Source organism: Schistocerca piceifrons, chromosome 4, assembly GCF_021461385.2.
Source record: "Schistocerca piceifrons isolate TAMUIC-IGC-003096 chromosome 4, iqSchPice1.1, whole genome shotgun sequence".
In the NCBI taxonomy this organism is placed as follows: domain Eukaryota; kingdom Metazoa; phylum Arthropoda; class Insecta; order Orthoptera; family Acrididae; genus Schistocerca; species Schistocerca piceifrons.
In genome coordinates, this window is record NC_060141.1 from 537,017,378 (window position 1) to 537,161,556 (window position 144,179).

Sequence of the window (144,179 nt, forward strand, 5' to 3'; positions counted from 1 at the left end):
CTAAAACTGGCACAAACTGTAAATTATTCACCCAAGGATGTTGAGATGTATGGTGAAATGCTACAACTGACTGGTATACATAGGACAGCAGGGAACCAATTCAGTGAGAAATACAATGCCGTTATAAAACCATTATAAGATGGTGATGGTACTGATATTCAGCGTAAAAGGCTCAGCGATCGACCCATGTTACAACATTACCTGTTACAACAAAAACAGGGAGGAATGTTGAACACAGATATTAGAGTGGCTGTTGCAGTCAGGACAACCTTCCAACCAATCACACGGTACTGAGTTTAACAACAGATTTTTTAAAAGTGTGGTGGAGCGTTACGGGATACAGCACTACTCAGCATTCACCCAGCTGAAGGCGGGGATTGTGGGACATCTGAAGAGAACAGTGAAAGCTAAAATGTGGATCTGGTTCATACAAATAGACACTTATCGTCCTGAAAGTAATCGCAGAATATAATCGAACCAAACATTGTACAATAAAAATGAGAGCTATCAATGTTTGTGATAATGAACTCATAGATATGGTGTACTATCGTATTAAAATGCAAGATCCATATGTACAGAACTTTAATATGAGTGATTTGGTAAATATCTCAAAACACAAGACGGAATTTGAAACATCATTCCTCCAAAACTGGTTCATTGAAAAGTCACAGTTCCCAAGGTGAAGAGAACGCACCTCTTGAAGGATAGTAGTGGCACTGAAAATTCACAATGCTTTTACACTGAGGAAAAGGAGAAGAGATCAGAACCACATGTGTTTCTCATAGATCATGTCGTAAGAGGTCGAGGGAACAGAGCACTAGTTAAATGGCTTGGTTTCCCTGCACCACAGAACGGTTGGATTGATACTGACGATTTGGTATATAACTGGGGTGATAGGAGACACATTATAGGAGTGATGGCATTATGGACACAATCCCAGTTGAATTGCATATTCTGGAGTATAACTACTATGCTCCTGATACAAAACTTCAAAAACGGTTAGCTTGATGCTATAAGGCATAGGCCAATAGAGGGCAGGAGCAGCCACTTAACTGAGTACAGCACAGTCAGATTCATGTAGTGCACAAAATACCGAGCCGAACCACACTTGCGAGCGACTCAGATGTACGGAAATATCACCATATGACTCTGATGACACGAAATAAGGATACAACAGCATTCAGGGATCGGTGTACCATGAAACCTAGGATACGCCAGAAGCTAGAGAAAGTCCATGATGCATATTTCCGCTTCAAACATTTCTCTCGCTTCAAACTTTTCAGGCTTACAAAGAGAACCACAATTCATTACACCCCAAGTCATGGAATGCTCAGTATGATACGGTACTACTCGAGTCATGGCCACTAGCATACAAACTGGAATTTGTCTGTGGATAGATGGAATATTCAATAGCAAAGGACATGTGTAGCATTGCAGCAAACTGCCGCAGATAGGGCGAATCCAGAGAAGGTTTCCTAAAGATCTACTGGTCACAGGACATCCAAGATGAAATTAAACAAGACATTATGTGAGGGAAGGAATACGAAGCATCGGGGTGCTGCAAATGGCTCAAATGGCTTTGAGCAATATGGGACTTAACATGTGAGGTCATCAGTCCCCCAGAACTTAAAACTACTTAAACCTAACTAACCTAAGGGCATCACACACATCCATGCCCGAGGCAGTATTCGAACCTGCGACCGTAGCAGTCTCACGGTTCCAGACTGAAGCGCCTGGAACCGCTCAGCCACACAGGCCGGGGTGCTGCAGTCAGGTGAAGTTCTTCGAGAGGCTTTTCAGCAAGAACCGTTACCTGGAACAACCATATAGTGATAAGGAGATAATGTAACACTGCTACATGAAACTACCATTGAGGTTCCAGGAACTTCTCATCGGCAAATTTAATGACACAACTAGTTCATTCAAAAGCGCTGTACGAGAGTTAAATTCTGTCAGCGAAACATAAAACGCTAGAGACTGACTGAGGCATAATGAACGAAATTCGCAAGGTGTATCTGGTGGAAAGAATGATGAGCAAAATACAAACATAGACAGAGCAACAATAAGACGATATCAAGGACAAAGATTTAATAATAAGCCTCAGTGGAATTGTAGAAGTAGACAGGGGCGTTAGTGATAACTTTCAAGAACACAGAAATAGCAACACTAGCGAAATGCAAAATTCTAACCAGTTCTTGCAGCTAGTCTGGAACTCAGGGACAACAAGGAATAATGGAGGAACTGGTAGTTGGAAGTCCGCAGCACGATCACCAGAATGACATTGTGGAAATCAGACCACCCAGAGCCTCAAACAGAAACTGCGGCAGAAGTCTGCGTAGAAACTGACAGCCGGCCACAGATTCCTCAGCCCAAAACAAAGCTGCAAATAATATCGATACAGGCAAACATGTACAGTTATATCATTAAGGTAGTGGTAAGAATCATTTGTTTGCCATTCATTTATGTACTCATTTAGCGTATTTTTTTCGTTTATTTGCACTTGCACTTTTTGGATGATTTATTATTATAATTAAAGAATAAGATCTTGTCCTGTGACATCTGATCAAAGAGTTAGGTGTTTCTAGTTTTCTGTACAGCATTTGCACTTCGATAATTTAACGCAAATTCGAGATTTATGGTATCCTCTCATGTTTCATAGAGAGAAAGTTAATTTTCGGATAGAAATGTGTCGACTTCTCGGCGGAAACTTCTTGATTAGAATAAAACTGGGTGCGGAAACCTCTTGATTTACAATAAAACTGGATGGATTCACATTTGAGGATTGCCATATTACTAGTTTGTCACGGTACAGCAAAGTTATGTGTTGGAAGAGCGTGAAAATTGCATTTTTGGTTCAGAAATAATTGCACAAGTCTTGGAGACACAATTATTCTCAGAATTCATCTTGTAATGTGGTAATTGTTTCGTTTCTCCGATTTATATTGTGTACATTGCCAGTGGGGCGAAGCAAGGTCTGTTCCACAATCATAGCAAGAGGCGATCGTGGTGCCATAGAAGGTGATTTGTGATCCGGTAGTGGATTTAGCGTTATTTTCATTACGCCACTAATAAGGATGGGTGTGTCTTGCGAGATGAGCATAGGTTGTCCATGCAAGAGGCGTGTTGTCGTTCATGTATGGGTTTGTTTTTTTTTGTTCACTGTGATTCGATTAGGGTTATCGCGACGTGTTCTCGTTCGTGGCTTCAGAGAGTGGTTATCGCTTGTGGATTATCGGCAGTAATGCGATGATATTGACCTTACAGTATTTCGATTGAGGATCGCGTATCATCGGCGAAGTTTTGTATTATGAGGTGTGAGCACGTGGAGTGCGAGTCACAATAGTACGTTTTTCGTTAAACAGAAAAGATACGGTGAATGGGACCAGATGAAAAAGTAAGATAATCATAAATCCTAATAGGCTACTAATTAGAAAAACTGATATTTTATCTCTTTACAGCAGTTGTTACTTGATGATATCTGCACGTCGATTTCTGAGAGTTGCAGGTCAGTTTCAGAGGGAAACGTGAATTCGTGCCCAAGTCTGATGTATCCTGACATCCCAATAAGGAGTGTACAGATCGCACTGAATGGTATTCGATTCAGATTCTACGCCAGGTGACCACATCAGCATCAGCATCCAATAAGTTGGCATCAGGAGTAGTACCAAAATCCAAATTAGCGTAAGGTAGAAAGAGGTAGAGGTAACTGAACTTGGTAATGGGTAGGATATAATTGGAAGTAAGTCTTGCACTGCGTGCGAGTGCTTGGAGTATTAAGGTGCAGGCTGTGCCGCCTTAGCCCATTGGGGTGCACGAGTGGTATTGGGAAACAATCAAAGCACTGACATGCACCACAGAAACATAAGTGCACCAGTACAAAATGATTAGTATATCTATTAGGTAAGCTATTAACTATCGATGGTTACTAAAATGAAAACGATCTATAACGTATAACATTCTTTTAAAGAACCTTTGTATATTTGTTATGATTTTATTTGTATGCGTTTTTGTAAACATTCACTGTGAATGCAAAGCACTAAAACATGAGCTAAGGATTGTGCAGAAGGCTACAGCGTTCCAAAGAGCGAGCTAGAAGCAGATCCATGGCTGGGCAGTGGGTTGGCGGCACTCATCGCAAAGCAGCTAGCCCGACTGGCGTGACGTTGCGTGACCTCGTCTGATGGGCAAGCTACGATCCATGGCTGCCAGTACGATCTCACCACATGGCCATCAGCGGGCACGAGCGATCAGCTGACGTGACGTCACTGCATGGTCATACCAGTGGTTGTCAGCTATAGGCGACATGTCCTCCGTATCCCACCCTTGAGGCGAAAGGGCAGGCAGTCAGCTGATGCGACTACATCGGGATGGTTCACCGGCAATAGAGGCATGCACACACTCGTCCCTTTGACTTGTGCCAACGGAGAGGAAAAGGAATTCCAGGTGCTATGGCGCACCAGTAGGGGAGCCTCACGTGTAGCCAGCAGTTAACAGATGCTCCTCGCCTCTGATGTGTGACTGCCTGGGACCACTGCTGTTTGACACAAGATTCTCGAGGGAGCCGACCCAAAGGCAGTGCTGCTGCCACAGAGAGATCACACGCAACAAATACTTTAATAGTCAAAGCACTTTTTGAAACTGACTCACGTTTTTATTTTGTCTTTACGTAGAGTCTCACTATGTTTCACATGTCATTTAAAAGTTCTTTATTCTGTGTTAACGCCATTTGCACCATTGTGTTAAAAGAACAGAAAAACGCTTTACTATGAAACAAGGTTAAGAGATGACTCATATCACACCCTTGACGCCGGCCGGAGTGTCCGAGCGGTTCTGGGCGCTACAGTCTGTTCCCACGCGACCGCTACGATCGCAGGTTCGAATCCTGCCTCGGGCATGGATGTGTGTGATGTCCTTAGGTTAGTTAGGTTTAAGTTCTAGGGGGACTGATGACCTCAGCAGTTACGTCCCTTAGTGCTCAGAGGCATTTGAACCATTTTGAACACCCTTGACTTGTTTAGACTTGCTGAATGATTGGATAGAATTTTTCATATTATTCGTGTCTATGGAAGACTGAATCACTGTGAATCCTTGGGCAGGGGTAACAAAATCTCTGAGGCAGAGAATGCTCAATTCTCAGTGATAATCTATTGTGGTTAGGAAAACCATTAATCTCATACCTCGACTTCGATGTGTATGGATTAGTTCAATCTCTGCATGACCTTTTAACTGTTCAACACTCCCCATGCTGAAATTAATGGGTAACAGGGAGGTAGTAAGAGGCGGCATGTCACTCTCTTAATTTAACGACATTGTCAGGCAGATTAACATTCATATCTTAGGTCATGATCTCAGCGTTCCCCCGTATTACATTTGCTGTGTATGTTTAAGGACTTTCTCTACATGAGGAAATTGTGGGCAGAGTGTTCTTGTAACGGAATGTGTAACCAGTAGAGTGCTTGTTTGTGGGGGCCGTAGTAGAGGTGACCGAGAACAGGGAATGAGATTAATTGGGGGCTGAGCGCAGTGACCTGGCCACGTGAGCGATTCTGGGAAAGTGTTCAGAGGTTCTTACCTGCAGAGGGACTTCTGGCCGAAGCACTCTCCTCCCTCCACTTATATCAGATAAGATGCCAGTTCACAAAACATTTTACCTGGACTAAGCGGCAGTCTGTCACGGAAGACAGCCAGATGGCTGAAATTGGGGGGAGCAAGCGTTTTTAGAAAGTTAAAAACCATTCAAGAGCCAAGATCGCACAATTATTTTTTTAATTCAAGATGACCAGTTTCAACAGTCTTGGCTATGATCTTCAGGTCTTAAGCATTTTTTTGTAGTAAAACATGTTTATTTTACGCTGACCTAATGCACAAGATGTCAAATGGATAATCAGGGCATCATAAATGTCTGCCAGTACTGAAATATTTTTAAAAACAAAGGGGAAAAACAAACATTTATAATGTGCTTAGTTTTATCCACCTGACATCTTGTGCAAGAAGTCAGTGTATTGTTCTACAAAAAAATGTTTAACGCCTGAAGGTTACAGCTAAGACTGTTAAAACCGACTGTCTTGAATAAAAAATATTTTGTGCGATCTTCACCTTTGAATGGTTTTCAACAATTAAAACAGATAACCCTTCATACTCTCCTAATGAGAAAATTCAACCCATTTAAGAGAGTTTGCTGTGAACTGAGCTTCTGTGAAAATGGTGGGAAGGTCATAAAACTCCATGCATTGTCATGTCAGAAGCTGGAACGATATGGACACAGTGGTTGGCGTAAATGTCTAGTGGCGGTAGGACTGTAGCCCTCCCAACCCCAAGACACCAGGAAGTTGCCAGGTGTTCTTATAGTGAGTGGCAGAAACATATATTTCATGGGCACAACTGTCTGTGAAACTTAACAGTCTTCTTTCAGAAACTGGAAATGGTCGGTCCAGAAAAATTAGATCACTCCTTAAACGAAGAACTGTGTTCCCATCTAGGTAGATGATTTTTGCCAAAACATGGCTATGCTTACCACGAGAACGATGTCTCCCCAGTCCAAAATCCTCTTTTCTCAGAGAAGAGAGATTTGGAGTCGCTGATTGGCTCCTCTCATGAGATGGAAAGTAGAGGATTCCTCCCACAGTGTGGGAACCCCGGTGCTGTGTGTGGATTGGCTACCAGGCCAACAGAGCAGTCGAGAGGGGAGATTCAAGGAGTAGATATTTAGATTCATTTGTGCAATGTGAAGGCGGTTTTGTTTCGCTAATTCGGCTTCCATACTAAGGCTTGGTGGAAAGTGATTGTGATTCTTTTGCAGCTTCGTCATCTGGTTCTCCCCTGGCGGAGAACTTCAGGTCTTTCTCTGGTGAGTGAGACTTGTGGTCAGTATCTTGTAGTGGACTAAGAGCATGTGTCAGTTTCAAACTGTACCGACAGTGGAACTGCATATCATCCTCGGCATATCGTGTGTCACGAGGGAGAACTTATTTATCCTGATTCGGCCATCTGACGTTCGACAATTCCAACACCGTTTTGCCTATGAGTCAAATTGGTTTGGCCAGACTGGTAAACGGCTGCACATCATACTGGAATCTGCCGGGATTTCAGGGTTCTGATAGGGAAGTTTCATGCGATCTGACAATCAGGACGCCAGACCATGTCATTTGCATATTTTGATGGACACTTCAGAACACTGCAGCTGTCACAGTGACCAATCCTCGCTCACAGTGCTCACAGTGCCTGAATGAAGGTGAAAGGGCAAAGCACTGCTGCACCAGCGTAGGGCTGTTAAATGATATTCACAGCTCCCTAACATCAGGTGAACCATAGTTTGTGGTGTACTTGGTCATAGTTGATTCCATTTGAATAGGGTTGTGCTTCACAGTAGATCGACGTAAACAATGTCAGATTTCGTTGTAAAAGGGAGTAATTCAAAGAAGAATTTGTACCAAACTTCCTGGCAGATTAAAACTGTGTGCCAGACCGAGATTCAAACTCGGGACATTTGCCTTTTGCGAGCAGGTGGTCTACCGACAGAGCTAGCCAAGCAGAACTCACGACACATCTTCGCAGCTTCAGTTCCGCCAGTACCTCGTCTCCTACCTTCCAAACTTCACAGAAGCTCTCGTACGGTGCTGCAGAACTAGCACTCCTGGAAGAAAGGATACTGCAGAGACATGGCTTAGCCACAGCATGGCGTATGTTTCCAGAACGAAACTTTCACTCTGCAGCGGAGTGTGCGCTGATATGAATCTTCCTGGCAGATTAAAGCTGTGTGCCAGACTGAGACCTTTGCCTGCAATTTATGAATACAGGGAAAGTTAACTTTAACCTTTTCTGAAATGAATCAGGAGCTGATCATTTAACATTCTCTCTCCTACTCATAACAGTTTTATAGCCTAGACGTCTCATGAGAAAAGTGAGGATTGTTTAGTAATAGCTCTATGGCCATCTTGTCTCGGAAACATCTGAGGACACGTGCAGACTTTGGTGGGAAACTATATGTTCCTGTCTCCAAGACGAACGTTCTGGTAACAGGTGGCTTATATTTCGGTCCACACCTTAATTAATTCGGTAAACAAATTCCCGTTGGGTCAACCAGATTTATGTTTATTGTTGTTTCCCAGAAATACTTAATCTGTATACAGTGTGTAATATTCCATAAAGACAATCGTCAGTTGGTGACTGCCTGTCATATTAATGGGTTTTGTTAACACAGAGGGATAGCAGTATAGACTCAGATGATGTTATGCTTTACAAGCCATACTGATAAGTAATAGTAAGAATATTAATAATAAGATTCGTTGACAACACTGATATCCTCAGTGAAAGTCAATGACAGTATCTGTTGAATGGAATGAGCGGTTTAATGAGTACAGAAAATGGATTGAGAGTAAACAGAAGAAAGACGAAAGCAGTGGGAAGTAGCAGAAATGGGAACAGAGAGAAGCTCAACGTCAAAACTGGTATTCTCGAAATAGATGGTTCAAATGGTTCAAATGGCTCTGAGCACTATGCGACTAGAACTTAGAACTAATTAAACCTAACTAATCTACGGACATCACACACATCCATGCCCGAGGCAGGATTCGAACCTGCGACCGTAGCAGTCGCTCGGCTCCAGACTCGAAATAGATGAAGTTAGAGAATTGGATTACCTTAGAGGCAATATGCACGAAGCAAGGGTGATATAAAGACGGACTAGCGCAGTCGAAGAGGGCATTTCTGGCCAAAAGAAGTCTACCAGTATCAAACAGAGGCCTTAATCGGAGCAAGAAATTTCTGAGGACCTACGTTTAGAGCACAGCACTGTTTGGTAGTGAAACACGGATTGTGGGAATACTATAATTGAAATGAATAGACGTATCAGAGATGCGGCTCTACAGAAGAATGATGAAAATTAGGTTGACGCAAGGTAAGGAATGGAGAAACGGCGAAGAACGGAACACGAGGAAACACCGAAAAGAAAAGTGGCAAGATGATAGGACATGTCTTAAGACATCAAGGAATAATGTCCAAGGTACTAGAGGGACCCGTAGAAGGTAAAAATTGCGTAGGAAGACGTGCAGAAGTAGACAGAGAGTGGAATACGTCCAACAAATAATTGAGGACGTTGGGTGCAAGAGCGCTACTGTGAGGTGAAGAGGCTGGCACAGTAGAGGAATTAGTGACGAGCCGCAAAACCAGTCAGAAGACTGTTGATTAAAAGAGTAGACGTGAGGACGGATCGTGAGTCATATTTGCATAGCTCAGACAGGAAGGCCACTGCCCGCGAAAGGCAAGGTTCTGAGTCCGAGTCTCGATCTAACATATAGTTTTAATCTGTCCAGATGCTTCAGTTTAGATCAGTCTAGGGTAACCTTTGCTGATCCATGGGCCTGATTCAGATACTTACATAAGCTCGCGGGCCATATCGTCACGTGACGCGAGAGAAGTGCCCCTTATGCATAATGACAAAATTATAGAGTCCGTGACGCTTATGTGTATGGGGTAACGCAACACTAGGAGTGGCACCCATCTCCCGGCAAGAGACACCAACAAATTATGCGTCAAAACACGCGTGTTTGAGAGAACATTTCTTTTATGTTCACTACACCTTCAAATATTTACATTTATTCACGCATCGTGAACATTGTTTCTTAGGTTTCTCCTTCTATAATAGCTGTCTTAAAAACTTCTGTTGCGATATTCTGTAACGCCGTTAATAAAACGACAAGCAAATAAATTTAAGCATCTGATGCTGGGATGCCAGACGTCTTTAAATGTCATCACGGAAATATAATAGCCTGTAGAAACAACTGTTTGCAGATAATGCATTCTAAATTACATTAACCAGTTGAGAGTTCTAATAGTTCCACAAGAGACAAGAATTATTTACTAATGCCCGTTGTACATTGGGAATACTGAGAATATTCTGGTCGGCATCAATAATGTTGGCCACTATTTCTAGTACCGACAATACGACAATACTCGTCCTCAGGTGGTCATTACATTGACGTATTGACAATAATATTGAACATTAAGGACCTCTTGACTTCCGAGTGACATTTCTAGTACTGTAAATGAGTGCCACGAATCGTACGTTGTTAACAGTACACGAAATGGCCGAAACTGCTCAGACGAATGACAGCAGAGCTCACTAAAACTTTTACAGACTGTGTAAGCAATAACAAAGCATTTATCATGTGATGCGATAACTGAACCCCTGATGTTAATGTTAACGGCTGTAGTAGGCTGTTTAGGTTTTCTTATTGGTAACGCCACGTAGCGCTCCGTATGAGAATCACTGGCTGTGCTGTGTGCAGTCTGTGGCTAGTGTTCATTGTTGTCTGCCATTGTAGTATTTGGCAGCTGGATGTGAACAGCGCGTAGCGTTGCGCAGTTGGAGGTGAGCCGCCAGCAGTGGTGGATGTGGGGAAAGAAATGGCGGAGTTTTGAAATTTGTAAGACTGGATGTCATGAACTGCTATATATATTATGACTTTTGATGATATTAAGGTAAATACATTGTTTGTTCTCTATTAAAATCTTTCATTTGCTAACTATTCCTATCAGTAGTTAGTGCCTTCCGTAGTTTGAATCTTTTATTTAGCTGGCAGTAGTGGCGCTCGCTGTATTGTAGTAGTTCGAGTAACGAAGATTTTTGGTGAGGTAAGTGATTTGTGAAAGGTATAGGTTAATGTTAGTCAGGGCCATTTTTTGTAGGGATTTTTGGAAGTCAGATTGCGTTGCGCTAAAAATATTGTGTGTCAGTTTAAGCACAGTCATGTATAATTTTTCTAAGGGGACGTTTCAAGGCGCTGAGCTTTCCGACATTCCATGGCAAATTACACCTCAAAGTACACTTTTTCAAGAGAATATCAGTATTAGCATACATAGAAATTCTGAAAATGAAACATAAGAATATAGAACAGCAAGCGGGATGCACTCTGCCCTTGCGAGGCAAACTGAGGAGCTAGTTGATTGAGAAGTAGCGGCTCTGATCTCATAAACTGGCGTACTGCAGGGAGAGTGGAGTGCTGACCACAGAACCCTCCATACCCGCATCCAGTGACGCCTGTGGGCTGAGGATGGCACGGCGGCCGGTCGGTACCGCTAGACCTTCCGAGGCCTCTTCGGAGGGAGTTTAGTTTTTAAATTCTACGACATTATTTCGTGCGCCGGACTGATACCAGTCGCGGGCTGGATTCGGCCTGTGGGCTGCTGGTTGCCCAACCGTGGTCTGGATCTTATATAATGTAAAAAACCGCTGTCAAGAACTCTCAAGAGCAATGTAGTTAGAAATAACTTCTGTGTCGGAGAGAGAGAAAGAGAGAGAGAGAGAGAGAGAGAGAGAGAGAGAGAGAGAGGACTCTTGTACGTACGGCGAATGGACCAGTGATAGCTCTTGCAAGTCTGGCGAATCGAACAGTGATTTAGTTAATTGTAAGGTCTTGTACCGACCATCATCATAAGATACCGAATGGACATGGAGACACTGGGCTTATCGCAAGAAACCAGATCAAAATTATTCTATCATCATTCAGGAACAATCACTGCGGTCATAGTCCACTCTCGTCCTAGGTTAAAATACACGCAGTTCCTTTTGAAGCACTGCCTTCCATTAATAGAAGCAACTCAGTATGTATCTGTCCGCATCGATCATTTGAAAATGGCCACAGAGGCATTGATTAAGAAATTTAGATTTTAGTCTACTAGTTACAGATAAATAAATAAAAAACGACGTAACGTACACTACTGGCCATTAAAATTGCTACACCATGAAGATGACATGCTATAGATACGGAATTTAACCGACAGGGAGAAGATGCTGGGATGTGCCAATGATCAGCTTTTCAGATCATTCACACAAGGTTGGCGCCGGTGGCGACACCTACAACGTGCTCACATGAGGAAAGTTTCCAACCGATTTCTCATACACAAACAGCAGTTGACCGGCAGTGCCTGGTGAAACGTTGTTGTGATGCCTCGTGTAAGGAGGAGAAATGCGTACCATCACGTTTCCGACTTTGATAAAGGTCGGTTTGTAGCCTATCGCGATTGCGGGTTTATCGTATCGCGACATTTCTGCTCGCGTTGGTTGAGATCCAATGACTGTTATCAGAATATGGAATCGGTGGGTTCATGAGGGTAATATGGAACGCCGTGCTGGATCCCAACGGCCTCGTAACACCAGCAGTCAAAATGACAGGCATCTTATCCGCATGGCTGTAACGGATCGTGCAGCCACGACTCGATCCTTGAGTCAAAAGATGGGGAAGTTTGCAAGACAGCAACCATCTGCACGAACAGTTCGACGACGTTTGCAGTAGCATGGACTATCAGCTCGGAGACCATGGGTGCGGTTACCGTTGACACTGCATCACAGACCAGAGCGCCTGCGATGCTGTACTCAGCAACGAACCTGGGTGCACAAATGGCAAAACGTCATTTTTTCGGATGAATCCAGGTTCTGTTTACAGCATCATGATGGTCGCATCCGTGTTTGGCGACATCGCGGTGAACTCACATTGGAAGCGTGTATTCGTGATCGCCATACTGGCGTATCACCCGGCGTGATGGTATGGGGTGCCATTGGTTACACGTCTCGGTCACCCCTTGTTCGCATTGACGGCACTTTGAACAGTGGACGTTACATTTCAGATGTATTACGACCCGTGGCTGTACCCTTTATTCGACCCCTGCGAAACCCTACATTTCAGCAGAATAATGCACGGGCGCATGTTGCGGGTCCTGTATAGGCCTTTCTGGATACAGAAAATGTTCCACTGCTGCCCTGGCCATCACATTCTCCAGATCTCTCACCAACTGAAAACGTCTGGTCAATGGTGGCCGAACAACTGGCTCGTCACAATACGCCAGTCACTACTCTTGATGAACTGTGGTATCGTGCTGAAGCTGCATGGGCAGCTGTACCTGTACACGCCATCCAAGCGCTGTTTGACTGAACACCTAGGCGTATCAAGGCCGTTATTACGGCCAGAGGTGGTTGTTCTGCGTACTGATTTCTCAGGATCTATGCACCCAAATTGCGTGAAAATGTAATCACATGTAAGTTCTAGTATAATATATCATCTGCATTTCTTCTTGGTGTAGCAAATGTAATGGCCAGTAGCGTAATTCCCCGTTTGGAAAGAGCGTGAGAACGCTGCGAACCGTAACAATCGGCACAAACGTAACTATAACGAGGTGACGGTGACTCGAATAAAAGGCGGGGAGCGCAGCCACACGAGAGGGATCAAAACTCGACGTGCGGGCCAATCAGCGGAGGAGCGGAAAGTTGGAACGCCGCGCAGAGACGAGCGTGGAGATAAACACAACGCGACCAGCTCTGACGACTGAACAACTCGGCGCGGAGAATCGAGAGCGCTGTGTGAGGCAGGATCCAAGTCCGAGTGTGTTGATGTCAGCGAACTAACTGCCGCGCTAGGCTTATCGCCGCAGGCAAGTGAACACCTGGGTCAGAGGCTCCGCCCACGGAACGCTTCGCGCGCGTTCCCTGGTGCAGCGTCTGCACTACACAACTACGATACCCACGCAAGTTCAACCGCAAATATCTTAATGTGCGCTGGCGGGGATACAAAACGCATTGAGTCTGTAAGGTTGTGCATCCTCGTTCTAAAACATAATTAAATAAAAATTTAATTACGTATGTTTTAGGTTGGAGCATAGCTTCATAACGTTTTTCCACAAGTTTCATAAACAGATTCACACAATAGGGGCATTAGTCATCAATAATACACACATCAAAAAAAGTTTTGCAACACCTCGGTTCCGAGAGTTCCAGAACAGTACAGAAAATTGGAATAGAGATCAAAGTAAAAATCATTTCCGATCTTGTTATTGCTCGTGAAAACCACCCATTGCATGTTGTACCACCGTACAGCGAAACCTTCGGAGTTGGTGGTCCAGGTTACTGTACACACCGGTACCTCTAATACCCAGTAGCACGTCCTCTTGCATTCAAGCATGCCTGTATTCCTCGTGGCATAAAATCTACAAGTTCATCAAGCCACTGCTGGTTCAGATTGTGTCACTCCTCAATGGCGATTCGGCGTGGATCTCTTAGAGTGGCTGGTGGGTCACGTCGTCCATAAACAGCCCTTTTCAATCTATCCCAGGCATATTCGATACGGTTCATGTCTGGAGAACATTCTGGCCACTCTAGTCGAGCGATGTCGTTATTCTGAAGGAAGTCACTCACAACACGTGCACCATGGGGGCGCGAATTGCCTCACCAATATGCTGCCGATAAGGTTGCACTATGGGTCGGAGGATGGTATTCACGAATCGTACGGCCGTTGCGGCGCCTTCCATGACCACCAACGGCGTACGTCGGCCCCATATAATGCCACTCCAAAACATCAGGGAACCTCCACCTTGCTGCACTCGCTGGACAGTCTGTCTCAGGCTTTCAGCCTGACCGGGTTGCCTCCAAACACGTCTCCGACGATTGTCTGGTTGAAATCATATGCAACACTCATCGGTGAAGAGAGCGTGATGCCAATCCTGAGGGGTCCATTCAGCATGTTGTTGGGCCCTTCTGTACCGCGCTGCATGGACGTCGAGAGTGAAGTTGCGCATCGTGCAGCCTGTTGCGCACAGTTTGAGTAGTAAGACGACGTCCTGTGGCTGCACGAAAAGCATTATTCAACATGGTGGCGTTACTGTCAGGGTTCCTCCGAGCGTTAACCCGTAGGTAACGGTCATCCACTGCAGTAGTGGCTCTTGAGCGGCCTCAGCGAGGCATGTCATCGACAGTTCCTGTCTCTCTCTATCTCGTCCACGTCCGAACAACTTCGCTTTGGCTCACTCCGAGACTCCTGGACACTTCCCTTGTTGAGAGTCCTTCCTGGCACAAAATAACAATGCGGACACGATCGAACCGCGGTATTGACCGTCTAGGCATGGTTGAACAACAGACAACATGAGCCATGTACCTCCTTCCTGGTTGAATGACTGGAACTGATCGGCTGTCTGACCCCTCTGTCTAATAGACGCTGCTCATGCATGGTTGTTTACAGCTTTGGTCGGGACTCTGAACAGTCAAAGGGACTGTGTTTGTGATGCGATACCCACAGTCAACGTCTATCTTCGGGAGTCCTGGGAACCGGGGTGATGCAAAAGTTTTTTGAAGTGCGTATCTTCTCCTCCAGTATTCACAACACTCTGACAATCACGTGATAATTATTCTATTCCACAACTGTAGAAATCACGTGGTTTTGAGGCGAAGAACTCGTGGAGCCATGTTCGCAGCGTATTTTCATCAGGAAAGAAAGTTCTTTGAAGAGTGTTCGATACACAGCTGCAAAATCAGATGAATAAGGAGAGTGCAGAATGACTTCCCAATCCAACTCTTGTGTTTTACGTCTGTATAGCAGAATGTGGGCGGATTTATCGTGGGGGGGCATCGCATCACGCCATCTTACTGCCGTTGTTCTAGGCTTGTGTCTCCGAGACGTCTCTGTTGTTGACAATAAACGTCAGCAGTGATGGTTTCACCTCGGGGAAGCAACGTCATATTTTGTGGATGCACGCATGTCTCTGTACGGGCAGTTGCTGCTTTGTTTGTGCTCAGCCATTCACATATTTTCCTATGTTAGCATAAAGATATCATATCGCGTCATCAATAACGACGCAGGAAGGAATGGTCGATGTTGTTCACGAGCCAACTGACGACGAACAAGAAAAAAATGCACATATGGCCACCCTCAAGTTTTGTAATTTTGACTTAGCACACGTGGTACCCGTGCATTTTTGAATCTTCCCCATTGCATTAAATGTCGCATAATAGAGGAATGGTGACAGTTCGTCTCATTTACCAATTCTCGACTACGCTGACGTGGAACATTGTGGATTAATGCGTTTAATCCACAACCTCGATGGACTTCCTGAACGTGGAGAGTCAAAAATGTCAAAACGATCCTCATTAACACGAGAGAACCATGTTCATGTCGTACTCTGTCCAGTGGCATTATCCCCATACATGGCGCAAATGTTTCTTGTTGCCTCCGCTGCTGTCAACCCTCTACTGAGGTTACACAGATAAAATGTTCCGATTTCCCCATTTGGCAATTCATTTTCTAGCAATCACATCCCCAAATGACAAAATGGCAATATGTAAAGTCAAATAGCGACAGTGGACTACAAAAAAAAGGCAGTCGATTAATAAACTCATAGTAACTGTAATAAAAATATGAAAAACAAAAATGCTGCTAACTTATGAATCATGTTTCCCTGGAATCGACAATCTTGACGATTTTTGCCTGATATCGATAGTGACAATATATCAATCCTGGGAATTCCAAGGCATTCAAGGAAGACAAATAAATAATACAATTACTGATCAACAATCTTCGGATTTTTTCTTTTACTTGCACTGTGAAACTGTGAAACCTTAGTTGTTGCCAATTGTCATGATCCCCCGTCAAGGGGAAGTAACTTATAGGTAGCCGGCCTTGGTGGCCGAGCGGTTCTAGGTGCTTCAGTCCGGAACCGTGCAACTGCTACGGTCGCAGGTTCGAATCCTGCCTCGGGCATGGATGTGTGTGATCTCCTTAGATTAGTTAGGTTTAAGTATTTCTACGTTCTAGGGGACTGATGACCTCAGATGTTAAGTCCCGTAGTGCTCAGAGCCATTTGGAGTTGTCAATAAAGAACGAAATCAAGAAAAATTCGCATTGGTCGTTGAGTTAACCAGTGAACCATTTCGATGAGTGAGTTTGCAAGTGTCAAAACATGTCACATAGATGGCTGTATCTTTTGACTGCATTGTGTTAGGAACCGAGCGAGGTGGCGCAGTGGCTAGCACACTGGACTCGCATTCGGTAGGACGACTGTTCAATCCCGCGTCCGGCCATCCTGATTTAGGTTTTCCGTGATTTCCCTGAATCGCTCTAGGCAAATGCCGGGATGGTTCCTCTGAAAGGGCACGGCCGACTTCCTTCCCCGTCCTTCCCTAATCCAATGAGACCGATGACCTCGCTGTTTGGTCTCTTCCCCCAAACAACCAACCAACCATTGAATTAGAAGCTTCAATTTCTTACACCGCCTAGGTACTGTAGAGATCAGTATGTGATATGAATTTCAACTTTACACGTCTACCCATTCCTGAGAAAAATTGTTTTTTAACAGTCGGACAGACAAGCAGACAGACCTACAACGAAGTGATCCTTTAAGGTTTCTGTTGTGTCGGCTACTGTGGGAGTTAGCACCGACACAAACAGAGAAGAACAGAAGTTGCGATGGCCGGTGGCTGGAACCCAAAATGATGTGTACATAACATTCAAATTAATAGAACTCTTTCTTTCTAAAAAGGAAAGAATCATAACGTAACTTCTCATTATGAAGTATCCTGATGTGCGACCTGTGCCTCCTACGTGCAAATACAGGGTGAGTCAAAAAGAATCATTCGATTTATCACTTCTATATTTCAAAAACTAATAAACATATAAACGAATTTTGTTTTTTGATGAACGGGGAAGATTTTTTTTTTTACACCTTTCCATAGATGTTCAGTATGCCCCCTTGAGATGCATGGCATATGACAGTACGATGTTCAAATTAATCCCACACTGTCGCAAGCATGTCGTGAGTTGCAGCTTCTACAGCTGCTGTTACGCGATGTCTCAGTTCATTCATTGTTGTTGGTAACGGAGCTACATTAACAAATTCTTTTATAAAGCCCCACAAGAAATAATCACGTACAGTCTGGTCGATGACCTTGAAGGCTAGTAATGTGAGGATGAATCATTTGGTCCAGTGTGACCGATCCGTCGTTCAGTAATCCTTTGGTTTAAAAATTCCCGCACTTCCAGATACCAGTGTGGCGGTGCCGCAACCAGTTGGTGAATGAAGTCGTTCGAATCAGTCTCCAACTGTGGGGAAAGAAAGTTCTCAAGCATATCGAGATATGTGCTTCCTGCAACAGTGTACTGGGCAAAGAAAAATGGACCATGCACCTTTTCCCGTGAGAGTGCACAAAACACATTAAATTTTGGAGAGCCTCTCTTGTGTTAGACAACTTCATGTGGTTGATCCGTACCCCATATTCTCAGATTATGACGATTCAACTTCCCATTTAAATGGATTGTCACCGAACACTAAGCGTGGAAGAAAACTGTAATCCTCCATCTTGCCAAGAACGAAATTACAGACCTCCACACGTTCTTGTTTGTCACCTTCACGAAGAGCTTGTAGTAGCTGAATTTTGTGTTGTTTCATGTCTAAACGTCGACGCAACGCACGCCAGACAGACATCGGGGGCATGCTGAGCTGTAGAGCTGCACGGCGAACGGATTTCTGCGGACTCGTTGTGGAACTATGGCGGATGCGTTCGACGTCTGTGCCAGACATTCGGGGGCGGCCCGGCTATTTGTCTTTCCACAAACAACCTGTTTCTCGGAAATGTTCATGCCATTGTCTAATGCTCCGTGCTGTAAGAGGATCCACACCGTTCGTAGTACGAAACTCACGGTGGACAGTTATTACTGACCCGGACTGCGCAAAACATAGAACACAAAACGCTTTCTGTTGTCCCGACACCATTTTTACTAAAACTGAATCGGACACACACTGCTGCTACCTAGCGGGAACCAAGTAAAACTCGAGAGTTTGCTCTTTCCAACAGTACATTGTTCACGCACAATCCAAAATTACATAACAGTTCTTCTTTCTTTTTTTTCTTTTTTTTTTAATCGGATGAGTCTTTTTGATACACCCTATACTTAATATACCATTACTGCTCACAGAACGCAGGTTAAGTATCGTATTTCGGCTACTCAGAACCAACGCTCTAGAAGTCTGCTACCGAATTGGGGCCTACCAGCCATGGTCGGCTGGTTAAGTCAGCGTTGACAGGGGGCGCTGAACTCTTTCTTCCTGGAAGTGAGGCGCTGTCCGCTCTTTCCATTTGCGCGCGGGTCAGCGCCTTATGGATGCCGTTTCGCGGCACTGCGCTAGTCGGTGTGCAGTCAATGCTTTAGGACTAGTTACGTTTTCGCTGGTTGAAAAACGAAAACCTAAAACGAAATATTTGTACGAAAACGGAAAAAATAGTTAACATGCAGTTTAAAGTGTTGAACGCATTCACTTTTATTGTTTAATTCATGACGAATATTTCTTAGTACTAGTTTTGGTATTAATTATAGCTGTTGCCATATACTCTTCTTCAACTCACTATATGATCTACACCTACGACTGGAGCACAGTGATGTGCGTGTTGAATGTTCTTTTAATATCTGGTTACAACGAGTGATGAATATCCTTCCTGTTCAGATGCTGAAGAATTCCTCGTAATTTTCCAACCAAGAGTGTTATTTGACTTGCTTTGTTTTCTGTTTTTCACTCATGTTGACGAGTCAATGTTCGAATATACATGGATTGCTCCGAGCAGTGATATGTTCTTGATATCACCCAGACATTTACATTCACATGCATTTACATTCACACAGAAGCATACCGACAATCCTTCTTTCCACGAACAATACGAGACTGGAATAGAAGGGAGAACCGATAGAGGTACTCAGGATACCCTCCGCCACACACCGTCAGGTGGCTTGCGGAGTATGGATGTAGATGTAGAAGGTGTTGCTTTATTGGCTATCGATTACAACACACCATCATCAGGCCCTTGTGTGATGAACTGGGTAATAATGCAGACAATCGTGTACAAACCTTAATATACCTCGATTGGGTCTAACTGGTTCCTAATTCGCAGTATATGGGAAGGGATTAAGAGTCATCACATCTGCCTTACAACTGATGGGAAAGTCCTAAAAGTCTCCGTGGAAATCAGCTCCAAAGCAGTCGGCATGGACATAGATTCAGACCTGCCAAGAAGGCAGCAGAAACTACCTAGCAGACGAAAACTGTGTGCTGGACCAAGACTCGACCCAGCGGCATTTGCCAGTCGCGAGCAAGGGATCTACCGACTCAGCTATCCAAGCATGAGCCACGCCCCACAACCATGGTAACTTCCTGCCAGGAAGTTTCAGATCAGCGTACATCCCGTAGGAAGGTGAAAATTCTGACAGGGTTCTCACAACTAAAAATCATTTTGTAATGTGGAATGTACGTTTTCACGGCGTTGTCCCGACCGACAGGATTTTCAGCGTTTCTCCTCGGAACTCCTTTTCTCAAATGTTATGAAATTTTCAGATTTGTGTCCATATAGATTGGGATTTGATCGAAATTTTTCCATTCCTAATACTTTCGTACGAAGTAGGGCAATGTTCCATACTCAAGTAATAGGCGGTTCTTGAGCATACCATACGCAGTTTTGTCGAAATGATTCGTTTGTACATCCATGTTAACTGGAAAGGTTTTTCTTCTGTTATCATATATATTTTCAGCGGTGTTAGCTTTCGCTGTTAATACTCATGCACTACGTGAACTGGAATTTTTTGACAATCTCACGGGGAAACTCGGGTCCTTCTGTTTGATCAGTGTTCCGTGTAAGCTACTCGCATCGTAGCCACTTCAGTGCCGCTGCTCAAAGAAATGACCAGAACTTTCCACTCAGCGTATTGCAGCGATTCGTATCTAGGGCACCGAACGATGCTGCGTAGCATAAAAACGGCACGGTCGTAATTTGGGAAACACTCGTTCCAGAGCCGGTGAAGCTTCATGGAGAATGACCGGGTGGTCTTTCTGGCAATGAAATCCGCTTGTCTATTCCATTTCCATACACATCATACTCAACGAGAATTTACCATCCGCCGGAATCGCATGCCGGTATATTTCCATATTCAACGTCCGCGGTGATTGTCCCTGAATCGTGAAAGAATAAATTTTACATTGTTTCTTGCGATAAGCCCAGTGTCTGTATGTCCATCCGGTATCTGATGCTGATGGTCGGTACAAGATCAGACAACTACCCAATCACTGTTCCATTCGCCATATCAACAAGAGTCCTCTTTCCGACAGAGAAGCTGTCTCTACTTACCTCTTAATTATAAGCTACATCTTGATCTGAAATATTTTATAATTATAAATGAACAAATGGTTCAAATAGCTCTGAGCACTATAGGACTCAACTGCTGCGGTCATAAGTCCCCTAGAACTTAGAACTACTTAAACCTAACTAACCTAAGGACATCACACACATCCATGCCCGAGGTAGGATTCGAACCTGCGACCGTAGCGGTCATGCGGTTCCAGACTGAAGCGCCTGTAACCGCGCGGCCACTCCGGCCGGCCTATAAATGAACAGAATTATATTTTCCATAATTATCGAATGACCCAGATGATTTTCGGAGTAGCTCATTGAGTGAGGACGTGACAATTTCATATCCTGCCCATCATTAGTATTCACTTCTTGGTCAATAGAATGTCAACGAAACAAAAGATAATCAGAGAAAGAGTTTCGCCACTGCACTTCGTGTCAATCCTCATTTCATTTCTTTTGTAATGGAAAACGTAACTTTTTAATCGTCTTACAGCAAGAAATGAATTTGAAGCTGCCTTACATTATACTGTCTCAGTGACAGTTGTGTCTATTGCGACACTGAACAAAATTCCTCTGTTCTAAATCTACTGGCCTAACCATTTGTTCAAAATCTAAGGTTGTGACCCAGTTTTATATGTTCAAAACTGTATTAACATCATGTATCAACTGTGTATCTGTCATGTGTAGATGACTGATTACTTGTGCAATTGTCATGGTGTTATTATGGATACTTTCGAAATGCACAGCCTTCCTAGAGGGGAAAAAAAACGAGTGCACACACAAACAGGGACAACGATTATAAAAAGGCTTACAGACAAATAAAACTAGAACGGTATATAGCGATCCCAGCACTTTCCCCACTGTCTAAATGACGGCAGTAACATTGTTCTTAGACCGATAAATAAATTGCATTATCAAAAAAGGGGGTTAGTTTCTCCTTTGAGAATAATCAATACCTGTACAACTAAAAAAGTGCCACACAATTAATGGATAAGAGAGAATTTTGTGCCATTTCCAATAGTTTACAACAAATAATAAATAGACAGCAAAGGTAAGAGGCGGATTGGATAGCTGAAGCGCACCCAGCGATCCGAGTTTGGTCTCCGAGACTGGGGGTAGGTCTACAGTTTTACACTACGGGAAATCTATTACCTGGCTAAGGGGGGGGGGGGGGGGTTGTACTGGCCTTTCTGAAATCGGCGGAGAACACATCATAGGTGAAACATTCTGTAAAATCTAAAGAGAACGTCACTAAGTTGAATGGAATTACCTCTACTACGAGGGGTACTTTTCCTTTTGTTGCCAACTAGTATACCTAATATTACTGTGAGATCGTCTCATCATATCCTCAACACCAGCACCAACATTGTACGTAGGAGTAAGGAATGTTTTAAAAATAAGGTATTCATTTTCCAGCTCACAGTGAGACGAAATAAAAACGAAAAATTTGTAATGAGAGCTTTAGTTTACTAACTACACAACGCTTACTTTCATGTGATACTAGATTTATCAGAATTTATTCTCTTTGATCTAGCAAACTGCAAATTTTTATCACCCCAGTTTTAAGAAACTATCTACTGAAGCACTGCAGGTAGTCATTACGCCATAAAATAGTCGATTTACTAAATATTAATGTTGTTTTGTCTAACTATGACAGAGACAGAAAAATGATTACTTGTTCGATTACAAGCTACTTTAATTGTAAGATACCTTAACGCTGTAATCATATTAACCCACATGCGTGGTTGGTAACTGATAATATGACCAGACATAAAAAAATCTGGTAAGAGTGATTTCAGGTGTGCCGCAGGGGAGTGTCATAGGACCGTTGCTATTCACAATATACATAAATGACCTGGTGGATGACATCGGAAGTTCACTGAGGCTTTTTGCAGATGATGCTGTGGTGTATCGAGAGGTTGTAGCAATGGAAAATTGTACTGAAATGCAGGAGGATCTGCAGCGAATTGACGCATGGTGCAGGGAATGGCAATTGAATCTCAATGTAGACAAGTGTAATGTGATGCGAATACATAGAAAGAAAGATCCCTTATCATTTAGCTACAAAATACCAGGTCAGCAACTGGAAGCAGTTAATTCCATAAATTATCTGGGAGCACGCATTAGGAGTGATTTAAAATGGAATGATCATATAAAGTTGATCGTCGGTAAAGCAGATGACAGACTGAGATTCATTGGAAGAATCCTGAGGAAATGCAATCCGAAAACAAAGGAAGTCGGTTACAGTACGCTTGTTCGCCCACTGCTTGAATACTGCTCAGTAGTGTGGGATCCGTACCAGATGGGGTTGATAGAAGAGATAGAGAAGATCCAACGGAGAGCAACGCGCTTCGTTGCGGGATCATTTAGTAATCGCGAAAGCGTTACGGAGATGATAGATAAACTCCAGTGGAAGACTCTACAGGAGAGACGCTCAGTAGCTCGGTACGGGCTTTTGTTAAAGTTTCGAGAACATACCTTCACCGAAGAGTCAAGCAGTATATTTCTCCCTCCTACGTATATCTCGCGAAGAGACCATGAGGATAAAATCAGAGAGATTAGAGCCCACACAGAAGCATACCGACAATCCTTCTTTCCACGAGCAATACGAGACTGGAATAGAAGGGAGAACCGATAGAGCTACTCAGGGTACCCTCCGCCACACACCGTCAGGTGGCCTGCGGAATGGATGTAGATGTAGATGTAGATCATGAAACACTACGGAAGTCTTCGTCAGTTGTTGAAAACGTTCTTGACCACTTCCTTCTAAGCATTATTTTCAGTGTGTTTGAACCTGAATTTATATCACTAACTATTTTTGTACGGTGGTTTTTTTTTGTATGCACCTCACTGCCAGCTATTTCATTAGATGTTATATCTCATGATAAAAAAAGAAAACGTCATGGTGCACGTACCACAAAGTACCCTACATCTACATATATACTCCGATAGCCACCAAACGGTGTGTGGCGGAGGGCAGTATTCTGGCCAAAGTCATATTCCTCTCCCCCCCCCCCCCCCTGTTCCACTCGCGGACCCCGCGAGGGAGAAACGACTGTCTGAACGCCTCAGTACGAGCTCTAATTTCCCTTATCATTGAATGGCCTCAGTACGAGCTCTAATTTCCCTTATCATTGAATGGTGATCATTGTGCTATTTGAAAGTTTGTGGTAATAATATATGCTCTACTTCCTCGGCGAAGATCGGATTTTTGAATTTAGTGAGCAGTCCCTTCCGTTTAGCGCGTCTGTCTGCAAGTGTGTCCCACTTCAAAACTTTCTATGGGATTTGTAACATTCTCGCGATTACTAAATGTACCAGTTCGGAATCTTTTAGCTCTTCTTTGGACCTTCTCAATTTCTTGAATCAGACCCAACTGGTAAGGGTCCCATGCATACGAACAATACTTTAAGACCGGATGAACTAAAGTATTGTAGGCAATTTCCTTTGTTGGAGGATTGCGTCGCTTCAGGATTCTACCAATAACCCTCAATTTAGAGTTCGCCTTACCCGTTACTTGTGTAATCTGATCGTTCCATTTGAGATCACTTCGGATAGTCACACCCAGATGCTTGATGAATGTTACCTCTTCCAAAGATTGGGCATTTGTTTTGTACTCGTACGTTAATGGGGATTTTGGGTTTGTTATACGCAGTAGGTAACATTTACTGATATACAGAGATAAGGGCCAGTCATTACACCACGCATTTATTTTCTGCAAATACTTATTGATTTGTTCACAACTTTCGTGTGATACTACTTCATCGGCAAACAGTCTAATGCTGCTGCCAATACCATCAACCAGATCGTTTATGTAAATCGTAAAAAGCAGCGTACCTATTACCTGCCCTGGGCACACTTGATGTTCCGCTTCTTTCTGTTGAAGTCTACCCATTCAGGGCGACATACCGCTCTCTGTCTGTTAGAAAACTTTCTATCCAACCGCACATGTCGTCGGATAGACCGTAAGCGCTCACTTTTTGGAGCAACCGTGCGGAACAGAGTCGAACGCCTTTCGGAAGTCGAGGAATATGGCATCAACCTGGGAGCCGGTATCTAGAGCCTTTTGTATATCATGCACAAAGAGGGCCAGCTGTGTCTCGCATGACCGATGTTTCCTAGAACTGTGCTGGTTTCTGCAGATGAGCTTCTCAGAGTTTAGAAAGGTCATTATGTCTGAACACAAAATATGTTCCATGATTCTACAACAAATCTATGTCAGTGAAATTGGCCGGTAATTATGTGATGGGAGAGCATAATAATGCATCACGGTAAATGGAACAGTTATAATTATTTTATGTAAATGAGTACAAATACACTAATTTATACTGAAGTGATAGTGCTGTATATGTGAATATTCGAGGGCTTCCGTAAAGCAAAGGTTAAACAACATGTAGAGACAGCACTGCCACATGACGATATGTGGGATAGTACATGAGCTCTCTGAGGGATTACACTCGATTGTACGAGAAGGTTACACTTTCTTAGAAAGACCACGATGATTCTGTAGGCCGGCCGGAGTGGCCGTGCGGTTATAGGCGCTACAGTCTGGAACCGCGAGACCGCTAAGGTCGCAGGTTCGAATCCTGCCTCGGGCATGGATGTGTGTGATGTCCTTAGGTTAGTTAGGTTTAAGTAGTTCTAAGTTCTAGACGAGTCTGGCGTGAGGTCGGTCGCTTGACGGTGCGTCCGGCACGGGCCCGCCCGTTGTCGGCGCGCCGTAAGGCACGGAACCTCGCACTGGGGCGTATCGCTTCCAGTCGGGTGTGCCGCGGCAGTCCTCACAGGGTAAGTGATGCGTCTCCCATAGCCTCTCCTTCCCAAGTGGCTCTTTCTGCCTTCCCGTGGTGCCAGATGTTAAGCTCGGCATTATGCCTTGCGACAAAAGGGAGAGCTGCGACCCAACCCGATGCGAAAGCGAAGGGTGCTTGGCACAGGGGGAGCTGTGTCGAGGGACCGAACACCAGTCCCTTTCTGTTCGCAGGGCACAGACCAGCAGGTGCTCTGCATGCCGGCGACCTCGTTTGTCGGCGTGTGATCGCGGCGCGAGTCGGCAATGGCGTTTCGCCGCGCCCCTAGGTAACCGGGGCGTGTTCTGCCAAACCCAGGAGGTGGTGACATCGCCTGGGCCAGGTTAGATGGGTCCAGACCGCCGAACGTCTGGGGGACCGGCCCGTCACCTGAGTAGGAGTGGGTCCTTGGCCGAGAGGTGGAAACTCGGGCAAGAGGTGCATCCGCCTCTCCGGAGTGCAGGGTACAGTTGCCGAGGAGCGTAGCGTGAAATCGTCGATGACGGGGACACCGAGGGGGACCAGTGCACTGGCGACGGTGCGTTGAACCCGGCAGCTCGGAAGTGCCCTTGACCTAGGGGCGAGGTCGGTGGGCGACCTGCAGAAGTCCCCCCCCCCCCCCCCCATGCCAGAGGAGCCGGTCCGGGGCAAGAGACGGGCTCCCACCTTTTTTATCACTCGTTGTAATCATGGCTACAAACGAAACGAGTGATTCGTGTGCGCCTCAACGGGCTTCCGCTGCGCCTGATCCCTCTCCCCAGGACGAGCAGGGACAGGCAGAGAATGAAACAGTTATGCAGAGATATTCTAGAATCACGTCGCTCATGGAGCAACAAATAAAAAATGGCAAGATAAGCCAAGCTGGACTTGCCATCATCAAGAATGAGCTGGCACCATGGGCTATTGCCCACGCTAAACTTGAAGGTAGAGTGGAAGAGCTTGAAAAGGAGAATGATAGATTGAGGAGGCAACCGGCAAAGACGTGGGCAGCCGTGGTCGCGCAAGCGCCCACTAAGCGCCCACAAAAATGGTTCAAATGGCTCTGAGCACTATGGACTCAACTGCTGAGGTCATTAGTCCCCTAGAACTTGTTAAACCTAACTAACCTAAGGACATCACAAACATCCATGCCCGAGGCAGGATTCGAATCTGCGACCGTAGCGGTCTTGCGGTTCCAGACTGCAGCGCCTTTAACCGCACGGCCGCTTCGGCCGGCTAAGCGCCCACAAAGCACGACTAGAGACACTATTGACAAACTGACGAAAAGAACAGATACAGCTGTCTTCCTCAGGACACTGCATGGGCAGGATACAAGCGTCAAGAAAATTCAAGAACTATTTACAAAAAATATAGACCCCGTTAAAGACAAAATTAGAATTAAAAAGGTAAAACCGAGTAGAAATTCTGTTATAGTCGAAGTTGCCTCCGAGGAAGACAAAAACAAACTGTTGAATAACCAGAAACTGAACTCGGTGGTAAAATGTGAACCACCGAGAAAAAGAAATCCTCTCGTCATACTATATGACGTTCCCACAATCATGACAAACGAAGAACTCCTAGAAACAATTAGAAAACAAAACTTCGATGATATAAATGAAGAAGAATTTAAGAGCTGCTTTAAGTTAAAATTTAAGACTGGGCCACGGGGTCGTGATGTTGTTCATCACGTCGCCGAGGTGTCAGCGCCAATGTGGAAGAACATAACAACAATGGGCAGACTATGTGTTGGCTTTCACGGCATAAATACAAGAGATTATGTCGTGGTACCTCGTTGCCACAACTGCGGTGACTTGGATCACATCTTAAGGCTGTGCACCAGGGAGCCGGCGTGCACTAAGTGTGGGGAAACGGTCACTGCCGAAAAGACTGCAAGGCGGCGGCGGTTTTCATACCATGCAAGAATCGAGGGAAGAAGTCTTGCGGAGCCACAGGCAGGAATTGCCCGACATACAGAATGTTGGATCAGAGATTAATCTCCAGAACTGACTATGGTTGAGCCCGGCTACCCTGACCACTGCCTTACGACATGTGGTCCGTGTAGGACATGAAGACGGCAGGAAGATAACCTTCTCGGTTATGGAGGCTGTTGACAGAATCCAGCTAAAATCAGTGAATCTCCCCACTGACTTCGAGGGCTTGCGAGATCTGCTTAAGAAAGTGTTCGAAAGATGAGGTGAGAAATTTGATCTTAACGACATTTACAAACAATCGGTAATAGCACATGGACGAATTGCTTTCGACTGGAGTAAGACCTGGACACATGACCAAATACATACTTACTTCCCCTAATGACAAAAATAACTATTGGACAGCTCAACACTCATAACAGCAGACTCGTGATGCAGGAGCTCCGAAGGGAGGTGGAGGACAGGAGACTAGGAAACACCTAGCGAGGGAGTGTGACATTCCGCCATCACCGGAAGGTGACACGCATCTGGACATGGACGTAGACCAGAGAGCAGAGGAACTGGTGAATGCAGTGACAAGAGCGGTGAAGGCAGCCGTACCTACTAGGAGGAGGGCCATGGTGGCCTCTCCGTCACCATGGTCTGCTGAACTAGGAGAACTGCGTCAATCTGTCAGAAGGCTGAGGAGGCACTACCAGCGCAGTGTCGTCTGGCAGGAATGACAAAGGTGGCAGATGCTATATAGAGAGGAAAAGCGGAAGTTCCAAAAGGAACTGCGCGAAGTTAGGATGAGAAGCTGGGAAAACTTTGTGCTCAACCAGCTAGTCACGGACCCATGGGGGCTTCCATATAAGTTGGTGAGGGAAAAAATCCGCTCTCCTCTGGAGCTATCAACAGTCAGGTACGGGGACAGGATGACGGAGTCCTGGCAGGAGACTGCGGGGGTCCTCCTCCGGTCTCTGTTGCCTGACGACAATGCGGATGGGGAGACAGAGGGGCAGAAGCAACTCAGAGATGAAGACCAAGAAGTATACGTTAATGAGACGGCTGTCTACCCCTTCTCAGAGGAGGAGGTGGCAACCCATATAAGATCATTGAAAAAAGGAAAAGCACCTGGGCTAGACGGCATTGTGGCAGAGGTGGTGCAGTTTCTGGCGCCTCAGCTGACTGCGCCACTAACACATCTATACAACGAATGCCTCAGACAGAGAAAATTCCCAAAGAGATGGAAATTGGCAAATGTGGTTATTATAAAGAAAGGACCAGACAAGGACCCAGCAGAAGTGAAATCTTACAGGCCGATTTGCTTGCTGGATGTATTTGGCAAAATACTGGAGAAATTGTTGGCTGACAGATTGACAGCACACCGAGTGTTGTGCGGGGTGAGCGACGGGCAGTTCGGGTTCAGGCCGGGGCGGTCGGCATCTGATGCAATCGCCCTGGCGGCCGAGGTCTGCGGCTCGACCCCGCACAAATACGTGGTTGTTATCATAGTTGACATTAGTGGCGCCTTCGACAACCTGTAGTGGCCTTCGCTCTTCTCGTGCTTGCGGGAGAAAGAGTGTCCAGGGCCGCTATACGGTTGCTGAGGAGTTATTGCAAGGATCGGGAGGTCTGGTTATCATCATCTGGCGAAAGAGTTGGAAAGATAATTACCAAAGGATGTCCCCAAGGTTCCGTCTTAGGACCCCTCTTCTGGGACATCCATATGGAGCCTTTATTAGATAGATTACAACAAAGTGATGAGGTGCTAGAGGTGATAGCCGACGCGGATGACCTCCTCCTGTTGGTTGGTGGCCGTAGCCGCGGAGACATTGAATCGAAAATAGAGACAGCATCAGACAAACTCCAACAGTGGTGCCACACGACTAAGATGACGATATCGCCCAGTAAATCCACCTACCTATTACTAAAAGGACATTAGAAATCCGACTGTCAGAATAGATGGTTCACCAGTTCTCCGACGACGTGAGACACGCTACCTGGGAGTTATCATTGATGAGAGGTGGAGTTTCGGAAAAATTGATACTGTCACCCAGAGAGCCCTTCAGATATTAAATAACCTCATTTCAATAGGCCATAAAAGATTCCATCTTCCTCCACACCTAATTAGACTCTATCATAATAGTATCCTAACCTCAGTTGTGCACTATGGCTCGGGAGTCTGGGCGCACAGGCTCACGAGGGTTGTGCCCGCCATGGCAGTGAGAAGGGTCCAGAGAAGCATGGTATTAAGAGCTGTGGTAGCCTATAGAACATCTCCAGGGGGGGCCCTATTAGTCATAATGGGGCTCTGCCCTCTGGACAGAAAGATAAGAGAACAGGTGGCTTGGTATTGGGCCAAGAAGGGAAATTATGAGAAGATTGCAGATATTATGGGTATTAGGGTGGGGGATAAAAGAGAGATAAGGAAAAGAGGGGAGGAGCTCTGGCAGGAGACTTGGGAGGTAGAAGAGGCTGGACGAGGAACCTTCCAGTTTCTACCTGATGTGAGGGAACGACTTGGACTGAAGTACTTTGATCCTACACGAGGTCTGATCCACTTTCTCACTGGCCATGGACCCTACCCGACTTATTTATATCGATTTGGGAAGAGGGCAACACCAGCGTGCGACTGTGGCGATCCGGAGGGTACACCCGAGCATGTAGTTTACGAATGTCCCCTCTTCAATGATATCGCAAATACACTACGAGACAGACTACCCAACCGAGACACATACCAACTACTCAGACGAGAGGAAACTTTTCAGACCTTAAACACCTTGGCAAACGAGGTATCTCGAAAAGTTCTAATTGACTATTTAGGAGAGATACACTAAATAATGACAATAACCACCGATTGCGTCCAAGAGCCCTATTCCCATGCCGCCTGTGCGTGGACTGGCCGACTACATCTAAGTTGGAATCCGCTACGTGCAGGACTAGGGGGAGTAGGGAACAACCACCGATTGTGACACACACCGCATATGACGTAGGATAAGTTAGTTTGTAGGACTTAGTTATAGGAAATCAAGATAGGGACTGCAGCGAATTTAACATCGAGGCCTGCCCAGTGCCAGGGGCATGCTCTTCGGGGTTAGCTCGAAGAGCAAGGCATATGAAAGTAGGTTTATATCCTCACTGGCACACATATGACGCTGCAGAATACATACACAAATTAAATTAGTTATAGGAATTAGGTATAAACAGTATATGTAGATAATCGATGCCCATTGTTATACTAATAACTGTAGCTCACTTACTAAAACTAAACTAGCTGCAAAATTTATATAAATGTATAACTGTTAGGACCCACTAATGAATTAAGGAAGTGGGTTAATTTGTATAATTATAATGGTTTAATAATAAAGAATTTTTTTTTAAAAAAAAAGGTTCTAGAGGACTGATGGCCTCAGAAGTTGAGTCCCATAGTGCTCAGAGCCATTTGATGACTCTCTATCATTTTGTATTTTCTCGGACAATGATAGCTGTGACATCAGATGAAAATTAGTATTTCAATTTGCTTAATGTTCCGACATTGTAGTTGAAAATGGAAGCAAGTCTTACGAAAACCGAAGATACATTCATAGGATTTGTCGACCTGAAAAAAAAGTCCGACGATCTAAAATGGAACAAGATGTCCGAATGCCTAAGAAAAAAAGGAATTCATTACAGGGAAGACGGATAATATACACATATACAAAAGTGAAGAGGGACATGTCTGAAGGAACAGACACGACATATACAGGGTAAGTCATGTTCGATACATCACCCCTCTTATTTCGTGAACGGTTACAGACATCGAAACGCCGTTTTCGACAAGTGTTAGAGCGTAGAGAGGCACGTAAGTTTTTGGTTGGTTAATGTTTTTAGCGCCAGTATCAACAGCGATATTGAAGCAAGCACTTTTTTTAAAGGCAATCGTTTATTTTTTATAAACGCATTCGACAGCTCTGGTGAGGAAAATTTCAGTGGTATAGTGTTTGTTAAGGTTAAAGTTGAAACCTGCCGTAAAAAAATTGATAAATGTCCTAGAATTTGAGAGCAGGGTTGCTGCAATCGGCATTAGTGGTGCAAACAGCGACAAGCAGAGCTCTCTTGTTACGCTGAGTCAGAAACTCAAAACATTTGCCTGTTTACCTGTCTGCATTGCAGGACGCTCATTTCTGCTTCAACATTCGTTGCGTTGGATATACTGCTGTTATATGCTGAACGTAAAAGAAATGCTGTAGAAACAGTACACTGGATCGCCAGTGTCCGACGCAGCAGGCAGTTGCACGAATTACTGAGACGCCAGTGCGTACAGGCGACTTGAACGTCAAAAAAGGACAAGAAAGAAGACTACAACTGACAGAGAACACGAAGAAACTGTTCTGACACTACACTGATGAATCTGCACAGTGGCACGTGACATACTGTCAAGGAATGTGGAATCAGCCAGACGTGTGTCATTCACATCCTGCAGCGACAGAATTTCCATTCCTATCATCTGTCACTACACCAGGCACTCGATCGACGACCATGATTTCGAATGTCGTACAGAATTTTGTCGGTTCGCTCTTCAGCAAATGAGAGATGACGCTACGTTTTTCCAACGCGTGCTCTTTACCGATGAAGCAACGTTTACTAACCTTCCTTATGTAAATTTGTGTAACATGCACTACTGGGCAGTCGAAAATCCACACTGGCTCCCTCAGGGGCAACATCAACAGCCGTGGAGCGTAAACGTATGATGCGGCAGCATAGGAAATTAAATTTTGGTACATTACTTCAACTCAGTCGTTCTAAATTCACATTCTTACTCCTTTCTGACGAACATTCTACTGGTTCTTCTAGAAAATTTACCACTGGATATTCCACAGTGCATGTGGCTGCAACTCAACGGCCGTCCAGGTCACTCTTTCCGCGTTGTAACATAAATACTGAATGAGAACTTTCCTGGACGTTGTATAGAACGAAATTCTACTTCTGCATCTACATGGATACCCTGCGAATCACAGTTAAGTGCTTGGCAGAGGGTTCATCGAACCACCTTCACAATAATTTCCTATTATGCCAGTATCGAAGAGCGCGCGGAAAAAACGAATGCCTATATCTTTCCGTGCGAGCTCTGATTTCCCTAATTTTATTATGATGATCGTTTCTCCCCATGTATGTCGGCATCAACAATATATTTTCGCATTCGGATGAGAAAGCTCGTGGTTGAAATTTCGTGAGAGGATTCCGCCACAACGAAAATTGCCTTTGTTTTAATGATGTCCATCCCAAATCCTGTATCATCTCAGTGACACACTCTCCTCTATTTCGCTATAACACATAACGTGCTGCTCTTCTTCGAACTTTCTCTATGCACTCCGTTAATCCTTTACGGTAAGGAGCCCACACCACGCAGCAGCACTCCTAAATAGAACGGAAAAACGTAGTGCAGCCAGTCTTTTTAGCAGATCTGTTAGATTCCGTAAGTGTCCTGCCAATAAAACGCAGTCTTCGGTTTGCCTCCACCACAACATTTTCTATGTGTTCTTTGCAATTCAAGTTGGTCGTAATTGTAATTCCTGAGTATTTAGTTGAATTTACGGCCTGTAGATTTGACTGATTTATCGTGTAACCGAAGTGTAACAGATTTATTTTAACACTCATGTGAATTACCTGACACTTTCCATTATTTACGGTCAATCGTCAATTTTCGCACCCTACAGATACCTTTTCTAAATCGTTTTGCAATTTGTTTTAATTTTCTGATGAGTTTACTAAACGATGAGCGGCAGCATCTTCTGCAAACAACCTAAGACGGATGCTCAGATTATTTCCTAAATGGTTTATATAGATACGGAGGAGCAAGGGTCCTACAACAATACCTCGGAAAATGCCAGAAATCACTTCTGTTTTACTCGATGACTTTCCATCAGATACTACGAAATGTTACCTCTCTGACAGGAGATCACGAATCCAGTTACATAACTAGGACGATTTTCCATATGCACGCAATTTCACTACAAGCCGCTTGTGTAGTATAGTGTCAAAAGCCTTCTGAAAATCTAGAAATACGGAATCAATTCAAATCCCTTGTCAATAGCACTCAAGACCTCGTGTGAGTAAAGAGCTACTTGTGTTCCAGAAAGATGATGTTTTCTAAATCCGTGCTGACTGTGTATCAATAGACTGTTCTCTTCGAGGTTATTCATAATGTTTGAACACAATTTACGTTCCAAAATCCTGCAGGATATAGTCGTTAATGATATGGGCCTGTAATTTAGTGGATTACTCCTATTACCTTTCTTGAGTATTTGTGTGACCGGTGCAACTTTCCAGTCTTTGGATTCGGATCTTTCGTCGAGCGAGCGTTTGTATATGATTGTTAAGTAGGGAGTAATTGCATCAGCATACACTGAAAGGAACCTAATTGGTATACAGTCTGTACTGGAAAACTTGCTTTTATAAAGTGAATAAGTTGCATCACTACTCCGAGAATATCTACTTCTAAGTACTTACGTTTGCAGCTGTTATTCACTAGAATTCTGGTTTATTTACATCTTCTCAGGTGAACCAATGTCAAATGGCCTGTGAGGTCCCCTGATTTGATTCCTCTTGATTTCCTTCTTCGGTGAGCAGTCTATGACGATGTCCCAACTACGCCAGATGATACGTGTCGTCGAATCGCCAGTGCATGCTTTACCATATCATCCACTGTAATTATATTTGTTCATCGTTTTTCCGAGCGGAGATTGCAAATGTGCCTTTCAGTCCATGGTCAACAGTTTGAACAGATGCTTAAATAAAGGATAAAGTTATTTTTTTGGAAGTCAAAATGTATGTTATGTGATTTGGGTGGTTACCAAATCATAGTTAGTAGACTATTTATTTCATTTTATGTGTATGAAATCGCACTGTGGTGTCAAATAAGTCGACAGCGAGTATTGCACGTAGCTGGTAACACTCTCATCATGAGCTTAAGTTCAGCATGAAACGACGTTTCATTTAGAAGAATATTTATTTTGCGCCGTACGGGTAGTCACCAAAGTATTTTTAATGAAATGTTTAATTCAACAGATGTATCCTACATGATATAATTTAGAGCAGTGCAGATGGAGGCAATTGTCCCACAGCATGTATTTTACCTCTAAGAAGCGCACAGCCACATACAGGAAAATGTAGGACAAATCTTCCTTCAAACATTTACATATCCTATACGGTAGTCACTTTTTGCAGCGTATAAGAACTCTTTATTTTTGAAGACTAAATAATTGATTTCTCTGTTTCAGCTCATGTAAATCTGGGAGGATACACAAATGTGAAAAATTTTTCCTAAGCTCTTTGTGATACACTAGATTCTAACCCATGTCGTATTTCCATGTGGAACACTCGCAAGTGGACCTACATCTGGGTCTTAAGTTAGTTGAAGGGGAAATAAAGCTTTATTCTCGTAGCGCAAACCTTCATTACGGTATACAACTATGCAGCTTAATCCGAGAAGTTTGCTTGACAGTGTTTGCACAGCAAATGCGGCTTCCAGCCACCGTGCTCCCACATTCTAGGATATTTCTCGATTTTTTTACGACATGTTTCAACGCCAGCACTAACAAACGCTGCATCTCGGTAACTGTCTTCTCAAGAATTATCGAATGCAGTTATAAAAAGTACACGGGTTCATTTTTTAAAAAGAAGTACTTGCTTCAGCACCTCCGTTGATACCACATTAACAAAATAAAAAACATACGTCTCTTCAACGGTCTAACATTTACCGAAAACCGCGTTTCGATATGTGTAACAGTTCACGAAATAAAAGGGCGGTTACTTCTCACGTGATTCGCCCTATACAATTCCGGCGAGGACGGCAATGGTCCCTTCAGTGCGGATACTCACCAGGCTCGACTCTTATGGGAATTGGCGAACGGCGCGAATAAGGAGGATAATGGACAAAGGACGCTACATTAGTTGTGTCTGAATAAGCTGCGTTATTATGTGATGAGAGGTTGCTAGAGTAGTCCGTGCAGCAGCAAAGACCACCGTACCTGGATGGCGCAGTGGTGCAGTACATCTGTATAGTAAACAGGAGACGCAGGCTCGACTCATGGTCCAGCACAAACTTTCAATTCTCCTTAATGATTTAAATCGATGCCTATGGGCAGCTGGCAACAGCATTGCCGCAGTGGATACACCGGTTCCCGTGAGATCACCGAAGTTAAGCGCTGTCGGGCGTGGCCGGCACTTGGATGAGTGACCATCCAGCCAACATGCGCTGTTGCCATTTTTCGGGGTGCACTCAGCCTCGTGATGTCAAATGAGGAGCTACTCGACCGAGTAGTAGCGGCTCCGGTCAAAGAAAACCATCGTAACGACCGGGAGAGCGGTGTGCTGACCACATGCCCCTCCTATCTGCATCCTCAACTGAGGATGACACGGCGGTCGGATGGTCGCGATGGGCCACTTGCGGCCTGACGACGGAGTGCTATGGGCAGCTAATGTCTTAAATTCCTTTGTGTCTTGACTGATAGTGGCTGCAGCAGCAAAATGGTCTCCATTCTTTCAGATACGTCCGCAAGAACAGGTACCACATATACCCACACACAAAGTGCAGGTTGATCCCACACCTAAGTTCCAAACCAAAATCATAAACAGTAGCTTCGCTTTCACTAACGCTGAAGTACAGGGGCTTATTGTAAGGAATCCTGCAGCTCCCTGGACTCAGAGCATAGACAAATATTCATACGATCAAAACGCCAGTTACGCCCGTTGGGAAGGCAGTTGATAGCCCAGCCAAGCTATGAATTTATTCACAGTATGAATGATCGGGTGGTACCTCCTCAAGCTAAGTTTTTATCAAGACACAAATGAATTAAAAATGTTGCCTGCGAGGGGGGATTTATCTAAATCAGTGAGGAAAATTCGAATCCACGTCTCCTGCTTACTAGGTGGATCCCTGACCACTATGCCATCTGGACACAGTAATCATCACCACAGCAAGGACTACCCTAGCATGCGTCTCGTCAGACCCGATTCTCCACTTACCGACACACTACTGATGTAGTGCCCTTCCCCTTATAATCATTTCTCGCAGCATTTCGTTGATTCCTGCAGGAGTTAGACGCTGATGTGCATCTCCACTGAAGGGATCACTGACCAACCTCGGCTTAGTTATATATGCCTTAGTCACATATGTGGAGCGTGTGTGGATAAGTTGAGAATTTGTATTTGATGGGAGGCGTGCTAGGGTATCGCGGATATCGCTGTAAAGAAGCGATAGTCTATACTCATCCACACGCTGCAAAGCCGCCATTTTGTGTTCAGTATCTTGTGTTTACATACGTATAGGAACTTCTGAGCAGGGAATTACGTCCAAATCAGTGCCACATTGAGCAGTGCAATAGTGTAACGTTACAACCACGCCAATATGCCAACGATAGAAATTAAGCTTGGTTTTTTAGGTTAGAGAATTCCCTCCCTAGGCCCGACAAGACCCCTCCTGAGACGCGGCAAGGTAGGAGTGGGCAAAATGCAACAGGGAATAACATTATTAATGTGCTAATAGTAAACTGCAGAAGCGTCTATAGAAAGGTCGCAGAACTGCTATCATTAATAAACGGTCACAATGCCCATATAGTACTAGGGACAGAAAGTTGGCTGAAACCAGACGTAAACAGTATTGAAATCCTAAACTCAGATTGGAATGTATACCGCAGAGACAGGCTGGACAGCGAAGGGGGAGGCGTGTTTATAGCGATAAGAAGTGCAATAGTATCGAAGGAAATTGACGGAAATCCGAAATGTGAAATAATTTGGGTGAAGGTCACGGTTAAAGCAGGCTCAGGCATGGTAATTGGATGTCTCTATAGGCCACCTGGCTCAGCAGCTGTTGTGGCTGACGGTTCTAGGCGCTCAGTCCGGAACCGCGCGACTGCTACGGTCGCAGGTTCGAATCCTGCCTCGGGCATGGTTGTGTGTGCTGTCCTTAGGTTAGTTAGGTTTAAGTAATTCTAAGTTCTAGGGGACTGATGACCACAGATGTTAAGCCCCATAGTGCTCAGAGCCATTTTTTTGTTGTGGCTGAACACCTGAAGGATACTTTGGAAAATATTTCGAGAAGATTTCCCCACCACGTTATAGTTCTGGGTGGAGATTTTCATTTGCCGAATATAGACTGGGAAACTCAAACGTTCATAACGGGTGGCAGGGACAAAGAATCCAGTGAAATTTTTTTAAGTGTTTTATCTGAAAACTACCTTGAGAAGTTAAACAGAGAACCGACTCGTGGCGATAACATATTAGACCTTCTGGTGACAAACAGACCCGAACTATTTGAAACAGTTAACCGAGAACAGGGAATCAGCGATCATAAAGCGGTTACTGCATCGATGATTTCAGTCGTAAATAGAAATATTAAAAAAGGTAGGAAGATTTTTCTGTTTAGAAAAAGCGATAAAAAGCAGATTACAGAGTACCTGACGGCTCAACACAAAAGTTTTTTCTCAAGTGCAGATAGTGTTGAGGATCAGTGGACAAAGATCAAAACCATCGTACGAGTACAATATGCGTTAGATGAGTATGTACCAAGCAAGATCGTAAGAGATGGAAAAGAGCCACCGTGGTACGACAACCGAGTTAGAAAACTGCTGCGGAAGCAAAGGGAACTTCACAGCAAACATAAACATAGCCAAAGCCTTGCAGACAAACAAAAATTACGCGAAGCGAAATGTAGCGTGAGGAGGGCTATGCGAGAGGCGTTCAATGAATTCGAAACTAAAGTTCTATGTACTGACTTGGCAGAAAATCCTAAGAAATTATGGTCTTATATCAAAGCGGTAGGTGGATCAAAACAAAATGTCCAGACACTCTGTGACCAAAATGGTACTGAAACAGAGGATGACAGACTAAAGGCCGAAATACGAAATGTCTTTTTCCAAAGCAGTTTCACAGACGAAGACTGAACTGTAGTTCCTTCTCTAGATTGTCGCATAGATGACAAAATGGTAGATATCGAAATAGACGACAGAGGGTAGAGAAACAATTAAAATCGCTCAAAAGAGGAAAGGCCGCTGGACCTGATGGGATACCAGTTCGATTTTACACCGAGTACGCGAAGGAACTTGCTCCCCTTCTTACAGCGGTGTGCCGTAGGTCTCTAGAAGAGCGTAGCGTTCCAAAGGATTGGAAAAGGGCACAGGTCATCCCCGTTTTCAAGAAAGGACGTCGAACAGATGTGCAGAACTATAGACCTATATCTCTAAAGTCGATCAGTTGTGGAATTTTGGAACACGTATTATGTTCGAGTATAATGACTTTTCTGGAGACTAGAAATCTACTCTGTAGGAATCAGCATGGGTTTCGAAAAAGACGGTCGTGTGAAACCCAGCTCGCGCTATTCGTCCACGAGATTCAGAGGGCCATAGACAAGGGTTCACAGGTAGATGCCGTGTTTCTTGACTTCCGCAAGGCATTCGATACAGTTACCCACAGTCGTTTAATGAACAAAGTAAGAGCATATGGCCTATCAGACCAATTGTGTGATTGGGTTGAAGAGTTCCTGGATAACAGAACGCAGCATGTCATTCTCAATGGAGAGAAGTCTTCCGAAGTAAGAGTGATTTCAGGTGTGCCGCAGGGGAGTGTCATAGGACCGTTGCTATTCACAATATACATAAATGACCTGGTGGATGAGATCGGAAGTTCACTGAGGCTTTTTGCAGATGATGCTGTGGTGTATCGAGAGGTTGTAGCAATGGAAAATTGTACTGAAATGCAGGAGGGTCTGCAGCGAATTGACGCATGGTGCAGGGAATGGCAATTCAATCTCAATGTAGACAAGTGTAATGTGCTGCGAATACATAGAAAGAAAGATCCCTTATCATTTAGCTACAAAATACCAGGTCAGCAACTGGAAGCAGTTAATTCCATAAATTATCTGGGAGCACGCATTAGGAGTGATTTAAAATGGAATGATCATATAAAGTTGATCGTCGGTAAAGCAGATGCCAGACTGAGATTCATTGGAAGAATCCTGAGGAAATGCAATCCGAAAACAAAGGAAGTAGGTTACAGTACGCTTGTTCGCCCACTGCTTGAATACTGCTCAGTAGTGTGGGATCCGTACCAGGTAGGGTTGATAGAAGAGATAGAGAAGATCCAACGGAGAGCAACGCGCTTCGTTGCGGGATCATTTAGTAATCGCGAAAGCGTTACGGAGATGATAGATAAACTCCAGTGGAAGAGTCTGCAGGAGAGACGCTCAGTAGCTCGGTACGGGCTTTGGTTAAAGGTTCGAGAACATACATACACCGAAGAGTCAAGTAGTATATTGCTCCCTCCTACGTATATCTCGCGAAGAGACCATGAGGATAAAATCAGAGAGATTAGAGCCCACACAGAAGCATACCGACAATTCTTCTCTCCACGAACAATACGAGACTGGAATAGAAGGTAGAACCAATAGAGGTACTCAAGGTACCCTCCGCCACACACCGTCAGGTGGCTTGCGGAGTATGGATGTAGATGTAGATGTAGATGTAGGACGTCAAAAGTGTAAATTAATAACTGGCAGAGCGTTTATCATATGATGATCGCACCATAATAACTGATGCAAAACTATCTGCATCCCACAGAGGCTGTGGTGTCAACTAACAAACAACGAGACACAACTCCACACCAACAGAGGACAGCACTAGCATCTTGACTGCCACGTGAGTTAAATATAACTCACAGGAAGTGTTCTCTTCAGGCCAGGTGAAGTAAATACAACTCATGGACATTTTTCCATTTAAAGCTCCGTGGTGCAGTTGTAAATCACAGGAGCGTGCCGTGACTCGGTGTTATAGTAGGTTATGTGCCCAAAAACAAATCATGTTAGTGACCTACGGTTTTCAAGAGCTCAAGAGTAGTTATTGACATTTGAATTCGTGAGTTATATATAACTCACATGGTTCAGTCGTATTGGACTTTTCTTCTTTTTATTATTTATTTTTTATTTAGTTTGACATATTACTTAGACAGTAGATTGCATATCACATAAAGTTTTATTTACATTCTTCAACTCTCATTGCAGCAACACTGAAGGTGAAAAATTTGGGTCATTCCACTTTGTTTCTCTAACACCTGTATGCAGTGTGCTTCATGAAAAAACACTCTACGCAAGTCACAATTTTTATATTTCCATACAGTTTGTTTACATTTCTTGACAGCTTGCTCTCGTCCAAATTCGTTCTTCATATTTTCGTAGCACACTGTACACCTACGTCTGGTTGCTCCCATGTTCACAAGTGCACAATCTGCAAGTAACGTGGTGGCTTTGGTGAGAGATGTCTCAGGCTCATCGGCATCTTCTTTGTGGAGTAGTCTCAAAGTCTATTTGAATTCTGTGATTGAGATGGTTGTTGATGTATCGGTAAATCACATGAGCACTTGCCAGTGCTGACCGTGTCAACAATTCAATCGCAAGCTTCCTGTACCACTTCACACCCCGCCTTCGACAATACGAGTACGACTTCATCTGGTCAGAAAGATCTATGCAAGACTTTGACTGATTATAGTCAATTATCACTACCGGTTTTTTCTTTGTGCCCTTCCTGGTTTGAACTTCTTCGTCTCCATGAACGGTACTCAGCATCAGAACATCCCTCTTATCTTTCCATTTCAGTACTACTACACCTGTGGTACTTTGTTTTGTTTTCCCCCCTTCTTCAGTTTGGCCTGTACAACATCTTGAGGATTCAGTTTTCTGTTTGATCTTAGGGTACCAACTAAATGTGTTGATTGTTCAAGAAGCTAGTTTGCTAGATGAACACTCGTGTAAAAATTGTCTGTATATAAGAATCTACTCTCATAACTACAGAAGTGTCAAGTGGAACACCAGGATTCGCATCCTTCACACAGTAAACTTTCATATTCTAGGTATAGCCACCCTGTAGACAAAGTTTAAACAATTTAATTCCGAATTTATGGCTCTTATTGTTTATATACTGAATGAAACTTAGTCTTCCTCGAAATGGCACAAGTGTTTCGTCAATACAAAATTCTTTCTCCAGCACAACTGCACTTTGAAATCTCTGCAGTAATTTATCAATAAAAGGTTGAATTTCGAATAAGCGGTTTGCCACATACGCAAAAGCAGTTTAAAACGATTGCGTGACATGACATTTTTTACATTGTTGTGATAGAGCATATTTCTTGACCAATAATTTGGAAACCTGGGTTTTACATTTAGTGGCATCCATAACAAAAACACTAAAAATTGTTCAATTTCAGTTTTGCTGACATCAGTCCAATTTTTCAGTCATGAATTAACAGTTACTGAATGACTTTGTAAGACTTGTTTTGCGTACAGATTAGTATGTTGAGTCACATATTCCAAAATTTCATCAGTTACAAAATATTTGAAGAAATCGTATGGTGTCTTGCCTTGAGAGTTACTGCAACAGAAACATTTACACCAGCACTGGAATGAATAAATGTAAAGTTTTTCATATTTTTACCCGTAACTGGCTCCGAGACAATGTCATTAGAATTTGTTCTATCTTCATCTTCAGAACTTTCTGATATTACACTTACACTTACTTCAATTGAACCTGAATCAACTGCAGTAGTTATGGCACTAACATGGTTAGAGGTGCTTTGTTGCCTGGTTTTAACAGCTGTGAAGTCTGGTTCTTTGACTGAATATGGACATAAAACTCTTCTTCCTTCCTTCACTGCTGTGATTCCATCATCATAGCTTCTGGTTTCGCTTCCGGTCTCCTCTGGTAAAAATTCGTCTGAGCTATCACCAAATAAAGGCACAAAATCTTCATCACTTATATCCATAACTTCATCTAAAAACCTGCCGGTGTCGCCGAGCGGTTCTAGGCGCTTCGGTCTAGACCCGCGCGACCGCTACGATCGCAGATTCGAATCATGCCTCGGGCATGGACGTGTGTGATGTCCTTAGGTTTAAGTAGTTCTAAGTTCTAGGCGACTGATGACATCATATGTTAAGTTCCATATTGCTCAGAGCCATTTCATCTAAAAGTTGCTGTACTTGCCTTTGTTCATCTTCCTAACTTCTACGAGACCTTTTCTTCTGCCACAATATCACTTCGTTACGGAGCAGACAACAGTGAACAAAGACTATAGCAACAATGCAGGAAGGCAATAATGGAACTGTACTCAGATAATGCTGTGGAATGAAAAACTGACAGGAGTACAAACGTAAAATTATTAGCGACATTGCAAATCACACACCTAGTACCTTTACTCTGAGTCCATGTGAATCATATGTAACTCACACAAAAAAAATAAAAAAAGGTACTAAAATGCCATATTTTCACTTTATTTGCACTTAACAAGTTTACTTGGAGCAAACTAAAGCAGGATATTGAAAAAAAGTAAATGGCCCCAAGGGGTCGGTTACCCAATTATACCACGGCAGTCAATGTGCTAGCACCCAGTTTCTGGTCAACCACTGTTCCCTTCTCCCAAATATCCCCATAGCCACTCAAGCAGTCAGCCGTAAATATAAAATTTGTATGTTAATTTAGTTCAAGACATTTTATCTTCAAGTAACAGTTTGGTGTGTGTACGAACACCAGATGACGTGTTAAAATTGCCTAAAACGCGTTGCAATATGTTAAATTAAACTTGTAACAAATAAAAGTGACTGGTAGCAGGAAATACAAGTAATTATTCCGCACACTCATGATTTCTAAGCGTAGCCAGCATGGCCATAATTAATTATTAGAAAAAGTTTTCCAGTAATTCCGAAAATCAAAACAACATAAAGTACGGTCAAAATCTTGGAAAGAAAATAGAACAGATTAGCACTTACGTTTTATAAGCATTTCATGAGATATTCTATTCAAGACTGCTGAAGAGAAGGACAAGATGAACAGAAAAATCAGTAAATGGATGGGTAAAATGGCCTGCAATGCATTTGGTAACCTGAAAACGGTTGTCAAAAGTAAACTTTGGACGTTTCTGAAATGTAAATCTCGCAGAATTTATTATTGGTTTCGACTTATGGCTGCGAAAGATGGTCTTTAAATGCGAAATTACTTCAAAAAATATATTTTACTCGGCTGTTAACATAGAGTCGTACGTTGGAAATTAGAAAAGGGACAGGAGTAGAGATAAACAGATAAGGGCACTGTCACGAGATGAAGGTATATATTAGAACAGAGATGAAAATGAAGCAGGATATGTAACCAGGTTAACGGAAGGAAGATCGATCAAGGTTTGGAAGATTGTAAGAGCTACGTAAGAGGATAACGTAATGGAAGGTGGGTATATGCAGCTGAAGGCCAAAATACATGAAAAAATGTAGCGGCAATGGATGTCCAATGGATGTAGATGACAGAACGTACTATAATCATACTTAACCTCAATGCACGAAATAAGAGAGTCTTATAGACCACTAGAGCGTCCTTGGTTCCTTGACAGGTTTCAGAAAGCATATTTGCTTTTAGGTGTTACTGGTAAGTAGATGTCGACCGTTAGGGGTCACTACAAAAAATATTTTTGTTTTTCAGCGCTTTGACAAAGAGAGCGCGAGATGTGTAGTACTGCAAAGCTTTATTGTGACGGCCTGTTTACTTTTCCAAAATGAAAAGTGCAGGCCCAATGGTCGCACTGCCAAAAATTTCCATGAAATAGCCGCGTAATCACCTGACACGCATTTGTTTATCAGCTTGTCTGCTAGCTCACTATTTTCTTTCTCATCTCGTTCCACACTCGGCGCTCCTTCGTGTCCGGCACATGCAGATAAAAGCGACTAACGCGTCCGATGTGAACTCTGCAAAGAGGCCCTTTTCTCCCGGTCCTGCCGTACCTCTCGCACAGTCCTCGCCATCAAAGGCTTGTCGCAGCGGAAATGGCAACTTTTAATTAGCGTGTACCTGGTGTACATAGTCTTTGATGCTTTGTCCGCTGTGCAGTCGCTCTGGGCAGCCACATTTCCATTCCTTTGGTCCGCACTTAAGCTGTAAAAACATGGCGGACGCGGCCAGCTGCTCACCGGGACGACAGTAGGGTGGTGCGAAGCGCAAACGCCTGTACAACGTGGCCTGGGCGTGGGTCACGACTCATGAATTGGGATTTTTCTCTGAGGAATGCCTTTAGGTCAATGACCCTTAAACCTCCAGGACGCCCTTCTCGACTATTCTTAAAAGAATGCATCCGCGTGCATAAAACAACTACAAGGTGTATGAGTATAATCTGGGTAATTTGCACTCTTTTTTTAGAAAAGGTTGTTTTCATCCATACCAATGGTTATGACGTAGCATTTCCTGAACAGAGTGTCATACAATGATAGAGAAAAGTGCCCTAAACTGGACTTCTCCTTCCGTTCACGGCTACCTCCCCTCCATTAAGCGGACTGCCCCCCCCCCCCCCCAACCTCTCGGTTCTGCATGCTCCAAAACTTTTTTTTTTATTAGTCATCAGTCATCCGACTGGTTTGATACGGCCCACCATGAATTCCTCTCCTGTGCCAACCCCTTCATCAACCCATTCATGTCAGAATAGCACTTGCAACCTACGTCCTCAGTTATGTTCTGTATGTATTCCAGTTTCTGACTTTCTCTACTGTTTTTGCCCTCTACAGCTCCCTCTAGTACCATAACACGTGTCCTCTCACCCTGCCCTTGTCACTGTTTTCCATATATTCCTTTCCTCTTCGATTCTGCGGAGAACCTTCTCAACCCTTACCTTATCCGTCCACCTAATTTTCAACATTCGCCTGCAGCAAAACATCTGAAATGCTTCTATACTCTTCTTTTCCCGTTTTCCCACAGTCCATGTCACTCTGTCATTCAATGATACGCTGCTAATGTACATTCTCAGAAATTTCTTCTTCAAATTAAGACCTATGTTTGATACTAGTAGACTGCTTTCGGCCGGGACTGCCATTTCTACACTACTGGCCATTAAAATTGCTACACCAGGACTATGACGTGCTACAGACGCCGAATTTAACCGACAGGAAGAAGATGCTGTGATATGCAAATGATTAGCTTTTCAGAGCATTCACACAAGATTGGCGCCGGTGGCGACACCTACAACGTGCTGACGTGAGGAAAGTTTCCAACCGATTTCTCATACACAAACAGCAGTTGACCGGCGTTGCCTGGTGAAACGCTGTTGTGATGCCTCGTGTAAAGGAGGAGAAATGCGTACCATCACGTTTCCGACTTTGATAAAGGTCGGTTTGTAGCCTATCGCGATTGCGGTTTATCGTGTCGCGACATTGCTGCTCGCGTTGGTCGAGATCCAATGACAGTTAGCAGAATATGGAATCAGTGGGTTCAGGAGGTTAATACGGAACGCCGTGCTGGACCCCAACGGCTTCGTAACCCTAGCAGTCGAGATGACAGGAATCTTATCCGCATGGCTGTAACGGATCGTGCTGCCATGCCTCGATTCCTGAGTCAACAGATGGGGACGTTTGCAAGACAACAACCATCTACACGAACAGTTCGACGACGTTTGCAGCAACATGGACTATAAGCTCGGAGACCATGGCTGCGGATACCCTTGACGCTGCATCACAGACAGGAGCGCCTACGATGGCGTACTCAACGACGAACCTGGGTACAAGAATGGAAAAACGTTATTTTTTGCGGATGAATCCAGGTTCTTTTTACAGCATCATGATGGTCGCATCCGCGTTTGGCGACATCGTGGTGAACACACATTGGACGCGTGTATTCTTCATCGCCATGCTGGCGTTATCACCCGGCGTGATGGTATTGGGTGCTATTGGTTACGCGTCTCAGTCACCTCTTGTTCGCATTGACGGCAGTTTGAACAGTGTACGTTACATTTCAGATGTGTTACGACCAGTGGCTCTACCCTTCATTCGATCCCTGCGAAACCCTACATTTCAGCAGGATAATGCACGACCGCATGTTGTAGGTCCTGTACGGGCCTTTCTGGATACAGAAAATGTTTGACTGCTGCCCTGGCCAGCACATTCTCCAGATCTCTCACCAATTGGAAACGTCTGGTCAATGGTGGCCGAGCAACTGGCTCGTCACAATACGCAAGTCATTACTCTTGATGAACTGTGGTATCGTGTTGAAGCTGCATGGGCAGCTGTACCTGTACATGCCATCCAAGCTCTGTTCAACTCAATGCCCAGGCGTATCAAGGCCGTTATTAAGGCCAGAGATGGCTGTTCTGGGTACTGATTTCTCAGTATCTATGCACCCAAATTGCGTGAAAAGGGAATCACATGTCAATTCTAGTATAATATATTTGTCCAATGAATACCCGTTTATCAACTGCATTACTTCTTGGTGTTAATGGCCAGTAGTGTACCAGTGCTGCTCTGCTTTTTATCTCCTCCTTACTCTGTCCGACATTGGTTATTTTGCTACCTAGGTAGCAGAATTCCATAGTTCATCTACTTCGTGATCAGCAGTTACGATGTTAAGTTTCTCGCTGTTCTGATTTCTGCTACTTCTCGTTACTCTTTCTTCGATGTACTCTCAATCGAAGTTAGGTACTTATTAAACTCTAGTGGGACCAAAAGTAAATAGGGGTATAGGCTTCCACCGCTCTGCAGCTGGGTGTAAAAGTCCCTCGCTGCAACTGTTACTTATCAGTTCACCATTACATTTCTTGACAATGGAAAAAGTTTCTACAGTCTCAGACATATTTTGTTATTTCTTCTAGATACTGGCAGGTAAGCTTCTGAACCTATGTGTGTTCTTGAACAGTAAGGTTTATGGTTAATATTCATGATTTAACCGTTTAATTTAGATGTTTGCGTAAAAAAACTACTCTTTTAACAAACTGTAGGCTCCAGTTGCGTAAACTGGACCCCTTTCAGTTGCTTCGACCAGACCGCTTCTTTTTCAAGTCTGCCGGTATTAATAAACACTCTTATTCCCTTGGAATCCTCTTGCAGATTCCAAGAGTTTCGTGGGCAAGGTTGATCAAAAGAACTGGAATGAATGGAGAATAACTAAAGCTATTGATGCAGTTCAGAGAAAGAAGATGGTTTGGAAGAGCAATTTAATGTTTCAAAAACAACACTTACAAGGTTGTCCAGTTTGAAGTACAGTGTACCTGGGAAGGCAACAAAAACAAAGAGGAGCAGACCTACAATTTCGGGTAAAGATCTTGAAGACATGGTTTAGGGTTGTCTTGCTGCTTAAGCTTCTTTCTATGGGCTTACTGGTAGTGACTAGTGAAGGACAGCCGTACAATTGTCAGAAATAACACTGAACAATCGCTCAAAGCAGAAATTGCTGGAAAAAATGCGCTAGTCTTTTTCTTAAACGCCACAAAACCAGTCAGAAAGAAAGCGTACAGTAACATCCTAAAATGGGGCTCTTCGCTTCAACAACGGAAACAGAGAGTTATTCTGTAACCTTTTCGAAGATATTATGTTATTCTTGATTAGAAAATAGATTGTGTTTTCCCTGATTTAACACCTTTTTATAATTTTATTTAATGTTATTTCTATAATTTTTAAAAGAAGTCCGATTTTGGCAACTATTTTTCAAATTCGAAAGTTTGTTTTCTGGAAGCAATTTTTTCGTATCAACTATTCATTATATATATTTTTTAGATAAATATAGGTGTCGCATAACATTATGAAGTAAATATTGCATGCTTTTAAAACAGATTCCTTTATTGTTTTCTATTTTTTGAAATCAAAAACAAAAAGAGGTTCTGGTTTTTGGTACTCTCCTATGTAATTCGGCAGCTGCGTGCAGCGACATATGGTGATATAGTTTGCAAAAAATGTTGGGAGTAAATTAAAATGTTGTGCCTGATGACGTTTTATTGCATTAACAGCGAAAATGTAGTAAGCAATGTATTTTTTGCAGGGAATCTTGTAAACTTAGCAACCACAGCTATAAATTGTCATCTTTGGGATTAAGCAGCCGCTTCGGCTGTATTTAACCTTTTTTTATTATCAGGCCACAACCGTTTCGTGGCGCTGAAAAGCACATTCACTGACGACTCGTAAGTAAGTCACGAGAGCTAAGTAGCCCGGAACATGGAACCCAACACTAATTGTCAGACCAAGTTGAAAAACCTAAGGATTTGTTCTCAGTGCCAAGAAACGGACTGTGGTTCCTTTTTTTTTTCTTTTTCGAGTCTCAAATACTGGATGAATATAGTCTGGCTAATTCGAACGCCATAAGCTAAGCTGCCTTAAAACACATACGGGGTGAACTATCAAAAACCTGCAACGCAACCATTGCAGAAATGGAAAGTGCTACTCACGTGCGGTTTTCACAGAATCGATTGGTAGACAGGGGATCGTGTGTACTCACATTAACAAGCTAAACGTTGCAGGATATTAATGCGAGTCGCTTACGAGATATCGTATTTTGAAAAATTTTCATACCGAGCCTTGTTTGTTCCATTCCACCTACGTAGTTGTAGGTACGATATTGTTATGTTTGCTTACAGTGTACGTACGTGTTCCTAGAGTGCACTGCGACTTGTTAGTCAATAGTGTGTGACAGTCCATGCAATAGGTCGTGAGTGGGCAATGGCACTTACAAATGCAGAAAAAGCAGACATGCTCGTTGTGCATGGAGAGCTTAGAAAGAATGCTGTTCTCTCTTGTGCGGTGTATGCGGCAAGATATCCCAATAGACGTCAACTATCTCGGCAACTATTTATCAGTCTCTTCACAAGTTACGTTTAAGTGGTAGTGCGACACCCAGACAACGTAACAGAAGGAAACAAGAGACGACAGAAGAGAGGGACATTAACGTTTTTGCAGTTGCTGCAGTTGATCCGCACTTTAACTCCCACACAATCGCATGAAGAAGTATCCTACGCACTCTCCATCGACATAGAGCTGCGTAGAAACGATTATGAGAATTGTGTTAACTTCCGTACATGGAAGTTAAGACAGGATGCTCCACATGTATCATGTACCTTATTTAGTGACGAAGCCACATTTACCAATGAAGACCAGGTAAACCGCCGAAATGTGCACTATTGGTCTGTTGACAATTCTCGGACGGAACACTGAATGCGCATAAGTATCGCAGCCTCCTAACAGACCATCTTCCACTGATGCTAGAAGATGTTCCTCTGCAAAGTAGGTGGAATCTGTGATGCTAACATGAAAGCTCTCCAGCCCATAGTGCACGAAGTACTACATCATGTCTTCACAAATTGTTTCGAAATCGTTGGACTATACCCAGAGGACCTGTACCTTGGCCAAGATTTTCCCCGGATTTGACGCCTGTATACTTTTTTCCTGTGGGAAAAGCTGAAAGAAGCTGTCTGCAACGACGTACCAACTGCACCCGATGATGCGCAACGACGTATTACTGCAGCCTGCTCGGACATCTCCGGTGAAATGTTAGCACGTGTGCAGCGGTCGCCCTTCCGCAGAATGGAACCTTGTATTGCCACTGACGGTGGTCATTTTGAACACAACCCGCGCAAAAATCGTGCAACAAACACCATTGACAATATAATTTACCATAATTTTAGCTTGTTATTATCAACAGGCATTGCTCCATTTAAAAAAGTGTATGTTCTGCGCAAAAAGCCACTTTTCATATATTATTACAGTACAATCTGTTGATTGGAGAGCCGCTGCCTACCGATCGATTCGCCGGTCGGAGTGGCCGAGCGGTTCTAGGCGCTACAGTCCGGAACCGCACGACCGCTACGGCCGTAGGTTCGAATCTTTCCTCGGGCATGGATGTGTGTGATGTCCTTACGTTAGTTAGGTTTAAGTAGTTGTAACTTCTAGGGGACTGATGACCTCAGACGTTAAGTCCCATAGTGCTCAAAGCCATTTGAACCAAATGAACCAATCGATTCGGTGAAAACCGCACATCAGTAGCGTTTTCCACTACCGCAATATTTGCGGTACAAGATTTAAGTGTTTCACACTAAATTCAGTTTCTAGCTGACATGATAACACACTAACAATGTAATTCAAAAATGTGAAGATGACATAAATATCCTTCGCGCTGTTACAGGCGTTTGTTGGGGAACAGATCCTAGAATTTGCATTTACTTATATCGTGCTCTAATAAGACCTGACCGGGTAAGAGACAGATTAAAGCTACTGGAGTCTGTGACTGATGATCTCAGATGTTAAGTTCCATAGTGCTCAGAGCCATTTGAATTGGAGTCTGTATTGGAGCATTCAAATCACTCTAACAAACGTCATGCTCTTGGAAGCAAATGAAATGCCATTAGAACTATGCAGGAAATATGAGTACATTCCTCACCAATAGTTTCTATTTCTTAAAAGACAGTTTATTCACACTTTTTTCAGTAGGGTCCGCCTTTAGCAAAACACCAATTTGGTTTTTTGTCCCATACATGTTTCACTGCAGTTGTAGCATCAACAGTGGTTTTTTTTATTATTATGGCTCTTAAACATAAGGAAGGTTCTCTGTTGTTTAAATACATGTGAATATTAGTTTCTAAATCGTAATTACAGTTTTGTGAAGAGCATATAAAAGTGTGTATTCGTACCTTCTTACCACATGGTGTGGTTTTCCTGCTGTATTATGTTTTTACAGTGACTGTTTTTCCTTACAGTGGTAAGAAGGCATGAATACACAATTTTCTATGCACTTCAAAAACCTGTAATTACGATTTAGAAACTAATATTCATTTGTATTTATACATTAGAGAACCTTCCTTACGTTTAACAGTCATAATAATAAAAAAACCACTGATGTTGGCGGAACTGCACTGAAACATGTATGGGACAAAAAACAAAATTGTGTTTTGCTAAAGGCGGACCCCACTGAAAATCGTGTGCTATTGTTAAAGCACACACAGGCAAAAGAGCTTCAACATGAAGATGATATGTATCAAGATGCACCTTCTGTTCATACAGGGTACGCTGAACGAGAAAATTTTTGCTGGGAACCTGGCAGCATGGCCATCCTCAAGACAGATCTATCCAGACCGGTCTAAACAAAAACACGTAGCAGCAAGTGCACTCGTAGATGGAATGACTAATGGAGGAGACAAATTCAGGTTCCCTGAAGTTGCGTCCTTACTTACTGCAAAGTTATAGCGATTTTAGAGAATTTTATACACGCGAAAGAAGAGCAAGAAGAAACATAATTTTATCAGATTCACGCTCACCATTTATTCTATCAGAATGCTACGAAACCAAAAATTATCTTGTATATCACTTTATAGAAGCTTTCTCGTCTAAATAAGACGACCATCATGTTACGGGTGAAGACGCAAAGGCAACAAAAAGGTATATAATCTGGCCAAGGAAGCCGTATAGAATGGTTCAGTGAAGTATGTTAAAGTGCTACCAAGGATCTTTTTCATGCCTTAAGGACTATAACCAGGGCTCAGTGGAATAAAAACCAACAATGGCCTTACCCAGAATAAAGGGGAGACACTATGCCGCAATGGTACCTAATCTCCCATCACGTCCTCGGTACCGAAACTGCAGATAAAGCAGATAATATGATGTCAATATGGAGTCTGAAGCGACGAATGAGCATTTGTACCAAGGCCAGGAGTCTAACTCGGGTCTGCTTCTCACTAGTCAGGTACGCTAACCGCTACACCACCCTGCCACAGACTGCCTAGGGAGCAGGAGACCTGGGTTCGAAACCCGGCCTTGGTATAAATTTTCATTCGTCATTTCAGTCTGCACATAGACATCGTTCGAGACTTAAAACGTCTCTGGAACAGTTTCGTTTGATAAAAATATGGCATTTCAGTCTTTTGATCGCTATTTTTTATTTTCAATGACCGGTTTCAGGCTAGCTGCCCATCTTAAGATCATATATTGCAGTTACAGAGTAACTTGTCGCTACAGAACTATCGGTTCTCTGTCATAACTCAGAGAACCGATAGTTCTGTAGTGGCAATTACTCTGTAACTGCAACATATGATCTGAAGATGGGCAGCTAGCCTGAAAGCGGTCATTGAAAATAAAAAATAGCGATCAAAAGACTGAAATGCCATATTTTTATTTAATGAACGATCGCGGAAATCCCATTAAGACAATCATGTCTAGTTTTGATAAAGTTTCGTTTGAGGTATAATGGTACGAATTAGATTCAGTCTCGGAAGACTGTGGCAACCTGTCCACCGCCACAACATGATCATATCTTCTTCATGTGAAAGTGAAAGCACCAGTGAGGAAGATGTTAGTCACATTTTCTTCGGCTGCCGCAGAAGGTATGAAGACACTATGAAACTAATACAGCATATGATGGCCTCTCGTAATGCTTTACCGATAAACATTAAAACTCTTTTAGCAACAGAAGACATTTAAGTGTATAAGATCCTAAACAATTTTACTCGTATAACAGAGGGTCAAATAAGAACAAAGGAAGAGAATTTTTTACATTATTATGTTGTAAATACGTTAATTTGTGTAGATCATTGACTTAAGTTCTGTTTGAATGTATGTAACAGATAACTGTTCTTTCATGTGTCTGAGGATGGTTGTAATGGTGACGCCAAAAACTATTAATAAATTAAAAAAGACTTCAATACTTGAATTATTGCGGTAAACCTCTTAATGAGCACATTAAGACAATATTTTAAAATTTAGTCGGTAACTATCTGTAATACTGAAAATCTAATTTTTGTTGCCACTAGCAGCCGTTATACAGCTGTAATTAGGTGACCGTTTTAGCCGAAGAGTGATTATAGATTCGTTTCACTAATTCGTTTCTTCTTTTCACCAAGTTGGCGTGGAATTTGGATGGTGATTCCCAGGAAGAACATGTCCCCACTAGGCGCTCAAGATGATTAGTTTTGGAAAAAACTGGGTATAGGCTAGAGCCCTGCAATCACGTGGCTCGCACGCGCCTGTGGTGTGCGATTGAGAGTGCTAGTACACTTCGAGAACGTTGGTGGAAGTTGCCGAAGATTACCGATGCTAATGATAGCCACGTGACCGCTTGTATATGCGGCTAGCACAGGCGCGTGAGCCACGTGGAATTCACGCGCCTATACTCATTTGCACACAGGCTGCTAATTTGCTGAGTGCTCACGCGCGATACGCTTCGCTTAGCATCACACTGGGGCGAAATTTATGCAAATGACGGATAACAAACACAGATATAAATCAGTATTCGTTATTCGTGAATAACAAACATTATTCGAAACATTATTCAGGTACACGAATAAAAACTCTTACTCTTCTTCTGTGAATAAAAAGTATTAAGAACGATGGATAAATTTGAAATGCAGTGGCATTTTTAGTTCCATTTGTCGTTTATTAAACGAACGTACTTTTCTTCTTTTTAACTAATTTTCAGAACAACATTTTTCCTGAAAAGAACAGTCAGAAACGCTATCTAATTTACGGAGATTTACCGTCGTGACACTACAGAAAATACATTGTACACATACAATGCACTCCTGAATTCGTCTTTAATTTTGACTTCAATGTATGACTATAAGCTCATAATATTATACTGCCAAAACTGAAAAATCATCAGTCCTGCAGTGGTTTTTGGCAATAATTCTTCGTGAAACCACTTCAACTCCACTTCTCAAATAACGTTCCAAATAAAAATCTTCTTCTTAAGCCATAATGTCATTCGAAGCTCTTGACTCGATTTCTTTGGCTATTATATGTTTAAATTTTTTTATAAGTCTCCCTTGGTCATGAACAGAAATAGAGGTGAACTACTTGATTTTAAATCGTGAGTAAGACTTCGCTGCAATAACAGCAGTTGTTGAGCTGGTGCGCTGCTGGCGCCAGTCTCCATCGATTGTCATCCCAATCGTTGTGACGTGACTTTCGATGCCTGCTTGTCTTCTTCGCATCTTTGGCGAATGGCTATTTAACTGCGGCGCGCGCGCTCTGCTGGGGCCTGAGTTCGGGTATCAGCTGCGTGAGCGACAGAGACGTGTGGCGCTGTGGATGCATGCAGCGTGGCGAGTGGCAGAGTCGGTAAGACGGAGAAGCGTGGGCAGCTGCTCAGGCGTGTTTAGCCGTTAGAATGCAGATTCGCTGCCGACGGTGATTGGGATTTCCTTGATATTTGAAGAACAGATTTCCTTCGAGTCTGTTACATGTTACTCAAAGTGAATGAACTGGTGGGTCCTGTTCATGTTAACTGAATACCCGAGTGCACTGAAAACTATCTTGATTGTTTCAGTTACTTGTCACTGTATTTGGTCTGGACGCCTGATATGTTGACGGCATTACTGGAGTGCTAGCTACGCACAACAAGTGAACATGAAGCCGTGCTTAATGCGTATCTAGAGGTCATACCAAGTAGTGCGTAAGTCTGTGCCTGGCGTTCGAGGGCGGGCCGAAATAACTTTCCCTATTTCCTTTTCCTATGTTATTATTTTATTTGTTTGTTCTAGAGTACTGGCTAATCAAATTTTAAGAGCCGTTACTGGGCATGTGGTCACGTAGGTTACTTATGCTTGGGTTCATTTTGTACTGTGCTTAATTAAAGGTGTAATTATAACCAGTTGGGCAGATCTGTTTTGTGTATCTGATGCACCAGAATGTTGTCTGCCGCTGATGTGTTTATGTTTCAGGTAATTGGCGGTGGTCGACGCGACTAAACTCCAATCGGGGTATCACGGTGGAAGAGGGGAATTTAAGGACCTGGATTAGTGTCTATGGTTACGTTGTTAGTGTCCTGCAATTCCATCCTTCCGGTGGAGCGTTGTGGTTTTCCGGAAACTTAATTGTAGCTCAAAGTTGAGTATAGTTCTGCTTCACCTTCTGGTCCGTGAATCTCCTGTATCTGTTAGAACCTTTCGGTCTGTTCGCGTCCATCACTAATTTTCAATGTAAAATTGAAACGGCCCTATTTTAAGACTATTTAATATGCTATTACTATATTCTGGGCGTGAAATGTATGTGAACCTCGTACCTGTAATACGAAAGAGAAGACTAGCTGAGTGTATTAATTTGATAATACTTTTAATTTGTTAGAATTGCTTACGATCAGTCAATAGAAGTTGTCTTAGTTTTTGGAAGCAGTTTTAGAATTTGATATGAGTAATGTGAAAGCCAGTTTCTATGTACGCCGTGAAGCATGTTTAAAAGGTTTGTGTGATTCAGTTATGTCAGTTAAATTTGATTAACGGTGGTTTTATGAACATTGTTTTAATTATTGAAAACTGGTTGAGTACATTTTGAAAGATCTGTGTCTATCGGACTTAAATTGATGGATGTTTTAATCTGAGTACTGCTGGTGGTTCTGTAGGGGACGTGCCTTCTACTATAATGATTGTTACTGTTAATGTCATTAAGAGCATGTGTTTGTAATAAAGCAGTGTGTGGCAACTACAAACTAGTTATGTGTTTAATTTCGATGTGTCGAAAGGAATAACACATATAGAGAGGCGAAGAACGTCTTCCAATCGCCTCTTGACACTTTCACGATACACAGGTTGCAAGCGTGCTGAAAGATTACGAACTCTTTTACACACTCCAATCCAGTGTGTCTTCCGAAATGGTTGAATCTCAAACCTCTACTTAATTGCATAGATGGATGTCGGATCAAAAAACTAGTGCATATTCTAACGGCAAGCTCACTCAGAGTAAATCCTAGAACACTTTGGATGACTCTGGAGGTCCAACAGCATTCCATTAACGTTTTACGAAACTTTAGATTAAAAATCTGGTGACGGAAATCGTTGGGAACCACTGAGTTCGTACCTGGTTCACTTATTTTGTAGTGCTAGTCACGAACTACGTAATGATACTAAAGAGACACGGGTATCCTATAGTGTTAGCAATCTAAGAAAGGTTCTGAAGATTGAGAGTTTTTGTCGGCTGCATTCTCATCGTTGGCTGCTTACGTAGAGTTCTTGCAACATGGTAGCAATGGGAGGGGGACACGGATGGCAGGTGCACAGACAGATGACGGCGGCCGAGCCGGCAGTGTAGTAGAGCTGTAACGCACCATCAGGCCTTCTGTGGTAACCAATAAAAAAATGATATGTATTGTAGCCCGCGCACTGGGTCGCTGCGACATCCAGCTGGCCCCTCGCTGCCGGTTGTAAGCAGGGTGTCTCGTAGATAACTAACGTGGTTGCCTTAAGTGTCCGTGCACTTGTCGAAGCAGCCAGATCTTCCTTGCATCCTGAAACAAATTTCGTGACGACTTTCGACAGCTTGTAGGATCTGACGGAATTTCCTGTTCTGTAGGGCCATACAATATGTCTTCAAATTTTTAGCCGTCCTTCTTGGTACATTATTTTGTAAAATACAGCATGCATTTATTACAGCAATTACAAATTCATCTCGAACGTCCATTAGGCAATGAAAAATTCTCCGTTCTCCAATTATTTGCCACAGTGTATTCTATGCATCGAATAGTCCGAGAGAGTCGGTTTTTAAAGGTTATTTTACTGTCTGTTAAACTCCTTCCTACACAAGGACGCGTAATTTTTCAGATATACCAAATGCCTAGTCTCTGACAATGACGTACGGGATCGGTGCTCACCTGTTTGATATTGGGCTTTTCTGCTATGTTTATAAATTTCTACTAACGATATTTTCATGCAAAACTGATTGCATAAAAATATGTGAGTGAACTCAAAATCCGCCGCGCATAAAACAAGTAAAAGAGGTAAAAAAATTTGCAAGCTAATATATAGTCAAGTGCGTTTGTTACAAGAAAAAAAGGCATAACATACTCCACGCCCACCTCACTTAGCTGATCGATCATGACTGACCGTCAACTGTCGGACAAAACTGCCTTCTTAACATTGCGACTGCCTAGAGCGTTATAGCCCAAACTGCTAAGGCTATCCGCCTATAAGCCTTTGTTACGCTATAAATCAGGGCTTCCCAACGTGTGGTCCGCGGACCCCTTAGGGGTCCGCCGGCTCTTTCTAGGGGGTCCGCAGCCTCCTTTCACCAAATCGTGTAATATAATGAGTAAAATTATTGAATAAAAATGTGAAAATCAAACTCATCAATATTTTTTTTCGTGTGAAAAACATGTGTACTTTTACTTCAGGTCGTATTCCCAAGCAGCCTTTGCGCTTCCTAAGTGAGAACGCATACACAGTTTAATGCCGGAGAATGCGGCTTCTCTGATCGACTGTTTCTCAACAATACAGGGGTCGTTTGTGAGCTGGCTCACGGCGCTAGATGCGCTGAAACCTTTTACGCATGCGCGGAGCGAGCTTTGTCGACCAATCACAGCTCTCGCTGGCACGTATGTGGCCCCAGGCATCGTTAAATGCTAAACTTGCTTTGTCAGTGCACTACCTATTTCATAAGTCGATTTTTGACCAGTTTATTACTTCTAACATGGATCCGTGGCTGAAGTCAGGATCATTGAAGAAGGGTGCAGTTTCTCCATCGCCTTCACAACAAGGGAAGTTTCCAGTTAAAATGAACGAGGAGGGAGGACGACCAAAGGAAGAACAATCACAAGAAGCTCCAAAGACTATTGATACTTCGGGGAGGGGGAGTCATTGGGAACATGGCACCTGCATTAAGAAGCTTTCAGTTCCCATGGTTTTCGCTCTGAAATTTAAAGTTGCTGTGCTCTTGACTGACAAGGGGTCCGCCATGGATTTTCGACTGTAGAAGGGGTCCGCCAACTGAAAAGGTTGGGAAGCCCTGCTATAAATCAAGTAAAGCAGTGCTCAACTTGAAGGATGGTTTCAGCACTGCAACACTTTACTTAGCATAATGACGTGCATATGATTTCCTCCCACTTCTGAACAAATACAGTCAGTTAGAGGCGGATCTGCATTTCAGCGCATACTCTTAAATACAACTTGGTTTGGCATTATCGTCATTGTTGTAAGTGAAAGAAACAATAAGAACAGAGAAAATCGTAGAACCAACCGAGGATCGAGCCCTACGTTTTCTAGTGTGAAACTGAAGCCACTGAGGCACAAAGGCACATTTCTGGCGCGGGATTAGCCGAGCGGTCAGGGGCGCTGCAGTCATGGACTGTGCGGCTGGTCCTGGCGGAGGTTCGAGTCCTCCCTCGGGCATGGATGTATGTGTTTGTCCTTAGGATAATTTAGGTTCAGTAGTGTGTAAGCTTAGGGACTGACGACCGTAGCAGTTAAGTCCCATAAGATTTCACACACATTTGAACATTTTTTGCACATTTCTGAACAAAATATTAATAAGTTATTTATAAAACAGAAACTGCGCTGAGCCAAGGGAACGAATACTAATTCTCTACAAGAACTAAACAAAGAAAATGCAGCAGCATTAAATGTTATTCGTTATTTAATTTGCAGATATCTGTTTGAATCATTTACATACTCGAATAATTACCCAGACAGAAATCTATCCAAATAACAGCCGTCTGTTTTCACGACTACACATTACACTTCCTTTCGTTTCCTGTTCAAATTATCAAATGCAATGACTCTACTAGTTCATTTGTTCGAGTTATAAAAACCTATGGCGTAGATGGATTGAAGTTTTCTGGTTAATTATAAAGAAAGTTGACCACTATAATCTGTTGTCACAATATCAACGTAAATATTTTTTAACTTGTTCTGTTCAAAATATGTCCAAATGTCAGTGCGATTTTAGTAGCTGACTGAAAGTGAGCACTAGTTCATCAGTTATTATTTCATGGAAATATACAGTTCCACAAGTGAAACAATGACCATCAAAAACATTCAATATTCGTGTATCACTTTAGTTTTCGCTATGCTGTAGTAACACTTGATAAATCACAGGTATACAGCACACACCTCCTCCATGGAAAACATGTGAAATCGACGGCTAAAATGAAATTCTAATTCGGAATGCATTTGAACACTTGCCTGGTCCATTAGTGTGCCGCTAGGTTGTGTCGAAGCTGTATAGGTAGAGTCTATGTTTCTTCTCCCGCGTGGCAAGGCCTTACGGCTGACCCGCCATTCCGTGAGTGAGCGCCGCGTGATACCGAGTAAAGCCGCGTGCTTCCGCATGCACGTGCTTAACGTGTCATGTAGACGAGCGCTACTCACGCGGATTCGCCACGCACATGCGAATATACACTCCTGCTTTGCAACAGAAGTTAAAGAATGGCCTTTGTATACCACACTCTACACCTTAATTGCTAAGAATGGAACCGTCATAGGCTCGCACTGTCAATTTAACCAATTTTGTTAAGCTTTTAACACACAAAAGATAATCAGTAAATATAGTCGAGACGCTTTAAGAAGATCCCTGACAGTTGGCAGGGCTAATGTCCGCTTTCATCTGCGAAACGCTTACGCCTGCAGGTGGCAACAGTAGCCGTGGAGAGAACTCTGACAACATCGAGACCTTGCCACAGAGACACTTACAAAATCGCCTTAGGTTATTGTTTGAGTAGTCCCGCGAAGCTTCCGCGCCCAGCGCACTTCTACTGTCAGGGATAAACAAACTTACGGCGACTCAATTATAGCCAGGGAAATTGAGTGTTAGTTTGTATTCGTAAAGAAAAGATTTCGGCATCTACTTCTTCCGAAAATACTTCTGTCACTGACTGTAAAGTATAAAAACTAACAGCGATATCCATTGACTCTTTCGTGTACCACACAGTCACAAACGTAAACATCCAAACTACAAAGTTGAGCAAACTCCAAAAACTTCAAACTACGATATGTTATTTTTTCTTGATCTGATTGTTATGAAATAAATACTCTACGAGTATGAAGCACTAAGTTACCCTCAATTTACCTGTGAAACCCCATGAAAGTTACTCTACTATTTTGGAGATTGGCTTGTTCACGCAGACACGATGGTTTCAAATAGTATAAATCACGGTATCTTTGTTTTCGTAGTCCGATTTTGGTTAAACGAAACCTACGTGTTTCTCCAAGCTACCATCAACTTACCTTTGAAAACCCTTTGAAAATATGTCTGGTATACTTGTTTTGTAAATAAAAACCGCCTTTTCTTGCTGCAACTTAATTTATTTTTCCCGTAAGAGTTTCGCCTTTTTATTGCTCTAAGGCATCTTCAGTGGGATCTATAACGATAGAGTTGTGATATTTTTAGATTATCAAACAGTTCACATAACATTTTTTGGAGCTTATGTTGAAAGACAGGAAGGATTTTAGAAACAAATAATACTGTGCGTTTCGTTCACAAGCCAAGATTAGAACGCTCCTTGGATCACCTACAGAACATCTAGGACTGAGAATGTCCAGACGTTTCTCAGCAATCACCACAGATGTGTTTGAGCACCATCGTTAAATGCGATTACTACAATTAGAGAAAGCCACAGTGCAAGAGCACTGTCTAAAGAACTCAGAATGGTGTATGATTTAGAGACAAGGCTGTCATCAAGTAAAATGTGAATCTTTCTTACCTGGTATTTAAAAATAACTGTCTTTGACTCAGCCAGTGGGGACACTTACTCTCTAGTGATTCATTGTTTCTGCTACGTGGGGGAGCTTACAACCAAACCTCCAGATGCCAGACACTCGAATCGGTACCAAACGTTGAGTATCAACCAAAACATCGATTTAGTTTGTGCCGTGTGCTGTTGTCCACTAGAAGATGCGTAAACGGTAATTAAAAGTAACACCAGAGCTACGGAGTACAGGCAAACCGTATCTGTGAGTTCTGAATGTGAAGATCTCTGGTAGGTGAGTTGGTACGTGCTAAACGTCACGAGTTCAAAACCCACTGATGGTGATATTTTTAAAGAGATACGTGTGAAACGGTTATATGGCGTAACATTTTCCTTCCATGTAAAAGGACGTTTCAGAGTTTGAAGCAAAGTTCTTTTGGCAGTCTGCCTTCTCTTCGTTACCTGAAAGCAGCAAACCTATAGCGCACATTTGTATAGATAACAACACACCTATCTATACAAATGTACTGTATAGATTTGCTACTTCCAACTAACGAAGCGAAAGCACACTGCCAAACGATCATTGCTACAAACTCTGAAACGTCCTTTTACATAGCAGAAAAATGTTCTCCCATATAATCATTTCACGAGTAATCAGCTAAAAAAAACTCGTCATCAGTGGGTTTCGGACTCGTGACTTACAGTATAACTATCTGACGCTCTGACAACTCGCCTGTCAGAGATCTTCACATTCAGAGCTCATCGATACGGTTTGCCTCTACTCCGTAGTTCTGGTGTTACTTTTAATTACCGTTTACGCATCTTCTACTGGACGACAGCACAAAGTACGGCTGAATCAGTATTTTGGTTGATACTCTATCGATATGCAATGTATGGTACCTATCTGAGTGTCTGACATCTGAAGGTTTGTGTGACAGAGTGTCGACGGGACCCTGTAACCTCACTTGCGGTACTGCGTAGCAGCGACAATTTTTCGCGCAGGCAGTTTTAGTAATCTGTGTAATATAACCGAGGAACGCTTGCAATGAACGGCAAATTTGACAGGTTAAGTTAGTGGGATCGTACATCAGCGACAGAGTGTAAGTTAGAAAGGCAGTTTATGGAGAAAACTTTGTATGACGTAATTGTACTGACCGATGCGATGACGAACTACATTGTTTAAGTCGGATTTCTAAACTAAATAATTTCGATTGTGTAAAGAAGATTCATTTTTATTATTAAACCAACTTATGCTCTTTAGTTTAACAATTTTGATACATAACGGATGCGGACAATATTGGAAAAGAAAGATAATCTAGACTGTAGAAGTATATTTTCATGGTTGACGATTGCCCCGGTCTCCATAAACAAGGCTTCGCTTGGCGAAGATGTGAATATACACCTTTGAACGCTTTAGGAAAGTGACTTCGTGTCCTTCCAGATTTCATTGGAGTCTCTTTTTATGGGTGTCACTGGAGACGTCAGGCTCAAGTGAACCGCAGTTTCACTAATGTAGCCTACAGATGGCGATGACATTTTTCATGTTTCTTGTGTGTCAACTAGTTGTTATATTTCCAGATGTCAGACTCTGAATCTTCTTTATCAGAATCATCGGATGTGTCGTTCTTGATCGCAGATACGTACATCCGTACATATTTCTTGAAGTACCTAATTATCTTGATTAACCCATGGCATCTTTGAAGTGGATGAACTTGAGTCTTGGATCAAGCGTTTTTGAACTTTCCAGAATGGCGGAATGTTTTGAGTTGTCAAATCTTCTTACCAGTTGTTCCTTTATTTAGTTTTTAAACAAGAACAATAATTACTATATCTACATCTATACGCTGCAAACCTCCGTGAGGTGCGTGGCAGACGATGCATGCCACTGTACCAGTTATAAGGATGCTTCCCCCTTCCATTCACGTGTGGAGCGCGGGAAGAATGGTTATTTGAATGTGTATGTCTGTGTATGCAGTAATTTTTCTAATCTTATCCTCACAATCCCTATGTGAGCTATATGTAGATGGTTGTGCTATATTTCTAGAGTCATCATTTAAAACCCGTTCTTGAAACTTTGTTAATAGACCTTCTCTGGATAATTTACGTCTATCCAAGAGTCTTCCAGTATAGTCATGCTCAAAAGTATCCGAACGACCTGGATTGCATTTCACCTGATTCGCATGCAACCCACATAATGCAGCTGTCTAGCAGGTCCTCTAATCGCTCCTTGGTACAGTCGTTTGACTATTGAAAATGGTTCCAATAAGTCATCACTAGAAAACACTACTCTGTATCGCAATAACTCAAGATGTAAAGTAATACTAAGATACTACAAATATCAGGGGACACCTTATCACAAGTAAGACTGTTCTTAAGGCTTGTAAGCTCACATTTATTAAAATAAATGACAATACCTGAAATGTTACCACTCTCATTATTACGTCAGATAGGTAATGCACGTAGTAAGTTCGTCGTATTCATGATTTCCTCTTCAAAGTAACATACCGTACCTATCATTTAACACAAAATGACATTAAAAATGTAAGTTATTCACGAGCAGCTAGTTGAGAATATGTATCACCTTCAAATGACACGACGAACCGTCTCGTTCTGCATATGGATTCAAACCCAGATCATGCTGATTAAGCAAAGATTTCATGACTGACGGAAACTAACAGTCATTCCTGATTAGGCATACGGAGAGTGATATACCTCGATTTCAGACAGTATCAATTAGCAAATACCAACTTTAAATTACATAACGCAAACATTTTTAACGGACGCGATTTCCTACACAGCACCTATTGTCCCTGTTAACGAACTACGAGAGATGTGAAATATTGCTTCTTAACAAGTAACGTATTTGAAATGCCGTGAGGTAAAGCTTTGTGTTGGACTGGGATTCGAACCCAGAACCTAATAAGATAGATATCGAAGCACAATCAACTGTTACATATCGCATTTTCTCGGCAGTAACTAGATGTTTTAACTGAAATGACGAGACGAAACATTAATTTTTTTACTCCCAGGACTCCAACCCGGCACCTATCGCTGTAATATTCTAAAGAAAACGAACGTTAAAATATGAGTTTCTTGCACCAGCAGCGACATGTGAGCATGTTTGAACTAGAAATAATATGACGAAGAGTTCAGTGCTGACTGGGAATAGAGCTCCACACATATCGTTGTTGACTACACACAAAGAGACGTCAGCTACCGATTTTTTCTCCACCAGGAGCTCGGAATAATATCTTGAACTTACAGTGATCTCGCAAATAGTTCTGTATCTCACTGGAAGTCAAAAACGTCAAATATCGTTAGTGTTGACAACGAATGAAAATACATTAGAAATCAAAATTATTATCCACCAGCAGATAGGTGTTCTCATGCTAGACCTTGATAATACATAATGAAATCTTTAGCGCCGGGCCAAGATACGAACCCATTCACGCGCAATATGTGGAGATGTTGAGGAATCTGCAGTTTTTAAGAAACAACAAATTGTAGCCGAGCTGTATTGTCACGAAGGGAACAAATTCCGCGTTAAGGGCGGTCTGAGTTGCATTCCCAGTTCAGAACCAACTTGATCGACATACAGAAGATCAGATAAAAGATGGAATAAGTGTCCTGTGATCCTACATAGCCTTTGTTTCGTCACTAGAAATAAATAACTAGTATAAGAAAGGTTACTGGTGATAGAGTTTCTACATGTCGCCACTCCACACTTTATTATGGCTCAACCTAACGTCTACTTGGTAGAGAAGGAATATCATTTTCAATGTGAATTTCAGACCACAATGCAATTATATCTTCTTCACTTGGTATAGCCAGAGGAGAATGGAAACTGTCTCTCCCTTTCTAAAAACACTGACCGAAGTTGGAACCGAACCCATACCATAGACATATGAACCTATCATCAGCCCAACAGTCCACCAAATCCTCTTTCCAGTGACTCGTTTTTCTATCATAACACCGTTGTGCGACACTGGCTGAGAATTCTGACACACAGGCTCCCTGTATCAATTTGCAGTATGTTCAGTAAATTCATTTACTTGGTTGACTGAATCACCATGAACTATCTGCCTCGGTTACCCAGTGCATACATTCAACTTTATTTTGTAATCACCAAAATAAAATCACGTAACTGCCACCAGCACAGAACTCTCAACAATGTAGGATGCAGAAATTTAAATAGGAAGTGTTCCTTTCCACTTTAGCTACTCTATTGCGCTATCTGTTTGTTGGAAACGTCGTGCAATGCAAAAGAAAAGGTATAACTGTTTGTCTCTCATAAGTATTGACCTGGCCATATGCATTATCCCACAGAGCTGTGGAATGCAGAAGTTCTGGAGGAATTGTTATTGACTTCTGGAGCTATTATAACTACGTCTCACATAGTAGCGTAATGGTCAGTATCGCGCACGGCAGATAAGCTGTCGCGAGTTCGAGTACATTCTCCCCTAAACTTTTTAAAACGAAATTCTGCTCTCTGCTAAAGCTATCAATCTAATGGAACTTGTAATATAATTCCCTTCGCTTCTCAACCCAATATAGCCGTATGTGGGAAAAGGGCTAACTTCTGCGAAATTTTGTTCATTTCAGGTTTAACAGACAACCAGACATTAGATGCATCTCGAAACTTTTGTATTATGTATGGGTAGAGCGCATCGTGCCAAAATACGTCGGAAAAGTATTTTCTACATCAGCTGTCGTCTGGTAGTGGTATTTTATTCTTCTTCAAGCCTTGTTTGAGAGCTTTAACTCAGAACAAGTTTTCTACATGCATGTAATCAATAAACTGCATGTGCATTTTCAGACTGTTATAGATAACATCAGAGAATTCGCATGCATCGTTGATGATTAATTTCGCTCTCATGTTTACTATTGTTTTAACTACATTAAAGGAAACCTTACGAAAATTGTGAACTGTATTATAAAGAATGAAATAAAACTACGCACAATAACGTAACGACGAAAGCCTGTTTTAATAAAACTGAGTATCTGTACACAAGCGTGCCACTATCGTCACGAATTGGTAAAATACAACTCACTTGGATTTTGATTGGGTCTGTGTTTAATAGGTATGCTGTGTCATACTCAAGAGGTATGCAAATGTGGCATTTCATAAATTAAGTTATGTATTCCTAGAAACCCAAAATTTGCTTGTCAGCAGCGGAAAGAGGCGTTACCTGTCGTGCAGCATTGTAAGCTTTTCACCATTGCACTACGAGCCGAAACTATTTACTTGCAATTTCCTTAGCGATGTTTGATCTGACTGTTTGTAGCTCTTTCACAGAAGGGATAAAAACGCTACACTCAGTCAGACTGGAACCGAGAACCATAACAGACGCTTTTTCACAGGTCAGCACGTTACCACAGAGCTGGCGAAGAAGTATGTCTCCTTGCTTCCTCTTACGAGACCAATAGTGGCTAGAACTCGTAAACCGCTATTTGAAGGACGAGATTAGTTGCGATTTCCACGTGCAACGACTTTCCTGAGCTGAAAACCGTAAATTTACAATCTTTTGTAACACCTCAAGCGATAATTGCTCAGATTATTCAATGGAAATGACAGGTAAAATCAAGTGAACTTTGAGGCTTAATTCCGTGCACACCAGGAAGTAACTCGTCCATCACAGAGTTGCCAAACATACATTACCTTGTTGCCAAATCTTAGTTACAATACCAGCAGGAAGAAGACGAACCGCTGCGATCTTACAGCGGGCTGGGAAGTGACCATAGCTGGTGTCTCCAAGTCGCGGCTGCTACGGCCTGGAATACGTAATGCGTCTGATTCGCATTTCTTTAACTACGTTTAGGGACTGGAACGTAGTTACTAATAATACTCAGAACTGACTGCAAACATAAATCAGTAACTGTTATAGTTGTTTTCGTATTTCTTTCGTAAATGTACTCAAAACTAAGAAACTCATTCACAGACGTTTTCGTGCCTCGCCGATAGTCGAGCACAACAAACAAATAAAAAAAAAATGTGTGGGTGTGTGTGTGTGAATGTGTGTGTATGTGTGTGACAGAGAGAGAGAGAGAAAATGAGAGATAAAAATCAAAAAGAATGAGAGAGAGAGAGTAAAAAATTGTAAAGAAATTGAATCATAGTATGTAAAGAAATCTTTCATTAAAATGATACGTTCCACATCATTACGAAATATCGTATTCATGATCTATGAAACAACAATTAATCTAATGTAATCTAATCTAATCACATCATATTGATGACTAGCCATGAAGAGTCATGAGAGAGAGAGAGAGAAAGAGAGAGAGAGAGTGAGAGATAAAAATCAAAAAGAATGAGAGAGAGAGAGTAAAAAATTGTAAAGAAATTGAATCACGGTATGTAAAGAAATCTTTCATTAAAATGATATGTTCCACATCATTACGAAATATCGTATTCATGATCTATGAAACAACAATTAATCTAATGTAATCTAATCTAATCACATCATATTGATGACTAGCCATGAAGAGTCATGAATTATCATAGTTTTTGCCAATATCAGTAACCAAATCTAAACTTGAAAAAAAGAGGACAATTTTTGTAATAAACCGCGACTTCTGTCACGACCCTTTCGTCCCTGTTTATTAACCACGAAAGATGCCTGAAGTAACAAAGTGTGCCTGCATTTAAAGATGAAGTGCGTGATGTGAAGTTCGGTGACAGAGATACGAACCCAACACGGTTCTTTCCTGTCCACGGAATCCTTTTCATGTTAATATCAAACATCAGTAATTACTCGTAGATTACATTAAAACTAAAGTAATTGATGAAGACGTTACTTGATAACAAAAACGCGCTGCCTTTCTTCATTTACTCGTGCCTAGAAATGGCTATCGAGTACTGCCAAACCAATAAGGTAAGAGATTTTACTGCCTTCCGATATACGTCGCTGTCAGTTCTTCCATATGATTTGGTCGACATGACCTGTTTCAAGTTGTGTATGACAGACAATGTTTTGCAAAATCAGTTGTTTTCCTTTGCAATAAACAGAAAGATTTTCAGTCTAAGCTATCCAAGTACAAAATTTTCGCAATATTAGTTCAAATTTAATATTCGCTTCTATAATGTAGGAAAGTATTTCACAGTTGCAAAACTCGCATCCGACTCATTGACCTTATACTTAGTCGCTGACCATAAATTCTAGCTCAGAGTGACACCAGTTTAAGTAACCTAATGTAGCGAAGACTGTTTGCCAGTGCTCTTTCTCACCGGAAAATACGCATTTCACTCATTGGGCTCCGTAAGTACACTGTAACAGTAATTTCTGTGTGTATGCAATGCATACGGATTAGAATTTAGTGGTGCTCTCTCTTCCACATCTGTATAAAATATGCCTGACCTAAACGGGCCCTTTATCATTACAGGCCCTGGGCAGTGCAACAGTAATGTGCTTATACTGACAACCGACTGTTCGTTTTACTTGATTTTGTAATCATTTAAATAAAACAGCATGACCTTCCAGTGGGAGACATTTCGTCCCTCTTTTCCTTCTGTGAAATTTGTCAGTAAGCTTTTTGCCTTCCGGCCAGCGAAATGCGGCAGAGTACGGCCGGTAAACGATTCACAAACCACGATTTAGTGCCGTTAGAACGATTTCTTTAAACATTGTCGTAGCTGATGGAATTTTGTTTCGTCTTAAATCGTTTCAAGCAGCAATGTTCACAGACATCTCAAATAGGAAAAAGCTCATTATCCAGGCACGAAGGTTGTAAAACAATCTTCCCACAGTATGTGTCAGGTTGATCTTTTCGTCTGATAGCACTGCGTAAGTATTTTGTCTAGGAGGTATACATGCAGCGTTCCAGTAGCTGTGGGAATCATTGGTTGAAAACGAGTTTAACACCAGTGGGTACAGTACTGCTAAATATTCAAAATGATTATCAACCTAAGTCTGAGTTCATCCGCAAACTGAGGCGAATTTATAATATTGAAGCTAGACTGTGTATCTTTGTCTTCCTTGAGCGTGCATTGGAAGGCGTTTACACAAACGTATACAATACTGTGAATACTTCGAACGCTATAGTTAACGTTGCTCTCATAAACTACTTTTGTTTTTTAATTCTTCTGGATCTTCAGCGTGCAGTATGTGTTGTAGATACAGTCTTAGAGCAAAAAATTGACCGCCGAGTCGTTCACGTAAGGGGTGGGCAATACAGTCGTGCTCCTCTCAGATTCCTATGTCCGGCAATATGCTCGATCTGGCAACATTGTAGACTGCGGCACTTCCCAGAAGAAGACTTCAGTCTTAGTACTTTATTCTTGACTACGACCGTAGCCTTGAGGTAAAACGCGAGACTAGCTAATACGACGTTGTTGTTGTTTTTGTTGTAGTTGCTGTGGTCTTCTGTTTTGAGACTGGTTTGAGGCAGCTCTCAATGCTACTCTATACTGTGGAAGCTTCTTCATCTCCCAATAGGTACTGCAGCCTACTACATCCTTCTGAATCTGTTTAGTGTATTCATCTCTTGGTCTCCCTCTACGATTTTTACCCACCACGCTGCCTCAGAGGATGTCCTACCAACCGATCCCTTCTTCTAGTCAAGCTGTGCCACAAACTCCTCTTCCCCCCCAATCCCATTTAATACCTCCTCATTAGTTACGTGATCTACCCACCTAATCTTCAGCATTCTTCTGTAGCACCACATTTCAAAGGCTTCTATTCTCTTCTTGTCCAAACTATTTATCGTCCAAGCTTCACTTCCATACATGGCTACACTCCATACAAATACTTTCAGAAACGACTTCCTGACATTTAAATCTATAGTCGATGTTAACAAACTTCTCTTATTCAGAAACGCTTTCCTTGCCATTGCCAGCCTACATTTTATATCCTCTCTACTTCGACCATCATCAGTTACTTTGCTCCCCAAGTAGCAAAACTCCTTTACTACTTTAAGTGTCTCATTTCCTAATCTAATTCCCTCAGCATCGCCCGACTTAATTCGACTACATTCCATTATTCTCGTTTGCTTTTGTTGATGTTCATCTTATATCCTCCCTTCAAGACACTGTCCATTCTGTTCAACTGCTCTTCCAAATCCATTGCTGTCTCTGACAGAATTACAATGTCATCGGCGAACCTTAAAGTTTTTTATTTCTTCTCCCTGGATTTTAATACCTACTCCGAATTTTTCTTTTGTTTCCTTTACTGCTTGCTCAATATACACCCAACCACTGCTTCTCGTCATGTCGCTCGACTCTTATAACTGCCATCTGGTTTCTGTACAAATTGTAAATAGCCTTTCACTCCCTGTATTTTACCACTGCCACCTTCAGAATTTGAAAGAAATTATTCCAGTCAACATTGTCAAAAGATTTCTCCAAGTCTACAAGCGCTAGATACGTAGGTTAGCCTTTTCTTAATCTAGCTTCTAAGATAAGTCGTAGGGTCAGTATTGCCCCACATGTTACAATATTTCTACGGAATCCAAACTGATCTTCCCCGAGGTCGGCTTCTACCAATTTTTCCATTCGTCTGTACAGAATTCGCATTAGTATTTTGCAGCCATGACTTATTAAACTGATAGTTCGGTAATTTTCACATCTGTCAACGCCTGCTTTCTTTGGGATTGGAATTATTATATTCTACTTGAAGTCTGAGGGTATCTCGCCTGTCTCATACATTTTGCTCACCAGATGGTAGAGTTTTGTCAAGACTGGTTCTCCCAAGGCTGTCAGTAGTTCTAATGGGATGTTGTCTACTCCCAGGGCCTTGTTTCGACTTTGGTCTTTCAGTGCTCTCTCAAATTCTTCTATCTCCCATTTAATCTTCATCTACAGTCGTGCTTAAAAATTATCCGAACGACCTGAGTTGCATTTCACCTGACTCGCATGCAACCTGCATAACACATCTGTCTAACATGTCCTCTAATCGCTCCTGGACTATTGAAAATGGTTCCAACAAGTCACCACTAGAAAACTCTGCTCTGTATTGCAATAACTCAAGATGTAAAGTAATACCACGATACAACAAATATCAGGGAACACCTTATCACAGATAAGACTGTCCTTAAGGCTTGTAAGCTCACATTTATTACAATAAATGACATACCTGAAATGTTACCACTCTCATTATTACGTCAGATGTGTAATACACGTAGTAAGTTCGTCGTATTCATGATATCCTCTTCAAAGTAACATACCGTACTTAACACAAAATGACATTAAAAATTTAAATTATTCACGAGCACCTAGTTGAGAATATGTATCACCTTCAAATGACACGACGAGCCGTCTCGTTCTGCATATGGATTCAAACCCAGGTCTTGAAGACTAAGATTTCGTGACTGACGGAAACAACAGTCATTCCTGCCTAAGCATAAAGAGAGTGATATACCTCAATTTTAGACAGTATCAGTTAGCAAATATCAACTTTAAATTACATAACGTGAACATTTTTAACGGACGCGAATTCCTACCCAGTATCTATTGTCCCTGTTAACGAACTACGAGAGATGTGAAATATTGCTTCATCACAAGTAACTTACTTGAAATGTCGTGAGGTAAAGCATTGTGTTTGACAGGGATTCGAACCCGGAACCTAATCGTATTGTTATCGAAGCACAATCAACTATGACATATCGGATTTTCTCGGTAGTAGCTAGATGTTGTAACTGAAATGACGACATGGAACATTAATTTTTTCCTTCCCAGGACTCCAACCCGACACCTAACGATGTTATATGCTAGAGAAAACGAACTTTAAATATGGGTTCGTTACAACAGGAGCGACATGTGAGCATTTTTGAACAAGAAATAATATGACGAAGAGTTCAGTGCTCACTGGGAATCGAACTCCACGCATATCGTTGTTGACTACACACAAAGAGACGTCAGCCACTGAATTTTTCTCCACCAGCAGCTCGGAATAACATCCTTGTACTTACAGTGACCTCTCAAATAGTTCTGTGTCTCACTGGGAGTCAAAAACGTCAGATACTGTTAGTGTTGACGACGAATAAAATACACTAAAAATCAAAATTGCAAGTTAGTCTCTTTTCTCCTTCGCCGATCTTAGATCGGAATATACCGTATACCATGCACATGCGGAAAAGTTTATGTCGGAATGACTGGACGATCAATTAACACCAGGATCAAAGAGCATAAGCGACATTGCAGGTTGGGGCAGGTGGAGAAATCGGCCGTGGCACAGCATGCACTGAATGAGACCGACCACGTAATAAAATTCGCCGACACGGAAGTTCTGGCTGTAGAGAAGCCCTATCACACGCGTTTGTTCAGAGAAGCTGTAGAGCCCGCATCTCGTGGTCGGGCGGTAGCGTTCTCGCTTCCCACGCCCGGGTTCCCGGGTTGGATTCCCGGCGGGGTCAGGGATTTTCTCTGCCTTGTGATGACTGGGTGTTGTGTGCTGTCCTTAGGTTAGTTAGGTTTAAGTAGTTCTAAGTTCTAGGGGACTGATGACCATCGATGTTAAGTCCCATAGTGCTCAGAGCCATTTGAACCATTGAAGCTGTAGAAATCCAAAAACACGCGAACAGTTTCAACAAGAAAGAGGAAAGCCTTAAGGTAAACGGATCCTGGCTGCCCGTACTGCAGCGAACGACCGTCGCAGGTAGCAAGAGGAGAACCGCACCAGAAATGACCGCGGAGAAGCCCTCGGACGTTGGCGCGCCAGGTACATATAGTCTGCGGCCGGGAGCTCGCCTCCAGTTCACCACCGGCAATGGAGGGTGAAGCTTTGACAATGCCAGCCACTCGTGCTGGCGAAACGTCAGAAAAATCATTAGATGAACGTCGGCCGAAGAACCCGAGACAGAAGCCAGTAGGCAGTTTGTCAATTATCTGTTCGCGAAAAGTTTGATAAAATTCAGCGGGTAGCCCATCTGGCCCAGGTGATTTATTCTTTAGGCTCCTCGAGATGGCATCTTCGACGTCTTCGTCCGTTATTCTTGCTGCGAGCACATCAGCTTCTTCTGGAGTGAGTCGCTCTGTCGTCCTAGCAGTGAGAGCTTGCTGCACTGTTTCATCTGTCTGTGTATTGGCCAGCAATTCACTAAAGTGTCGATGGATCTCGTCGCGTATTGCAGCTTGATCTGTCAAGAGTCTCCCGTCTGAAGTTTTGAGTTCCGTCAGAATTTTCCGTTTTTGTCTTTTGTTCTCTTGGAGGATGTGGTACATCGATGTTGTTTCTTCTCGGGTACCGTTCTGCAAACGCGTTCGTATTTTACAGCCTTCGAGTTGGTGTCTCTGCAGGGTGAGTAATTTTGCTTTTATTCTGTTGATTTGCCCATAATTTGTTATGACTGTAGCATCCCGAACGCACAAGTCTCTCAGACAGCTGAAGTAAAAGTCTAATGTCCGCCTCCGTCAGGCGACTTTTTCACGGGAGTAAGTTTTCATTGTCTTTATTATTGCGGGCTTCGCGCAGTTTAGCCACCAATTCAGCGCCGTACCGTACAAGTGGAACTTCCTTTCACATTCTGCCCAAGTGGTGTGGAAGGCGGCGTGACATCCAGGATCCGAAAGATGAGCAACGGTGACCTTCCACTGACCTCTCGCCCTGTAAGTTCCTTGTTTCTCTAAATTTACCGTACATATGTACGCGATATGATCAGAGAAAATAGTGGGCCATAGCTCGGACTGTAAAACGTGTCTCCTTAAATTGGATGTTGCGTAAATCCTGTCGATACGACTGGCAGAATGGCTGATGATATAGGTGAAACCTAGTCTATCACCGTGTTTTAGTTCCCAAGTATCAAACAGATGGAAGTCTCTGACGATGTTCTCCAGCTCCAGAGATTTGTTAAAATTTGGCGTCTGATCTTTGGAACTCAGCACGCAATTAAAGTCACCCGCAAATATTATTTGTTCAAATTGCACCGCGAAAAAGGGGGCGATGTCCTCCTTGCAAAATTCGGCCCTGCGGCGCTTGTTTCCGGTTCCTGACGGGGCATATATGTTGATAAACCTGGTGTTGTTTATCGTGACAGCGAGACCTCTACTGTTCGGCAGTTTAGCCACGTCTGTAAGTAGGATCCCCTCTTTAGTCATAATCGCTGTGCCGAGGCTGTTGTCATTGCCAGGATTGATGACGGCGTTGTAGCCAGTGTCGTCCAAACGGATGGCCGTTACTTCTTGCAGCATTAAGATGTCAATATCCGCGGCGTACAGAAAATCTTGGAGATTTCTCAGATTGAGGGTGCTGCTAATTTTGTTTATATTCAAGGTCGCAATTCAGTACGCAAGCAAGGACGTCATGTCGACGATACCGTGTCAGGTGGGATACTGTTTGCCAGGTGAAGTGGATGTTTGCTCCACTTAGAAGAAGTCGGCATCATCATCTGCTGCACGAGCGTCTTTGATGGTGGTTTGTTGCCGGGTGGACACATCTTGTCGACGGCCGGGTGCCATCCGTCCTGAATGTTGTGGTATGTCAGCCATCTCTGCATCATGGCTTTGCTCCTCCATGTCATCCTCCCAGTCTCGCGTACACGTAACTTCCCGCGTGTCCGTTTTTGGTACAGGTGGAGGGTCCTTCGGACTAGCTGTACCGTCTGGAATGTGGATTCCACGATTGGGTTCAGTGTCCTCATTTCGGGTCTTCTTCTTTGTTGTTCGATCTTCCAGAGGAGTTGCCTGTGTCGTCTCCGCCAGTTCTTGGCCTATCTGTTTCGCCTTTTCACGCAGGATTGGCGCGATTTCTGCTGCTCCCTGACGGGCTATTCGACGTTTCTTCCGTTTCTTTGGTGAAACAGTTGTAGGCTGCTGGTCATCATCCTCCGACGTGGCAACCGTGTCCTCTTTGTGTTGTCCGACTTCCTCTAGTGGTTTGCACATGCCTTCTTCTGCCGTCTTTGCCTGGTCTTGTTCTGCACGTCTGTCAGTTTCCTCGTCTTGCGAGTGTGCTGGACCTGTAGCTACTGCGTTGCTAGTATCCATGGCTACATTACCATCGGGTACGTCGGCATAAGCAACTACCGCCCTGTCGAAACACATGTCTGGGGCGACGTCACTGCGATTTGCGGCGGCGAACGTCACGGGTAGCGTGGCCATCTGACTAGGCGAGTCTCGCTCCCCAGTCGGCAGTTGCGTCACACGGCGTTGAACACACTGCGCGCGGACGTGTTGGGTCGAACCACAACCCGGGCAGGTTCTCGGCTGGCCATCGTAAATGATGATCGCTCGATATCCACCAATCCAGAGATACGATGGGATATGTTTCAGCATGTCAATCTTAACTTGCCTGACTCCATTTAATACGGGATACTTGTGCAAGCTAGACCATTTTTCGGGGACATTGCTGATAATGGTGCCATAGTCTCTCAGTTTGTTGTTAATCTCCTCGGGCGTTATTTCAAACGGGAGCTCAAAGATTCGAATCGTTCTTATTCCCATTACGGCACGCGAAACCGTGACCTGCCCTATGTGTCCGTCTGAATGTTTGAATTTTGCCACCTCACCACATGCTTCTACAATTTGGTCGCACCTGTCAGAACTGGATAACGTAAGGAACACAATCGGACTGACAATCGACAGGTGAATTCCAATCAATTCATCCACTTTGATCTGAAAAGTTTCTTCGATAAATGTCTCAACTTCGTAAGATTTCGGTCCGGCGTAGTTCGGATCGAATATCAACTTCAAAGTACCGTATCGCGTTGTCTGTTCCATTATGTCATTCTAGAAGAGTAATCGTGGACTATGACTAACGCAGAAAGCGCGCACTCACCACACAGCGCCGGCCGCTCGCAGCGACGATGTAAACACCGCAACAGCCGCTCCGCACAGCACGGCCGCCGGCGGCGGAATATCCCCAAAGAGCTAGCAAAGAGGTATGTGTAGCGCTTCCCTCGTATGAGGCCAATAGTGTCTAGAACTCGTAAACCGCTATTTAAAGGACGAGATTAGTTGCGATTTCCATGTACAACGACTTTCCTGGGCTGAAAATAGTAAATTTACAATCTTTTGTTACACCTCAAGCGATAATAACTCAGATTATCCAATGGAAATGACAGGAAAAATCAAGTGAACTTTGAGGCTTAATTCCGTGCACACCAGGAAGTAACTCGTCGATCGGAGTTGCCAAACATACCTTGCCTTGTTGCCAAATCTCAGTTACAGTACCAGCAGGAAGAAGACGAACCGATGTGATCCTACAGCGGGCTGGGAAGTGACCATGGCTGGCGTCTCAAAGACGCGGTTGCTACGGCTTGGAATACGTAATGCATCTGATTCGCATTTCTGTAACTAGGTTTAGGGACTGGAGCGTAGTTACTAATAATATTCAGAATCGACTGCAAACTAAGAATCATAAATCAGTAACTCTCATAGTTGTTTTCTTATTTCTTTCGTAACTATACTCAAAAGGGACCGATGACCGTAGCAGTCTGGTCCCTTTAATCCCACAAACCAACCAACTACACTCAAAAATAAGAAACTCATTCACGGATGTTTTCGTGTCACGCCGACAGACGAACACGCTAAACAAATAAAAATAAAAAACAATGTGTGTGTGTGTGTGAGAGAGAGAGAGAGAGAGTAAGAGAGAGAGAGAGAGAGAGAGAGAGAGAGAGAAATAAAAATAAAAAAGAATGAGAGACAGGGTAAAAAATTGTTGTAAAGAAATTGAATACCGGTATGTAAAGAGATCTTTCATTAGAATGAGACGTTCTACATCATTACGAAATGTCGTATTCATGATCTATGGAACAAGTATTAATATAATCTATACCAATCATATCATATAGCTGACTAGCTGCGAAGAGTCATGAATTACCGAAATTTTCGTCCAATATCAGTAACCAAATCTAAACTTGAAAATAATAGACACCAGTTTTAGTAATAAACCGGGACTCCTATCAAGACCCTTTCATCCCTGTTAACTAACCACGAAAGATGTCTGATATACCTCCATTCAGAAGTAACAAAATATGTATGCATTTAAAGATGAAGTGCATGATGTGAAGTTCTGTGACGGAGATACGAACCAAACACGTGCTAGGATTGTTAATTAAGTGAAATCAAGTGTTACTTATCGGATTTTCTTACCACCTGCTAGGTGTTTGAATCTAAAATAAGGATACAAATTTTTTAGCCTGAGCGACACTCAAACCGCACTACTATCATTCTTCTTTATAGTCCACAAATGCAGCTTAAGTATCAATTGCTTACTCACCAACAGTAAGATGTGTGCGAGTTTGACCAGAAATTGTTGGCAACACATGAACAGACATCAAAAATGGCTTTGAGCACTATGGGACTTAACAGCTATGGTCATCAGTCCCCTAGAACTTAGAACTACTTAAACCCAACTAACCTAAGGACATCACACAACACCCAGGCATCACGAGGCAGAGAAAATCCCTGACCCCGCCGGGAATCGAACCCGGGAACCCGGGTGCGGGAAGCGAGAACGCTACCGCACGACCACGAGCTGCGGCCAACAGACATTAAAATGCATGTCATTTTTCATTAGTTCTTCCATATGATTTGGTCGACGTGACCTGTTTCAAGTTGTGTACGACAGCGAGTGTTTTACAAAATCAATTGTTTTCCTTTGCAATAAACAGAAAGATTTTTATTCTAAGCTTTCCAAGTTCAAAATTTTCGCAATATTGATTCAAATTTAATATTCGCTTCTATAATGTAGGAAAGAATTTCACAGTTGCAAAACCCGCATCCGACTCATTGTCCTTACACTTAGTCGCTGACCACAAATTCTAGGTCAGAGTGACACCAGTTTAAGTAACCAAATGTAGTGAAGAATGTTTGCCAGTGCTCTTTCTCCCCGGAAAATATGCAATGCACTCATTGGGCTCCATAAATACACTATAACAGTAATTTCTGTGTGTATGCAATGCATAAGAATTGTAGAATTTAGTGGTGCTCTCTCTTCCACTTCTGTATACAATATGCCTGACCTAAACTGTCCCTTTATCATTACAGGCCCTGGGCAGTGCAACATCATAGTGACAACAGTAATGTGCTTATACTGACAACCTCACTGTTCGTTTTACCTGATTTTGTAATCATTTAAATTAAACATCATGACCTTCCAGTGGGAGACATTTCGTCCCCCTTTTCATTCTGTGAAATTTGTCAGTAAGCTATTTGCCTTCCAACCAGCGAAATGCGGCAGAGTACGGCCGGTAAACGATTCACAAACCACGATTTAGTGCCATTAAGACGATTTCTTTAAACAATGGCGTAGATGTAGGAATTTAGTTTCCTCTTATACAGCAACGTTCACAGATATCTCAAATAGGAAAAGCTCTTTATCCAGGTAAGAACGTTGTAAAACAAACTTCCCACAGTTTGTGTCAGTTTGATCTTTTCGTCTGATAGCACTGCGTAAGTATTTTGTCTAAGAGGTATCACAAGTAGTGTTCCTGTATCTGTGGGAATCATTGGTTGAAAACGAGTTTAACACCAATGGGTACAGCGCTGCTAAATATTCCAAATGATTATCAAAGTAAGTCTGAGTTCATCCACAAACTGAGGCGCATTTATAATATTGTAGTTAGACTGTGTATCCTTGTCTTCCTTGAGTGGTCATCGGAAGGCGTTTACACACACGTATACGAGGGTAATCCCAAAAGTATGCTGTCCTAAGGGACACGCAAGTGCCTACGCAGGCACGAACGAGATATCCTTAATTTTAACGCCAAGCAGAAACCACAGTTGTAGCTGCATTGTGGCAAAGTGATAAAGAGCAAGGCTGCGGATATTAAGGTCTCAGGTTTAATCCCTCGTCAGTCTATTTTACACTTCTTTCCCCTCGGGCAGTGTTTGATGATGTGAAAAGTGCTGAGTTGCACTGTGGTCCGAAAGCCATGTTAAGCTGTAGGATCCCCTATGAACCGGCTAGTAAGTCCACTCAAATGTTGGAGGAAAGCATCGGCATACCACCTAAAACAAGACCGCGCTTATTAAAGCACTGTGGTGTTCAAACCGCTCTTCCGACTGATGACTGCTTTACATTCTATGTGTTCCAAAGTTAATGATCTTCGGGTTATTAACATTTTTGTGCTTTCAGAAAATGGTTCAAATGGCTCTGAACACTATGGGAATTAACATCTGAGGTCATCAGTCCCCGAGAACTTAGAACTACTTAAACCTAACTAACCTAAGGACATCTCACACATTCATGCCCGAGGCAGAATTCGAACCTGCGACCGTAGCGGTCGCGCCGTTCTAGACTGAAGCGCCTAGAACAGCTCGGCCACACCGGCCGGCCTTTGTGCTTTCATGCTGTAGCTTTGATACCAGTAAACGTAAGTAACCGGCCGAGCACTGTCGCCGTTCGAGTTGTCAAGGTGGTAGACGACGATGCCGTCGACCCCAGTTACAATCTGGGTCATGGCTACGTTTCACTCAAATACCTCTATGTGACTTTCTGCGTATTTCAAGATATGCTTTTATACACTTGGTACGCATCCAAACTGATATCTGATAGAGCTGTATTTAGCAACATGAATCAGATATGTTTTCCGTGCAATATATCGGACAACACGTCAGTGCTGCGAGATTTCGTTTGTGTGATGCGCATGGTGCAAGAAATATTTGTGTTTTGCTTGCTTCTGTGATAACTGGAATTACGCAATAATATACTTAAAAGGTGTATGTTTGCATTATGTATCCCAATGAAAATAACTGTAAACAGGTTATATGCCTACTTGCTTATTATTCGCGCTTCTCGATGCTTTCCTCAAAAAATAAAAAGAAAAAGAAAAAGAGAGACAGAGAGACAGAGAGAGAAAACAGAAATGTATTTCGAATATCAGCTCTGTGTCGCCATGTTCGTTGCATGGGGGCTTAATTATATTAAAAATGCAAATATTTTTTAATTTTCAGTAGCTGACTGTCCGGTTACGCAGTCTCGTAAACGCTTGGCCCTGACTAGTATTTGTACGCAATCTGACTGCATAGAACAACAACAAAGAATGAAAGGAAATTTCCGTTAACACAATTAATTAATTAAGTCCCCAGCAACTATAAAACCTAGGAAACAACAAAACACAAGTGTAGCTGTTCTGTGTGTGGAAGTGTGATTCAACGTACACATCTGGCACGGTTCTTCCTCAATAAGACCAGATATTTTAAACACCATTTATACTGAAGTAATAAAAAAAATTAAACAGAAATACTATAATTGCACATAGAAACCAGAAATACAGTCTAATACAAGAACACGAGCCAGATGCTTTGTTGACTGAACCTGTGACCAAGAGGCATTATTGTTTAAGACATTGAAATAATACAAAAAAAGGAATTTTTTTACCTTCATATATATTGACGAAAAGCACACTCTGATCATTACAGCATCCCCAATCCAATAACATCTGGTGTCTAGCCCATCAAAACAATACTACAAATTCTGAACAAGCACTCACTACCGCAACTTCTCAACTACGACTCACCACTGCTACATCTCAACAAGCACTGCCTACTGCTACTTTTCAATAAGCACTCTCCACTACGACTTCTCGACAAGAACTGCCAGTGGAGGCGGCTGAATAATACTCTTTGGCGCAATCTCTGGCGCTGTGGCTCAGTGTAGCCACCTTTCATCGTCTCGTGATGTAGTGCAAGGATAGTTGATAGGTAATATCTCATTGTACTAGCGATATGTACGGCTACATGGTTCTTTCTTTTCTCTCTGCAAACAACCAGAACAGAATTCAGTAACAAAGTGGTAAGAACACCTCTGCAGTGAGCCAATTAAACACTCAGTCTTTCTTGGTTATTTTGTTAATCGTCTTTAATGCAGTAAACATCCTTGACTACTGATTTGTTATTACTACCATTTTTATTGTTATTCGTCACCTCACAACAGCTTTCCTATCCTTCATTGCTGCCGATGCAAGTAACGAATGGATCAGGATGAATGGAATGTGGGATGTTTCGTCACGGTCAATATACACATTTATCTCGGCGTCTTGTGTTCACGGAAATATGAAAATCTCAATAAGAGAAGACGACAACGGGATGCGGTGATGCAGGCAATAACACCCAACTACTACTGTCGACTTAACACCAAGATGACAGATTGGCGTCTCACTGTATTTTGATTATAATTCGTTGGCCTTCTTCCGACCTCGTTTTAATACCTCGTGGGAGCAGGCATAATATTTTGCTTTTGAACACTGAACAATAACACACAAAGATAGTAGATGAAAGGATACAAAGAAACAATAAGACTCATGGGTGTGGATCCGGTTCATCACTAGAAGAGTAAACAAGAGGGAAACATTACGAAAGTAATGAATACGCTGGTTAGTATACATTATTTGTATAGATCTGAAGATGAAAAAGCCTAGATCTGCACAGTGCCCGCATCTGCACTTTAGTTTCTGTCTCAATGGGAATAATTTTTAGTTTCTTCTCTTCTGAATTTTTAAATGAATTGATTATTACATGGTAGAGAATAATTAGATAACTGTGTTTCTTACAGCTTCCATTCACACCAACATTTTTCTAAATTCTCGTGCAATTCATGAAATTCTACTTGTACGATCACAAGACTGCGCATAGGTGCAATCGATTTTGAGGTGCAAAGTGTCTGTTATCTTACTTTTCGTGCCGTCCGCAGTGGCCGAGTGGTTCTAGACGCTACAGTCTGGAGCCGCGCGACCACTACGGTAGCAGGTTCGTATCCTGCCTCGGGAATGGATGCGTGTGATGTCCTTAGGTTAGTTAGGTTTAAGTAGTTCTAAGTTCTAGGGGACTGATGAACTCAGAAGTTAAGTACCATAGTGCTCAGAGCCATTTGAACCATTTTTTACTTTTCGTGACAGGTGCGCATAGCTGATTTCCAAAGACTTTTTATTGTACTGAAATAATCTTTTGTCACAAAGTAACAAGGTGTTTTATTCCTATGCATTTTGTGGGAAACTGTAATCATGATCGAAGATTACACACCTGAATGTTTCACACAACCGGTAGGAGAAAACGCTGCATATTAACCAAACCCCGCGTCTTCTCTCCGTATCCTTCTATGACACAAGCACAGGATTCTCCTCCCATAACGCTAGAGCGCTATTCCTAGCACAGCTGAGGGTTGGCAATATCGTCACAAACATTTGGCAACTCTGTGACAGTGCAATCACTTTCGCGTATGGTACTGAATTGACTCTCTAAATTTACTTGATATTCCCTTTCCATTTGAATCACTCGTGCTATGTAATCCTCATGTAGTCTAAGAAAATGAGACAGAAAATTCAATTTATTGGCTAAAGAGATGCTATTCTTCACATAAGTGATTATCTTTCACGTTGTGTTATGAGGCTGAGCGACCAACACCATGATGAGATTCGCGTGCTAGCAGCGTTGAGTCCGTAGCCCTGTGGTGCCGCCCATGTCTCGTGGCGCAACGGTTCTAGGAGTCAGCAGTTCTAACTGTGGTAGGGGCAGCATGTGCGAGCTTTTTTCTTCTAATTTATTTTATGGAACTGCGAATTTCCAGAAAAAATTCTGTAACGAAATCAGGAGAAAATCTTTACACATCAAATCCTCTTCGTAGCTCGACGCAGTAAGTTGTGTTAATGGTCATAGATCTCGGCTTTCAGACTGCCAAGCTGCTTCGCAATACGAGCATCTCTGAAGAAGTTGCGATCGACCGTCAACGATACAAAATTCAATATTGTTCTTCACTTAAGACCCACATGAAAGTGTGATAAGTATGAAGGAAAGGAACCTCTTGGTTACTACAGGGCTTCTATGCTAAATTTCTACAGTAGCAATTAGGAACTCTCTGCAGACATTTGCTAACAGCGACTCAGGCAACTTACTTTTTCTCTGGGTAGTTTCAAATATCGGGAATTTTGTCGCCTTAAATCCAATTGAATATTTTAAATATCACTTTTGAACAGTGTTCACTTCTCTGTTATTTAATGTATGGACCTCAAAACAAGCAATTTGCCTTAGTAGCTATAGAGGAGGTTCTGAAAGGTATTGACACAACATTTTGCATCCCTTTACCATAGGGAACCAAAGAATGAAACCAAATACATTACATTGCATTTATTCTCTGTGCCTTGACTAACACATATGAATGCATAACAAAAATAAATTATTTGAAGACTCTCCTGTGAAAGGAAAAAGAACAGGATGTGACGCTTTAATTTTAGCCCACTGAATTAGAAACAATGAAATTAATTCCATGCCACATTGATGTATTGCATATTAGTGTAATAAAATACTCATCAAATGAAAACAATTTTGTGCCTCCATTGATATAGAGTGTGAAACACAAATCGTAGACATATTTTATGGGTCACCACTCAACAACATTGAAGATTTTACACCGTCGAGAGTGAGGAGTGGAGCAGACGTTGCAGACAGAAGGCGTGGCAGCGCAGCGCCTCAGCCCCCGCCAGTAGGCAGCAAATGGGTCCCAAAGAACTCAGACGCATGTGGTGTTCAGAGGCAGATGGTTGGCCAAGAAATCTCTCGCTAAAATATTATTCTACCAAACTATTATTATCAATGTGACAGAAAGCGAAATATATTGTAGATTTGCTTGAATTATACTCATGGCTTCAGCTCTGAGAGGAAAGGTGTGATAAAAACATTGTCGACGTGTGCTTTTAGTTACCAGACGTCGCTTTAGCTAGTCTCACTTCTTACCTCAGGACTACAAGCGTAGACAAGAGTGATGTACTCTGACTGCAGTCAAGAGTTTCTCCGGGAAGTGTAACAGTCTACAATGTTGCCAGATCGAGCATATTGCCGAACACAGAATTCAGAGGGGAGCATGACTGTATAGTTCACCTTACGTGAACGACTTGGCGGTCAGTTTTCTTCTCTAAGACTGTAGCTACAACACATATTGCACGCTTATAAAACCAGACAAAAATTAAAAAACAAAATTAGTTTATGAGAGCAACGTTAACTATAGTGTTCGAAGTATTCATTGTATTGTATACGTGTGTGTCACCACCTTCCAATGCCAACTCAAAGAAGACAAGGATACACAGTCTAACTACAATATTATAAATACGCCTCAGTTTGTGGATGAACTCAGACTTAGTTTGATAATCATTTGGAATATTTAGCAGTGCTGTACCCACTGGTGTTAAACTCGTTTTCAACCAATGATTCCCACAGATACAGGAACACTGCTTGTGATACCTCTTAGACAAAATACTTACGCAGTGCTATCAGACGAAAAGATCAAACTGACACAAACTGTGGGAAGTTTGTTTTACAATCTTCGTACCTGGATAAAGAGATTTTCCTATTTGATATAGCTGTGAACGTTGCCGTATAAGACGAAACTAAATTCCTACATCTACGCCAATTTTTAAAGAAATCGTCTTAACGGCACTAAATCGTGGTTTGTGAATCGTTAACCGGCCGTACTCTGCCGCATTTCGCTGGTTGGAAGGCAAAAAGCTTACTGACAAATTTCACAGAATGAAAAGGGGGACGAAATGTCTCCCACTGGAAGGTCATGATGTGTAATTTAAATGATTACAAAATCAGGTAAAACGAACAGTGAGGTTGTCAGTATAAGCACATTACTGTTGTCACTATGATGTTGCACTGCCCAGGGCCTGTAATGATAAAGGGACAGTTTAGGTCAGGCATATTGTATACAGAAGTGGATGAGAGAGCACCACTAAATTCTACAATTCTTATGCATTGCATACACACAGAAATTACTGTTATAGTGTATTTATGGAGCCCAATGAGTGAATTGCATATTTTCCGGGGAGAAAGAGCACTGGCAAACATTCTTCACTACATTAGGTTACTTAAACTGGTGTCACTCTGACCTAGAATTTGTGGTCAGCGACTAAGTGTAAGGACAATGAGTCGGATGCGGGTTTTGCAACTGTGAAATTCTTTCCTACATTATAGAAGCGAATATTAAATTTGAATTAATATTGCGAAAATTTTGAACTTGGATAGCTTAGAATAAAAATCTTTCTGTTTATTGCAAAGGAAAACAATTGCTTTTCTAAAACACTCTCTGTCGTGCACTACTTGAAACAGGTCACGTCGACCAAATCATATGGAAGAACTAACAACGACATAGTAGGCAGTAAGATCCCTTGGCTTTTGGTTTGGCAGTATTCGGCAGCCATTTCTAGGGGCAAGTAAATGAAGAAAGACAGCGTGTTTTTGTTATCAAGTAACGTCTTCATGAATTACTTTAGTTTTAATGTAATCTACGAGTAATTGCTGATATTTGATATTAACATGAAAAGGATTCCGTAGACAGGGAAAGAACCTGTTCTTGGGCAAATACTTCTATAATGACCAAAAGGCCTTAAATGATCTTCAAGCACATGTGTTAAAGCAGCGGTATGAAGAAAACGATACTAATAATGAAGGTAATAATCGAATTGTCCGGTAACTTCACACTTCACAGAGGATTTTCTCCACCTAAGAAATTTCCTGAATTAGGCTATGATGCTTAGTAGAGTCTTTACATCCTGCTGACGTGATAATAGCATATTAATGGACTAGCATTTTTTCCACCGTGACTATTTTTGTAAGCTAAGCACGTCATCCGTTACAGCACGCTCCTGGGGCTGGGAAATGTGCCCACATTGGTCTGGTGGAACCAACTAGCAGAAGTGCTATGCGTGGGTTCAGGCATTTACTTTTAAGAGGAACAAACAGATTTACTTTACCTCTGGTAACCTCAAGAGACAGACGTTATAATCGAGAATCCGCATTAAACATTGAAACACGTATGTAACGCAGCAGCGATGGCGAGGCATTGCAGCGTCTCTGACCAGAGAGTATGCGCTTGACCGCGCGAGTGTTGCGAGCAGTTCGCTAGTTGTCGCTATGCAGAGCAGTACTCTGTCTGTAGTCGTGGCAGTCTGTAGCTTGATTTAGTTACGAGCAGTCGGTCAGTAGTCGTCATGTAGTGCAGTAGGCTAGTAGTCCTCATGCAGAGCGGTCGGTCAGTAGTAGCAGCCCAGTGCGGTTGTGTGATGTAGGCTGTCGGCAACACTGGTCAAGATGCTGAATGAGGTATACTGTTAATTAATATAATCATTAGATAATGTAAAAATTTATTTATTGTAATTATTCTCCAACAAGTGCCCCAACAAAAATTTTTATTTCAAAAGCATTTTTTCAAAAATTTAATTTTTATTGAACTAAAGATTTCGTTGCACTTCCCATTTCATTCCACTTCTTTTGAAGAAAAATTTCACTAAAATCACAAAAAAAAGAATATTATTATTTGCAATGCAGTCCCTCCAAGCCGTGCGCAAAAATAAGAGCAGAAATTTGACATCCAGTTATTCTGAGGTAAGAGTTTATTTTCTGATTTGCACAGGGCCAAAGTCCGATATTTCGGTTTAATTGTATTTTCTTATCAGTGAATAGACTTTAATTTTTTTTGAAGAATTTATATTTGAGTCAGACTGCGAATTTCACATTTTTGTTGCCATTGTCAATACATTTCATTGTAGGCAGGTTACGCTTAGAGCAATGTCCATTAGCATTCCTAAATAATATTGTCATTTCATTTCTTTTTAATTTCGGTGGGAAGGTTACACTCGGCTCCCATTTCTATTAAGTATTGTCTCTTTTTTCCTTTTAAATTATTGTGGGGAGGTTACACTTGGCGACACCCAGTCCAGGATCGTATTTCGTTGAGAGTCTTTTGAACAACAGTCAGATATCTGCTCTTATTTGCTTAGATATAATTAGGATTTGGCGCTACGCTTTTACTAATTTTGTGACGTTCTTTCTACAGGTCAACGGCAATTCGTTGCTCTGTTGTATTTGTGTGTTGTTTTTGCATTGTGCTTATTGTTTTGTGAATATTTGTGACTACTGTAAAAATGCCGCGAAAGACTGTGAATAGTGTATCGCGAGGTATTATGAATGAAATTACCGACTCAAACAATTTTACCGATAGGACATGTGACACGCAGTGTAATGATGACAATCCTGCGTTCACTAACAATCAGTGCATTCCAACCACTAGTGATGACTTTTACCCTGATAATGAACAAACGAACTCAATTGTCTCGTCTGTTAATTGGACGACAATTGATGACGCAGAACGCTCTATTGTAATGAGCGCTGCCGAGCTTAACACACACGATTTGGAAAATTCAAGTAACGTACAGACAAATTTGTCTAGTGAAAATGAACAGTGTACTGAAAGTAGGACGGATTTATTTAATTCCGAAATAATGTCTGACAGTGTACATCCGACTGACAAACTTTTTTCTAAATCTCAGAATGTCCAAATGGTTACGCAAAACGACACAATTCCAGATCGACCATTGAATAGCACGGAGAATAGAAATGCTAATTTTGAATCGGATCCAATTATGGCATTTTTGCGGCAAAATTTCAAACAGTTTAATGAAAAATTTAATAAAAATGACGAAAATCTCAGACAACTCAGTGAACAGGTCAAACAACAGAACGAAAAACTTGACAATAATGCCGAAGATCTCAAACAACTTAGGGAAGATAACAAACAAGATAACGAAAAACTCAAACAATACTTAAATGAAAAATTAGACGACAATTCCAGACAGTTAAATGAAAAATTAGACGGCAATTCCAGACAGCTTAGTGAACAAATTAGAGCCGTTGCCGCGCAGTGCCATGACACTAAGGAACAGTTGCGCGTGGAAATTGAGGCTTGTTCACGAAAAAATAGCGAAGAAATAAAGTCTGTTGCGCAAGAATTAAGGGAAATGCAAACAGCCGCAACAGAAACACTCAGAGACGAAATTAGCGGAGTCGCTAAACAATGTTCTGAAAAAGCTACACAATTACGGGACGAGTTTAAAGCAATGACGGTAGAACTTTCGCGCACAATGGACGCAAAGATAGACGCGAAATTCGAACAGCAGAACACTCAGTTTAACGAGCGCTTTAATCAGCACATACAGAACAGTGATACGCGTTTCCGCAAATTTATTCAAGATCAAAATAAAGTCAAGCGACAAGTAATGGAAACAATCACAGCACAGAGACAGGAAGACAAACGTAAAATGTTTGCGAAGGCAAAAACGTATGTAGACAATAATATTACTACAGTGTCCGACAAAATTAATACCATAGAACAGTTGAACGCGGAATTACGGGATGAAATTTCTGATCTTAAATCAAAAACAGATACACACACAGTAAATATTCAAACAGTGACAGACAGATTCGAACAATTAGATCTAACACAGGATTGCGATGTCATCAAAGCTGATGTTAAAAAGCTGAGCGAAACTACGCGTAAGTTGCAAAAACAGATTAATGCGTCTGATTCTAAAACTGACGATCAGGCAAAAATACTGACTGAAAAATATGATGAATTGGCCAGTCGTATTGATGCTATCGAAAGTGCTAATGACAATAAATCAGACGATGCTTCACCGATTTCATTTAATCAAACACCTGAATTTCAAAATTTACAGCAGACAATTAATGAGATCGATTCATCTAACAACACGTTACGTAGGAAGTTGTCAAATTTACAACAAGAAGTAACAGAGATGAAAAATATTTCAGTTAATAACATGCCACAACAGACGCCACTTTATGAACATGTGTCAGACTCACGCAGCGCGTATAATTTGGGTAATCTACAGAGAGTACGGGACTTAGATTCCGATCAACCACAGTTCAATAGATTCTCTTACGATCCTGAACATGTTCCATCACACAGAGATGATAGTTTCGACTACAAACATTTTCTGTCAGTGAGAAAGTTTAAAGTTTTTAAAAACGATAGAACGCAGATTCACCCACTGGATTGGATTCAACAATTTAGCTTTGCTCTTCCACCGAATTGGCCTGTAACACACAAACTTGAATTTATTTGCAGTTTTTTGGAAGGCGAACCGGCAACTCGTATGAGACCGATCGCGAGGCAATGCTATTCAGTAGAGGAATTTCAGAATGCTTTTCTGTCAGCGTACTGGTCGAAGACGACACAGCGCGGAATTAAAGACCAACTAATTAGTTTGCCAAACTATGAAAACTCAAATTTTCCCAGTGTAACGCAATTTTTTGAACACATGGTACAACAAAACCAGTACCTAAGTGAACCGTACAGTGAATCCGCACTTATACAACTATGCATCTCTAAATTACCACGGTCATTACGAGTGTCACTTCTAACGGGCCAGCAAAAAGAAAACATTTCAGCATTCAGAGATCTTTTACAGCTCTTGGAAGTAGAGCAATCCGATTATTCTTTTGTAAACAAAAACTTTTCGAGTAACAACCAAGGTCAACAACAGTACTGCAATTATGATCAGGGACGTAATTTCAATCGGAAAGATAACAGACGCTTTAGGAACGACAACTACCAAAACTTTAATAACAGGAAAAATTCTAATTATCAATACCGTCAAAATTTTCAGCAACAGGAACAACACTTTAGTAACAATAGAGGTGTTTCACAACAACAACATCAAAACCAGCCGGTTAGCATACCTAACCAACAATGGAATACACAAGGTCAACCAGGCTTTAATGTTTCGCCGCGTGCACGTATAGTCCCAGATCCAACAAATAGTAACGCACGGCAGCAAGGAAACAATTACGTACAGAGAAGACAGTATTTCAATGCCTATCGTAATGCACCGTATAGGAATGACTATTACGACAGACGTAAAAACGATGAGCACAATTACCAGCGTACATATAATAACAGTCGGTCTCACCAACAGCAAAATCATACGCAAGAACATATTCTCATGAATGAACCCGACAGTAGGTACCATCCAGAGCGTAACACGTCTGGAAGAAGTAATAGGACAGTTCAAATAGTCGAAATGCCACAGAATCCTCCTAATAATAATAACACGTCAGATAGAATCTGACTAGATAATGTACAGGACGCATCTTCCAATAATACAAGCACTACCTTTGACACGCAAAATGTAATTCACGAAAATGTAATTACTTTTGACGACATCAGAGACACACTTTTACAGGAAAGACCAGTTATTCAGAAAACCATTTCACATCCTGTTATCGAAATTAAAATTGGTTCTTCGAAATTCTCAGCAGTAATCGATTCTGGATCACCTATATCAGTAATAAATGAGGAGACTTTCAACGAGTGCAACAAAGAGAATACCTATCCGACATTACCTTTAGGCAAAACAAAAGTGAAAGGAGCAGTACCGAGTAAAGGAGTAGACGTTAAATTACAGACGCATTTATCATTTTGTATTGGAGGTCATACTTTCCACTCTAATTTTTGGATTGTTCCTTTATTGACAACAGACATTATTTTAGGCACGAATTTTCTGGTACAACACGACGCAGTTATTGATTTTCAGAATTCTTATTTAATGTTAAAGGATGAAAATGTACAATTGGCTTTAGAATTTCAGCACTCTTTATCTGCGGAAGAACAAACAATTAACCGCACAGAGGTCATTTCCGCAACACGTAACATAGACTGTAATCCCACATTGTTCACGGATACGTACGTACACAACTATAATACTCCAGACGAAGTTGACTACGACGTAATGCAAATGATTTCCGATAAAGTTAGACAAAGCAGTGCAACTACAGACGACGAACGAACGCAATTACACAAAATTCTTTTACAGCAAGCTCCAGTTTTTGACAACATTCCTGGTACTATGTCCGGCTTTATGTATGAATTTCAAGTGAAACAGCACGACACATTTAAAGCTAAGCATTATCCTATTCCGTATATTCATAGAGAACAAGTTAAAAAAGAATTGCAGGATATGCTTGATCAAGGAATTATAGAACCAGCAGTTAGTCCGTACATAAACCCGCTACACATTGTTAAGAAAAAAGATGGGTCACTTCGCCTTGTACTTGATTCACGTCACATTAATGACATTATTATTAATGAAACAGATCGACCACAGACATTAGAGGAACTTTTACAGAAATTTCACGGTACTGCTATTTATTCCACATTAGATTTGAAATCGGGATTTTGGCAAATTCAGCTTCATCCGAATTGTAGAAAATATACAGCTTTTCTCTGTTTTGGCGACTGTTATCAATTTCGCAAATTACCGTTCGGCTTAACTATTTCTTCTGCAGCTTTTATTCGCGGTTTGAACACTATACTTCCGACAGAACTTAAAGACAGAATTACGACGTATGTAGACGACATTCTTATCGCAGAAGCTAACTGGTCCGAACACAATATGATTCTTGAACAACTGTTACAAACTTTTCATGCACAAAGACTTACAGTTAATCTCAGTAAATCGCACTTTGGCAAAACTTCTATAAAATTTCTTGGACACGTAATTTCAGCAGAAGGCATTGCACCTGATCCGGAAAAACTTCAAGCTCTACGTGACATTACCGTTCCTACAACGAAGAAGCAATTACGCAGTTTTTTGGGCTTAATTAACTTTTTTCGTAAATTTATTCATCACTCCGCTTTAGACACGCCTAGACTATGCCAATTAACAGGTAAAAACAGTATTTGGTCTTGGGATAAGCAAGCACACTCTGAATTCATGAACCTGGAACATGCTTTGTTGAATGCTCCACTTTTATCGCACCCAGATCTTACTAGAAATTTTTCCATTGCCACCGACAGTTCCAATACCGCTTTAGGCGTACACATTTTTCAGGAAATTGAAGAAGATGGCTCTACAGTAATTAAAAACATCGCATTTGCAAGTCGCATTTTGTCACCTGCTGAGCGAAATTATTCCGTTACAGAACTGGAAACATTATGTGTTGTATGGGCTTTTACGAGATTTCGGCACTTTCTTTATGGCAGACATACCACCGTTTACACAGACCATAGAGCTATACAATTTTTACTTTCAGCTAAATTTACTCATGACAGATTAAGCAGATGGAAACTTTATTTACAAGAATTTAATTTTACAATAGTTCACATTCCCGGCACACAAAATGTTATAGCAGACGCACTATCGCGTTCTCTCGGCAACAATCAGCAAGACGTAGCAACCAACTTCTGCAAAACAAATTTCAGTGTCATGTACATTCAGCAAGTTGCATTTGAAAATTTTATTTCATCGTCATTACAGGACATAGCACAAGAACAAAATAAAGACAACGTGTGGAAAGAAATTAAACACCTTTGGCAAGATAAGAATAATGTTACGATTAGAAACCATTACACTGTACGTAATGACATTCTGTTTCGCCGCCCTCATCCTGACAGCAACATTTGGTTATTATGCATTCCTGACGAACTGGTTAACAAACTAATCTGGTACACTCATTTAAGTTACGCACATTACGGAGCACGAAAATGTTTTCTTATACTGAGACAGAACTGTTATTTTACCAACATGGAGAAACGTATACGACGAGTTTTAGCTTCTTGTAAAATTTGCCAGAAAGCTAAATCAGACACCACTTCACATATTCCTCCATTACATCCCATTATACCTGTTAAATTAAGACATATGGCTGCAGTAGACATTTTTGGTCCGATTCCGAGAACTAACAGAGGTTTTTGCTACATTTTTGTCGCTGTTGAGCTCACTTCAAAATTTGTTACTTTCACTCCATTACGCAAAGCTACTGCTAAAACTGTTTCGAAAGCATTTGTAAAACATTTTCTATTTCATGTAGGGCATGTGATGAGAGTAATTTCTGACAATGGATCTTAATTTCGTAGTACCGTATGGACACGCATGTTACGAGCCAGAAACATTTCTCCGATCTATATATCCAAGTACCACGCTTCTTCGAACCCCTGTGAAAGATTAATGAAAGAAATTGGTAAGCTGTGCCGAATATACTGCCACAAAAGACATATTGATTGGGATACACACATACTCTCATTCCAAGATGTAATTAATTCCATACCAAATGAATCCACTATGCTATCTCCGTTTGTTATACTGGAAAACGTTGAACCGCCAAACAAAATTAAAGAATTAATAGAATTCCCCAAAAGTCGTCGCCTACGACACCACGAAATAATTGACATTGCGCTGAACAACATCAAACGTGCCGCAGAGCGCCGGAGAAGACAGCAAAAACAGGTTTGTACACGCCGCGACTTTCACGTTGGACAGAAGATATTAATACGTACACACTATTTATCCAGCAAATTAAAAGGTAAGTGCAGTAAATTTGAACTTCTATACACAGGTCCATATCGGATTCGCAGCATCCCTCACCCAAATGTTGTACACGTCGAAACTTTGAGAACTAGAAAATCGAAAGGCAATCACCATATCTCAAACATTAAACCGTTTATTGAGTGAAACCACTGTATGATTCAACACATTATGATGCCATTTACTAATGCAATTATTTCACCTGACTAATTACTGATGATTGTCGTATTTTTCTTGGCTAGTGCCCGGCAAGGTAAGGTTAGCAGGTCGCTTTGTAAGTAGGCTGTTTATGTTTTCTTATTGGCAACGTTACGTAGCGCTCAATATGAAAATCACTGGCTGTGCTGTGTGCAGTCTGTGGCTAGTTTGCATTGTTGTCTGCCATTGTAGTGTTTGGCAGCGGCAGCTGGCTGTGAACAGCGTGTAGCGTTGAGCAGTTGGAGGTGAGCCGCCAGCAGTGGTGGATGTGGGGAGAGAGATGGCGGAGTTTAGAAATTTGTCATGAACTGCTATATTTGTATATGATGATATCAAGGTAAATACATTGTTTCTTCTCTATTAATATCTTTCATTTGCTAACTATCCCTATCAGTAGTTAGTGCCTTCAGTAGTTTGAATCTTTATTTAGCTGGCAGTAGTGGCGCTCGCTGTATTGCAGTAGCTTGAGCAGCGAAGATTTTTGTGAGGTAAGTGATTTGTGAAAGGTATAGTTTAATGTTTGTCAGGGCGATTCTTTAGTAGGGAATTTTGAAAGTCAGATTGCGTTGCGCTAAAAATATTGTGTGTCAGGTTAAGCACAGTCCTGTAAGAATTGTTCAAAGGGGACGTTTAATATGTCGACCCTTAGCCTAGGATACCTCACTGGAATCTTCTGATTTTTTCTTGTAGTTTGTGTATTTAGTGTAGTGTAGCTTTTGTTTATTGCTAGCGCGTAATTGTAGAGAGAATTTCCTTTGTAGTTGCAGTCTTTCATTGTTGTATAGTAAAACAGTTGTGGCATGCATGTAGATTTGCACCAAGTATTTCGCAGCTGCGCTTGCAATTAACTAGATATTATTTTAGTGCTATGTTAATGTGTTCTCTTATTTTTGATCTTCAAATTGTGTTTTTCTGTGTTGTCGTGTGAAATACTGTGACAATAATGGCGTGTGAAAAACGTAACACTAGGCTCCAAACTAAACTGAGAAATAATAGTGATGACGAGCGTAGCTTATCAGCGCCGCCGAGTAATGAATTTACTAATGTTCAAAGTAGTAATTTGGTAACTGTGCACAGGGAAATGGAGCGGGCGTCAAACAATGGCGTGGACAGTGAAACAATTAGTGAAGAGGGAAGCATTATCGATCGACCGGTCGGCAATAGCTCGCCTCAGGAAGCTGAAATGACACGACACGATCTCGCAAATACTGTAGATTCAGGTTTTGGATCCTCACCGTTTTCTCAAATAAGTCAAGACACATTTTCAGCTTGTCAAAATGTGAATGTTGCCGGTGCAAATGCACTGCCGAAAAGAGTAGAGGAACAGATTCCAGACACTAATGCATTGTTATTACAATTAATACAACAAATGGGACAGACACAGCAAAAGCTTCAAAAGTTAGACACAGTGGAACAAAATCTTAAAAAGTTAGACACAATGGAACAACACCAGAGACAAACACAGCAACAGTTAGACACAGTGGAACAAAATCTCAAAAAGTTAGACTCATTGGAACAAACTCTCGAACAAACACGTGAGGATTTAACTGCTGAGTTACATAACATTGAATCGAAATGTCAAAAAGTCTGTAATGACGTAAAAACTCAAATTTGTGAGCATTTTCAACCTATTTTTTCGCGTCATGAAAATGCATTACAGAATCACGAAGCAGCCATAAAAGAACTGCAAACTATTGTTCATGAAAATCACAACACCTTGCAAGCTAAAATTGACGCAGTTGCATCTACCGATTCGGTTACGCAACTTGCAAAAAGTCAAGAAAACTTAAAAGACACAGTAGATACGATTTCAACACAAATGGACACTCTGAAACTTGGTTCAGAAAAACACACTGAGGAAATAAGTACACTATCGGATAAAGTAGCCGAACTTTCAGATCAGTTCACTAACTTATCTACAAAGGTAGATGATGATCTGAATGACACAACACCTGTAGCCTTCACTGACACAGAAGAGTATGAACAAATTAGGAAATTCAAACAAAATCAGAATCGAATTAATACACAACACCAAAGAGAAATCCGGGAAGTACAAGATCAGCTGACACAGGTAATACAAGAATTACGTATTTCAGAGAACACTCGCGCTCCAACACGGGAAGAGGGTCTTAGAAACACGGAAAAGCTGCAAAATAATAACACAGGGCATTTCGGAAGTAATGAAAGAAATTGGGAATGTGCACCGAATTTTGAGATGGAACGGCCGACACGACCTAACAATGACCGATATGCGACTCGCCGACATGATGATTTTGACTATAAGCTGTTCATTACTACACGTAAATTCAAAACATTTAAGAATTCTGGCAACGACATTCATCCACAAGCATGGCTCCATCAATTCTCTCATTGTTTTCCTCCCAACTGGTCGTTGGAACACAGATTAGAATTTATGTGTGGCTACTTAGAGAATGAACCAGCTGTAAGAATGCGATCGGTAATTCACGATTGCCACAGTGAAGGAGAGTTTTACCATGCCTTCCTCTCAGCATATTGGTCTCAAGCTACACAAGACCGTGTAAAACATAGCATCATGATGATGAAACACTTTGAACAATCTGAATTTTCCAGTCTTGTCAAATATTTTGAAGACATGTTGCATAAGAATCAATATCTTTCAAACCCATACAGCCCCTCAGAACTCATCCGCATTTGCTTACTCAAATTGCCTGAACATTTACGACATATTATTTTAGCAGGACGTTGCAAAGATGACATTGAAGCATTTCAGGGACTCTTACAAGAATTAGAAATTGACACTGACAGTCGCCGGATGCGAAAACAGGAAAACAATCACTACAGGTCACATACGTCACAATTCCGTGACGACAGAAACAATAACTGGACACGACAAGGCTATTCATACAACGCAAATCGTGACCAGAACAGACACCACCCATATGACAACCACTGGCAGAGTAATAATAGTTACAGAGAAAGATCGCATTTCCATAGTAATGAATATGACAGAGATAACCACAGAAACAGACAATATGGGAACCAAAACAATTATTACCAAGGGAGACAGAATAACTTTAGACGCAACGGACCAGCGCGCAGTTACGATTCAGGGAGAAATTCTCCACCATGTGACCGACAAGAAAGAAACTATGGAATCTACCGACATGACGACAGACGATATGATCGTAACGACAGACCTGAATTGCATCAGAACTGGCGGGATTCAAACAGAGCAGGGCCCTCTCGTCACGGTGAATTTGTAGAAGTTAGGTCTCCTAATCCCAATAACGACGCGCGCCAACAAAGAGACAGACAATGACTCGCACCGCAGGCAGCCGCATGCGCCGGCTGGCTCAGAGAAAAATAACAAAGACGCGAACCTTGAGAAAAGATTTAGCATTCCTTACCGACGTGTAAAACATGACAATTGCTTTGCAGTTGAAAGTCTGCGTACTAGGAAGAGTAAAGGTTTACACCACATTTCACATGTAAAACCGTTTATTGAAAGATAATCTGCCTTTTAACTTTGTCTTTGCCATAAAACGTTTCACTTCACGTTACTAGTATGCTTTAGAAACTGTTACCATGCAACAATGTTTGAAGTTCAATATCCAGCCAAGAACCAAGAGAAATTATTTAAACAGAAATTACGAATGCATTGTTATTGCGAACAGACGACACAGTGTTATTGTGTGTGTACATTCTTGCTTGTTTGTTGCACGATTACGTAACGACTATAAGGCTCACATACTTAGAACATTTACCAGTACTGCTAATGAGATTTTAATGCAACATTTTGGTTTATTTGAAAATACATTCTGGGTTTAAAGTACTTTCTGTGAGATACCAGATGAGACAATAGTTAGTTTATGTGACAGCTACACGATTTTATCACGACGCTACTAATGAGTGACAATTTACAATGTTGCTTTTGCGGTGTATCTGTTTTATATCTGCACAGTTTTCTAAATTCTTCTGGAAAGAAAAACATGTTTTAGTAGTAACTTTTGTGGTATAGCAACAATGAGACAGCCTTTTTCGTGGCACAACATTACGTTACAGCACAGTAATTTCTTCATCACAACAATAAGCGTAATAACTAAGATATCTATACGCAAAGCATTTCACTTTTGTTTATCATGAGGTAAGTACATTGACTTCTGCAGAACTTAGCTTTCGGAGGACGATAAGTACGACACTTCCACAGAATTATCTTACAGCAAGACGCACATTTAGCGCTACAGGACACGTATTTGAGTGATTAATTTTGTACTTAAAACATTTATTTTTAAAGATTTTTGAATTACAAAGAAAGTTTTCCGTGATATATTTCATTCCATTGGTGTAATCTGTAACACCTGAGGGTATAATTACATTAATCCTCAGGGGGGTACACGCTTACTTTGTGTACCATGTGTGTGGCAACCACAAGGAACCCTAGCTAATATGGTATTTGCTTATACAACTTTACACGTCGGTACCATATTTCTCTAACACAGAATTACACAGCTATCTGATTATTTGACAGAGAAACAAACATTCTTTTTACTACGTCAGTGACAGATGTTTACGCAATTACAGTTGGATAACTTCACACTTATGAAACTGTATTTTGTCTGTACTTTGTGAAATGTTCATATTTTTTCGGATTCATTGTGATACTATGAGAGCTTTGAGATATTTGGTATGGGATCATGATTTTAAAGTACGTTTGAGGTAGATGACACTATTGAAATGAGCAGAGAATTTTTTTTACGTTTTGAAATTATTGGAGGAAGTTACGACGATTTTAAGATTTGACTGAAGTGTTATGATGTTATTATTACGACGACGATGTGTACTATGCTGTTGAGGTATGTTTATGATAAATAAGCTGATGCTATATGAGGAATCTGATTATGCTATGTAGCTATTATGATGAAATATTGAAGACGTGTTGATGAATATGAATATGTATATGTGTAATAAGGAGTAGGGGTTAGGGACTCTGATTTATGAAAAGGTTGTTGGAAACCAAGAATCGTACTTTAAGAGTTATGAAATGTGTGTGTATATGCATGAATGTATCACAATGCCACTGAAAATTTTTTTGGACACTGTTATATTTATAGGGTTTTGTTTCTACAGATTTGCAACGCTAATTCTTGACCTGTGAAATATTTTTATATGAGACTACCACGGTAGCAGAATCTCCTGTCGTAAATATTTCCGTACGAAAGTTAAGTGACCACCTGCACGTAATGCGTCGCGGGCACCCAGCTGTGTCAGACGCCTGGAGAAAAAGCCATTATTGCGAGCCCTTTTCAGCGGCACAGGTAGCACAAAAAAAAGGGGAGGCCATTATCCTTGGAAATAGTCTTACATCTGCAAACCTGATAATGACAAGTGTCTTTCTACGAGAATTGAGAGCTACTGACTTACGATATGCCACATAGCTATTGAATGATGTTTTTATGCTTTGGTTTGCGTAATTGCTTATTTCATTTGATATCTGGTTTCCAGCTGTGTTGCAGCATTGCTTTTATAAAATGAAATGCATTTGCTAATGTGAACACTTTCTGTCAACAGATCTATTAAATAATTATTTTATGATCCACATTCTTTAAAAAAGGAGCACTTGGACAGGAAAGAACAATAAGAAGGAACTAGTAACTGCATTCATAATTTTCTTTTCAAGTAATTGGTAACTTTTTGGTAGAATAACTTCTTGTGGTGCACCACTTTAATTACATAGACATTAAGATGTGAATATACATTTCCCTTATCTGCATTGTTGTTTAGTGTAATATTTTTTCTGCTTGCGCTATGTCATGTTTAGGTATAAGTTGCTGCTGTTTGCCAGGCATAGTGTTATTGAATTTGACTTTTGCTCATTTATGCTGCTAGCTTTGCCAATTTGCATTTTTTTGCATTGCTGTTTGTGTTGATTTGTTATGTGATGCTGCATTGCCTCGTCCCTTAGTTTAGCATCTGAGCTCGGTAGATTTAAGTTAGCTTAAGAGGGGGTAGACTATATAAGAGAATGAGTTGCGATGAATTGGAAGAAATGCATTGAGAATTAATACGAAAAAAGTACATAAGACAGGTTTAGGTAGGATTTTCTTGGAAATAAATGTTGAGGTAAGAAATGTGTGAACATATAAATACAGAAAGCATGCTTAGATAGAATTTTTTTTGGTGGAAACAGAGGATGAAATAAGAGGAAAGATATATGAAGTTTTGGGTTGGACTGCAGTACCAAATGTTACACTGAAAACGAACCCTGTCCTTTCCTATTGGTGTTATCCCACTATGTGTTTGTGTACCCTTGAGTATTTGTTTTCTTCCTGTCTCTGTGTACTGTTTCATAGAATTTTTTTTCTCTTCTAATACTAAGCTATATTCACTATGAGGAGGAATACTGTTATCCTCAAATATAAGTTGCATTAATAATATGTTATTTTCTTTGTAAAGTTGTTTACAATTCTGTTCTGTTTCAATGTTCATGTGTGAAATTAATGTTTCGAAAACTATTCTCATTATTTTATGTATGTACTTATGTCACTATTTTTGTAACACTGATGTATATGTTTATTTCTATTCTTTTGTAACGCCTGTTTTACTACAAATGTTATCTGTATTGTTATGTTTTTAATGATGTATTTTGTAACTTTGTAATTGTATTCTTATGTTATAAAATTGTAATTGTCACCAGTTCATGACATTATTAACTTGTTAGTTACATTTCACTGCACACGTTTCTGTTGGTCATAGTATGTGGACAATATGTGAGAAGTAGGGACTGTTAGTGTTTGCACGTGTGTTAATAACTCAGCAAGGGACTGGATAACAGCACTGCTGGTTCTAAGGACAATTTCAAAAACTTTGTGAGTGCACAAGTGGTGGTTTATGGACTTGCTATATTATCCGCAAGACTCTTCAATGGTGATTGTGCACCTGCACAGTCACAACAGATGGCTGCTGGCCATCTCTTCAAGGACTACAGTGGGTCTACATCTTTGATGATCCATCAATACCATTATTTCTACAAGGACTGCAGTGGGTCTGCACCTCTGGTGGCCCACCAATACCATACTCTCTACCAGGACTACAGTGGGTCCGCTCTGTGATGACTTACCTACCAATACTCTTCAAAACTTCGAATGACTCTGCTGTGGGTTTGCTCCATTGTGGCCCATTACCTGTCAGCATGTCAAGAGCCAGCACTGTCTTTCCGTTGGAAGGACAACACTACTTCTTCAAGACTGCATGGAAATCCACTACTTCTGTGTGCAATTTCTTTTACTAATGAGACTTTGTGAAAAAAAACCTGTGATTACCATAATGAATGATCAGGACTGTCTTTATAAACTGTGAGAAAATTTTAGCTTTTGACCAACATTGTATCAATAAGTGTGTGCATTTGATTTCTTTGTTATTGTAATTATGAAAAATTTTATCAAATCATTATTGGCCACTGCCCAAAAAAAATTTTGTAAAATATTTTGTGAGGAGCATGGGGGCTATGTAAGTAGGCTGTTTATGTTTTCTTATTGGCAACGTTACGTAGCGCTCAATATGAAAATCACTGGCTGTGCTGTGTGCAGTCTGTGGCTAGTTTGCATTGTTGTCTGCCATTGTAGTGTTGGGCAGCGGCAGCTGGCTGTGAACAGCGCGTAGCGTTGAGCAGTTGGAGGTGAGCCACCAGCAGTGGTGGATGTGGGGAGAGAGATGGCGGAGTTTAGAAATTTGTCATGAACTGCTATATTTGTATATGATGATATCAAGGTAAATACATTGTTTCTTCTCTATTAATATCTTTCATTTGCTAACTATCCCTATCAGTAGTTAGTGCCTTCAGTAGTTTGAATCTTTATTTAGCTGGCAGTAGTGGCGCTCGCTGTATTGCAGTAGCTTGAGCAGCGAAGATTTTTGTGAGGTAAGTGATTTGTGAAAGGTATAGTTTAATGTTTGTCAGGGCGATTCTTTAGTAGGGAATTTTGAAAGTCAGATTGCGTTGCGCTAAAAATATTGTGTGTCAGGTTAAGCACAGTCCTGTATAAATTGTTCAAAGGGGACGTTTCAGCTTTTGTTGTCGTTACACATCAGACCGTGCATATTTTTTCAGAGACACTTACGTATTTTATGACTAATTATGCAATGTTATCTAATGACATGTTAATTTCGTTACTTTTTTTTCCATTAAAGTCTTTAATTCTCGCCTCTATTAACTACACTACATACAAGCTGAACACAACGAACGTCACATTTGTCTGTTTATGTACGATTGTATTCCAGTTTTGTTAGTATGCACTGTGAAATAGTTAGGATATAACACACGCCAGTTGACTTTGACATTTTTTTGCCTTATGACATCTCAAGATCGTGACTGTTTTACATTTTTTGCTGCTGCATTGTATTATTCTGTGTACATTTTCGCATCTGAACACTGTCAATGTCTTTGACATATTACGTTTTCTGTCATGTTATGCTGTATGGTTAATTATGTCACCATAAACCAGTCATTATTTAGTGGGTATAGGATTTAAATGCAAGACATTAATCTTTGTTCATCAATTTCAGAAAGAAATGATGCGTGTAAGAGATAAATTCAACAGAAATGGGAATTTCACCTACGGAATAAACGAAAGGAGATGCAATAACTTTATGAGGAAGAGTAAATGGATCAGGATTAACAAACATTAACAAGAATATATTATACTCATCGTAGAATAGCAGTCTTAACTAATTTTTTCTTTCAGAATACAAGGTGATTGATGCAGGCTGTCAGACAGAACTGCACATCTTAGTTTTAGTGATGAAATATGTTAGAGTTAAGGAATAGTTATGTAATGAGTAATGAAGTGATTTTTTTGCAGATGATAATGAATGCTGACGAATAATGATGAAGAATATGCTGTTATGAATAATGAAGTTTTTTTTAAAAGGTGATGATGATAATGAAGTTATGATGGTATTGATAATGAAGTTTTTTCTTTACAGATGAGGATAATGTTGAAGTTATGTATTTATGCTATGTAGTTATTTAAGTATTTGTTGCAGTTTGCTTTGACAGCAGGCGTTATATTGCATAGTAGGATGACGGAAAGTTTTGGAAAGGACAGCTATGGAACACATTTTTTATACACATTTCACTACCTGTTAATTCGAAGTTCACTACTTTTCAGCATAGTGTGCGTTTCTTCTTTCACGTCAATAATCCATTTTGTATTTTTTCCAGGAGAAGCTTTTCATGATACTTACTAAACCTGTTACTTATTATACCTGTTCTTGTACTTGCATTTTTATTTTTTACCCATTTGTGTTTATCATTTTTAAATGTGATCACATATACTGCCTTGTTACATAACCTTGCTACAGCTGACTCATGACGAATGACGTTACCTGTCCTCATTTGCAGCAATAGGTCAAAAGCAAATGGTGTTATGTCTCAGCAATTAATTATCGATCCCAACGCAATGCATTGCTAACAAAACAAAAAAAAAATGTATTACCAGTCCCAAGTAGTGATACCAGTTTGAGAAAATTCTGAATAATACTGATTAGCTCTGAATAGTATGTCGCTTGAGTAATGACTTCTTAATGAGACAAAAAAAGTATATATTTAAGATAATGCTTTGTCACCAGCTAATAACTGCCACTGTTTATTGTAAGGAGACTACTTATAATGCCTGTGATTATTAATGCTTTGACTGTAATTAACTGATTTTAATAATGACTTTGTAATGATCTGAATACTACTGAATGAGGAACACTGTTTATTGTAATGAGATTACTTATAATGCCCATGATTATTAATACTATGACTGTAATCAACTGATTTTTAATAATGACTTCGTAATGATCTGAATAATACTGAATGATGAACTATGTTTTATTCTATTCAATACTTGCTGGCCACTGAGTGCCAATAATTAATGTCACTTGAAGAATTGTTATTAATTATGCCATTGATTAGCTCTTGTTTCCAATGTTGATACTTTGTAACCAGAAAAGAATGTGACCATTTAATAATGCTTTGTAATTAGAAGAAGGCTAATGATTCTTAATAGATTGGAATGACAAATGATTAATTAACTGTAATTAGGATGTTTTGTAATTAGAAGGCTAATGAATCTTAATTACTGTTTAATAATGCTTTGTAATTAGGAGAAGGGTAATAATTCTTACTATATTGGAATGACAAATAATTAATTAACGATGCCATACTTTGTTATTGGAAATGAATGTGACTGTTTCATAATGCTTTGTAATTAGGAAAAGATTAATGATTCTTATTAGATTGGAATGACACATAATTAATTAACTATGCTACTGTTTAATTATGCTTTGTAATTAGGAGAAGACTAATGATTCTTACTATTGGAATGACAAATGATTAATTAACGACAAATGATTAATTAACTGTAATTAGACAAATGATTAATTAACGACAAATGATTAATTAACTGTAATTAGGAAAAGGCTAATGATTATTATTGGAATGACAAATGATTAATTAACTGTAATTAGGAGAAGGTTAATGACTCTTAATTATACTCTGTAACTGGAAAAGAATGTGATTGTTTCATAATGCTTTGTAATCAGGAGAAGGCTAATGATTCTTACTATATTGGAATGACAAACGATTAATTAACCATGCTATACTTTGTAACTAGGAAAAGAAGGCCAATGATTCTATGTAAAACAATTAATGAACATTTTTCTGTAATACTACATACTTGGTACAGAAATGTTCAATAACTGGGCTATGAATGCCACAAACTACTAATTAAGTCTGTAATTGTCAATATTATGTGACTTGATGTCCTTCACCTCATGAGCTAACTACCCTGAATTACTGCAATGTCCATTTGTCCTGTTTATCCTAGTGATCATGGAGCACTATCTTTGGTTTTGCACTAATTCTACATTGGTATGCCTTGTAAGAGCGTGGTGTTGACACGACATGCCGTCCACCACCGTGAGCGATGAAGACATTATTATGGTCCCACTGTTTGGTGTACCTAATGTACTGCCAAAATGAAAACATGGAACATTACTGCGACAGTTCAGTGTCTTGGCTACACTGATAAATTCTGATGGGAAAAGAACTTCAAGTTGTGTCACTTGATGTTGTACTTCTGTGGAAAGATATGGACTTTCAGAACAGCTGTGTGCAATTTAAAGTGCTACAACCATGATGCAATCCTTCCCTTTCCTATCCTAATTCTTGTCACATAGTGAAAATCAGTTTTTTGGTAACATCATTTCTGTTCGTAGGTTATACATTTTTTTTCGATTCGCTGAACTCCAGTGCGAGTACACTTATGTCACTGGTCGACATGATGTTTTGCAATTATGTTTATTTGTTGTGAAAATGCTAAAGACATTTTTTCAGTGCGTGTGCACTTTGGACATGATTTTTTTTGCCATTATGTTTATTTATTGCGAAAATACTAAAGACATTTTTTTTCGATTTGTTCTGAAGTACAGTATATGTACACTCTTGTCTTTTATATTGTATATACATTTTTATTTTAATGATATGTTCTGAACTACAGTACATGTGCACTTATGTTAGGCGTTAATATGTTTTCTACTGAACTTCAGTGCCTGTACACTTTCTCATTTTTCAATATGATTTGTACTCATTCTGTATGTTCAATACTTCAATGCGTATGCACTTATGTCATTTGTTATTAATTGTATATACATTTCATCATTTACTGGTATGTTCTCAACTGCAGTGCATGTGCACTCATGTCACTTTTCAACATAATATTTTTGCCAGTCTGTTTATTTGTTCTGAATATGCCAAAGAATTTTTTCAGTGCGTGTGCACTTTGTTTTCTGTCAAATAATTTGTATATATATTTTTCTGATTTGCTACTATGTTTTGTACTCATATCTTGTCTTTGTCTTATATATTTTGTACTTAGTGCTTGTGCACAACATTTAATTCATGTACTATATCTAAATATTCTGTAAATTGTAGAAGTTTATTAATTAATTAAAAATTTTGCCGCGATTGGCAAGTCCAAATGACTCACCATCGCTGCCAAATTTTTGCCCCCCCAGTGGAGGGTTATGAAACACGTATGTAACGCAGCAGCGATGGCGAGGCATTGCAGCGTCTCTGACCAGAGAGTATGCGCTTGACCGCGCGAGTGTTGCGAGCAGTTCGCTAGTTGTCGCTATGCAGAGCAGTACTCTGTCTGTAGTCGTGGCAGTCTGTAGCTTGATTTAGTTACGAGCAGTCGGTCAGTAGTCGTCATGTAGTGCAGTAGGCTAGTAGTCGTCATGCAGAGCGGTCGGTCAGTAGTAGCAGCCCAGTGCGGTTGTGTGATGTAGGCGGTTGGCAACACTGGTCAAGATGCTGAATGAGGTATACTGTTAATTAATATAATCATTAGATAATGTAAAAATTTATTTATTGTAATTATTCTCCAACAAGTGCCCCAATAATAATTTTTATTTCAAAAGCATTTTTTCAAAAATTTAATTTTTATTGAACTAAAGATTTCGTTGCACTTCCCATTTCATTCCACTTCTTTTGAAGAAAAATTTCACTAAAATCACAAAAAAAAGAATATTATTATTTGCAATGCAGTTCCTCCAAGCCGTGCGCAAAAATAAGAGCAGAAATTTGACATCCAGTTATTCTGAGGTAAGAGTTTAATTTCTGATTTGCACAGGGCCAAAGTCCGACATTTCGGTTTAATTGTATTTTCTTATCAGTGAATAGACTTTAATTTTTTTTGAAGAATTTATATTTGAGTCAGACTGCGAATTTCACATTTTTGTTGCCATTGTCAATACATTTCATTGTGGGCAGGTTACGCTTAGAGCAATGTCCATTAGCATTCCTAAATAATATTGTCATTTCATTTCTTTTTAATTTCGGTGGGAAGGTTACACTCGGCTCCCATTTCTATTAAGTATTGTCTCTTTTTTCCTTTTAAATTATTGTGGGGAGGTTACAACATCACGTTCCTTCATTCCCAACTGGAAAGGGCAGGTTCACTTTGGGAAATGACATAGGCGGAGGTCATGATAAACAGAAATAATGCCGCCAGTAAACATAAAAAAAAGTTAATGAACTGATAGTTATTTAAAGGAACTGGCCTCGTAGTTTACTTGTACTTGATTGAACTAGATACGTTGAATTATTTGATGCAGGACTGTGATTCGAATTTGTAACTCCGCTTTCGAGGATCTGATCTCTCGGAACAGTATAGTTCAATTACACTCCTGGAAATGGAAAAAAGAACACATTGACACCGGTGTGTCAGACCCACCATACTTGCTCCGGACACTGCGAGAGGGCTGTACAAGCAATGATCACACGCACGGCACAGCGGACACACCAGGAACCGCGGTGTTGGCCGTCGAATGGCGCTAGCTGCGCAGCATTTGTGCACCGCCGCCGTCAGTGGCAGCCAGTTTGCCGTGGCATACGGAGCTCCATCGCAGTCTTTAACACTGGTAGCATGCCGCGACAGCGCGGACGTGAACCGTATGTGCAGTTGACGGACTTTGAGCGAGGGCGTATAGTGGGCATGCGGGAGGCCGGGTGGACGTACCGCCGAATTGCTCAACACGTGGGGCGTGAGGTCTCCACAGTACATCGATGTTGGCGCCAGTGGTCGGCGGAAGGTGCACGTGCCCGTCGACCTGGGACCGGACCGCAGCGACGCACGGATGCACGCCAAGACCGTAGGATCCTACGCAGTGCCGTAGGGGACCGCACCGCCACTTCCCAGCAAATTAGGGACACTGTTGCTCCTGAGGTATTGGCGAGGACCATTCGCAACCGTCTCCATGAAGCTGGGCTATGGTCCCGCACACCGTTAGGCCGTCTTCCGCTCACGCCCCAACATCGTGCAGCCCGCCTCCAGTGGTGTCGCGACAGGCGTGAATGGAGGGACGAATGGAGACGTGTCGTCTTCAGCGATGAGAGTCGCTTCTGCCTTGGTGCCAATGATGGTCGTATGCGTGTTTGGCGCCGTGCAGGTGAGCGCCACAATCAGGACTGCATACGACCGAGGCACACAGGGCCAACACCCGGCATCATGGTGTGGGGAGCGATCTCCTACACTGGCCGTACACCACTGGTGATCGTCGAGGGGACACTGAATAGTGCACGGTACATCCAAACCGTCATCGAACCCATCGTTCTACCGTTCCTAGACCGGCAAGGGAACTTGCTGTTCCAACAGGATTTATTGATTACATGCATGTAGAAAACTTGATCTTAGTTAAAGCTCTCAAACAAAGTTTGAAGAAGAATAAAATGCCACTACCAGACGACAGCTAATGTAGAAAATACTTTCCTGACTGTTTTGGCACGATGCGGTCTCCCCATACATAATGCAAAAGCTTCGAGATTCATCTGCTGCCTGGCCGTCTATTAAACCTGTGAAGAACAAAATGTCGTATAACGTTAGCCTTTTCTCCACATAGAACTATTTTGGGTTGAGGAGTGAAGGAAATTATGCATTAAATTGACAACTACAGCAGAAGCAGAAATGCGTTTTAAAAGATGTAGCAGCGAATGTAATAGAACTCGCGACGTCTTACCTACAGTGCACGACGCTTACCGTTACGGTAATAGCTGTTACCAAGTAAACGAATGTACCGAACATGCCACAAACCACTACAATGAGCCTGTGTGTCCGATTTCTCATCGAGTGCGCCGCATTGGTGTTATGATAGAAAAATGAATATCAGAGAAGAGGATTGGGTGGTCTGTTTTCTCTAGCATATAACAGCGTTAGGTGCCGGGTTGGAGTCCTGGGAAGGAAAAAATTAATGTTCAATGTCGTCATTTCAGTTAAAACATCTCGCTACTGCCGAGAAAATCCGATATGTCACAGTTGACTGTGCTTCGATAACAATACGATTAGGTTCTGGGTTCGAATCCCTGTCCAACACAATGCTTTAACTCACGGCATTTCAAGCAAGTTACTTGTGAAGATGCAATATTTAACATCTCTCGTAGTTCGTTAACAGGGACAATAGATGCTGGGTAGGAATTCGCGTCCGTTAAAAATGTTCACGTTATGTAATTTAAAGTTGATATTTGCTAACTGATACTGTCTAAAATCGAGGTATATCACTTTCTGTATGCCTAGTCAGGAATGACAGTTAGTTTCCGTCAGTCACGAAATCTTAGACTTCAAGACCTGGGTTTGAATCTATATGCAGAACGAGACTGTTCGTCGTGTCATTTGAAGTTCATACATATTCTCAACTACCTGCTTGTGAATAACTCAAATTTTTAATGTCATTTTGTGTTAAGTACGGTATGTTACTTTGAAGAGGATATCATGCATACGACGAACTTACTACGTGTATTACATATCTGACGTAATAATGAGAACGGTAACATTTCAGGTATGTCATTTATTGTAATAAATGTGAGCTTAACAAGCCTGAAGGACAGTCTTATCTGTGATAACGGGTTCCCTGATATATGTATTACTTTACATCTTGAGTTATTGCGATACAGAGCAGTGTTTTCTAATGGTGACTTGTTGGAACCATTTTCAATAGTCAAATGACAGTACCAAGGAGCGATTAGAGGACCTGCTACACAGCTGCGTTATGTGGGTTGCATGCGAATCAGGCGAAATGCAATTCAGGTTGTTCGGATACTTTTGAGCATGACTGTACAGTTCCTTAAGTGTCTCTGTGACACACTGCCGCATATCAAACAAATCTTTGACCATTCGCGCTGCCCTTCTTTGTATACGTTCAAAACCCCCTGTCAGTCCTAATTGGTATGGGTCTCACACACTTGAGTAATAGTCTAGAACCGGTCGCACAAGTGATTTGTAAGCCGTCTTCTTTATAGACTTCCCCCGTATTCTAGCAATAAACCGATATCTACCATCTGATTTAGTATCATGTGGTGGACACAGATAAGATCAGCTGTTGTCGATTGCCCATTCGGTATTATCCTTTATTTGCAGTCATCGGGCGTCTGCTGTCAGGGTGGCGAGCGTCTTGATCAGTACAAAAAAGTGGCTTGTGTGCTTGTGTAACACGAGTGAGCAAAGCCCTTGCGGCTAACATATCTGTTTCATTGTTAGTGCTAACGAGTGGGCGAATGTTGGTACTTCAGGATGTAGCATCAAGGTTAACTGACGTGACTATACAGTAGAGGAAATCAATACAAAGGTAGTGTTCCAAGAAAGTAATATGGTTCAAATGGCTCTGAGCATTATGGGACTTAACATCTGTGGTCATCAGTCCCCTAGAACTTAGAACTACTTAAACCTAGCTAACCTAAGGACATCACACACATCCATGCTCGAGGCAGGTTTCGAACCTGCGACCATAGCAAGAAAGTAATAGTCCAATATCTGAAGCATTGAGCTATCGAATGATGTCTATGAAAGTAGTAGATACATATAACTCATAAACAATAATGAGAGAATTGCATATCATTCGTAACATGAGTAACAAGAGGAGGCATCCGCCTATGCTGGATGTAAGTTGGTATAAAGTCACTCACTGTCCTGTTGTGTTATTGCATTGTTAGTACATTGTCCAACCTCCATTCTTCCTAATTCCCTCAAAACGTCACTTTGGTGTTGATTTTGTTAGGTTCTGTAGTTTTTAGAGTGAAATTGTCACCCAGTCCTCTAATATTGCACTTTTCAGCTCACATGCAGCATCAAATTACCTTCCACATGATAAAAACCCCAACGTTCTTTCACGAGGTTCCAATCTGGGCTACGTGCAGACCAGGGCAGGTCATTGATATATTTATCTTCAAACCAGTCTTTGGTTGTAGTAGAAACACGTATATTCGACAGCACAAAAAGCGGGCCACCCATGCATACCGGTGTGAAGGAGACATCTGACTGTATGAAACCAACATGAGAGGAGTCTACTGGGGCACACTTGTATGTGGCACCCAAATACGATAGTAATATTAATGTAAATTAAAATGAAGCTACTGTAAACGATGTATGTCTCTGACAAGGTTTATAACGCGTATCGCTGAGTCCACTACCGCAGAGCCAAAGATAATGCGTCTGGTATGAGATTGTAGTGTTGGGAGTAAAGAGCGCTTGGTGCACAGTTGTAGGTAGCTGTCTGTGAATGAAAGAGGATGGAGTAGGCAGTTTTTGTGGTGAAGCCACCAAATGTTAGACTAATGTAGGAATTACGAGAACATGGAAGCAGAAGTCTTCATGTAAGCAAGGTAAAGACATTGAATAATTATGATTTTCGTTTTTCCAGTGCGTTAGTGTAGATGAGTTGGCTGATAATTGCCAACTGTGCAGTAATCCCATAATGTACGTAAACTGATTTGATAAAAAGGTTAGATTTTTCACTTTTTTAATGGTTCTAAGATTTAATATTTTGCATTTATGCTGGTTAGTGAAGTTGGATAGTACCCGCTAAGTTGGATAATACTTGCTATATAAATCTCATTGTTTGTAGATCAATTAGTAAATATGATATATTATTCTAACCAATGTAACTTCAGTTGTACATGTTTCTGGAAATATAAACTCAACTTGCAATATAATTTTGCTAAAAATTTCAGTGTTAGTAATTCGCCAGAATCAGTACCGCCTCCCTGTCCAGATCATGTGTTTTTCAAAGAAGTTGGATTTTTCATAAGTGTTTTTATTTATCAGCTAAAAGAATTTCACTTACATTTCAAAGTATTACAGCGTGCATTGCACACCGCTGAGTCTGTAGATAGCATACTTTTTCATGAGAGCAAGGAGTATTGTAAGTAGGCTGTTTATGTTTTCTTATTGGTATCGCCACGTAGCGCTCTGTATGAAAATCACTGGCTGTGCTGTGTGCAGTCTGTGGCTAGTTTACATTGTTGTCTGCCATTGTAGTGTTGGGCAGCTGGATGTGAACAGCGTGTAGCGTTGCGCAGTTGGAGGTGAACCGCCTGCAGTCGTGGATGTGGGGAGAGAGATGGCGGAATTTTGAAATTTGTAAGACTGGATGTCATGAACTGCTATATATATTATGACTATTAAGGTAAATACATCATTTGTTCTCTATCAAAATCTTTCATTTGCTAACTATGCCTATCAGTAGTTAGTGCCCTCAGTAGTTAGAATCTTTTATTTAGCTGGCAGTAGTGGCGCTCGCTATATTGCAGTAGTTCGAGTAACGAAGATTTTTGTGAGGTAAGTGATTTGTGAAAGGTATAGGTTAACGTTAGTCAGGGCCATTCTTTTGTAGGGATTATTGAAAGTCAGACTGAGTTGCGCTAAAAATATTGTGTGACAGTTTAAGCACAGTCATGTATAATTGTTCAAAGGGGACGTTTCATATGTCGACCCTTAGCCGAGGATACCTCACTGGAATCTTCTGATTTTTTTCTTGTAGTTTGTGTAATTGGTGTAGCCTTTGTTTATTGCTAGCGCGTAATCATAGAGAGAATTTCCTTCGTAATTGTAGTTTTTCATTGTTGTACAGTAAAACAGTTGTGACATGCATGTAGATTTGCAACAAGTATTTCGTAACTGCGCTTGCAATTAAGTAGACATTATTTCCATTGCTATGTTATCTTATTTTGCTCTTCAAATTGTGCTTTTCTGTGTTATCGTGTGAAATATTGTGACAATTATGGCGTGTGAAAAACGTAATACTAGGCTCCAAAGTAAACTGAGGAATGACAGTGAAGACGAAAGCAGTGTGTTAGCGCCACCGTGTAATGAATTAACTAATGTTCAACATAGTAATTTGGTAATTGTGCATAGGGAAATGGAGCGGGCGGCAAACAATGGCGTAGGCAATGAAACAATTAGTGAACAGGGAAGCATTATCGATCGATCGCTCGGCAACAGCTCGCCTCAGGAATCCGAAATGACAGGACACAATTTTGCAAATACTGTAGATTCAGGTTTTGCTTCCTCACCGTTTTCTCAAATAAGTCAAGACACATTTTCTGCTTGTCAAAATGTGAATGTTTCCGGTGCAAATGCACTGCCGAAAAGCGTAGAGGAACAGATTCCAGACACTAGTGCATTGTTATTACAGCTAATGCAACAATTGGAACAAAATCAGAGACAAACACAGCAAAAGCTTCAAAAGTTAGACACCACACTTGAACAAACACGTGAAGATTTAACTACTGAGTTACATAACATCGAATCGAAATGTCAAAAAGTCTGTAATGAAGTAAAAACACAAATTTGTGAGCATTTTCAACCTATTTTTCCGCGGCATGAAAATGCATTACAGAATCACGAAGCAGCCATAAAAGAACTGCAAACCATTGTTCGTGAAAATCACGACACCTTGCAAGCTAAAATTGACTCAGTTGCATCTACTGTTTCGGTTACGCAACTTTCAAAAACTCAGGAAAACTTAAAGGACACAGTAGATACTCTGAAACTTGGTTCAGAAAAACACACTGAGAAAATAAGTACACTATCGGAAAAAGTAGCCGAACTTTCGGATCAGTTCACTAACTTATCTACAAAGGTAGATGATGATCTGAATGACAGAAGACCTGTAGCCATCACTGACACAGAAGAGTATGAACAAATTAAGAAATTCAAACAAAATCAGAATCAAATTAATACGCAACACAAAAGAGAAATCCGGGGAGTACAAGATCAGTTGGCACAAGTAATACAAAAATTACATATTTCAGGGGACACTCGCGCCCCAATACGGGAAGAGGGACATAGAAACACGGAACAGCCACAAAATAATAACACAGCGCATTTCGGAGATTATGAAAGAAATTGGCAAGGCACACCGAATTTTGAGATGGAACCGCCTAAACGACGTAACAATGACCGACATGCGACTCACCGACATGATGATTTTGACTATAAGCTGTTCATTACTACAAGTAAATTCAAAACATTTAAGAATTCTGGCAACGACATTCATCCACAAGCATGGCTCCATCAATTCTCTCATTGTTTTCCTCCCAACTGGTCGTTAGAACACAGATTAGAATTTATGTGTGGCTATTTAGAGAATGAACCAGCTGTAAGAATGCGATCGGTCATTCACGATTGCCACAGTGAAGGAGAATTTTATCATGCCTTCCTCTCAGCATATTGGTCTCAAGCTACACAAGACCGAGTAAAACATAGCATCATAATGATGAAACATTTCGAATAATCTGAATTTTCCAGTCTTGTGAAATATTTTGAAGACATGTTGCACAAGAATCAGTACCTGTCAAACCCATACAGCCCCTCAGAACTCATCCGCATTTGCTTAATCAAATTACCTGAACATTTACGACATATTATTTTGGCAGGACGTTGCAAAGACGACATTGAAGCTTTTCAGGGACTCTTACAAGAATTAGAAATTGACACTGACAATCGTGGGACACGAAAACAGGAACACAACAATTACAGGTGACATCCGTCGCAATTCCGCGATGAAAGAAATAATAAGTGGACACGACAAGGCTATTGTCACAACACAAATCGTGACCAAAACAGACACCACCCGTATGACAACCGTTGGCATAGTAATAATAGAGAGAAAGATCGCATTTCCGTAGTAATGAATATGACAGAGATAACCATAGAAACAGACAATATGGGAACAAAAACAATTATTATCAAGAGAGACAGAATAACTTCAGACGCAACAGTTCAGCGCGCAGTAACGATTCAGGAAGAAATTCCCCACCACGTGACCGGCAAGAAAGAAACTATGGAATCCACCGACATGACGACAGACGATATAATCGTAACGACAGGCCTGAATTGCATCAGAACTGGCGAGATTCAAACAGAGCAGGGCACTCTCGACAAGGAGAATTTGTAGAAGTTAGGTCTCCTAATCCCAATAACGATGCGCGCCAACAAAGAGACAGACAATGACTCGCACCACAGTCAGCCACGTGCGCCGGCTGGCCCAGACAAAAATAACATAGACGCTAACCTTGAAAAAATATTTTAGCATGCAAATGCACTGCCCACCAATACCACAATCTCTACCAGGACTACAGTGGGTCTGCACCTTTGGTGGCCCACCAATACCATAACCTCTACCAGGACTACAGTGGGTCTGCTCTGTGATGACCTACCTATCAAAACTTCGAATGACTCTGTTGTGGGTTTGCTCTGTTGTGGCCCATTACCTGTCTGCATGTGAAGAGTCAGCACTGTCTTTTCGTTGGAAGGACAACACTACTTCTTCAAGACTGCATGGAAATCCATTACTTCCGTGAGCATTTTCTTCTACTGCTCAGACTTTGAGAAAAACACTGCTATTTTACTGTGATGAACGATCAGGACTGTCTTTATGGACTGTGAGAAAATTTTAGCTTTTGACCAACATTGTATCATTAAGTGTGTGCATTTGATATCTTTGTTATTGTAATTACGAAAAATTTTATCAAATCGTTATTGGCCACTGCCCAAAACAATTTGTAAATTTTTTTGTGGGGAGCATGGGGGCTATGTAAGTAGGCTGTTTACGTTTTCTTATTGGTAACGCCACGTAGCGCTCTGTATGAAAATCACTGGCTGTGCTGTGTGCAGTCTGTGGCTAGTTTGCATTGTTGTCTGCCATTGTAGTGTTGGGCAGCTGGATGTGAACAGCGCATAACGTTGCGCAGTTGGAGGTGAGCCGCCTGCAGTGGTGGATGTGGGGAGAGGGACGGCGGAGTTTTGAAATTTGTAAGACTGGATGTCATGAACTGCTATATACGTTATGACTATTAAGGTAAATACATCATTTGTTCTCTATCAAAATCTTTCATTTGCTAACTATGCCTATCAGTAGTTAGTGCCCTCAGTAGTTAGAATCTTTTATTTAGCTGGCAGTAGTGGTGCTCGCTATATTGCAGTAGTTCGAGTAACGAAGATTTTTGTGAGGTAAGTGATTTGTGAAAGGTATAGGTTAATGTTAGTCAGGGCCATTCTTTTGTAGGGATTATTGAAAGTCAGATTGCGTTGCGCTAAAAATATTGTGTGACAGTTTTAGCAGAGTCGTGTATAAATGTTCTAAGGGGACGTTGCAGTATTACAGTACAACGTCTAGTCGAAAACGAGATTGGTGGCGAAGCAGTATCTCGAATTCATTTTTGAACAGTTGTTGACAATTTCTCTGATAATTGTGTGTATTTTGTTCAATAACCTAACGGGAATCGCTACTAATATGCACTACACTACTACAACTGGTGTCTCATCATAATACCATACAACTAAAGGCTATCTTACTTAAACATGAAGTCTTGTGTCGTACTCGAGTACCTTTACCGAGCTACAACGTGAATACGACAATGTGGCTGTGAGAGTAGTTTCTGAATGAAACATAGTTAACAGAGTGATACAATTTCATTAACAGATTTATATATTTTCCGTAACAGTTCCGTTGTATTTTATGTTTCTTACCTATAGACCTACAGGTTACTGAAAGTAGCGAGACGTCTTATGAAGACAAAATTTATAAATATGTCATTCTGAGTTCTATACGGCTGCTTGAAGCTCTGTCACATAGGAGATAAAATGTTACTCTTGCGCCAGTTTGGAACTGAGAGGTACTGCCTCTTACTCTTTACAGTGCGTCGACATTTTCATGGAGCAAGGGACCAACTGCAGCGTTCATCGCCTCCTCATTGTCTTTATGATGGCTGATACAGATAATTGGTAATGTAGACAACGAGATTAGTTGTAGCCACTGCGTGAAACTAACCTCCTCTGTCTGTAAATATGTATTTGATAAGTCGATGAGACACCAAAGTGAAATTCATTCAGAATCTTTGATTGATATACCTTGATTATATCAAGTGAGTTTTGCAAGATAATTCTCTGTCATTCCAGGAAGTAATGAAACTATCTCAGCGTCACCTGGCATGTTCCATTATGTTGCCATGACCCCGTCGTAGACGTAGCAAGACGATTGTGTTTCTATAGGCAATGTCTTTCTTGAGTGGGATATCACTTTTGGAGTGCATCGTGTGCATCAACGGCTTAATTACTTTTCCTATGACGTCATGAAGAGTATTCTAGTATTTACGGTGAGGGAGAAGAATGGAAAGTGACACAGACCACCGCAATACATACGAAAGAATATAAATGTAATCCACAGTGTTACAAATCCATTTCATTGACATTGACATGTAGCAGGACGTCTGAACAAATACTTCGTTCCAGCGTTTTGAAAGACCCCGAAATACATTACCTATTGACATCAGACCACCATAGATTTGGAAAGAATCACTCTTGTAAGATACAGATATACCTCTTTTGCACGTCGTGCTGTCTACAGGGTCTCACAAATTGATTCCATGTTTATAGAGTTTCAAAAAGACTTTTGACATCTTTCCTCCTTAGCTGTTTCCAACTAAATGCTTTCCTGTGGACTATTGTCTCAGTTGTACGACTTGATTCGTGATTTAGTGTCTGTAAGGTCACAATTCGCAGTAACAGACGGGGCGTCACCTAGTGAAATGGAAGTGATGGGTGTGATTCCGTAAGTAAAGAGATGCAGACCTTCTGCTATTTCTTATATATACAAACTATTTAGTAGACAATCAGAACTTTTCTCTTAGATTTGTGGTAGGCAATGCTGCCGTCTGGTAAACTCGTCAGTAGAGCATAGCGAATTGCAAAATGATGTTGAAAGTAAATCTTCACGGTTCAAAACGTGACAGTTGATCGTAAATAATAAAATTTGTGAGGTTCTCAACATGATTACCAAAACAGTTCCGTTAAAGTTCGCTTTCACGATAAATCAGCCACATTTAAATGTTGTACATTCAGCTAAATATCCAGGAGCTACCATCAGGAACAACTTAAATTGGAACCGTCATACGGCAAATACGAAAATTGTGGAAAAGGAAACCCATACGGGGCACAGGTGTTTCCAGTTATCTCCATTGTTTTCACCCTGTTATTAATACCAATAGAACACAATGTCACAAATGTCAGACTTTACTCCGTTTTAGACTCCGTCCTGTAATGGCTCTGAGCACTATGGGACTCAACTGCTGCGGTCATTAGTCCCCTAGAACTTAGAACTAGTTAAACCTAACTAACCTAAGGACATCACAAACATCTATGCCCGAGGCAGGATTCGAACCTGCGACCGTAGCGGTCTTGCGGTTCCAGACTGCAGCGCCTTTAACCGCACGGCCACTTCGGCCGACGTACTGTAATGCATAAGCCGCTCATAACCTCAAAAATGAGAACTGTTCACGCTGTCATGGCACGAGCTGTACCAGAAACTTGAACAAAATAAGACCATAGTTACATACGCTCGTAGCAACATCCCATACAAAATCACCATGTAACATGCTGAAACACAGGTTTATATCATACCAAAGTTACATAAAGTTATACGTACTAATCCGAGCGCAGGAAAGTCCGCTGGATATCATAGGTTCTGTGTCCGATGCGTCGCAATCGCTTGGGCGGACGGCGGTCTGTATCAAGCGGTTGCTGCCTGTTGCGCTGAAATTGGTCTTACCATGACAGACAAGCACGAGCCCTTTCACAAACCTGTTCCCGCAAAATTTTTCTATTACTAGCTCGTTATAAAATGAACTAAACGATCTCTGACCTTCTGTCAAACTGATGCTCTTAGTAGACAGACGGTGTAAAATAGAAAGGAAAAGGGTGGGTTTAATACCATAACTTTGCGTTCACTGCATGACATTGACTACTAGACCACGAATAGGTTATTCACAACAACAGTTCAAGTAGAAGTCAACATTTCTCGCACTGTGTACTGCGTACCCCATTACGACAAAAGAATGATAACACATGTGAAATTTGGTTGGTTCAAAAGACTCTGAGCACTATGGGACATAGCTTCTGAGGTCATCAGTCCCCTAGAACTTAGAACTACTTAAACCTAACTAACCTAAGGACATCACACACATCCATGCCCGTGGCAGGATTCGAACCTGCGACCGTAGAGGTTGCTCGGTTCCAGACCGTAGCGCCTAGAACCGTTCGGCCACCCTGGCCGGCTGAAATTTGATGCTTGAGTGGACTGACGCTACTTTGTAGTGGCTAACGTGTGGGTTCGATCCCGCTGGAGGTACCAGTTTTTAACAGCAGCAAACATATCCTCTTCGCCACCAGTAATGCGAAGTAAAGAACACGGGACTGTGCCACGGTTCCAAATCAACATTAAACATGTCCATTCGCTACTGACTGGAACAGAGTCATCTGTTAACAATTCATATGTGTACTGGGTCTGATCCCAGTCCGTCACCACAACTTTGCTTCATAATGTTTCACATCTGTGCGTTGTACTTTATTATATATCTTTCGTGGTTACTTGTCAGGGGCAGGGGTTCCCAGTGCAGTGCTAAACGTATCGTCATTTATTTCCAAGTTCTGACATTGAACCTTGTAAACTGACTGGTGAAAACTTCGATATTTTATGTCTCCTTATGCCTCGTCGAATCTCGATGAGACATGCAATCTTTGTTTGGTTAACAGTGGGTTCAAATTCGGATCATGAAAAATAACTCGTCATGTCATTTCATGAACGTGATACAACTTCTGAAGTGTCACTTATTGTAATGAAGTTTAATTTACAAAGCGTCTGATCTCTAGTAATGTTTTTTATAACATCGCGGTATTAGTTTACATACGGTTTGTCAGCCATAATAAGCAGTATTCTCCAGAGGTCTCTTGTGGTAAGCACTTTCTATAGTCAGACGACTGTACTCCACAGGGTTTCGGCATTTAGAGGACCTGTGACACAGCTACGTTACATTGGTTGCAATCAGCAGTGGCACACTTTCTTGCTGTCAGGTGTACATTTGGAGCACAGCATTGTATGGTAGTGAGACATTGGCTGTGGAAAAGGCAGAGAAGAAGAGAATTGAAGCATTTAAGATGTGGTGTTGCAGAAGAGTGTTGAAAATTAAGTTGACTGATGAGGTAAGGAATGAGGAGATTCTCTGCAGAATCAGCTACGAAAGGAATATATGGAAAACACGGAGAAGAAGAAGGGACAAGATGGTAGGACATCTGTTCAGGCATTGCAGTTATACAAACAGCGGAGGAAAACAGAGATTTGAATACATCCAGCAAATAATTGAGGATGTAGGTTGCAAGTGCTACTCTTAGACAAAGAGGTTGGTACAGGAGAGGAGTTTGTGGCGAGCCGCGTCAAACCAGTCAGAAGACTGATGACTCAGAAAAAATGGTCATAGAGTTTCTGGACAGAGGCTTCGATCCGTTTACTGATTTAACGTAAGACGAAAACTTACTAGGATTTTCTGTCAAGTCGGTAGATAGAATTTGATTTTAGAATTGACTGAGTGCTTCATGCATGGCTCTCCTTATTCTACATTTGATTTCATGAAGTTTCTGTTTGTGAGGCTTTGGCTAAGTTGAAATTTGTATCTTCGTTTCTGTTCGTTCCTTGTGGTGCGGCTATATTCACTTCCCATCCCTAATCTAAGGAAAACTCTGGCAAATAGTATGAAGACTGTCGAGCCATAAACTTAATTGGTCACGATGCCAAATGTATATTATAATTATTCTTTGTGTATGTGGTAGGTGCTAAGAACGAATCTTGAGACTCAGTTGTGATTAGAAGCTTTTTTTCTCTCTACATCCTGTCTCAACTATAACGCAGTATAAACGGTCTCTGTCGTCAGTGAGAGGAGTCCAGGAGGCTTCTGGTTTGAATCAAGGTGGTAGAACAAATTTCCACTGGTAGTGTTCATGGGGCCAACAATTGGAGATGAGACCCGAATCACCACACTTTTCACCAAAATTACAAACTTCATGAAGTGAGATCTGTTCATCTGATGGGAACGTTAACCTTGGCGGTTCCCATGTGAGACGAGTAGGCTGTGTTCTGGGTTTAGTTTTCCCCTCTTCCTTCACTCATCATCATGCACCACTAACATAAGACCACCATACACACACACCGATTACAGTCACTTACGCTCAACAGGTACTCGTAAAGATAAAACTGCCATACAACGCATGGAATTGAGCCATTGTCTCTAAAGAAAGGAAACCTTTTCTATTGAGTCGAGGTATCCCAGAAAAATGGGGGGGGGGGGGATGTCGTATGCCTCTTTCTTTCGACAAACTACTACATCTAAAATTGGTGAATGTATTGTAGGAGAAAGATATCGATTGCAAAGCTGTACACCTCTGCTGGAACTATTCAGCAGACTTCAGCACGTTCAATATTTCGTGGACAAACTTTTACACGGTTGCGTTTGGCGTTAGCGACTGGACTTGTTCCTCTAAATTTATTGATCAATTCCTGCACAACACATTTTTTGCAGGAGCCCTGGATATTTTATTGTGAATCTTTCATTCAACGTTTTAAGCGATTTACATAAAAAAGTTTCAACATTAAACACTCTTTGTTCGACTGAAAAAAGTCTTCTGCAGAACCGTATTCGCGACAAGTTTCAAACTGACTATTGACAACGCAGCTGTGATCACTAAATCGCCACTCTATATCACGTGACCCCGTTCGAGCCCCGCCTTAGCGATCTCGGCCACCCCTTGTAATACATCAAATAAAAACTTTACTTATCGTTTCCACTTATTACACAAAACCACGAATCCTTCGCATCCATTTGCTACTTGTGTTTTATTGACATCATAATATGTTGTAGATCGGATACATGCAGTCCTCTTAACTGCTTCGAATAGAACAATTAACTGCGAGCACGGTGCGATGCAATGAGTACTTTGACGCATACCGCATAAAATGTCATTCAAGGCGAATATCCACCTCAGCAAAAAAAGATCTTTTGTACATGACCTACGCTCCTTATAATATCGTGAAACTTCGTAAACAATGGAAAGGAAATAGTGTACATTAGAGGGATTTTATTGAAATACCTCTTTCATTAAATACTGTTTAAAGGAAGATAAACTTCCACATAATTGGAGTCGCATCGTTCTCCGTTCCACAACTGAATACAAGCAACATACTCCAATTCCTTCTAAAGACACAAGTCGCGACTATCTCCTAAATCATTTAGTTAACCTAGATAATCAGAAACTAGTGCTAAAATCATCAACTTCTAAATCTATTCAGTGATTCTCGGTGCAGCTCGATATTTCCTCCAGTCTTACAATGAATTTTCAACTCCATGCGCTGACATCTCTCAACATACACTGTTGTCCAAAACACAATGACCGAACCGCTGTTTCCCCGTGTTGTGCCTAATTCACTGTATAATTATAGAAACTGTCAGCAGATGTCCGTCCAATCGTCTTCTGCACGGGAAATGGCATTCCGGTCAACGAACAACACCGACAACAATGACGACAGGGCACCTCAAACGGGGTAGTGTTCGTCGAGTAGTCCCACATCCACAATCGCTGTGCATAGCGTCACTGTGGTATGGTACAAAGTAGACGCCTACCAGATTCTGCGGTGGAGGGCCATAAGAAGAATGGAAGAAAGGCAGTCGCAGACTGATGAGGCCCGACGGCTTAATGTTGTTTCTCGAATGAAGCAACGATTTGTAGATAACGAAACAGTACCTCAAAGACCAGGGCAGGGCCGAACGCGTGTGATATCAGAAAGAGAGGATCTTATGTGGATGTAAGGCCATAATGGTACCGCCTTAGCACTGCACAGCAACTGGTATCTAACCTCGCAGCATCCAGTGGACATGTTTTATCGAGACAGAAGTTGTCCAGAAGTCTTCGGCAGAGTGGCCTTTATTGTTGGAGACCTGCTGTATGTATACCTCTGATGCGTCTTCACAGAAGGGAACGTCTGGAGTGGTGTCGTCATGCCACCCTAGCGGTCGAACAGTGGGCCAGTATTCTTTTCAAAGATGAGTCTCGATTTGGTCTGGAGAAAGATACTCGGCGCATTCACATCTGGAGGGAACGTGGAACACGATTTCGGGACCCGAACATTTTGAAGAGAGACCAATATCGAGGAGCTTCCGTAATGCTGTGGGCAGGAATTGTGTTGACCACATGAACACCTCTTCCTGATATTGTTTGGATGAATCGGCATGGTTTAATTGCTGTCAGGTACCGTTACGAGATTTTGGGAGCTCATGTGCGGTTATTGCGAGGTTATGCAGGTCCAGACTTCGAATTTACGGACGACAACGATCGACGTCATAGAGCAAGAGTGGTTGATGTTTTCTTGGAAACGGAAGATATTGCACGTATGGCGTGTCCTGTTGCTCTCCCGATTTGAATACCATAGAGCATGTCTGGGGTGCAACAGGAAGTCGGGTTGCGTCACTTCAGCATCCACCAACCACTCTTCAAGACTTGAGAGCAGATCTCCAAGAGGAATGGGCGTTATTCCCTCAACACGAGATTGATGATATCATTCACAGCATGCCCCGTCGTTGTCAGACCTTTATTGCTGCCAGAGGTGGTCACACAACATACTGACCACACCAGTCAGTTGTCTGAATGTGTGCAAATCCGTCAAGCTGGAAGAAAAGAAGAACATTTTTGTCTACCGTTATGCATATTGCAGTTACTTACGTTCTGTTTTCTTTACCTTTTCTACTTTACTATCACCTGTTTGTACTGTTTTGTGGCAAAATAAAAACAATGTGGCAAAATTTCCGCTTCTTGCTTTACTTTTGAACACGAGTGGAGATAGGCAGAAATTAGTGCTAAAATCGTCAACTTGTTCCTCCACATCTATTCAGTTGCGTACTCTGACGCACATCGCATGAATTTTGACTTATGGCTGATATCTTCCTGAACGAAAACTGATTTGCTGTGCTTGACCTATGCTTCTCACAATATCCTCAAGATCCCTAAACAATGGAAAGGAAATTGTGCATATTAGACGGACTTTAGTGAAACACCTGTTTCATTAAATACTGTTTCAGTGAAAATAAACATCCAAAAAATCGTTCTCACTTCCAAATTTGAATAAAAGCAACGTGCTCCAGTTTCTTATAAGAGAAAAGTCCCAACTGTCTACGAAATGATTCAGTTAACCCAGATAGATAGAGATTAGTGTTACAATCATCAACTTATTCTTCTAAATCTATTCAGTAATTCTCACTAGACCTCGACATTTCCTTCAGCCTTTCAATGAATTTTCAACGCTATAATGTGACATCTCTCCACTTACATAGGTAGAAACTGATGCTAAAATCACAACTTCATTTTCTAAATGTATTCAGTAAATCTTTCAACTGACCAAAAATACGTCCCGGCGGCACCAGCCTCTGGAGCATCACCTGTCAAGTTCCTCGCCCTAAATTCAGCGAATCAGGTCGCTCGGTACTTGTAGACACAAGACTGTGTGCATGGCAAACATATTGAGTTTGTCTGCAGGCACTTCCTGCTTACACTGGCACAGCCACCCATTATCTAAGTATGTTAGTCGATTTTATTTACAACGTTCTGTAATTGTAAATTCAGCTTTCCTTCGTTACTACATGAAAAAATCAAGAAATAAGAGGTTTACATTGAAAATAAACTCGGAGCAGTTTCCATTCAGGAAGATCTACAGGGTGATGCAAAGGAATGCAGAGGTTACAAACGGCCGTAACTGTTTGATGTACAGCGTACATGCATAAGATGTGCAGAGAACGTAAAAGAAAGTTCAACATTTTTAAATACTCTATAAGTTTGCTGTATGACTCCCCTAACTCCCTTAAGGAACAGTCCGCTTCACACCATACATGCAAGAGCAACGGTGGAAACGGAAGGGGGGGGGGGGGATGTTATCATGCCCTGGGTGCCTTTTGCAGAACCCGTTAAAGGAAATCCATGTGTGTCAGGGGGCGGAGATCGTGGAGGCTAACAGCAGAATACAGTTCCTTCATGTTTAGTAAGACCCATCCAACTGTTTGGAAGACATTGATTGAAAAATGTGCAAACCATCAAGCCCCCATTTGGGTTGCTCCATTTTGCTGAAAGATATACTTCGTGAAATCCGTATCAATATGTCGCATTTGCCATTGCTCAACGACGTCCGGGTTGCTGTGATTTCAAAGCTTCAGAGCCTAAGATTGTTGTCGTCACAAGCTACGTCGTATGTGATCTATAGCGTGTGTTGGAAAGAAATGCCTCCGAATGTTTTATGTGAAAACTCTTAAAGCTTTTTAAATAAAACTAATGAAATTAACATTCTACGTCTTTATCTTCTACGTCTATATATTTGCAGCCCTGTCCCTCTAGAGGTCTCCGAATTGTAGCGTGTAACATGGCGTGTATGACGTAACAACGTCGATGCGTGAGAAATAGCGTAATGCAGTCGAGTTTCGAATCCGAAGAGTTCATTCACTCATGGAACACCCTCTCTTTCAACGTGACAAAGCCAGAAATCTGCAAAAATATTACGCCCTGAATTCATGTCATCGATCATTCCCATAGAGTCCCGATTTGGCCCCGTACGATTTTCATCTGTTTTCAAAAGAATGCCTTCGAAGACTTCACTCTGATAGTGATGAATCGATGCAAGCAGGGGCGCTGTTGTGGCTCCGTTAACACCGTGAAACATCCTACAGTGACGGCATCAACAAACTGCTCTGTCATTGGGAGAAACGTGTTCGTCGCCAGAGTGACTACGTTGTGAAATACATATGTAGACATGAAGAGAAAAGATGCAAAATTATAATAACTTCTATTGTATTTAAAAAGCCTTAAGAGTTTTAAGATAAAAATTTCGGAGGAATTACTTTTTCATCACGCCTTCGTATGTTATGAGAGATTCGGCCAAGTTGACGATGTTGGCGATTATCATCTTTAATACATACATTTTTGGGGATAGTCTGCGTTTCTTGGCATGTGTTAACAGAATGGCCTCTTGTTTTACTTAAATAGTTCTATCATTTATATTTTACTACAGTCTCAATTATTTGGCCAAGTTTAAAGCTGCTGCAAAAGTCTCATCTTGGCCTAGCACTGATGTATGAGGTTTCGACTATGGGACAATATGATATTAGGAAAGTGTATTTTAACTTAGAACATAATTATGTATTTTGATCGGTGCCATTTTAGAACCACATGAAGGGATACGAAATAGATGTAAGCAGTTTCCGCCATTTTTCTCCAGTTTTTGTAGCTGCTAGACGCGACGTTGTGTTTTGTGCAGAATTTGTAAATATTTCGAGTTCTACACATTTAAGAGGTGTATAATATAAGTTATTTAGTATATATTGTTAGTTCCTTAGTTACAGCATTTTATGGTAAGTAGAATTTTGTACATTCTTGAAACTACTTACATATAGTGCAGACTGCAGAGCTAAACTTCGTCGGTTGTACCCCATCTTGCACCTCGAAACAGGAGAACGTCTTTTACCTCGGGATATTTACAAATAAACTGAATTTCACTAATATCTTAACTGTATCTTAAATCCAGAAATTTTGTTAGGTTCCTATATATATAGTTTCAAAATGTATTTAATTTGTAACTCGTTTTTCACAAAGTTTCTTCTTAATTTCATTTCCCTCATAGAGTATTGATGTGTAGCAGAGAAATAATGTAACAGGTGATTGAATACGGTATCGATAAGATTTTCTCGATGGCAACTCTTTTAAATTTCAACATAATATTTGGTCTTGAGAACTTAAGCGTGTTCTACCTTAGAACATGTTTTTACATTTGGAAAACCTTGATTTTCCATAGTAATATTTTTTGTTTCAGAATAAGATTGCAGTACGTAACAAGTAATGCCATCATTTAAAAACGGAATAAGAACTTGTATCGAACTTCTATTACAGAGCTGTATAGAGGCGAAAATCTGAAAAGTGTAACACTTAGAAAGTTTACGACAGAACATTAATTAATTAAACATTGCTGTGTATTCGTTGTTGAATAGTGTTGCATGAAAGGACTGTTGTGTTGAAAGTCTACAGCAGTATTTTCTTTCACAGAAATCAGATACAAATTTTCTTCTTCAGAGTCTGAGCAGTCTTCGTACAATCATGTGTCGCAATTGTAACTTCCTACTCAGTCTTCTGATGGATGGCCAACGTATATGTCGTCACATACAACACGGTATATAGCCTTCTCAAGCGTTAAAAATTCATGTTCCATCTTGCGTGCTTCTAATCAAAATCGATTTTATACGTGAGTTTCTTGAAGTACTTCCAGTTTGGGTCATTTCACGCATGACCTTCTTTCGGCAATTGTTTGTAACCTAAAATACGTCGTCACCGTTTTGGCTTTATGGGGGCAGCAGTTTTTGTATTTATGCACAATATGTTACATTTATTTATGTTCAAGGTCAACTGCCAGAGCCTGTACCATTCATCAGTCCTTTGCAGGTCACTCTGCAAATCGGTATTGTCTTCTGGCGTTGCTACTTTGTTGCAGACAACCGCATCATCTGCGAATATTCTTAAAGACTTTCGGCGCTTTGTATTAGATCATTATATACATTGCAAACAGCAACGGTCCTATCACACTTCCTTGGGCTACTCCGGAAATTACCTTTACTTCTGTCGATTTTCTTCCGTTTAGTGAGACTATTGGGTTCTATCTGCAAGGAATTCTTGAATCCAGTCGCAAATCTGCTCCGATTCTGAGAAAGCTCTGTTTTTTCACTAAACGGCTGTGTGGAGCGGTATCAAATGCCTCTCTGAAATCAAGGAATACGGCATCAAGCTGAGCGCCATTCTCTCTAGCGCAGTGGCTCTCTTGGAGGAACAGAGCGAAATGAGTTTCGTAAGATCCCTCTCTGCGGAAGGAAAAAGCTCATAATTTTACAGCATAAACATTTTCCATGATTCTACAACAGATTGACGCCAGAGATATAGACTTATAATTATCTACATCTGTTCTTCAACCCCTCTTGAAAATCGGAATGATCTCTCCTTTTATACTAACCACTAGGTATGTTTCGCTGCTCTAGTGATCTACAACAAACTGATGCTAGAACGAGAGCAAGTTCTTGCGTATAATCTTTGTATAATCTTATAGATACCAAATTACAGGATGTATATGTACCCCACATCGGTTGCACAAAATTTTTCTCAAATTGACCATTGTTTCAACTGAACTAGGGCAGTCTTCATCAGAATAAAAAATTTACATGGATTACCTAGAAAAAATAATGACATTGCTTGAAATACAATATACTTAACAGGATTACTTCCATATATTACTTACAACAGAATATACTTACATGTAATCACACCATTTGTAAAAATATCTGAGCAAAAGTGCTCTCGTCAAATAACACAGGGATAAAAATTAAAATGTAAAAATATAACATGTTAGGAAAATGGATAAAATATTCCATGGACATACGATGGCAGCCGCAAGGTCGCCTAGGACCAAGAGCGGCATCAACACAGCCGCTACCGTCCGTCTAAACGGCTAACAGGCCGAGGCAGCCACGAGGTGGACGCGAAAACAGATTCGCGCCATCTAGCAAGAAGTAATCGAATTACAGACAATTTAAGAGCAAATGAGGCACTGCAAGGACAATTTTAAACGTTACAGGTAACAAACAGGAACCAGTATATGAAAGTTCCAAAATAACGTAACGGTTTCTTTATTTTTTATTTATTTATTTATTTATTTTACAAAAGAGGAAACAGTTCAAGTAATGTTCAGAGAAAACATGAAAATGGAAGGGAAAAAGGCCGGCCGCGGAGGCCGTGCGGAACCGCGGGACTGCTACAGTCGCAGGTTCGAATCCTGCCTCGGGCATGGATGTGTGTGATGTCCTTAGGATAGTTAGTTTGGTTTAAGTAGTTCTAAGTTCTAGGGGACTCATGATCTAAGATGTTAAGTCCCATAGTGCTCAGAGCCATTTGAACCATTTGGAAGGGAAAACGATGTTTAAGAGACTACTTTGAGGAGAGTATCACCATTCACATAGTTTTAACTAGCGGCTCTATACCTTGAAAAAAGTTTTTGTTGCGTAATCTCAACTGTTCGTTAAGAATGAGACCGGACTTGAGAGATAGCTCTTCTAAAATTTTGAGCCTAAAGCCTTTTTTCTCCGATTGCAAGTCCTGGACGTCATTTACATCTCTAGGATTATTCCCTATGATTAACAAATGGTCAGCGGAAGATGAATTATGAACGTTGGTGTCTTTTTTGCTTAGAAGGTCTTCCTTGAATCTTATCGAAATAGCTCGGCCTATTTGCTCTATGTAATAGGCTAGACCTGTATAATATACAGGTCCCGATACGTTTCCACTACTAAGCGATTGTAGTTGTTTTTCTTTTCCACGATCGGTTATCTCAATATATGCGATTTCGACATTCGTACGATGATTGAATGTGGGCGGGGTGTTACGATCTTCTGCGACGAATGAAAACAGGAAGACCGAATTTAGTATTTCAGCCTTCTCTCTGTTGTCTTCAGTTTCGGTGCCAGTGGTCTCTGAGTGAGTCAGTAGATGCTTACGAACCACTTAATAATTTTACATAATAATAAAACCTCTTGGGGTTTCATTCATGTCCGGTGACAAAATTTTTTTTACGAAGTCACTGAATGCTTCTCTCATTGCTCTCCTTAGGCTCATTTTTACTTCGTTCAGCCATTGTTTATCAGCTATATTTGACTTCTCTTGAATCTGTGATCCGTGAATCTGTGTTGCAGCTGTCTTTCTTTACGAAGCAGTTTTCCAACGCGGTGATTACACCGTGGTGGATGTTTCCCTTCTCCTAAGACCCTTCTCGGAAAACACTTGTCAAAGGATTATTGAGCGATGTTTTTGAATGTCTTCCATTTGTGCTACACATCGTCGTCCTCAGCACTGAATATTTGATGCTGATGACAGTTTGTCTGAGGACTGGTTTGATGCAGCTTTCCAAGCTATCCGATTCTGTGCAAGCCTCTTTATCTCCGAGTAACTACTGCAACGTACATCCTTCTGAATCTGCTTACTGTATTCATCTCTTGTTCTTCCTCTACCATTTTTACCACAACTCTTTACTCCTGTACTAGACTAATGATCCCTTCTTGTCTCAGAATATGTCTTACCAAACGATCCATTCTTCTAACCAGGTTGTGCAACAAATTTCTTTGATCCACATTTATACGAGTATTCAGTATTTCCTCATTCGTTACGTGTTCTACCCATCTAATCTTCAAAATTCTTCTCTAGCACAACACTTCAAAAGCTTCTATTCTCTTCATGTTTAAACTGTTTACCGTCCATGTTTCATTTCCATACATTAGTACATTCCATACAAATACTTTCGGAAAATCTATACTTGATGTTAACAAATTTCTTTTCTTTAGAAACGCTTTTCTCGCCATTGCCAGCCTACATTTTATATCCTTTCTACTTCGGCCGTCACCAGTTAATTTGCTGCCCAACTAGCAAAACTCATCTACTACTTTCAGAGCCCGGTGTCTTTGTTCTGCTACTGTTGATGTTCATCTTATATCTTTCTTCAAGACGGTGTCCACTCAGTTTCACTGCTGTTCCAAGTCCTTTGCTGTCTCTGAGAGAATTACAGCGTGATCGGCAAACCTCAGAGGTTTTATTTCGTGTCCCTCAACTTTAATTCCTACTCCAAATATTTCTTTTGTTTCCTTTATTGCTTCTTCAGTATACGGATTGAATAACATCGGGGATAGGCTAGCTCACTCTCTTCTCAATCACTGCATCCCTTTCATGCCCCTCGATTCTTATAACTGCCGTCTGGTTTCTGTACAAGTTGTAAACCACCTTTCGCTCCCTGTATTTTGCTACTGCTACCCTCAAATTTTCGATGAGAGAGAGTATTGCAACATTGTCAAAAACTTTCTCTAAGTCTACAAATATTTTAAACGTAGGTTCGTCTTTCCTTAACTGAACCTCTATGAGAAGGGTCAGTAATGCCTAGTGTGTTCCTAGATTTCTCCGGAATTGAAACTGATCTTCTCCGAAGTCGGCTTCTACCATCTTGTGTTACCCGATTTTTACTAGGCCTCGTCTTTTTACCTATTTCATCCTCTGCTGCCTTGACTATTCCATCTCTCAAAGCCACCCATTCTTCTTGCACTGTATGCCTTTCCTCTGTTCTTGTCATCCGATTGCCAATGCTCCCTCCAAAACTCTTAGCAATTACTAGCTCTTTCAGTTTGTCCAGGTCCCATCTCCTTAATTTCCTACCTTTTTGTAATTTCTTCTGTTTTAATCTACAGATGATAACCAACAAATTGTGGGCAGTGTCCACATCTGCCCCTAGAAATGTCTTACAATTTAAAATCTGTTTTCGAAATCTCGGTCTTAACGTTATATAATCAGTCAGAAACCTTACAATGTCTCCAGCTCTCTTCCGCGTATACAGCTTTCTTTCACGATTCTTAAACCAAGTGTAAGCGATGTTCAAATTAAAATCTTTGTAGAATTCTCCCCTCGGCTTCCTCTTTCATTCCTTTCCCCCAGTCCATATTCAGCTACTATTTTTTCTACTCTTCCTTTTCCTACTGCCGAATTCCAGTCTCCCACACCATTAAATCGCTGTCTCAGTTAACTACCTGAATAATTTCTTTATCCGAACATACATTTCTTCAATATCTTCGTCATCTGCGGAGCTAGTTGACATATATACATGTGTTAGTGATGTAGGTGTGGGATACGTGTCTGTCTTGGCTATAATGATGCGTTCACTATGCTGTTCGTAGCAGCTTACCCGCATTCCTATTTTCTTATTGATTATTAAATTTACACCTGCATGACCCATATTTAATTTTGTGTTCATAGTCCAGTATTCATCTCACTAGTATAGCCGTGTATTCACCTCACTAGAAGTCTGTTCTTCCTGTCACCGAACTTCACTAATTCCCACTACATCTCACTCTAACCTATGCATTTCCCTTTTTTTTTTTAATTTTCTAGCCTACCTGCCCGATTAAGAACTCTAACATTCAACGCTCCAAACTTATCTGCCGATTAAGATAACGCCATTTTAGTTTCTCTGGGATAAAAACATTCTTCTGATTAGTCCCCGCCCGGAGAGCCTATTTGGGGACTATTTTACCTCCGGAACATTAAACCCAACCATTTAACCAGACAATAGAGCTGCTTCCTCTTGCTTCCAGCCGTTCACAGTACCGACACAGCAGGGCCGTTTTCGTTGTCGTTACAAGGCCAGGTCAGTCAATCATCCAGACAATTGCCCTGCAACTTCTGAAAGGCTGCTACCTCTGTGTAGGAACCACACGTTTGTCTGGCCTCTCAACAGATACAGATACCTGTGTCGCTGAGGCACGTAAATCCTCCATTAACGGCAAGATCCGTGCATCATAGGAGGGGGGAGGGGAGTGGAAGGTGGAAGGACGAGCATTCTCTGAGGTAGGTAATTCTTCTCTGATCCCAAGGTGGATTTCTCTAACCTGAAAATATAAATAAAACCATGTGCATGCCCCACCTACTCCGCAACCATAGTCTCCGCTACCATAGTAGCCGCTTCCTGCATGTAGTGCACGCCTGGCCTATCAGAGGGAAGCCTGATACCATCACAGAGTCTTCCACTCTGCGGCAGACCAGAGGACTGGGATCGATCCTAGGTACGACGATGCCACAAACAGTCAGCCTGCACACAGTGTGCGATGCTAACTGCCTTCAATAAACCAACCATCCGTCGAAGGGGACCGACTATGGCTTAGGAACCCAAGCGGCAGGCTTCATTCGTGCCAACATGTGCCAATTTTTGCAGCTGGTTGCGCCTAGTGTGCTCAATAGCCACCACGAGAGCATCTTCCACGTCACAGGCGAGATCCCAAGGAAAACATGCCGAGTGCATACTCTCATCCTTTCCCATACTGCCTGCTATTTTCCTGTGGGGCTCTATTACACACCTGAGTTTGAAGTTCCGCATCATTAGCATAACCGCCCTCTGTACTGGGCTGGAAAATCGGCCACTAGCCCAACAGGAGAGGCACCCCGTGCTAGTTCAAAGTATTATCACCATTGGGTAGCATCTCGTATCTGTTGCTAAGGTTAAGTAGCCAGCTGTTGGACCCGTCCCCTCTTTCGCCTTCCACTTAGTGACAAGAGAACCCACCAATGTCTGCCCGAGAGTCTCGGGTGAGGACAGGTCGTTCAGGTCTTGTGCATCGGAATATGCAGCGATAACCAGGTCACCAAGGAATTCCAAAGTCACCAAAGCTGTCGGCAGACGCGTCACCGGTGCCCAGTGTCGCCACAGCTTTGAGCAGTTGCCACAAGCCTGTCGACCGTGGCGAATGCCGCTTGCATCTGTTTACGTACAGTAGCCAATTCTCCTTGTGTCCACTCACATCACGCACAGAGCCGTATAGAGTAGAAAAATTGAATAATATCTCAAAAATACAAGCAAATCAGTCAGGAGTAGCTTAGAAACTACTAACACACCCCCGAAAAAGAGAAAAGTACCCGACAGGAGCACTACTGAGGTTGGACTGTACGTAAAATATAACGAGAAAAATAAAAGTGATTATAATCTGCTCTGAAGAGAACTCATTATAGCCTGAAACTGCAAGATCCGCATGCTCTTAGAATAGAAACAAATTTCTCTACCGAAAACGGATGTATCAGCAGTTACTTTTTACTAGAGGGTCTGTTTCCAAAATATTACCACAGGAAATAAATATCGAAACTCCAACGCACTTATATAAACTATACATTGTCCACACATACGAGAACTGACCGTTGTCACGTGACATGACGCTTCTGGCGGCGGAAAAATTAGACGAGGAAGCTGCCTCACATAAGGATATGCATTAAACTTCACACACAAAAAAACTTGAAGTAAGTTGTAAACACTAGTCTACACAGGCACAGTTCACTTCTTTGCAGAAATACGTGAAAAGACAGAAACTTGGCTAAGCTACTGTATATCAGCCAAATGCTACAACTGCTATCACTAGAGGAGCTACACTCTCGGCTCGGCGTTTGCCGCTGAACGTCATAAGCCACATGACACTGTACCTAACCAAAGACTACGGGAAGCGTTAACAACTCAAACGTCAACTACGCTTCTCCAAAATTTATATAATGGTTCAACATTAAGAATAGAACTTGGCAACAGGCTATCTCGAAGATTTCCTGTCAACAAGTGTTTGCGTTAAGGCTGTAGTGTGTCGTGTGACCCAGTTTCAAACATAAAGAGCAAAAGCACTTAAACAATGGAAAAGAAAGTTTAGAGAAATGGTTATTCACATGCTTGTACACACTGCAATTTTCAGACGATCAAGTCACGATTGCCAGTGAAAAAGATGATCCGGAAAACTAAGGGAAGGGTATAGCCCATGTGGCTTAGAATTTAGCTCCCATAAAACAAAATATCTTCCAAGGGAGACAGAGGAAATTTCTGGAATTTGATACCACGGGTAAAGAAGGTTGAGAAATTACAAAACAAATAACTTAGGTTAGAAGACTGACCTCTTGTTTAAACGAAAACCTTTCAAAAGAAGTGGGAGGGAAACGGAAATACATTATCTGTAAATCTAAACGTTTCTTGTATGAAGCAAAGACATGAAGAGCTACAAAGAACAAGAAGAAAATGTTGGAGGCCACTGAAATAGACGTGTTCAGGCGCTAACTGGGAATAACGACAAGGAAGAAAGTGCGTAAAGGTCAAGTTTGATTACAAATTGGTGTGGATGGGTTTTTAAAACTGACATCTAACGGAAGCAGCTACGATGCTATGATCACCGGATAGCTGAATCCAGGTTATATAAGAAAAATATGCTGTGGATACAACCTACCTGCAGAAAAGGTTGATGGCCGAAGAAAACACGAAAAGAGGGAACGGTTAGAGCAGTGAGATCAAGGGATTTAAGAAAAGATCAATGGGACGATAGAGAGTCATGGACCGAACAACACCGGAAGGTGTTGTAAAGATAACGTATAATACTATACGAAATTCTTTTCATGTTGACAATTTTTCTGACTCGATGAAATGAAATGCCGTGTGGCTATGCCCTCCTGTCTGGTAGACCGGTCGCCTGGTGCAAGTCTTTTCGGCGACGACTTGCGTGGCGAAGGGTATGATATGATAATGATGAAGACAAGACAACACCGAGTCACTGAACGGACAAAATTTTCGACTCAGCTGGTAATCGAATCCGAGCCCCTTTGCACAACATTCAGCCGCGCTGAACACTCAGCTACTTTTTTTGCTCTTTTTTTTACTCTCATTTTGTCCGTTAGTGTTCGTTGTATTTGTTCAGGGCGGATGTCCCGCGATACTCGTTCAAGTTCATTGTTTATCCATTAACACAGTTTTTTTATTACAGAAGGCAGCTAACATTCTGACCGAACACGCTGAGTTGCTGAGTTACGGAGTCCGCATGATGATGAATGTCACACAACAACCAGTCGGCTGCCGGGATTCGAACCTGGGCCCCTTTGCGTGGTAGGCGGTAACGCTACCGCTGCGCTACGGTGGCGGACATTATTGAGTCGGGTCGTAACTCGCTGTCAATAATAGTAACTATAATGAATGCAGTTGCTGGTCTCTCGATGCTTTACCCGAGGGCGCTGATATTTCATCGTTCCTGCATCGCTGTAGCTACCGGTCATGGACATCTTAGGGAACAGGTTGTATGAAAAACTTCTACAAAGTCAATGCGTTTAAGTAAATATATTGAGTAAATATATTGTAGTATCGTTTGGTGTCATCTCCAGACTGGCCTGCACGAACTACATTTGTGCCAACCAAGTGTGTACCGGTAGTTCTCCCTCGTTAGTCTAGCTATTGAAGTCTTTTTACATTAACTATTTCTTTGAAAAAGCGATATTTCCAGATGACTTGTTCTCTCTCTCTCTCTCTACCTATCTATCTCTCTCTCTCTCTCTCTCTCTCTCTCTCTCTCTCACACACACACACACACACACACACACACACACACACACGCATGCACACGATGAACCTAAACACAGTTTGTCTAGTGGCTTAAATGTCGCTGCTACAGTTAACTAAACTTGAATGCGGGATAGAAAACGAAACCGTACATTTTCATAGCACATCACAGAACAACATTTTCTTTCTCACAGTCACTTTTAACGTGAAACATCAGCGACTTCGTGTTCATTACGATGGTTGGGGTTCGCGCAGGTAAAATCGCAGGTGGAGATTGCAATGTTGATGACGGCAGTTGCATTACGCGTATGCGGTTGCTTTCCGCTCGAAGAGAGCGAATCTCCTGCAAACTGTCTCTCGCTTGCTTCTACAGTATATTATCGCCTACCACCACCATAAGCGATGACAACTCGTAATAGACGGAATAGCAATTCACAAACAGCTCGACCGAGCGAGGTGGCGCAGTGGTTAGCACACTGGACTCGCATTCGGGAGGACGACGGTTCAATCCCGTGATTTCCCTAAATCGTTTCAGGCAAATGCCGGGATGGTTCCTTTGAAAGGGCACGGCCGATTTCCTTCCCAATCCTTCCCTAACCCGAGCTTGCGCTCCGTCTCTAATGACCTCGTTGTCGACGGGACGTTAAACACTAACCACCACCCCCACAAACAGCTCTCTACGATCACGTTTAATGCTCGCATTAGCTACGGCATTAACAGCAGAGCGCACACAATGCTTCACAGTTCTACTGAACGCTCATTGGTTTTCAGAGAACGCGTGGCGCAGAATAAGCCTAAACTCGACCGCCATCGTTCGTGACACCAACTATATCCTAGTGTGTTACTCGCTTAAACGAGACGCATTAACAGGAGTAGAAAAACACTTAGAGTAATCAGTACCCCAGCAGCGAATTGAGCAGCGCTTCTGCATGGCGGTAGCAGTCAGGGAGGCATTGTCGCTGCTGGAGTACTAGCTATTCTTCGTGTTTTACTGTCTGTTAATGTAGATGGATAAAACGAATATCGTACTAAACTAATTTGAAACCGCTCTATGAAATGGACGCAAACAATTCCGATTTAAAAATAATTTTGTTTGGAATGCGAAACAAACCAACGCTTTTTGTCAACGCTGGCCGTTGTATGGAAGACGTGACTGTCAGGATTTGTTTGAACTGACTACAGCTACATGTCGCTAAAGCGAAATTGCAAATTTCTGCCAAAACGCCAGAGAAAATGCGCGTGACGACTCTTAGGGGAGACACTGTACACGTAAATATCGCGTAAATGGGAAGTTGTTACTTTAAATCCGTCTTGATTGCAAAATTTTTTATTATTCATATGACCGGTTTCGGTTCATTCAGAACCATCTTCAGATCTGATATTTAAGTTACCGGAGTAACCCGTCCAATTCAGCAACTTTCACATGCTACGTCACATAAACATGGATAATGAACAACAGTTAGCAAGCAGTGATACCGAGGTAGAAAGTGGGGCACAAAGTAATGTTAGTGACGTAGTTCAGGAAGTACAATGTGAGAATCTGGGGGCAGAAGGGCAAGAAATGTTGCCACTGCCAGCCAGTGATTCATGAACCGAAACCGGTCATATGAATAATAAAAAAATTTGCAATCAAGACGGATTTAAAGTAACATTATAAAATCACTGATTGCTGTTATCCCATGAGACATTATGTCTGTTTTTGTAAATGGGAAGTGTTATTTTGTGGGTTTTTATAGAATGGATTGGCAGTCAGGGACTCGTATTGCTAGCCAGTAGACTCAGTGTAATAATATTTAGACTGTGTATATTTTGTGCAAGCATAACACACTTTTCTAAATGGCACATTTCCTATTGACATTAACATACTAAAAGTAGGGTAAATCAGAATGTCAGTGGTGTTCGTTGCAGGAGTCCAATGCAAGGCGTTTATGAGATAACGTATTGTGTAACTTTTCCATACCGGTATTTGCGCCATTAAACCTGCGCAGTTGCTAGGTACTATGTCACGTTTGCTTACAGCGTGCTTCTGTGTTCCTTGAGTGCACTGCGACTTGCTAACTAGTGTGTCACAGTCGATGCAGTAGGTAGTGAGTGGACGATGGGATTTACCAATGCAGAAAATGTTGACATGCTCATGGTGCATGGAGATTGTAGGAAGAAAGCAGTTTGTTGTTGTGCAGTGTATGTGGCAAGACATCCCAAAAGACCTCAACCATCTCGGCAGTTACTTATCAATCTCTTCCACCAGTTACGTATAAGTGGTAGTGTAACACCCAGACAACGTAACAGAAGGAAACAAGTGACGACAGAAGAGAGGGAAATTAATGTTCTTGCTGCCGTTGCAGTGGATCGGCACATTAGCTCCTGCACAATCGCACGAGAAGTGGTATGATTCAGGCAACTGTCCTATGCATTCCATCTCTTCATAGGTTACGTCCCTATCACATCTCCCTCCGTTAAGAGCTGCATCGAATGATTATGGGAATCGTGTTAACTTCTGTACATGGACATTAAGAGAGGATTTTCCAGAGGTATCACACGCCTTGTTTAGTGATGAAGACGCATTTACCAATTAAGGTCAGGTAAACCACCGAAACATGTACTACAGTTCTGTGGACAATTCCCGTTGGCTTTGTCAGGTGGAACGACAGCGTTCATGGAGCGTAAAAGCGTGGTTTTGAATAATGAACCATCAGCCCATCGGCCCCTTTATCGTAGACAGAACACTGAACGCGCACAAGTATCGCAGCCTTATAACAGACCATCTTCCACTGATGCCAAAAGTTGTACCTCTGGAGACTAGGAGGAACCTATTGTACCAACATGATGGCTGTACAGCCCATACTGGACGAAGTACTACAATATGTATTCATGAACTGTTGGCAATCGTTGGACTGGTTATAGAGGACCTACACCTTGGCCAGTCTGTTCCCCAGATTTGGCACATGTAGAACACATGTAGATTTTCGTCTGTGGGGAAAGCTGAAAGACGCTGTCTGCAAAGCATACCAACTATGCAACGACTTACCAGTGCAACCTGATCGGACATCTCTGCTGAAATGCTAGCACATGTGCAGCAGTCGTTCCATACCAGACTGGAAACATGTATCGCCACTGCCGATGGTCATTTTGAACACAAGCTGCGATGGTCAGTTGACTTGTTTTTGGTCAGATCCACATAGGTAATGTATGCACTTGTGTTGTTCTTTAGTATGTGCTACCACATATATTTTACAAGTGTCGGTGTTGGAACTGTTCAAAATACAATACCTCGTAAACGGCTGGCATTAGAATTCTGCAACAAACACCACTGGCGTTCTGATATATCCTACTTCCAGTTTGTTAATGCCAACAGACATTGTTCCATTTAAAGAAGTGTATGTTTACAGAAAAATATACTTTTTAAGTATTATTACAATCTGTTGATTGGGTAACAATACGAGCCTCTGACTGTCAACCCGTTCTGCGAAAACCGCAGATCAAGAGCACTTTCCATTTCCGAAATATTTGTCGTGAAAGTTTTAGGTAATTCGCCTTGTATGTATATTCATCCAGTGTATATAACAACCTCTATTTGCAAAAACCTCAAAAGTCACATCTCAGACGCACAGCTGAAGGCAATCCCAGAAAATGGCCATGTAGGTAAGGAGGTCCCTGAATAAAGGTGAGACTTGTAGGCTTCGGTACGAAGTCGTAGGTGAACGATGCAATTGGACCTGCAAGTGTGATAACGAGTGGTATGAACACTATTAATTAATTATAGTATCGTGTACAAACGTGAAGTAAATCGGTCACGAATTTTTTGAGATTTTTGCATACAACTTTTCCGCTATGTTTGAATTAAGTACATATATTTTGTATACCGCACATATTTAAAAACATATGCACCTTATGTCCAACCAAGCATTTAAATATTGCAGTAAATCGGTCAAATATTATCAAGTTTTTTGTTAATAACGTTTCTTTTTTATACATTACTACATACAGTAGTTATTTATACTCCATTTATATGACCTTATGAACGTTTATTAGAGTTTCGTGTAAAAAATTTGGAGTAAATTCGTAAATAGCCTTTCAAGATTTTTGTTAACAACCTTTACACTTTACACAGGGTATCTCAGACCTTTTGGTTCAAACCAAAACGGGTGATAGAGGGTCCACAAGCGATTATATTGAGATAGGGAATAAATCGTTGGAAATGTGTATATATTGTGTTGCGGAAATACGGAGTATACACCGCAAAACAACGACTTAGCTCATAGTAATTGCTCAAAGTGACGACTGCCAGTCTCGACGGTGCACGGAGTTCTGCTGCAGTCACTCAAAGATCCCTTGTGTCTGTTGTGCCAGAAGGCAGGTAGCTTGGTTCCTAGCAAGCAGATTTTCATCCAATTCTACGAGAGTGTCATATACCAACGTTTTAACGTAACGCCACAGGAAAACAGAGGTGTGAGATTCGGCGATCGCGTTGACCATGGGAAAGGACCTTCCAACAATGAGGGTATGTAGTGTTGAGGTGCTCGTAGACAGTCACATCAAAGTAGGCTGATGCACCGTCGATTTGAAACCACATGTCTTTGCGGACAACAAGAACTGTGGCAGCACTCTCGCTGGAAGATCAGGTAACGTGGACCAGTCAGACAGGGAGGCAGCAAGTAAGATCCTATTAGGTGATCCTTGGACAACGCCCGCCCATACGTTGACAGAGAATCGTTGTTGGTGGCCACCAGTGCGGGTAGTGTGGGGAATCCCCTCACTCCATACATGGTTATTGCGGCTTTTGAGGACACCATCACAGGTGACTGAGGTCTCACCCTGAACTACTGCACTGCAGTGGATAACCAATGACACAAGTAAACGCAGGGTTCAAAATACGTCGGTCCCAGTGCTTGCTCACATTCTCTAAGACAATGTGTAATTAATACCTGTTCCAACGGTACTCTCCACACTCTATCCTTAGATTAGTGCGTTTCACGGGCAAGATGCCAATTGCCCATTGTTGCGACGTCGGCCACACAATCCAACACCATCTCCTACAGTTTGGTCTTCGGACATGTCTTGGGCAGGTACCTTCACAGGTTTTCTGAGGCGTGAATGTCCTCGACTCTCGTAACTTGATTTCTACGCAAATAAACTTCTTCCAGTTACAATGACGCGTGTTGGGACAGCGTTCTCTGTACATTAGTGCTGCTTTATGGGCACTACATCTTGACGCACAGTACCCTAAATGCATATCCGTCTACCAGTAACGAGGCGTGCCACTTTTTATAGGATAGGCTGAGAATTGCGGATTTCCAAGAAAGAAAGAAACTTCTAAAATAGAAACACTACAAAAGTAGATACACACTCCTACTAAGACTGGAACTACTACAGAAAGTTATAAACAAATGCATAAAAAATTAAACAGCTACACATTAATAAAAATATAATACACAGTAACTCTCCATTACGTCTTTTTATAAATTGGTTCTATCTGCTTGTCCTTCTTTTGGGTGTAAACATCGATAACACGAGATTTGAACTCCTGCCATTTGGTTGAAGTTTTCACAGGTCCCTTCTCTATAGCCAATTCGCCAAGTTTGACACTGTAATTTGTCATTGTGTTGCAAAGGTAGATTTTAACGCGTTTTAGAGTACTCTTGCTTCTTTTGCGCGACACAATAGTTGCTGAAACTGCTGTAACCAACGACAGTAATTTCACACATTCAGAAAACACGTTTTTTAATCCATTGCTTATGACGGATTTAAGGAGGTCCTGAAACTGTAGACGTTTATTCTCACTGCTGTAAATAAACGTAAGTTCTCCTTTCAGCTTTTCACTATCAAAGAAAGTTTTTCAACTTCACATATCGGGAAATTGTTTGGCCTGCTATAAACCGAGAACTTTTTCTCATTTAAAAGTTTTGTAAAATCTGTTTCATGAAAGTTCTGGAATCCAGTTTCCTTGTTTACTACTACTGTGTCAATTACAGTAGAGCGCCGATTATCCGAAGTAATTGGGGGACATGGGTGTTCGGAAAACTGGCTTGTTCGGATAATCGAACTGTACATGTTTATTTGCCAAAAAGAAGTACTGTACAGTAAATTTATTCAAATAAACAAGAATATATACATATTACATACGCATTTTGCATGAACAATACATACAGTATACAACATTGACGTTTACAAAAATCCTTTATTTTGGTCTGTCTAAGCAAGCCTACGCGCTTACGAGCAGCTAAGTCACGTACTTTTTTCATTACAGATATCTGAAACTGGTCACTTTCATCGTGGGCTTCAAACCATCGCAAGGCAATATCTAAACAAGTGAACGCCTCAGAAGCTGTTGGTATACTTTCATCTTCACTTTCTGGAGCACTGATTGATGAGATGTTGGCGGCGTCATCTTTATCAGTGACGACGTTTACAATCTTGCTGTCCTGCACGATTTGGTGTCCTGAATCTGCATCATCGATATTCATCCATTCATGAACCTCTTCTTCATCACATTCGTGGCAATCTATTTCTTTTAGCATACCGAGAATTTCGGACATATCATTCTGTTCGTCATTTTCAATCATACCTTGCGAATTTTCTTCTGTGTCCAAAATTTTATTCCTGGCTTTCTACAAATTCTCTTCCTTTACACTATTCCATGCTGCGCTGATCATGTAGGACGCGTCTTTCAAGTCAATATTCTTATCATTTCTTAAGAGACTTTCTTCTCCATCCTCTTCTCTTTCTAACAATAACTTACACAACAATTCTTTCCTGTAATATCGTTTGAAAGTTTCAATAACGCCTTGATCCATGGGCTGTAAAAAGGAGGTTACGTTAGGTGGAAGAAATATTACCTTTATGAACTCGTCTTTTTCGTTTAAAATACCACATGACAGATGAGTTGGTGCATTGTCAAGGAGAGGTAGTGTTTTCTCCCTCTTCCCATTCTTTAGGTGATGAGCTTTTACAGAGGGTACGAAAACGTCCAGAAACCACTTCATTAAAAATCGTACTATCCATCCAGGCACTCTTTTGTGCGGTGTACACAACAGGCAAGGCTGACATATTAACGTGCTTGAAACAACGCGGTTTTTTACTTTTACCAATGACGAACATAGGCAGTCGGTGACTTCCAGTAGCATTAGCATAAGCCAAAGCTGTAAAACGGTCCTTGCTTGTTTTAGGAATAGGTGCTGCTAATTCATGACGTGAAACAAGAGTTTTTCTCGGTAAAGCTTTCCTGTTAAGTCCAGTTACGTCAGCATTGTAAACGTTTTCGAGAGCATAATCTTCTTCCCTTAATACGTGCCTTAGTTTGACTTTGAAAGAATAAGCCGACAGTTTTTCTCCCTGTACACAGTTCGGTTAAGCGGTTGACCGACGTTCGGATAATCGACGCTCTACTGTATCTGGAAAGCTAGGCTTCTCAATTTCTGAATACTTGTGCTGAATTTATAAGCTCTTAGCTTCCGATATAAATTTCAGAATAATTTCCTCACATAATAGTCTTTCAACAGTCTTAACAGAGTTTTCCATTTCGAGCTGACAGCGTCTTATGTCCACAGTTTTACTTTGCAAGATGTCAAACAAGATATATGCTGGAAAGTTGAATTGTACAGCTGCAGTAGAAGAAGGAAAGTTTCGTCACCCAGCATACTACCTAGCCCAATTTCTTGATGTAAAGAATTATCATCACCGCCCCTTCTTTGTTTATCACACCATTAAAAGCTGCTCTCAGGTCTGTATCGTGAAGAATAATAGTTTGTACAGCGCGTGAATGAAAATTCCACCCTGTATCACAAGGATTTGGTAGTTTAAATCCCCATTCCCTCAGAAGCTCACTTCTTTTACTGGAACGGTTAAACAAAATCCGTGAAATCCTGACAGATTCGAAACTAAAATCTATACTTGCGTACGCTTAAACGGGCACAGAGGATGACAACGTTCGCCAGCCGGTGTAGCCGAGCGGTTCTAGGAGCTTCCGTCTGGAATCGCGCGATCGCTACGGTCGCAGGTCCGAATCCTGCCTCGGGCATGGATGTGTGTGATGTCCTTAGGTTAGTTAGGTTAACGTAGTTCTAAGTTCTAGGAAACTGATGACCTCAGATGTTGAGTTCCATAGTGCTCAGAGCCATTTGAACCATTTGATGACAACGTTCAACTGACGCGCGTAGCAGTGCACAATGAGAGCTTCAGGATATGCTTGTTTCACAATAGAGTGGCAACCATAATTTCTCCCTGCCATTGCACTGCAGCCGTATGTATATTTGTCACACAAATTTGTTTTCATCAATATTCCAACGGATTATCACTTACAACAAAACAGTGGTTATGGCTTGTACACTCTGGTCGTCGGATACTTCATAAAACCCAACGAATCTCTCTCGTATTTCTCCTGATTCGTTATTTGTAATACGATGACGTGTACTCATTTTACGTGTGTCAGAGGAAGTGCCTTTGAAAACGCTGTCCGATGCTAAATGACCTTTCATGTAGGGTTCTTCTTCCATCACGAAATTCAAACGTTATAAATAATTTCCTTTATTTACTGACGTCTCATATTCGTCATGACCTCAAAGAGCGCCGGCCGAAGTGGCCGTGCGGTTAAAGGCGCTGCAGTCTGGAACCGCAGGACCGCTGCGGTCGCAGGTTCGAATCCTGCCTCGGGCATGGATGTTTGTGATGTCCTTAGGTTAGTTGGGTTTGACTAGTTCTAAGTTCTAGGGGACTAATAACCTCAGCAGTTGAGTCCCATAGTGCTCAGAGCCATTTGAACCATTTTTGAACCTCAAAGAGCTACCTCTTACCGTGCTAAAAAGCAGATAATAAAAGTAAATCTCTTCATTATACTCCAGTTTCGATCAACCTTCTGCACCTAGATGACTGTATTTAACAGGTGTTGTGAAATGGAACGTTCACGCTTTTTAGCTTTGAAAGCAAATTTAGAAGACTCACTTTGCATTCTCCCCACTTAGGCCATTCAAAACCGTCATTATCCATTCCAAAGAGTACAGGCTAAAAACAAAAATGTTTATTCCTTAAAACACTGCCACTTAACCACGGTTTTGAATTGTACCAGTACGTTTGGAAACGTCTTACAAATTTTCCATAAGATTTGTGAAAGATTCGTCGTCGGCTTTCGTTCTTTCGCCAGGAGCTTATCTTCCAAAGCAAGAATGCAGGGTTTTCAGTTAAAAAATTCAGTGGATCTTGTGACAAAATAACGCGTCCACAGCAGTTTGAGGTAGTCATCAATACCCTGTGTTACGAGACAGTGATTAAACATTAGACAGCTTACAGTTCATCTTTCAGCAACACGATGACAATACAAATTCACTATGACATCTAACACGTGACAGGGCACACCAAAATATTTCACTAATCAGTCAGCCACCACCACTATTTACTACATTTTAAGTACAAAATGTATGGTCCAGGTTTCAGCAAAAATATGTCTAGTACTGTTGTTATGAAAACCTACAGACACGCTACGGAACTACCAACGTCTGAAATAAGTCAGGCTACTACATTTTAATCTGAAGAACAATGAAAATGCACAGGC